General features: G+C 31.3%; 1 protein-coding gene across 1 annotated transcript; it reads left to right on the forward strand.

The window, feature by feature from the left end:
• Nucleotides 1-7,810: 7,810 nt before the first annotated feature.
• On the forward strand, nt 7,811-115,294 carry LOC113396414 (protein qui-1). The gene is made up of 31 exons (XM_026634331.2): nt 7,811-8,025; nt 61,101-61,265; nt 61,796-61,875; nt 68,855-68,977; nt 70,073-70,242; nt 72,021-72,175; nt 74,192-74,360; nt 74,612-74,771; nt 74,943-75,687; nt 75,765-75,908; nt 76,706-76,948; nt 77,333-77,508; nt 78,280-78,426; nt 81,601-81,719; nt 87,974-88,152; nt 99,650-99,773; nt 101,471-101,582; nt 101,710-101,988; nt 103,545-103,716; nt 103,821-103,939; nt 104,023-104,283; nt 104,698-104,868; nt 108,209-108,403; nt 110,023-110,221; nt 111,822-111,959; nt 113,066-113,152; nt 113,380-113,524; nt 113,814-113,886; nt 114,130-114,234; nt 114,535-114,610; nt 114,879-115,294. The coding sequence occupies exons 2-31, from the start codon at nt 61,154-61,156 to the stop codon at nt 114,893-114,895; spliced, it is 4,995 nt and encodes a 1,664-aa protein (XP_026490116.1). The 5' UTR covers nt 7,811-8,025; nt 61,101-61,153; the 3' UTR covers nt 114,896-115,294.
• The last annotated feature ends 28,885 nt before the right edge of the window (nt 115,295-144,179 follow it).

Here is a 144,179-nt window from a genome sequence, read left to right on the forward strand (position 1 = left end):
ACAATTAATTATATTGTTGACGTATCTGTGTATCTTTTCGTCTGTCGTGGTAATGTTGTTCCGAAATGGATTGACAGATTATGCTTTTTTGGATAGCGTGCTTATTTGAGTGCTTTGCCACCGATAAAAATAAAACCACAGAACGTTTTAAATTTATAATGTAATCTTGTAATATTAAAAAGTTATGACGTATTTGTGTAACTGCGTAATTTATATTACACGATATTACACGTAGTGTCGTCGGGTCAAGGTTACTACAGTACATCATTGAAAACCGCATCCAAATCGGTTAAGTCGATTCCGAGATTAGCGATAGCAAACGAACAAATAAATAAACAAAAATTCTATATGTGTATCTATATCTATTATTATTTAAATATTTATGTGACCTATTGTGACGTTAATAAATACCGACATTTATATTTTTTTTCAAATTTCTTCCATGTACAGATTTCGATCAATTATGATTTTATAATATGTATAGATAATAGGTATATATATATATTTTCAGATACATATATGATAAAAATATTGTGTTTAAAGTTGAAACAGATATTAGTCATAAACAGAGAGAAAATTAATGGACTCAACGCATGGAGAAAACTATACATAATATGCTTTAATGTATATACATATTATATGTATATATCCGAAATCTAATTATTCTATTGAGGATAAATTGAATTGAAAAAAAAACCTGTAAATATTTAATCGATAGAATACATTTCTAAATACAAATTAAAAACTTCGGAGAAAAAGATGAAAGAGGTTATTTTCAGAAAATTACGTTAATAATATTATATTACTTGCTTCGGCATCGAATGGACTAATGATGAATTTCATTTCCTGTAAATTATGTTCTGGTCTAAAATACATTAAATTTAGACTTATGATTTTGATGTAAAACATCAAATGGCGTGCCTTTTTTCATTCCCAAAACAACTCGTATGCCGTGATTGCAAACAAATGAATGACGTTCACTTATATCGGCGTGTTCCCTCTCCAGAGTGACGCATATCGCCGTGTACTAGGTATATATGATTATAATAATAATAATAAAAAAAAACTTACTAACAACACAATTATCTATACTATGATCTATACTAATGTTATAAATGCGAAAGTAACTCTGTCTGTCTGTCTCGCTTTCACGCCACAACTACTAGACCGATATAAATGAAATTTGGTACACAAATAGTCTAGAGCCTGAGAAAGGACATAGGCTACTTTTTATTTGGAAAAAGTTCTGTAAAGGGTTGGAAAGGGGGATGAAAGATTGTAAGTTGTTGAAAGTATTGTCATTTTTAGATCTAGAAGCATAAAATTTATATTTAAGGCTGTACACTTATAAACTAACATATTATGACACCCACTAAGAAGGGAATTTTGGAAATTCCACCCCTAAAAAGGTGAAATAGGGGTTGAACGTTTGTATGGGAGTCCGTTATTTTTTAAGTTAGAAACATGAAACTTTATTTTTGGGATACTGATTAAAAGGGAGTAGATACTAATTTAAGTGTTTCTGCAAATTCGACCCCTACGGGGGTGAAATAGGAGTTGAAAGTTTGTATAGAAGTCCGTCATTTTTTAAGTTAGAAGCATAAAATTTTATTTTTGGTCTAGCGATTAAAAATGAGTTGATTCGCATTTAAGCGTTTCTGGATATTCTACCCTAAGTAGTAAATGTAAAAAAGCTGTAATACACACCAATGTGGTACACAAAGAGGTCTTACATTAACGCAATATTTTAAGTTAATTTGTAAATATATTCATATTCTACGCGAGCGAAGCCGCGGATAATAGGTATTATATATATAATTGGTAGGCGGACGAACAAATGAACCACCTGATGGTAAGTAAGTGGTCACCACCATAAAAATTGACGCGTAAAGAAAATTTTACCGTTCCTTAGAATGCGTTTGAGAACTAAGTCCTTGTGCCTGTAATTACACTGGCTCACCTATCCTTAAAGCCTAAGGAATACAATTGTAAGTATGCCTAATTTTAAGTATTACTGCGGGAATACGACGAATGTTTAGTCCGTACCTTGACGGGCTAAGCTCTACCACTAATTAAATAGTATTTATTTTAATTCATATACATTTTTTTAGTTATCTGTTATTAGATCTATCAATATTGATATCTTACATCTGCCAGACGTTGCGTATTGGTCATATTGTTAGTACATTTTAATTATGACCAGCTGAGTTATTTGTCCGCTGTCCAAGTGGTCCTCGAAGCCAGACACTGCCACTGCAAGATATATAAATAACTCCGAAAGAAATCCAAGATTTAGTATCACTTTGTCTGCAGCTACACTGGCTACAAACTCTTGGTTTAAGTTAGTTCTTGACTTATAGAAATAACAAAAACAACATGGACCTGTTAATATAATATTGTGTTGAGTTTATTTTTTCATCCATCTAGCGGTTTATATACATTGAACAATAGGAACCAAAAATGATTTCAAGTTTGGCTCTACAGAGTGAGCCATAATATTATTCTCATAGATTATTACTGTCAAAAATATGTACAGCAAAAAGCCATTTGTATATTGTTTATTTATGAACAAAAATGTATGCATTTGTTTTCGGACAATGTTTATTCCGAACTGTGCCCATTTCACTTAGTTTTAAAATCTATTTTATATTTAGAATGAAAATTCGATAGAACATTTTATGATTGTACGAATAAATATTATTCGACTTAATAGCTCAACGTTAAAATAGCAGCATAATGACGTGAGTTGATTCAAAGATTCGATCCGGATCTTCTAGCCTGTTGTCATCTTCTAATATAAGCTAATTATCATATATTATTTATTGAGTAAAGTTATAATTCCTTTCTTTGTCTAGGTGTTATTTTTTTTTATTATTATTTAAAATAGATAAGCCATCTGATGGCAATTGGTGTCAACTGCCCGTGGACATTGGAATTGTAAAATTCGCCACCAACCTTGGCAACCAAATTGTAATGTAACCATTACAAGCGCCGGTATTTATTAGCTTACTCACCCTTCAAAACAGAACACAACAATTCGTACTAAGTATTGTTGTTTGGCGGTAGAATATACAATTAATGATTGATACTTAAGCAGGCGTGCATGCACCACGTAAGTATTCGTTTCTAGAATAAAAATATGTATAATTAAATATAGTACAATATTACCAAAAACTACTTAAATAAAGTATTTTTTTTGTTTTGATTTGATATAAACTATGATTTTAATTAGTGAAATTCCGCATCGCGTCACAATGTTTGTTTTAATTAGTTTATTTCAAGCGATTAACTGCACGTGGCTGCGTATTATATAACAATGTTTAAGTTTGTTAAATTATGTATTTTACCGCGACGCCGTTTTCAACGTAATTTACGCTGAACTATAATAATACATCAATTATTAAAGAGTTCGAATATATACGTTCTAATGAATTATAAAATTTTCCACGCTTTGGTTCTGTATCGATGTGTACTATATTTAATATTTATATATTATTATATTTTTATTATACTCAGTGGTTTAAAACATTTTTTTTATTCAATTCTGCAAAGTATAATAAACATACAGCCCAATAATGGGTGAAAATTTATTTACAGTAATACACAATAAAAATGTATGTATATTCATATATATATATTTATATATATTTCCTATTTTTATTATCTATATATAAATATATATATATTATAATCTCGGTTACATACTCATTATTAATTAAATTAATTATATATATTATTACATTCTATTCTATACCATTCAATTATTAGTTATTAGATATCTTAATAATTTATTATTAATTACACAGGCCGGATTTCCGCCAATGATCCTTACGTTGTGAAAGATGGATTCAATTCGAAAACAGTACGAATGTATTCCACATGAAACAACTTATTAAACTTTCAAAGTATTAAATAAACAAAATTTTAAAAATCGGGACTTGATTATACCATACAAGTGAGAAGTTAAAACCATTAAGTAGGTATATATATGACTAGTTAACATTATTTTCTGCAAGATTTGTTGTACATGTTTACTATAAAATCCTATCGCCAAACAGCAACACTTAGTACGGCTGTATCACAACAACAACCAATCACAACAACGGATACAATTTCTTATTTCCCAAAGTTGATGGGGCATTGAAAAGGGTTAATATGTTTACAGCACCATTTTCAATGGGCACAGGTGATCACTCACCATTGGGTGGAACATTGGCCCGACCACCTACTACACAAAAAAAAGTGTTTATGTATGCGTGCATGTTTGTACACAGGCGTGTGTATGACTGTATTGTTTCAATTATATAGATGTTTATAATAAAACACGCAGAAGCTTGTCGAATTTTTCCAATATATTCTAGAATTCTTGAATTTTATCAGCCTATATAATTCAACCGGCACTGAAGTCATACAATAAAACCTACCAAACCTAAATTGTATAATTCAAATTATATTGAAGCGCCGTTTATTGAATTACTTTACTTGCCAACGTAAACTCTTCATAACTTTAAAGTTAAATCATTATTTAGAATAGCTATGACGGATAAAGAATTATTTAAAATGCGTAACTGCTCATAATATGCATTTATTCATTACGTTACTTGAATGTCTTGAAAAGGATATAAATTCTTCAATATTTGTATGCAAGTACGAGTTTGTACGCGTGTGACTTGATGTTTTCTTATCGGTTTGTATTCGCTTCAGTCGTCACGCTGCTTTAACGATTCGATATGGTGAGCAGAAAATCATTGAATTAGCAGGAAAACTGTTCATATTTTCTTACAATTAGAATACGTAAGTATTAACCGATTTCCGAACTTTTATTCTTATTTTGTTTTTATAAGTAATTAATATTGTGCTCACATGTTACCTGAAAAAAAATTTTGGTTATATACGTTTGACGAGGAGACTCGATCGATAAGACAAGTATATATTACTAAATATCGCAGGTTATTATTCTTGCAACACTGAGTTCTCATGCGCTTAATTTGTGTTTCTAATTTATGACGTGTTTCGGTGATGGAAACATCATGACGAAATCTCTATGTGTGGGATAAAATTCCACTGATTAAGTTTTTACCAACTAAAGAGCATCCTGCGTTGCTTTTGATCCATAATCAGAGCCAGATTACTCAATAAGTAGTGTTGGCAACTGCCTACCCACCCCGCAATAGCTAGGGACCCCAAGCAGACAAAAACTTGGGGTGTTCACCTCAAAAAAATATATAATTGGTTAGTTAAATCATTGAAACAAAATAATGCTCATGTTTGAATTGGGTGATGGCATACCTTTATCATATAGTAAAGAAACTCCTAATTTTGAATAAAATTGTATTGTGGTAGTAAAAGTATGTATATATTAGGAAGCTAGAAAGTGCAAAGGGCCCCTTTGCACTTTCTAGCTTCCTTTAACGTGCATTATCTAGGGGCCCGACATGGTTCATTCGGCTTTGTATATTCTCCACTCATAATCTCGCTTGTTAGAATGGTTATCGCACTTGTAACCAGCTTATATCACATAAATCAAAATGTAAACTATGTCGGCAGTTACAGGTTTTTTTGATTAATTAATATGTCGATTTTATCCTTCAAAGTTATTCTACGCACAGCTCGTTCCATGGGCCAACTTCAGTGCCGAGCCAACTTCTATTTGCAAACTCATCCCGCAGATAGTGACCACATTTCGTATATCGTGTTTCAGAAAAGACAAATTCGTCTCTAAATATTGGTGTACACTCAATACATTATATTAACCATAATAATTTATTTGCATATATTATTATTAATATTTTTAACATTTGGGTATTATTTACATATTAAAAATACTTTATATAAAACAATTTATTACATTGTATCACATTAAGGCCTTGCAATAAGTCTTTTAAATAAGCCGGTCTTTCAATGGCTCGTTGTTTGTAAAATATATTTTTAATTTAATTTATCGATTATTAAAGTATATTGCGGCTTTGATTGGAGCTCTAACAAAGGAATACAAAGGATAATCCAATACCGTGTTGACATTGATGAATGGGTAAACATTAATCAAGCACAAACAGAAAGTCATTTCAACGAAACAAAGTTAATTTTTCCAATCACGCATTGTCAAACTTTCTTTTCCTATTGGCTGAATAACAATGATGGTATAATGTTTATTTGATTGATTGGCTTGTATCGTATCTAAATTTGTTTTATCGTGAAAACATTTGTGGCTAATTATATATTTAAACGCACAAGACATAATTATGATTTATACATATTTTTTATTGTATTAGGCAGGCAGTTTTTCAAGTAGGTCACCTCATGATCACTCATATACATTGGTATTGTAAGAAATATTATGACCATATCTCAAGCTCTAATATTGCCAATGTGGCACCAACCTCGTGGTACCACCACAAAAGTGGAACTAATATGTTAGGCCTCCTGTGACAGTTACACTGTCTTACTCGTCCTCTCGGTGCTTGGCGGTAGACTATGTGAAGAGTGGGTGACCCTAAACGGGTTAGCACAAAACCTTACCACTAAATATATATTTTTTCAATGAAATTGACTGATTTATATAATTTAAGCAGCTTGGTTGTTGATATAATTGTATGGTTGTATGATAGTTAGCACAATACGTATATGCCGACGTATTGATTGATTGTGTTTTCGCATTTCCAGATGGATGACCCACTAAGAGTTGATTTGATTATCACATAGTCGTATGCATCTTATTAATAACAATTTCTGTTTTGGCCTGTTATTAATATCTTGTAAATAATTATATTAATCTATACGAGTAAAGCCGCGGGCGACGAGAAGTGTTTTATATGAGTACACTTCATTTTAATAAAATTAATGTTTAGCTAGTGGCTAGTGCATTAGGACCAAATCGCGTTGATGTAAGCGTAATTATACTAAAACATAAAGAGGTAAGTTTTCTTGCAGACTCACGCATTGAAGTACAACAAAAGTATTCAAATTTCATCTTTCGAACTTCAACTATACGAAATACACTAATTTGTAAAATATATATTATACTTTTATTACTCAAACTCTAAGTGTGGGTAATCTTAATAAGTAAAAAATAAAAATATTAATCCTAAAAAACATCTGAAAATTAATTTAAAACCATTATATGAAAAATATTAATTTGATGTTGAAAATGTTAATGTTTATATTTAGTAAAATAAATCGATTGTACAAAAAACTTATGAGAAATTAATGAGTATAATGCGAATAAAAATATTAAAAAAAAATTAAAGTGTTTTAACCATCTGGAGTAATATCAGGATAACATTATTCCTATCAACCAAATTTTAAACGCATTAAGGTAGAAAACGTTCGAAACGAAAACGTTACAGCACCTATTTTTTTTAAATTATTTAAACTAATAAAGCAAAAAGTTGAACATTTTTTAAATGTTTTAATTGACTATTTTTAGAAGGTTTGTGTCTATTTGATGTATACGGTTTGGGGGTGACCCCTATGACCGCTTTCGGTCCGCGCTTAATCGATTAGTCGTTTTCTTATAAAATAATTAAACAATTCTAAAATATTAAATTAAATTTGCTTAAAACAGCGATGTTTGTTTGACATAACAATGTGTAACAAATTCTTAACATAAAATAGGACGAGCACAGTCATTCAATGGAATATTTTTTCCTTATTCTATTGTAACACCATTTGAATTGTTATAGAAATATGAAGATAGCATGGAAGCAATGACGCGTAGCATGTTGATCTACCTAAGGGCGGGCGGTTGTGGGTGGAGAGATAGAGATACGGGCAGAACGAGCTACGTCCCGCACCTTACCGCAGTCTACTTCCATCTTTCGACTTAGAAGGACGTATTCCCGCGCAATGCATACACGCACACCGCGTAAAGGAAATATAAATATTATCAATTAAAACCTGTGAAAAAACATCTAATTCCAAGTGCATTATAAGTTTTCATCAAGTGTCAGTGTGTATAAGGATTTTCAGTGATTGTGATTTGTGAAACGAAGAACGTAGTTTTTTTGTTGTTGTGACATAAATAATGTAAGTAACTTTAATTATATTTGAATTATGCTTTGTAATGGTTGATTATATTATTTTCTAATATGAATTGTTATTAAAATAAGTCAGATTTTGTAATTTTTTTGCATATTTTCATTTTATTAGAAGTTAATTGTGTCAAAATTATTTATTAACAATATTTGAGGCATAATATATTTAGTATAACTTGATTTATTATTTTATTATTAAAAACGTTCGATAGTAAAATAACTTTTTATAATTTAATGAAATGTTGAAGCTTTCCAATTAAATTAAATAAAATAAAAAATACTCACAAAAAATAATTACAAAATTGCAGACCAATTTAAGCCGTATGCATTTTTGCAAAATTAAAAAGAATGTTTCGATTACTATTATAATCTTAAACGTCTCTTGGTATGTTGATTGCTCTTTTGACGAATTTGTGTAGGTAATGTTCATAATTTATGGAATGGCATTCGAATGATTTATCTATCCTCTTTTAAGAATTTGTTAAAATATTTAGTATATATTTTCAACTAAATGTACAAATAATTTATTAATAATACTGTTTACTTTAATTATTTGCTTAAATTTGATGTAAAATATAAATCTGGAATATAACGTTAGTTCAATTTTATAAATTTGCTTAACTTTAAGATTTTATCTGGAAGGATTCTCTGGTTAAGCTCTTTATCCTCTCCTTTCTTCTTAACCTAATTATCTGTTCCAATGACTAACATCGGCGCAGGATTATAGAGCACGTGTAAACAAAATCAGATGATAGCACTCTCGACGGCAATTGGAAACGACCAGAGGGCTCAGGTTGACCAAAGACATTATGTGTTTCGCGAGGCGAGGATATATATCACTACTAACTTCTCAAGTTCGGGTTGCTATTGAGGATTTTGTTGCACTGAAACAGGAAACACAAGGCTTTATAAGTTTGTTATAAGCTTGTTTGTATTGTTATTGTATCGTATATATTTTCAAAGTATTGCAATTCGTTTGGGTTCTTATTGGTCCAGTTTTACAATATATTTCTCATTCGATTCCTTTATAAATAAAATACAGTCTGTAATGTACGTAATGTAATAAAAACTTATCAGTGGTTTTTTATGAAATTACGTATCGGGAAATAAGTTCTAATGTGAAACATTATAACACTTAGAAAAAAAAGCACACATACATCATTCTAAAATCGAAGGTCTAAGAGATTTGTCATTCACATTCTAAAAAATTATAAAGAATCGATTGGACGGAAGCTTTTTTTTATTGGATTAAATCGAATGAATTGAATATTATAATTCTGCCTAAATTTTCATCAAATGATGACCTAAAATGTACAAAAGAAATAATATACAGCCAGTTTATGGATATGGTAATGTTTGCATCGTTACTGTAGGAAAGAAGATTGTATATATGTATATAAACCCACGAAAATCAGTCCGCTCGTTACGGTTATTGGTAGGTACGACTGAAGGTATACCAAATCTTTTGTAAATTTTCGTGCGTGTTGCGATATAAAACGAAGACGGAATTTGTTTAAAGACGTTGCGTCTCAGAAATTTATGAACCCAGTAAGTGTAATTACGAAAAGATGAAGAGATATATGAAACAATATAACAAATAAGAAATATATGAAACAAAGTTAATAAAAAGACAAAATGTTTCACATATTACGATTAGATACACATAAGTAATATACAGATTGATCGAAATAGTTAATTAATCATCACAAGATTTTCGGAACTATAGGCTATTGAGCTGAAATTTAGCACATATAGTTATTTCACGACGCAAACGCTCACTACGAAAACATTTTTGGTAATTTCATCTTCGAGGAGTTTTACCCTTTCCAAATCTACAATTCCAAAAAACTTTTTGTGTGAATTTTACCCGTACAAAGTCGGGACGGACAATTAGTAGTTGATACCGCAGTGATAATATATGAAATATTTTATTCTCTTTGCAATATCAGTGTCGTTGACAGAGGTGACGTTTTACCAAAAGACAAATTACCGTTTAAGCCCGTAGCTTTGTGCAAGCCCGTCTGCGTAAGTATCACTCACTCATCATATTCTACTGTTATACTGTTTGGCAGTAGAATATACTTTATAATTAGTATAATTGTGTTCCGGCTTAAAAAGAGCCAGTGTAACTACAGGCACATGAAATATAACATCTTTGTTCCGAAGATTGGGAGAACATTTCTAAAAGTGTTAATGTCTAGGGGCCGTGGTGACCACAAACCATCACCTTATGTTTTGGTGACACCATTTTGCCAGTCTCCTTACCTATTATCAATAAAATGGTCTCGTAATCTTAGAAGTACCACTTCTATTTAATTTTTCTAAGTACATCTTCTCGGATACTCAATATATACGACATATAGATGTACTTAAGATATTTAAGTGGACTTTTTATCAATATGCAATATTTTATTATAAGTCTAATATTTTTTACATATATCATACTGCGAACATAAAACCGGTCGTAGTGATGAATGGCCTTGATCTTAACGTTCGTGTGAAACGATTACAATAACAATTAGGAACACCCAAATAGTAAAAAGATTTGCTTATCATTTAACTCATAAAGATAAAAGTATTTGAGTGTAAATAATACTACTGTACTAACGATTTAGGTCGCCACAGGTCGAAGCAGATACGAAGCAAGCACGTTTAATTTTTTTTTTTGTATTTGAATCGGATTTTGCGTACCATGCTTCGCTGTACTCGCAACTCAGTGCGCAATATCAAATTCAATATGGCAAATGGTTGGTCCATGAATTTGGCTCCGTGTCTGAAATTCACCCAGAACATTATTGTTAATATGGAACTGTTCTCCTAGAAACACTTCGTTATGTTTACAGTATAAAATTGATGGTGATAAGTAATATTATTGAAATTCAATCAGATGTTTACCAGTGGAAAATAATAAAAATTGCACGATCTATTGCTACTTCGTCACAAATAATCTTCGTATTACATACAAAACTGACACACATATTTGAAACTCACTTAAATGCGCCACAAATATTTGACTATACTTATTATATACTTTTTTATCTTTCAGCGCTAATTCATAAAGTGCTTTGACTTTACTGAGTAATTACCAAATATAGTGCGTTCATTCTATTCATTCCTGGGATTACTTGATTGCTGATATAATATGTAAATCTGATGGAAGTTCAAATTTAAAGGTTATGTCGTATACTAGCTAGCCGTCTCGAATTCACACGGGTTATATTATTATTATATATTATTTTTATTTCTTCGTTTATATTTTCTTACGACGAGAACTTAAAAAAATATTAAAAAATATTAACACAACGAAAATCAGACCTAATAACGTCTGTGCTAATATCTGTAATCATCGTACGCCAGACGTCTTTCTTCCTATGGATATTTTAAACATCGTACAACATTACCAAATAAGATTTTGATCCATTTTACGACAAATAGGAAATTATTAAATTTAATACGTAATTATTGATAAGTACTGTTTGTTCATTGTATCCCGTTTTTATCATTCAAATGTGAACCATTTTATTGTTAAAGAGTCGGAGTGACTTATCTATTAGAAGTACGCCAGCTTATAGCCGGCATATAATGTACTTTTTTGAACCTTAATACATTTTTAATCTAGCCTTGGTTTCAGATTAAAAATAATACCAACGATTTATTCAATATTTTCCGTCGAGCTTGGGCTTTACGACAAACCCATTTTTTAAAAACGGGTCAAGTACGAGAACTGCTTACCAGCATACAAATATCCTACAGCTCTATGAATTTGCAATGGCGTGTTTATGTCATTTTTTTATCTCTGCTAAAATTTAATTGGTTTGGTATACTTGTGATAAAATGAGATTTAACTTATTCACTGAATATATTAATACGATATTTCTAAAACATAATCTCAGAGTCAACCATGAACTAATTTTTCGTAATTTAGTTCGTATTTCTTATTTTCCTGCAAATATATCTCATAATTTTATATTTTCCTAATTTAAGATCAACCATATTAATAATATTTTTTGTAATGTACAATCACAACACAATAATGCGAGAAAAATGGATGATTAATATAAAATATAACGCGTAGAGTTCCGCACTCGCGTCGTTGTGTTAAAAGGAATGTTGTTTTAACAACTCCCTCGTAACCTACATAAATAACATAAGCTACACATCAAAAGCGACATACAAACAATATCAGAAATTAAAAAAACGGAATAATAAGCTTAGAGCGCGATAAATGAAAAATATTAAAGGATGTGTAATGTTTACCTTCAAGAATTTCCTATTATTTTTTTTTTAGCATTCAGTAAAAATCAAATATATTTTATTCAAATAGGCTTTAAGTCCTTGTAGGACGTATTATTTTGGACTGTAGATTCAACCGAGAAGAAACGGCTAAAATTACAGTAGTTACTTATTTTTTATTAATCAAATAAATTGTGTATGTTAATATATAATTGGTGGTTTATCAGTAATCTCCAAAACAAATCATATTCAATATTAAATATTAATTACTAAATCAAGCATATTATTCAATACAAGATTATATAAATAAAAATTAATTAAAATGTGGAGCTCATACTTGTTGACTTTCAAGCTCGATATGTGATATATATATATAATTTAAAATACTAAGTAAATACAATTATATACATATATATAAAATTTAAAATACATACATTATATAAAAAATAATTCTATATATTTGTATGTATATAATTGTATATATCAATATATATTGTATATATAATTATTTTGAATATTTAAATAAATAATAGCTAGAATTAACAATCAATATGAATATAAATAATTCAATCAAGTTACGTTCCGTCCGGGTTAATTAGAAAAATACTATTATTTTATTTTTCAGCGATGTCAAAGACAAACAAATAAATTCAATTTCGGTTGTCATTCTTACAGCACAACTAATATTGAGCACGCATGACTTATCATCATTTTAATATACTTAGTATACTTACTTTATTTGGGTGCAAAGGCCCTTTGACTCACAGAATATCCCGTCATATTTTTTAATAATTTTACATTTTTAACTTATTTAATTCTTGTATAGTTTCTAAGATGTTTAGTTATTCTTTTTGAAATTTGAGAAACAAATTCGTTTCGCGCGGCTAACGTATTATGTCATGAATCTCGGGCAAAGTCGCGTCAGTTGCAATAGCGCATTGACTGCAATGGAACTCGCAACGCGTCACAACACATAAGGTTTGATCAGTTGGATAACATTGCCGCGCAGTGTCGTGCCGCGCAGATTCCCTGCTGCGTGCGTTCTGTCTAATACGATTTCGAGTTATAAATAACTAGTTGTCGCCTGCGGCTTTCCTCGCATTTTAAGGTTTGTCGTCAGACATAAAAAAGTAGACTATGTCCTCCATGAAGTTCAAGCTTGCGTCATACTAAATTTTATCAAATTCGACTTAGTGGTTTGATTTTGAAAGAGCAAAGGCAGACGGAGTTACTTTCACATTTATGATATCAGTACAGAGTATAGTTATTTAGCTACGCCGACTCCATTGCAGTGCGATTTCGGTCAGTAGAAACCGATGAAAAATAATTCTCATGTTTAAAAATGAGGTCGACTGCGTAATCGAATTAAATTTTATGCACAATTTATTATCTGACGTTTAGCCAGGCTAATATATTTAGTATAATGTGCAAATTATCACCATCACAGGCAAAAGGTGGGATTATTTGTGTTATAGCAAGCCACTGTCGCAAGGGATTTATGTTGACTTTCTAATTCTGAATACCAGTTGTTTGTGAAAGGTGAATTACAAAAATGATGTTCGGCAAAGTCAAATTATATTTTGATTGAATTTAGTAATATAATATTATATTAACGGCACGGCAAGGTTGAAATAAAAACAAATATTTTAAGTGGGTTTTTAAGTCAAAGTTAATACATATGGCAATATGTATAGGCAATATAGTTTACATATATTCTAATTACCATATAAAAGAACATTCAAAATTATAATGAACTCACTTTTATAATTTTCCTTCGAATACTAATTTAATAAATGAATATTTAGAGCTGGGGCTTCGGCTTATTGTGCCTAAAAAGCCCTTTACAGCCATTGTCTGAGATATACTCGGCAGAAACTCGTAGACAATAAACCTGGCATTTAAGAACAAACCCATAGGTTTTTATTGTGCTTATCATATCGTTGGTGAATTTATTTTAGTTTTTATATACATAACCAATTCTTCCTGAGTATCTGCATCCAACAATAGTGTTCTTTTATTTTACTTACTCGGAATTACACGTAAAGTTATAAGTTAATTATTATTCATGTGCCGTTTTATTGTATTAAATAATATTTGTAATACACTTTGCCTTTAAAAAATGTATACTTTCTTCTGTTTTTTATATATATGTTATAACACTGATAAAAACTATCATCCCTGGCCTACCTCATCTACCGTGGAGAAATACTTTCGGAAATATGTTTTAACAAAGTTTTAGCGATTTGCTCAATCGGTTTTTTATTTTTATTTTATATATTTTATAGTAAATCCATTACCTAATATAAAAAATGGCCAAAAAGACACTTATTGCGTATTATAATAATAATGATACTAAACTAATCTCAGGCTAAAACGGCCAATTATTCGGCACAAGATATATTATAGGTATCTGCGCAATCACAAGTACCTACTAATCTTTATTACCGCACAACATAGTCTAATAAAAGGGCAATCCGACCTGATCGAAACAGAAAAGGTATATATAAAATCCAAAAAAAATAAGACATTTAAAAGAAATGAAGCGCGTGTCACCTCGTATGATTTGTAATAATAATAAATCAATTTATGACAAGCTTAGACCATATAATGTTGGTAACAATATTTCTCAATAAAATATGTTAGCAATTTATAAATTTTAGATATTTATTTAGATACTTACGTTTGGACACTGGGGTACAGGGAACACAGACATGTGTGTACCCGATACCTCAGTGTATGGCGGTCACGTTTCTCACTAATCATCTTCAGCGTGACGTTGCAGCTACCACTCACTGCGCATGAGCCAAGCAACCCGTTTTCGAATGACCGGATTTAAATTAAAATACACAACAGTATTCAGTTGTTGGATTTTTAAATTTTATTTTTGTTTTCATAATGTACCCATCTTCTATTATTGTAATTATTCTTTATCTTCACCAATGGCGTTCCTTATATAAATAAATACATTAAAAGAAATTAGGTGATTATGAATTGCGTTAAGATATTGTCGTACGTCGCAGAAAATAAATATGCTTCTATATTGCTAACCTTATCAAAAATATAAATGTTGTTATTAAACAGAAATGATTCCAAGCGTTCGTATAAATTGAAATTGATAGCAGACATGGATCAGCGGAAACGCGATCAAGGAAATTGGAGCGAACAGAAAATCTACTGAGCAGAATTGTGTATTAAAATTACGTTAATGTTACCCATTTCAGAAGGAAAGATTTACAAAGTTATCCTAACATTTTGCACATGTTTTAATAAATAATAATTCAAATTCTACATATCATTTTACGGCCATAGATTCCTTTGATTGTAATATTTCATTGGTAACTCTGTCTTTCTGTATAGTCTTAACATAACACAGTTCTATGTCAAATCTTTTCTTATTTTACCCTCTTCACCTTTTTGACGGAAACTAAGTAATATACTTTAGGCACAAGCAGTAAATGGGATCCGGATTTTAATGCTATTAATGATAAAAGCGCCGGACATTACTAATGAGGAACTAATGGGGAAGATACACAAGAAAATTCAACCAATATACACTTTAAACTTTGCTAATTTTTTCCTTAGTATTACTTACTAATTCATCTTTATTTTATTTTATACTACCTATGCGTCTCGACTTCGCACGGGTAGGACATCTAATTAAAACTTTTTAATATAATTACAAATAAAAGATCTTGTATCTTTGGGCGTGAAATCTTTTCGTGTGTATGCAAGACAACTCACAAAATTTTTTACCATAATCACATGAATATCTTAGGAAAACAAACAGGACATACATACAAATATTAATTTTTATTTATTTATTCTGTCATTTAAGTACCAATTATGTTTGTAAAAATATTATATATAAAAAAATTAGTTGCAATCTAAGCTTATCTCTAGAGATTTATTCCAGTCAGCCTAGATCTAGAGCGTGAGTTTATAATTATCTTCACGAAGGTATCATTAATATAGTAAATTAACAAATACTTTACAGTCTCTTGTAATAATTTCATTTATAAATAAAAAGAAGATTTAAAAAAAAAATCCCTGAGATTTTAGTTTTAAACATTTATGTAACTCACGCACCACCTTTCGTCCGTTAATGGAAACTATCAAGTAAATGTCAAAAACAACTGTACAAAATTTCAACTCAGTCGTTGATCAATGACTAAAGGTGTCGAAACGTCGCACGAAATAAAAACGGTATGATCGCGGGGAAAGCTCGAATATAATGTAAAAAGATATAAATATTTGGTATGATACCTTTCAATACAACTAATAGTCCAGTCACAATATTAATTAAAAATAAAATGTAGGTAATGGAAATTATGCCTTTCGATATAAAAATCACCCTAACAGTTATAATATATATATTATATTTGATTCAATTGAAAGACCTCCGTGGTCGAGTAGTGTGTACGCCGGTTTTCATGAGTACACTCCGAGGTCCCGGGTTCGATTCCCGGCCGAGTCGATGTAGAAAAATTTCATTAGTTTTCTATGTTGTCTTGGGTCTGGGTGTATGTGGTACCGTCGTTACTTCTGATTTTCCATAACACAAGTGCTTTAGCTACTTACATTGGGATCAGAGTAATGTATGTGATGTTGTCCAATATTATAAAAAGCAAAATAATTGAACGTGTACATTTTGACGGCATATAATGAAAATTTATTCGATAATAAATCATCGACCGAATCTAAATATGCGGTTAGTCTTTACCCCACAACATAATGAACTTCAGAAACAGTGTAAAATCATTTGTAAAGCTTCAACCACACCTGGACAACTATGTTTGTGAAATTATCGTTCTAATCTCATATAGTATATCATCGTACAGGTAACATTTCTGATGATTCGTCGTAGTCGCGGAGGCGACGCTTCGTTGAGCGGGTGTGATGAATCCCTTAAGATATGCGACTTCGTATATCTTTGTCATCTCAATTCGTCGCACAGGTATACCGCTCACTTAACAGATGACTAAGCACCGCGTTTATTATATATTTCAAATTATATATTTCAATTATAATCTAACAATATGATTTCGAGCAATATTAAAACCGCATTTTTATCACAAAACATTAATATCAATATTACTGTCTATAAAAGTATGATAGCGGAATTAATTTCCATTTACTCCGAACAGTGATTACAATCAAACGGGTCTTTGCATATTAAACTGTTATATCATCAGTATATTATAAATTAAAGCAAGCCTTACCGCATTCAAATTAGGTGTCAAATTTATTTAAATCGCGAATTTGTATGACCAAATACGCAGTACGCTTCCGTTTAAAACCGTCGGTACAAGCATGACACGAACATTATTATCTTCATTGAATTACGCTATGAGAATCCTTTATAATTTTGAAGTTCTGTTTTTGAAATAACAGGTTTGGTACCATGCATTTAATATTGTATTGTAAGCAATTTAACTTTGAAAGATATAAGATAAGATTACTTGGTGGAACGGCTTTGTGCTAGCCTGGGAAGGTACCACCCACTCATCAGATATTCTACCGCCAAACAGCAGTACTCAGTATTGTTGTATTCCGGTTTGAAGGGTGATTGAGCCAGTGTAACTACAGGCACAAGGGACATAACATCTTAGTTCTCAAGGATGGTGGCACATTGCCGATATATGGAATGGTTAATATTTCTTACTCTTTTGTCAATGGGCGGTGGTGACTACTTTCAATCAGTTGGCCCATTTGACTACATATATATATAAAATAAGTGGTTTGTGAATATCACAATTTGACTGAAAATCAAACAATTAGGTACCGATTTAGAGTAAGGCACACAATTTACCGAAGATGAATCAAATATTATATAATACTGTTACAATGCACAAGCCTAGTACACCACTTTTTTTTCAGCGTGGGTTAGCAGTTGTTATTTCAAACAAGTCATATATATTTATTCTCAGGTGAACTTACTTTATGCTAATATCTGAAGCTTCGTCACTTCACTAGTCCGGCTTATTCGAAAGGAAAATACCTCATTTATTTAAATCGTTTCATTTATTCATGATTCACAAATGGAAAAGCATCATCCGATATAGTTGTACAAAAAGAGTAAGTAGATGAAAAGTGAGCTACCTTTTTTCAATTAACTCAGATCCAGTTTGCCGGGCGTTGTAACGACACTAATATAACTGAACGTAATCTTATCTGCGAGGGCAAGGGCTGAGGCAATGAATGGAATCTGATTAAGTTTGTAACGCTATTTGCATTTTAATATTTTATGCTTGTACCTGTGTATGATTTAAAACACAGATATAAAATTATACATTATACTTTGGTATTCAGCGCTTATATTGTATGTGTTAGTGTTTAAAATAAATCTAGTGTTTGCCAGTGAAAGAAATCAATCATCAAATCAAACCTGATAGGAAAATAATTTGCAATTATGAAAAAATTATTACTTAACTGCATTAGAGCGACGATAGGGCTTAAGATATTTTTTTGATGAATTCTTAGAAAATATGAGTTCTTTAGCAGTAATTAGTTTTGTATTATTTCCAACGATAACAGTGATAACAGCCAACCGACTAGGCGTCGCACTCCCTCACGTAACATGTATATTATATACAAGGCCAACGCCATAACTACAAAATATATTTGTTTAGTCAATAGGTCTGTCATCATTAGGATTGAATTCAAACTGACTTAAGCGAGTCCTTATTTAATAAAGATTTGGCATTAATCACTTGATTTTTAAATGTCTTGATTATTCATTATTTTGCACCAATTGGAATATTGGAAATTCATATTATATTATAGTTCATATTGGAAATCGTTGGATCGTTATCGTCTAACATTCCTGCTCTTTGTTAATAGTTGTTACTCGTATTATGTCTTAAACTAATGACTATCACACACATTCAAATATTTACGCCCACGCGCATAAAACACATATTTTTTTGCGTGTAAATTATTTAAAAGATACTGCTGTTACCGACTTTAGATATTTAATTGTTTTAATAAACCACCTAACTATATTCTACAAATATTTTAGTGTCTCAGTTGATTCTTTCCATTTAGATTTAAATATATATTTTGATTAATAATATGGTTTTTATTTTGACTCGAAATTTAACTTATAATGAAAGTCGGAACACCAGCCATTCGTTTGTTAGATACCGTGCTAGAAAGGTGTGCTGGCAAATAAATAAATAATTATAACATTAAATTTGTAAGTGTCTTTAATTATAATAAAAAACATAACGTAAAGTGTGATAATGATTAATAAAGTGTTGTGCAGTTTGTATGACTAAGACAATAAGAGAAGGCCTTTAACACTACCTTGTTTTCTTACTTACAAAGTGCGTGCTTAGTTTTTTGTTTCTGTACTATTGCTACACAGAAGCCATGTTTATCAATAAACAGGATACCAAACGCAAATATATTTTTGACATAAACACATTTAGATGAACTCTTCAATCTTATATAATACTATAGATAAATAAATAAACGTAATATATTTAAACAACGATGCCCAAGAAAACGGTATCCAAAAATTCTCTCGAAGTGGAGCAAGGTGAATAAATGATGAGCTGGTGCGGAGCGTGATATCAATTATGTACCGGGTTACGGGATAGAATCGCTTTATTTTAGCCACGCTACCTGCAATCAATACTTGGAAATAACTTGGCCGCATTGTATTGAATGCCAGCACTGATCTGAAAACCGCACCGATGTTTAATTGGACCACGAATTTTAACTTTAATGACCCTTTATTAACTGGTTAAATTGACACAGCACAATGCGTCTGAAATGATTAAAAAAAAAAAATTGAAGTAAATGTTCCATTGATAAAGTAATTCCCCCCTTCTTTTTTAGGAAACGGTTTGCAGTTGCTTCCACAACGCTGCTTCAATGCAATTTTATCAATCTGGAAAAATTTCATCCAACACATGTAGAAATCTTTAGATTATCTTTACTGAATACGAGATGTGTGGAATCATAAATTCAGCCAATCAAAATTCGAAGTGCTTGTCAGGTCTTAAACCCGCTAATTTTTGAGCGAGACTCGCTTGTTCCAACAAATGAGCGATCTATTTTCATTATTGCTAATATAAATTCTAATCTAAAACTAAATAATGTTCAGAATGATAAGAGCAATATAAAATATTTTATCTAATAGTTATCACGCATTTAGACATCTCGGCTTAACTAAGTCCATTAAATAAATAAATAGTTAAAAAAAATAGGGCATTGGGTCAGTCTAAAATAACTGGATCATGTTAAAATAAAATACAAATTTATATTTTCGAAAATCGAAACAAACATTTTTAAGATTTATTATTAAGTTTACATTATTTAGGACGTCGGCTACTTGAAATAAGATCTCTGCTATCAAAACATAAAGTAACAATCCAAGAAGAAGGAAAATGTAATCAAAATATAACATTTTGAGATAAATCTTTTACTTATGAGTGGGCAGTGGTTTATTTTATATCAGTAATGCGCCAGTCCTGAAACCGTATTTCATGAGCCCCTTGGGCTCATTATGAAAGAAATTAAGATTCTTTTTTTGTCTCATGTAATGATATCATTGTACTTTATTCCATTTATTGTCATAACCTCAGCGTGATAACGAGTTGATAAAATAGGTTTTATTTTTCTTATCATTCTGCACTTTATTTAGTTTTAGATTGGAATTTCTATTAGATATAATGAAATAGATTGCTGAGTGCTTAGTAAAGTTTAATCTTAAACGAAGATTGCGAGTTCAAGTTCGACCACTGACTGTGTTTGTGTGTGAAAAAATATCATGAGGTAATTTTGATGTGTAAGACGTAAAAAATCACACGTGTAACCAACCAGCCTTAGATGAGGGTCGTGGAATAAATTCCAAGCCAGATCACCTTAGCTCAACTATGGGAAATTTACAGACGGTTGCTTTTGTACTTCTAAAATAAAAATAGGGTATTAATACTTCTAATGTAAGCACTTTTTCTAGTCTTTACGAACCAACGAAAGTTACAAAGTAGAATTTCCTATTTATAGAGAACAATTTTCTGTCTTGGACCATGATTTTTTAACAAGTTTCACCTTACCGTACCTTGACCTTTAGTTGTCACTGAACTATCATTTCGATGTAGGTCGGCCCATTCTTCTCAACCCTACTTATTATTTACTGATCAAATAAAGGCGCAAAAAAAAAAACTTTTAAAAATAAAAGGTAAAACTATTTTTTCTTTTTATACTTTTGGAACTAGTGTTCTAATGTTTATATTGGAGACAAAAAAAATTGTTTGATACGCTATAATGTATTCGCTGTGATTGATTGGTAGCCCCGGCTGGAGAGATCGTTTGACGCGGGGTCTGGCTAGGATGACTTATTGGTACGAATTTATTTAATGTGCATAATTTAGATAAATGAATAATACGATTAAATAAAAAAACGTAATTTAGTCAAAACAAAAAAGGACACAAAGGGTAGTACTAATAATATTATTTTAAGTGATGCAAACGACTCATATTATACGATTGTTTGTATTGATTACCATTGATTACCTAGTACGTTTAATCTACAGATTATTATTTTTGAGTAAACCACATTGGTTGCTTTATCTTTACTCGATGGTAAGGCTCTGCGCAAGCCCCTTTGGGTACTCAGTATCGCCATTCTACCGCTAAACAACAATAATTATTATAGTCGTGTTCCATATTTTGGCGTGAGTGAGCCAGTAGTAGTAAGTAAATAATAAATAAATAAATATTGGACATACATTGCTCTGATCCCAATGTAAGTAGCTAAAGCACTTGTGTTATGGAAAATCAGAAGTAACGACGGTACCACAAATATCCAGACCCAAGACAACATAGAAAACTAATGAACTTTTTCTACATCGACTCGGCCGGGAATCGAACCCGGGACCTCGGAGTGGCGTACCCATGAAAACCGGTGTACACACTACTCGACCACGGAGGTCGTCAAGTAGTACCTACAAGTACAAGGAACAAAATCTTAGTTTATAATTATTGTGGCGCATTGATGGCGTAAGGAATGGTTAATATTTTTTACAGCGTCAATGTCTATTGGTGATGGTGACCACTTACCATGAGTTGACTAATGAACGGGTTAATACCCGTCCTCCTACTTATATCATAAAAAAATATCTTATCATTAAAAAGTAATATATAACCATAAATCTAATCACCGTATAGTGAAGTCAAGATATAAGGATAGAAAAAACAAATCTAGACAAAAATTTTAAGCTATCGACTGGCTCTAATCATTAAGACGGTCAAAAACAGATAAGTTAGTTACGGTTCATCAGTTCACTTCTAATTAGTTCGGAGAGGTTCTTAAGCGGTTTTTCTCCAAGTCGCTACGAATACCGAGACCCTTTCATGCTTAATCGGCTATTTAGGACCTGGACCTTAATGTTTTACGCAACATTACGTCATTAAATATTTGAGGGGTTTTGTAATGTTCGCTGAGCTGAACTAAGCAGATAAGATCTTTAATCTAACCTCGTAATGCCTTTGTTGCTTGCGATTGTGATATAAATCGCGGCTTCTGTTGGGATTCTGTTGGTCCCATTACATCAGCTGTATCTTTTGATGTGATTTTGAAGCTAAACAAATGTTACTCAATAAGATTTCTATTGAGCTGAGTGAGCCCTTAGACGGTACACGTATCGGAGCCTCTTCTTCCTTATAAACTCTTTAGACTATTAAACTGAAGCCTATTTAAAAATGTCTAATAAATTTTCTGACGATATGTCTTACATTGAAAACTTAAAGTAGATATTGCGAACTCAAAATCAAAAACACAGACAACCATAACCTTTTAAATTTGTATAAGTTACAAATATCAATACACTTTTCTTCTAATTTTTCGATACGTTGAATAAAAAGTTCATTTTCATCGAGTTTCTTGATAATGGTAAATAAATTATACAGTGCAATTATTATTTATAAAAATGGAACATACTTAACATATTTTATGACTAAAAACTTCAAAAGATACATTTCAAACGCGTCTCATATCATTTAACATTCGCTATTATACAAGAATTTAGTAACACTAATATAAAGTTTGTTTGTGATACAATTTATAATACTTTTTTTTTTATTTATTTATTTATTCATAGGTACACAAACAGAATACAATCAGAACATACATTAAAATTACGGAATTACACAATTTTGAGCTAGATTACATTCCTATATATAATAATAACATTGCACTTGTCGACATTTAACACCATTTTGTTTTCTTTGCACCAATTATCAACACTATTTAAATCTGATTGTAGTATCATAGCATCCTCAAAATTATTTATAATATATAATATATATAATATAATATATATAATATTAAATTATTAACAATAGTGAAAATTTTAAGATCATCGGCGTACAATAAGCAAGGAGATTTTAATCTTTCAATTAGATCATTAATGAAAGTGATGAAGAGCAGGGGACCTAAATGAGATCCCTGTGGGACGCCAGAGGTAACTATGACTGGAAAAGAAACTTCTCCTTTAATAGCAACTAACTGGCTTCTATTGTCAAGGTACGAGACTATCCAACGCAATAGGTCACCGTGGATACCATATTGCTCAAGTTTAGTGCACAGTATTTTATTATCAACTCTACCAAACGCCTTAGAAAAGTCAGTATAGATAGAGTCGACTTGTAACCGCTTGCCAATAGCACAGCACACGTAATTTTTGTACTCTAACAAATTCGAGCAAGTAGATCGATGCTTAATGAATCCGTGTTGTTTAGGTGAGATAAATGCTCGATGTGGTGATATAACGCATCGTAAACAAGGGATTCAAATATTTTTGCTAAGCAAGACAATATACTAATTGGCCTATAATTTTCACCAGACTTGTGTATTTGAATTATGTGCGCGGTTTTCCAGACGGATAGAAAAATACCGGAACGAAGTGATTTTTTAAATATTATTGATAGAGGCCAGCATAATTCTTTTCCACACATTTTGATGAAAATTGGTGGTAAACCACCGGGCCCCTTGTTTACATCGAGTTTTTTGATTTTACAAGAAATTATTTTTTTATTTATTTGGATAGTACTGAGAGCGCTATTATATTTAGCTGATATTTTTGGAAGTGAACCATCTGAATATGTATTGTATGTTGTTGATTGATAAATAGATGCAAAATAGGAAACATTACGTATAGCTCACAAACCATCACCCCTCATTATACCCCCTCGCATTGTGAAATAAAAAAGAAATAACCTATTTCCTTCCCCGGAACACAAACTTTCATCTAAATCGATTCAGCTATTTCAGCGAAAACAGTCAAGAATTACTTTTGCATTCATAATATTGGTATAAATGGAAATGACGTATTTTCATACGCAGTAGTAATCCGCGTCAAATAAATTAATGCTAGAAGAATAGAGAATATTAAACAGCTAATTATTATAACTTATAAAATAGAAATATATAAAAAACTGGAATTGTTATTGACTGAGAAATGTCGATAGCTGACACAATGATACAAATCTTCGCGATTATTCTCTATGCATTAATTAATTCATAATATTGTCTAATATCGTAACTTTCTATATACTATACTCAATTCAGTCTTTTATATACGACACTAGCTGTGCCCGCGACTTCGTGCGCATTGTTTGAATTGAAGTTATCTGGACATTGTAGCGTGATTTTATTTTTATTCTATATATAATTCTAAAATAAAAATAATTCCGTTCCAGAGATTAGCCGGAACAAACAGACAGACAGACATACAAAAATTGTAATAAATGTTATCTTGGTATATGTACCGTGTATACATACATATGCATTTAGTAAAAATGGGTTATTTTAATATTACAAACAGATACTCCAATTTTAATATATGTATAGATGACAGACACTTTTAAATTTAATTAATTATTTAATTTCGAAATCAATTGAAAGAATAACGTATACAAAACTTCGTTCTGAAATTACTAACAGATGTGTTATACAGTTACTTTTCTCAATTTAATATTCACAGTAAGTAAGCATAAATAACACTTTGCATTATAAACATATATCCACTTAGTATTATCGTTGAACAAATATTAAACGTCGAGAAGGTTCTCACTTATCTTGAAGGTAACAAATATTAGTCGTGGGTAACAACGCAAAAAGTCTATTTGTCTATAGAACATTGCTTAGATCGTTGCTTTAGAAAGAATTACTTACCGCTGTGGAATGTTAGTTATGAATGAAATTTATACACTTTTTAAATACTGTTTATTATTTTAAATTTATGAATACTAAAATGCATGAAATTAATAATGCGAACATTATACTTATTCAAGAACAGGATCAACGGTTTTAATTTAGAGGCTAGATACTGCATGTTCATTAGGGGGTATGAAAACGTATTCCGTTTTCATCTTTTTTATACATCAGTGTATCATTATTTTTATTTCAATGATGACGTCACTCCAGTACTTTAAATTTGTTGCCATACCGCTAGCTTTCCAAATATGTATTTCTCAACGAAAAAAAATTACAAGAAAAACCATACGAAATGTTCATCATCAAATCATTTTACACAAATTATTTATATTATTATTAGTTATTATTATTCAAATATAAAATATAGCCTATGTGTTTTTCTGATGTATAAGCTACATAATTGTAAAGTTTCATTAAAATCTATTCATTCAGTAGTGCGCGAAAAAGTAACAACCATACATACATACAAACTTTCGCCTTTATAATATTAATAAAATAAAAAATATATACCAAATAAATTCGTCAACTTATGCAAAAGTTAAAATCTTTATAAATCCAGTTAATTCCGATCGACAGTATTTTGTTGGCGAGAGACTTCAATACTTCGGAAGTAAAGTTTCGACTTTAAGTGTAAGAGTTGACCAGTGACGTATCAATAAATTTAAAGTTTATCTTAACATCATATATAAGTAATTAACGTTTTGATTGTCTCCAAGAAATAAGTGTGAAATCAAAACACTTAAATCAAGAGCTTCATAAGATACATTTATATATTTAATTTCAGGAACTTATCACGAGTCGAATGCTTTCCTGAATTCGCCTGTTTCTGAATTCCGGTATTTTTGTTTGTTTCAATTATCATCATTCCACAGTTCGTATGATTTAATATTTTTTGTCGTTTCCAATTTTTTTCCATAGTTTTTTTTTGTTACATTTATATCTAAATACTAACTCTATTTTAATAATTTATCTTAAATATGTTTTCTAGAAATATTTTTACCAACAAACAAACAGAACAGGTTCAGCATTATTAATATTAACAAAATAATTCCGAACGGCAAGGACTGTTATGTTACTTTTAACTCATTTGCATATTTGCCTTCTCTGACATTATATAAGAACAATTACATCTTCATAGATAAAGTAGATGTCGAGAATAATACATCTTCTAAAACCTACCAAAATCTCATTATTTAATTTTTTTATCAATAAAGCGTCGTGGAAACTTGATCGACTATTAATTAATTCCATTGTTCGTTCCTTATAAAATACCATTATTATAAACAGTCAACATTATAATAAAATGTTTCTCATAATTATAACGACTGTTTTTGAATATCGAATTTACTTTTTAATTTGGCAAAAAAAAAATGAAGTATAAACGGTCGAAAAAAATCAAGACAATTTGTTTTATTTTTAGCGACGTTCCTACACGATAATCTTATTAACTCTGCTCTTTGGGCCGTACAGACATGAGGGCTCTTCAGTTTCTGAGTGCGGGAGACCTCGTTATACAAAACAGGACGCAATCACGGTCTATAACCGCGACTCTTCTTTGTGACTCTCATTCATTTATGAGTTCCTGATACAAATAAAAGTTTTGTTTTTTTCATTTGACTTACAGTTTTCTATAACTATATTCTGTATTTATGAATTAATTTACACTAAATATAAAAGATCAGAGCATTAATTAATCTTAAAAAAATATTATCTTAAAGTAAATTACGTGATATGATCGATAATTTTGAATTGTAGACTGATAAGTTTCTTTGGTAACAAGCGAGAACAGTGTCACGTGACGTCATTTGGCAAAGAGATTAGAGATGTGCCACTTCATATTCGTTCATCAGAAGAGTTAGACAGACAGTCTGTTTTGTCTACATCGTCCAACTTCTAAGAATAGTAGAATAGGAAATACCGTTGGGTTTCTCATTAAGGTAACCTTGGTTTAAGCCCAATATAATAATATATTTGAATCAGTCAAGATTACCAATAGCATATAATTTCAATTAGAAATGATGTAATTATTTCACTGTTTACGTAATCGTAACCCCATATTATTACATAATATATGCGTCTCTAGCTTTAGTACTTAGCAGTCAATGATATTCGGTTCCAATAAATTCAGTCCAGCTAACTTATATCGCAACTTAACTTCACAATTATATGTTCGACTTTACGATAATGTATAAGAAAACGTGACACTGTTATATAACATAAATACAATTCACGTGATCCTGGATGTAATACGTAAGTTGTGAAATATCGATGTATTATTTTTGGAACGATATTTCCTCGTCATCGGAACGGAACTATATCCGTTACTATGAAACTATTCAATAATAAAAGTTTTATTTTAGTCTAAAATCGAACGACCTTGAATTTGAAACCCAAAATCAATAAAACGGATCGACCATTATATGGTATACTCGTATAGTTTACTACGGTAGGAGCTATTCAAAAATGAGTTTACAAATACAGATGTATTCTCTATTGCTTCATTTCTATGGCCTGATAGGACTTGATAACAATCCGTGACGGTGAGAATCAGACATTAATTAAAGTTATTCTGAATTCGATTTTCAAATCCCACTATAATCTAATTGGATATTAATTATTTCCTTTTATTAAAATGTATGAGAACATATTGATTTTAATTAGAACGATTATAATACATTATAGTGATGACAAATTATAGAAAACTTCAAAGGTACTTAACTAATAATTTCAAATTTATAGTCTCTTAATTAATAACCGTTATTCTCAATGTATGCCAAGGCAATTTGATCAGTTTTATTAAAGAAATAATTTAAGTAACGAGAAATCGGTATATCACGTCGTGAATTTTAATGAAATCATTTCAAAAAGGCACGGTTCAAATATCAAATGCGGACATGAACACTGGGCTTTACGGTCCCATTTAGGAAATAATACGAGCTGTAAAACCGGCGTAAAATTATGTCTCCGAGTTGATTCAACCCACACGATTTTAAATAATTTAATGTCTTCTCTCCGTCTGCCATCGTGTTTATATTTAAGACAAGCGACTCGTCTTGGTTTCATACGGCTAATATGTTTAAAATATGTTAAAGTATTCAGTACATACAATTAAACAATTGTAAATCTACCTTAATTATTGCTTAATTAACTTTATCCCAATTTGTGTATATTTTATAGTCTCGGAAAGTACTAGTTTTTTTACATGGTATCTTACAGTGAAACTATTCGAATAAAATGTTTTATTTTATATATTGACTTGTTTTTTAAATCTGTAATATCTTCGAAAATATTCATTTAAATTACATGCTGTATATTGATCTATATTCAATTTACAATGTATTTAAGATACTTAATTGAATAAGGATTAATGCTGTTTTGCTTAAAATCCCTGTGAAAATAAGCTATTATTTTTCGTGAAAAGTAAAGGATAAAAAATGGTTATTATGGATTTTTCCTAAGAGATAGACATATACCATCGTAGAATTTTTTGAAGACTTTTTTAAGGTGTACAATACTGTAGTACATTATTTTGATCTATCTCGTAGGCTTCAGCCAGCGTTTGCAATTAAAACGCAAAAAAATGTGTTTATTTACATCACTTCAGAAACCTCTAAAATTATTATCAGTGTTTCGATAATATATTGTGCATGTATATATATAAACCTTCCTCTTAAATCAATCTATCTATTAAAAAAAACCGCATCAAAATTCGTTGTGTAATTTCAAAGATCTAAGCATACACAGAGACAGACAGCGGTAAGCGACTTTGTTTTTTACTATGCAATGATTATTATTCAGAAATGAATTTTTATTATGTAATTTTTACTATGTAATGATTATTATTCGTAAATCCTAAATATATATATATATATTTGTATATAATTACCATCATGCTTGTCATTAAAGTAAGATTCTGAGATAATCTGCTAATGTCAGAAGCAATTCTACCAAATGTATATCCAGCATCCTGCAATGAGGTGTAATAAACTCTAATTCAATCTTGTAAGAGGAGATAAATTCTCTTTTTGGCACATTCATAAGCTGTTTACTAATGATTCTGAAACATTTAATTTTTTATCTTTTCAATGAAGGGTTTGTTTGATTTTTGATGAGTATGTTTACTACAAATAAACAAACAAACTTATCAAATATCACTTCCATATTTATACAAGCCAAATGTATTTGATAAAAAGAAACGATGTCGTAAAATTATTCGTATAAGATCATTTTGTAGTTTACCAACGTCTTAAAAAGTTGTGCCAGAATTTAATTTTTAAAGAGACATTTTCTTGACAATTTTGACAATTTTTCATAGGTTTGTTAAATTTTTATATACATCATAATGGTTTAAAAGCCCATAGCAATATTGAAATACCAAGTAATTTTAATGTAAACATTAAACAGCTTATTGAACTTCAACAGTATTGGAGTAAGTCATTCGATGAAAAGCCCAAACGTTCATAAATTGATTTTCAGTTCTGCTCGTCGGTATTGCGTTAATTATTCTATATTATAAAATTGACAATAATACATCCAGATGTTGAGAATAAAATCCTACTGCTGATAGAGGCCTCCTCTCCTTTTTAATAAGATTGTAGTTTATTTCGCCATACTGAACACTGTCTTACTGTGGATACATGTGGTAAAATATCTTCAAGCTAGCCTTAGATTTCCAGCCAATAACCATTGTTAGTGGGTACTACCTTAAGGTAAAATCCATGTTTTATCTGCGGTTCCATTTCTGCTCTTTCAATTTAACTTACATGTGCTTCTTCGTGTAAAGGAAGAAAATTGGCAGGTAAAGCTTTGTGCAAGCTCGTTTGGGTAAGTACCACCCACTCATCAGATATTCTACAATAGCAGTATTCAGTATTGTTGTGTTCCGGTTTGAAGGGTGAGTTTGCCATTGTAACAATCACAAAAGATATAACGTCTTAATTCCTAAGGTTATTGGCACATTAGTGATGTAAGGAATGATTAATATTTCTTACAGCGCCATCAGATGGCCCATTTGGCAGGCCGTCTGCCTATATCATAAAAAAACAACTTTTGATCATCTTTTGATACACCTTTATCTATAATGTGTACTAATCAATGAAGTAAGGAGACATTTTCGTTATGCCCAACTGAAAAACTACGATACGAATACATGCAAATTATAACAAAAGACTCAGCGAATTTTGGAGTGATTTTTAGCATTTAAGTTGTTGCACTTCGCAATTTCGCCCGTTTAAAATTTAAACTATTTACGTGACAAGCGAATTACATGTTCTTATATTAATTATTTAAATGGCATTTTTTTCGCTCCATTTTTATTCAGTCCAGTACGCTTGGTTTAATATGAGCTGAAAATATCCGAGCAAGTCGCGATGTGATGTGTTTAATCGTATCAATGTTGACTGTTGTTACCAGAATTTCACACTCGTGCTGTATTAAACCGACGTTTTAATTTTCTAAATTCATAGTGCACACATAGAATCATAAAAATTAAAATATAGACATAAAATCGTAGATCGTCAACTTTTTGGTTTTTTTTTTAAATCAACAGACTTGATAATTATATTATTATATGTCATACTTATCATTAATATATTATGTAACGTTACACTAATTAAGTACAATTATAAAAAAAATTAGTATAAATAAGAAAAACCTAGATATAATATTATTTTTTAGTTACTTTTACAACACTAACTAACCAGTAACAGTTAAAAAGTAAAATTAATTTCAGTAAAAGTAATAAAAATCTACAAAAATAATTATACATAGGTTTTTATTAAATGATAGAAGTTAACCTGATACGTAAGCATCTTGCTTCTATTGAGAGCGCTTTATAATTCTGATAGGATATAATAGAATAGAGTTAAAACTAACGATCATTAATCTCCTTGCGTGGGTAATCATATTACGATCGGCGTTTGAACGCAAGGCGGCCCTTTGTACCCATATCGCTCGCTCAAACGCTTTTCTATGTGCATCGTGTTATATACTTACAAGCTGCCTACTGCCTTGTGGGTCAAGTAGCTAGCTTATGGTCCTGGGTTTAAATCCAAATATAAATTAATAGGTTTTTTCTTAAGACATTCTTAATAGCGATTTGGAGTGAGGAAGTTGGCAGCGTAACACTATCTCTATCCGGTCGTACTGTATTACTGTTCTTTCGGACTTCGAAATTTAAGAGAAAAATCAATTTGCAGTTTTGTTTGCCCACGCTACACCAAAATTCCTTACACTATTATAGCTGGGCAAACGTCCTTGTACAATGAGTTATAATATATCATTTTTTCAATTATAAATAATCAATTTTATCAATTTAATTGACTTTATAACTTTTGTCTTGATTTACATAACATATTTATTTATAATTCTGGTCTCAACCGTGATCATATATTTTACAATATCGATAGAGCTACACCTACGAACTGATTCAGCGAAGGTGTTCCTTGTTACCAAGAAATATACTTGATTAATCGTTACAATAATCCAACAATAATAATATTATCAATCAACCTTATAATTTTAACCATTCGTTAACAATTATTTTTGGTGTCGTAGGGTTTTGGGTAGAGAATGCTCTACCATACTGGGATAGCTGAATAGGTATCACCCATTCACCAGTTATTTATTTATTGCAAAATAATAGTACCTTGTCTAACTGTTCTTCTCAGCATATTTTAGCTCATATTAATAAATAACATCTTAGAACTCATATATTGCGGTGCAGATATCGGTATATTTCATACAAAGCGTTAGACACTAGTCTGTGACGAAGGTAAGCACCAGGTGGCCCATTTCCTTGTCTGCTGTCTGTTTGTAAGAAAAAGTATTCAAAATTCGATAAGTAAATGAGATATAATTTTTTTAAATGCTTAAACGTTTCTTTCTTGAAATGTATTTAACATAGTGTGTATATAATTGGTACCTACATTATGCGACTAGTAATAGTACAATTTTAAATTAAGTCAGAGACTACTTCGTGACGATTATCGCAGTCCCCTGGCGTGTTTAATCGCATTACTGCTGGTTGTTGGGCGCAAGACCAGCCTTTGTAATGTGTTGCTCGCTCAGCTGTAACTGAGCCTCCCGAACAATGCGTTACATTCGTTTATAGTAATTTACCTACTGTTATTTATAATAATTGTGATCTTACTATTTATTATAAACAAGCTATACAGACTATCACTTAGGTTTTTGTGAAAAAAAAAAAAAAACTCAAAAAAAATTATCAAAATCGGCTAAACTGTTTAAGAGGAGCTTAGTGACATACACACGTACATAAAAATTATACAGTGATAAGAAGATTTCACGTCACAGATACCTTCGTAAATCCATAGCAGTTTTAGATATTTTGTCACAGAGCAAAAATAACAAAAGCCAAATGGCCAATTTTCATATATCTAACTTAAAATATGAAGAATTTCCATACAAACTTTCATCCCCCTACTCCACCCTTTTTGACGTTTGTGTGTGTTTTACTTAAAAAAAGAACCCTAAACACCAATTTCCATATTTATAACGTCCGGAATGAAAAACTTCTGTACAAACTTTCATGCGGACATTTATCATCTTAGGTGACGAATTTGACGAAAAAAGCCAAAGGTCAAACACCGATTTTCTTACTTCAAACATCAAAAATGGCGAATTTAAATACACATTTTCATCCGTAATTTAATTTAATTTCACCCTCTTAACTCATATATTTCGAAAGAATTGTCTTTTAGTTAGATCAGTCATAACCTTATTAAAATAATCCAGAACACCGATTTTCATTCTTTTAACTTCAAAGGTAACTATACTTCCTATTAACCACCTGTAAAGAAAAATTAACGAACCCGTGCAAAATTTTATCCTGTTTCACCTACCGGGTTAAGCTATGAGTTGTATGACAGTCAGTCATTTCAAAAAATTTGTAATAACATTTGTGTTGTAAGGATCCGTATGTATGTGTGTGAAAATTAGTTTCTACAGACAAGGTTTAAGATATATAAAACACACATATCTGTATTGTATACAGAATATTATGACATGCGAGGCCGTGTCTGAATAAATTGTCATACGAAAATAGACTTCACGCTCGCAAAATTATAAACCAAATACTGCTCTGTAACTCATGTAAATGTTTGAATTTTTAGTAATATAAGCTTTAAATTCGAATACATAAGAGCTATAATTTAATACACTCAGGACACGAACGCGTAACGAAATTCATTAGCATGTTTACGTTGAACTAAGATCCTTTAAATAAGGAAATTGAAATTCTGTAGTTAAATCAAAAGTTCATATGCGTATCTTCTTATAGCTATTTTGTTTTACTTTAAGTTTTAAGTACTTGTAAAATTTATGTAAATCCTTTGAAACACACGTTTAAATAGGTACTCTATTAATATGCTTATAGTGACTTTATTCTAGTGGGTACTGGTATCAAAACATTAATCTTTCTTAACAATTTCACTCTGTACTTATAGATTACAGATTACTCAAAATATTTAAGCGCAGAATATATAGTATACATATGTTTCAGTACGATGGATTAAAAAACAATTTTATAGCCTAAAATAAAAACCAATAACGTTTATATAAAAAATGTTGCCAATCGAAAAAAAATATTGGATAAAAAATCTCTTTTATAATATCAGTAAATGTCAGGTCAAAAACATTTCCCTCGCAGCAACTGCAATCATGAGCCTGGGGATAAACAACTGCTATTACTTCGGTCACTCGAAAATAAATGTCGGTCAACTTTTTCATTCGTATTATTTTAAATTGTGCTTCATATTTATACTGTCGCAAACAGTGCGGAGCATTTTAAGGCACGACTTCATTTATTTTATGTAAATTGTGGTAACTATAAAAAGTATTAACAACTAGTTTTCGCCCGCGATTTTACTCGTGTACAGAGGGAGGGCTGCTTTCATATGTTTTAATTATAAAAAAGTAGTCTTTGGGTTTAGTTTTAGTTTGAATTTAATATAAAGCAAGCTTAAACTTGCTTTATACTAAATTTCATAAAATACAATTCAATGGTTACAATATTTAAATTTTGAAATTGAAATAGATAGACAGACAGAGTTCTTTTCGCATTTATAATAATAGTATGGATAATTAATTATTGAAAATTAGCGGTATATTTAACCGATGGGATATTTTCTGAAATATTATAGTTTTTTTGGTAACTTGGGTTGCCTATATTATACCAATTTTCATAATTAGAATTTCAAAAATGACAAACTTGTACACAATTTCAAACCTTATCCTTTGGGATTTTCCTTCGAAAACACTACACAGAGGACCTTAGAGTTTCTGAAGGATTAGAGTTTTTTGGTAAATCGCATTGCCTGTAGACCAATTTTCATAATTAGAATTTCGAAAATTGACAAACTTTTGAACACAATTACAAACATTATCTTAAGGGATCAGTAAATAACATTAACTTTTTATACTCAAAAACTGAAATTTGATCAATATCCATATTTACAATTTCAAAAGCCAATGAAGAACTTCCATACGTAAACTTTTATCCCCAACGCCACCCTTTTAGATGATTAAAACACGCTGTAGCAGCTGTCTTTTACAGAACCTTAAACACCTATATATGTAAATATGGATTTGTCACATCAAAAACGAAGTAATTCCGTACAAACTTTCAACCTAAATTACACCCTCTTGGGTGATGGATTTTTTACAAAAACGTTTAAGATCTGTTCAAAACAAGTCTAAATACCGTTTTTTCTTTAATTTAAATATTTTTATCACCAGCAATCACGAATTTCCGTACATTCCCATAATTCCATATTTAACTCATAGGAGACCATTTTTTAAAACCTTTTTTAATACTCATTAATTTCAATAAGGAATTGTAGTGTAGTGTAGTTTAGTGTAGTGTAGTGTAGTGTAGTCTAGTGTAGTGTAGTGTAGTGTAGTGTAGTGTAGTGTAGTGTAGTCAGTCAGTCCAACATGCTAAAATACTTTTTATATAAGATTTTAAATAAACAATCTTATTTTTATTACTATAAGTATTTGAAACGGGATATTTACCATGTTTTTTATTTTTATTGTCCTTTTTTCATTTTTATAAAAATGCTAAAATTTTGATTCGTGATTTATTTTGAATTTACATATTAATGTATTTTGAAAGTAATAATACAGACGGGAGAGTAAATTTTTTGTCGAAAACAACTGTGGCTTCCTGACCTAATTTCGGCCACTGCGCCGTATCTCAAGGAGCTTTATCTATTCACCAAAACAGAGATATTATAGAGGACAAAAGTGTAATCCATTACGCAGATAATTCTCTTTTCCTTAACTTTCATATATTATAGTCAGTTTAATCGAAAAATAAAAAAAATGTACTCATTTCTAATTTTGTGGTATATCTTTTTAATTATAACAAAATAATTTAAAAAATGCATTATAATTCTTTTCTCCAATCAATGATTATGTTTTATTTATATTTTTTATACATAATGTGCAATGTGATAGTGCATGGTGAGACTATCTGAAAATAGTAGAACATTTGCCAAGATAATTTTGATATATATTTTTTTATTTCTAATGTTGATTGTCCTACTGAAAATAAAATAAAATAGTTCTACAAGAGATAAATCAAGCGCAAGGCCAACGGATTCACGTGCTTTTAGAGGCTTTGGAGTGTAGTTATTGCTACAATCGGAGCACTAAGTGGTAAGTGAACTTCTTACAAAAAAAAGTTCAATAATTATTTATTCTGGGCTTTTAATACAGGAATCTGCAGCCATATAAACGCTACTAAACGTACGACGCAGTTAAACTAAACTAAAGTACTTACCAAACAGTTGACAATATAGCCTAACAGAGCTAAATAGTGTATTGTAGCAAAACAAACTCTAGCAATCTGACTTGTTCGTTGGATTATTTCGAACTCCTGCATATGGGAATTTACTTTCCACTATTTCGACCAGAAGTGAATACATTTTAATTGAACTGGCAAAACGTATTCATTCAAATTCGTTTTAAATTTTTAAAGTAACCCAATATTTAGGTCAACTAATATCGTGCTAAATAAAACCGCTTACATATAAAATTGTTCGTCTTTACTGACTATCAACACACAGCCTACTAGTTCGAGAAAGTTGAAATCCACTAAGAAAGGATTTTTGGAAATTTGTACTTTAGTAGGGAAATGGGGGTATTTCATATGAATTTTGCCTGTACGAGGTCAAGACTGATAGCTAGTTTGGTAAACAAAACAACGTAACATGTTTAATTTCATTTTATATTTTAAAACAGAATATATGTTGTATGGAAATTGTTTTTCTTTTGAACTTTGACAAAACCCTGTTTATCTAATTTCAACTATAAATCTAATGGGTTAAAGATTACTTTTCACGTTTGGCTGCATAACTATGCCACGTATATTTATAAACTATGGGTTAAGATTTATCGCCATCTTCTATCAGTTTGTTTGTGTAACTTATAATCCATTCCACAGAGTGTTGAACTAAATTCCTTTGGGATGGTAAAAAATGGAAACTCAGATCTCAAAGTTATAACTGGCATAAAAAAGAACATGTAAAGATGTAAAAGAGCATTCCGTTTGCGAGAAATTAAGCTACGCAAAATTTTAAAAGTAATAAATCATGTTAAAAAACTCCTGCCGTGATGGGATGCCCTGATTTAAACCAACGAAGCTAATTTGTATAAATTCCGAATAAAATACATTGAAATCCCCTTAATCAACTCTACATAATATAAAACAAAGCTTCCCGTCTGGTACGCGATTTGAATGCGTTTTTCATCGATGTACAGAGTGATTCAAGAAGAATGTTTATATGTATAATACATCCATATTCTAGTAGAAAAAAGCCAAGAACCGGAAAAAACAAGTATTTTTACATATATTTTTGTTCTTCAATCTAAAACATATACATATATATTGGCGATTATTTTATCCACGTGAAGCCGGGACAAGTTGCTAGAGCATTTATAAATCACAACATTTTACGCTTTATTAAAGCGTTTTAAATTCCGCCCTGAAATATATCGGCGACGACAAAAACAAAACTCGATATTAAATTACAAACAGTTAGTGAATTCGAAATAAAATCAACGGAACGTTACCGTTTCCATTCTATTTCGGTTTTTATGGACAGACGTTTTCGTCCCACTATGATTCACGGTAACAAAACACAGATGTTATGAATTGTGGTTGTTTATATTTCCAAAAATATTATCACTTATAGCTGAAAGTCTTCAAAACATTGATTTTAATTATAGAAAATGGAACTCTACGATATCCTATTTCGGTACTAATCTGGTCAACGCTTTAAATAAATCTTCACCTTAACTTTAATATTAGAAATAACGGATTACATAGATACATAATATGTAAACATGTACCATTTTTTTTTATTTGTTCTTATGAACTATTATTACGTACATTTATCATGTCCAATAAACGAGATCATTCAAATGAAATACTTATGTATTTGAGTGTTTTCTCACTTTTTTAACATTTCGTGTCAGAATGTTGGAAGTATAACCGCACATTTGAGCACTCTGATTGATGAACCATTTTGAGAGGTCATTGACATTTATCAGACTCGAAAATCCTGGGATCAGATCATCTAGAAATTTTATCAAACAAACACGTGGCATATAACGTAGTATATAAAATTGTTGTTGAAGACTATCGAGCGCCAAAAAATAATATTCAGCAGTGTTAAAAAGTCACACGCGCCATAATCTCTAAAAGCTCCGATCACATTTGGATGCCGAGTCACGAATACATTGTCACAACGCTTAACGTTACGTTCCAATGCATTTGAATATGTTCTTTTTCAATTATCAGTAAGCCGCGCTTGTATCTCGCATCGATGGAGATTACACGATGTATAAATAAGAAATCCGAAAGCCGATATGGCCCAGAGGAAAAAAGACACAAGATTTTAACGTAAGGATTAAAAAGGTTTAAAATGCGTATAAAAGTTTTCGTGTGTTTAATATGTGTTAAAAACAAATGTATTTCGTGCTTGGAGTAAAAAAGGGGTCTTTTTTGTTAACTCTTTTGATGTTCTTTTAAATAGAAATATATAAATCTAATAATATTTAAACTTGATATGTATATGAAAACGACGAAATTTCTTCATAAAAAAATTACTTAAGTGTTCAAAAATGTTAAAACGAACGGAAATGAGAAAAACAAATGAATGGTGTATTTTTTGCCTTAATTAAAAACTAAAACTAACACGTTTGGAGTAACGACGGTAATTTATTTTGTCATAAATAACAACTACAAATTAAAGAGAGACCTCTTTTCTCAAATCGTGTAAGACTTTTTAGAGTATTATAAATTATCGCGTAAACATTGAAGATTACCCATTTATTCTATTGTTTATATTATTCCAAATATTACTTTACTGTTACATTAAACATGTTGGACTATGAAAATAAAATTAAAACGTGCATTAAATGTGTATTCGTAAATATTCTAATGGCCTTTCAGAATGCTGTGAGCGGCCAAGTAATCCCATATTCTATTTGTTACAAAAAACCAGAACGAATTCCATTAGCTCTCAAAACCAACTCTAGGATTTCACGTTTGATCGATAATGGAGTTCAGTTTTAAAACAGTTCGTGTAGTTTAAAAAACACCGAGATTTACGTGAACGTAAATCAGTACTACATGACGAAATGACTTGACTTTTAACGTTTTGGAATTAACACTTATATATAATAATAGAAAACGTACGTCGTTCAGTCCATTTTTCTTCTCTTTCTCAACCGATATTCTCTTTTTCGTTGTTGTTTGGTAGCATTTAGAGCTGTTTTCCCGCTAATGAGTTCTTGTGTCAATTAAAAAAAGAATAGAAAACGTAATCAAAACAAAAACAAATTACAATGTTTTCTTAAAAAAAAATCTGGTTTGTGTTAAATTTTTATTGCTACGAACTCTAGCTGAATTAAATAAGAGTACATTATTTTTCTTAAATAGTTATTTCTTAGTGTAATTTATCCCGTCGTTTATTATTAAATTATTAATTTTTAATTGGTTCAAAACACTTATAGAAAATTAATATTACTTCGAAAAAAAACTGATGTATATAATTAATGTTTTCATTCGATTTGCAGAAACAAAGCTAACGAACTGTGCGTGCCTTTAGATTTACTAACGATAGATTTTATTCTTAAGCATGTATTACATTTCACGTGTACAAATATCACTCATTGTTTATTTTTAAATTTCAACTTTCATATCATAGCATAGTCTAAGGTACGATATGTATATACCCCTCATCCATTATTTGAAGTTGACAACGATTCAACGATTATATGTTAGATATGTATACTGATAAAACGCAAATACTATTAAATTAAATCATAAACATAACATAACATAAACAGCCTGTAAATTTCCCACTGCTGAGCTAAGGCCTCCTCTCCCTTTGAGGAGAAGGTATGGAGCATATTCCACCACGCTGCTCCAATGCGGGTTGGTGGAATACACATGTGGCAGAATTTCGTTGAAATTAGACACATGCAGGTTTCCTCACAATGTTTTCCTTCACCGCCGAGCACGAGATGAATTATAAACACAAATTAAGCACATGAAAATTCAGTGGTGCCTGCCTGGGTTTGAACCCGAAATCATCGGTTAAGATGCACGCGTTCTAACCACTGGGCCATCTCGGCTCTATAAATATTTGTTATTGATAAAAATCGAACTTTAATTGTGAGGATATAACACGTAGAATTGAAAAATATTATTAAAACATTTATGAAGTTGCCTGGTAAACATTTAAACAGGCTTTAATAATGTAACCGTATAATATTTTAAGTGTATTTTTATATACAATAAATATTACTTTGTTCCCAATCCAAAAGGAAATCAGAAATATAGCCTTGTCAGAAATATGTCTAATCAATGGTTGCTCAGATTTTAAACGATTTTAGGCAGCGTTTGCAATGTAAGCGCAAAAAAGTGTTTATTTACGACATAAAATTAGGAACCTCTTAAACTTTAAGTGTTTCTCTACTATTTTGTGCATGTAAACATATAAACCTCCCTCTTAAATCACTCTATCTATTAAAAAATCCGCAACAAAATCCGTTGCGTAATTAAAGATTTACAGATAGACAGACAATGTTAAGTTTGTTTTATACTCTGTAATGATTAAAATACTGTGATTTAATTACGTCATAATGGCTTTTAATGCCAAATTTTATTAGAATCTGTCTAGTCGTTCGCGCACTTTCGTTCACTTTTGTTCGAGCACAGTTCGATTGAGCAACAAATGAACACAACAACATATAAGTACAATTACTCATTAACATATCTTAAATGGCAGTTCCACGCAACAACATATAAGTGATATAACTTTAATATTATAATAGGCTATATTTTTCCAGATAAATGAGCTATACGGTATATTTATGATTACGTAAAATATTTTTATATTAAGGCTTGTTAAATCATTTTGGTCGAAGGGAAAATTTTTGGACCTTGCATCTTCAATGCAACCAAAACAGATACACAAATACTTTATGGCAAAGATTTCAAAAAGGTTGACCGTCACTTGTCTTAGTAAAAAGAAAGTATTGTCGATTTTTGTTTCGAATTTTTAACGCCTTTTTAGTTCAGTGGACGTAAAACATATTGTCACTCTAAAAGCACCTTTTAACGACTTGATTACAAACCATCAAACTTTAACATTAACAAATTGAATTCGCAAGTGTTATATACTAAAACTTTCCCGGATAAATAGTCTAAATAATGGCAGCCACAAACCGTAAATCGCATCGAGCCGAAGTTTAGACGAAGTTAGCGAACAAACTAACAGACGCAAACTAACTGAAAAGCGAGTTTATTGTATTCTGTTTAAAGATTAAAGACTTGTTTGTAAATATAATTTATGTATAAGATTTTCGGTTAAACTGCGATGTCAGTATAGTTAGCTTTTATAAACAGCATGATATCCTACAAGCATTTTATATGTGAGTACATAAATACACGTCTCAACTAATCTAGTTTTTCAAATACTTTAGAATATAATATTATATAATAGCAGTGATCGTCTGCACCTTCCCTCGCGTTCTAAGGTTTGATCGTCAGGTTTTGGGCAAAAATGTGGAGAAGGAGGGACTTCTTGAATTTCAAGCTTATTTTATACCAAACATCATCAAATTTAGATTTAGGTTAGGTTTAGGAGTAGTAGATTGCTTTTCATTAGAAGCAAAATTAGGGCGATGACCTGTATTTCTCCAGTTACTAGGTTACTAGGTTCAAACCCAACTAGTATATGCGACACAATTTATTATTATATTTTTCTGAGACATTTGTGAAATACGAATTTTAATGAAATACTCTTGTTGCAAATCGACAAAAGGTGGAGCCACGGATAGCATAACTTGTAATAAGTGTCACAATAACTATCATTATCAATGCTTGCATCCATCCGATGCTAAAAAGGATTTGTCACAAGATTATAAAAAGAAATGGAACTGTCCAGAGTGCACACTATCTCAGCCGCGCCATCTACACAAGGATAGCACACCTGTGCGTGGTAATATATCCGATTCGCAATGTAAGGTGAACGATAATATAAACTCTCGTAGAGGGGGCTCTGCCACAGTCAACAGTTCACCTGATGATGAAAATAAAATTGACCATAGCATGTGTCACTCATCTTTTTTGAAATTAGTCAAATTTATTATTACTTCAGAAATCTCAAGCTTAAAACAAGAATTTAAGTCTTCAATGATTCCTCTTGAAAACGAATTAAAAACTTTAAGACAGGAATTTCTAAGTGTCAAGGAAAGTCTCGATTTCTTCAACTCAAAATTTGAATACTTTAATTCGAGAATAGTAAAATGCGAGACTGAGGTTGAACTACAATCGGGTAAATTGTCAGACGTCGGCACTTTGAAATCAGGCTTAGAGTCCATTGGGGCAGAGAACAATAACCGAGATCAATGGGCCCGTAGATCAAACATTGAAATATATGGGATTCCTGAGAAGAAAAACGAAAATTTGTTCGCCATTATGCAATCAGTAGCCGAAACAGTGGACTCGAAGTTAAATCTAAGCACTGATATTGATTTTATTAGCAGAGTCGCCTCAAAAAACAACAAAAAAAAGAAAACGAAGCCAATGATAGTAAGATTTTTATGCAGATGGAAAAAGGATGACTTTTTATTACAAGTCAGAAAGCTTAAACTTAAATGCAGTGCGGCTTCTCCGGTAATAATAATCCTATTTATTTCAATGATCATCTCACTAGTGCTAATAAAACATAAAAAAAAACATAAAAAAACATAATAAAAAATAAAAATGGCTAAAGAAAAACGGTATGATTATGTATGGGTTAAAAAATGTTGCATAATGATTCGTCGTACAAATACTAGTCCAGTTTTGCATATTATCACTCCTAGTGATTTAAAAAAATGTTTAAGGTTTATTTTTATTTTTCATATTGTTATTAATCAATTTTTTATTTTAATTATAATTTTGAATCAGTTAATAATTGTTTTATGTCTAATGAATCTTTTCTACTTTTTGTGTGTAGTGTGCGAACTTTTACATGATTCTTCATTTTGTAGCATATTATTGAATTATGATTTGAGCGTGGTGTATTCGATCGGAAACACATTAAGATTTTTTGAATGTGATGAAATCTGGAATTATGTTTTTTTTGTCCACAAGTCTTGCGAGGTGTATATGAAGCTTATTTGTTTAATTATTAATATTATTATTGACCATGAATACAAAACTTTATATTATTTACCAAAAAGTACGCGGACTAAGAACAAAAACAAATTTATTTTATAAAACAATGATTCAGACGGATAGTGATATAATATGTTTATCCGAGACATGGCTATATGAAGGTATTAATGATTCCGAAGTTTTTGATTCGCGGTTTTCTGTATATAGAAGCGACAGAAATTATAATGCACGAGGAGACAAAATGGACGGCGGTGTGTTAATTGCTATCAAATCCAACTTATCCGTTTATTCCTCTTCCTCTATAATAATTAATAACTATGAAGCTGAGGTAATTAAGGTTTCTGTGGTGATAGGATCATGTCCTCCCACAAAATTACATATCTATTGTTGCTATTTCCCTCATTGTAACTTCCAATTTGAAGCACTCTCCGAGTTATATGAATTGGTTTCTAATTAACATATGTGTTGTCCTGGTGACAGGTTTTTGGTGCTGGGCGATTTTAATATTTCTGCTGCTGTTTGCGGTCAAATTACGAGAATTATATGAACATTGCAAATTGGAATACTGATAATCACTTAATTAACTCCTTATGTAAATTTCTTAATTTTACTGAATTTATGCAATAAGTACAATTCAATTCCAAATTGTAATGGCAGGTTCCTTGACTTAATAATAGGTAACTTTGAATGTGTAGTCAATCGATGTCTCTTTCCTTTAGTAGTAGAGGATGACCATCACCCTGCTTTGCAGATTCAGGCCATCACGGTGACACCGTCTCATGTTTCCTTCCAGACTAATCTATATAAGAAATGTCAACCCCTATTAAACCCCTTATAGGTAGAATATCTAGAAACGCTTGAATACGTATCTACTCATTTTTTATCCGTAACCTAAAAATAAAGTTCATATTTCTATAGTCAAAAATGACGGACTTTTATACAAACTTTCAACCCTTATTTCACCCCCGTAGGGGTAGAATATGCAGAAACACTCAAATTAGTATCTACTACTTTTTAATCAGTATCCCAAAAATAAAGTATCATGTTTCTAACTTAAAAAATAACGGACTTCCATACAAACGTTCAAACCCTATTTCACCCCTTTAGGGGTAGAATTTCCAAAATTCGCTCCTTAGTGGGTGTCATGATATGTTAGTTTATAAGTGTACATATAAGTTTTATGCTTCTAGTTCTAAAAATAACAATACTTTCAACAACTTATAACCTTTCATCCCGCTTTTCAACCCTTTACAGCCCTTTTTTCAAATAAAAAGTATGTCCTTTCTCAGGCTCTAGACAATTTGTGTACCAAATTTCATTTAAATCGGTCCAGTAGTTTTGGCGTGAAAGCGAGACAGACAGACAGACAGAGTTACTTTCGCATTTATAATATTAGTATGGATGTATAAGTACTTATTTCACTCGATATATATTTATATTTCTAAGCATTTGACCATCGTATCAAATATCTCGAAACTCAATACTACTTCTAAGATCAAACAATATTTTCTATCCAAGCTGTCTTGATATTTGATTACACATACAGTCTAACATTTCAATAAACTGACAAACATGTGTACTGGATGTAAAAGACGTTTTAAAAATATAACCCAAAAACTCTTTTGAAAATAAAAATTTATGTATGTCCTTCACGGGATACCAGATATGGAACATCGAAATTTATAGTTATTGAATTAATTTATATTTGAATAATACCATTAAATAAATAGAGGAAAATTAATAAGAACATAGTCTCTTCAATTAAATAATAAAACTTTTCTTATATAGTAAAGAATTACTTATAATATAGTTCCCCCTCTCTTTTTTTTATGATATATATAGACGGACGGGCAAATGTGCCACCTGATGGTAAGTGGTCACCACCGCCCATGGACAATGGCACTGTAAGATATATCAACGATTCCTTACACCGACGATGCCATACCAACATTGGGAATTAAGATGTGATACTTACCCAGACGGGCTTGCACAAAGCCTCTATTCACTTTTGTGTGACAAGGGACTAGAGAGATGTGACTGAGAGGAAGCATGACGTAATAAGAGAACATGTCGTTTGTCGTCACGGCGTAAGAGATTGCCTTACGCGCGTTTAATAAATAAAATAATCCGCCTTTTGATTATTAATATGTCTATGTAGACTTTCAAAGCAGAGAACGATAAAAAAATGATGGCAAGCAGTTGGATATTACGTACACGCACACTAGTAAAGTAGCACGATGTTTGACGAATGTCAAGCGGAGCTGTCACGCACACCAAAATAATTTAGTCGGCTCGTTTGTCTAGACGTATAAATAATTAAAGAATCTGGCTTTATTATTAACAGAAAATTTGCTAAAAACATGAGAGCAGTGTTACCTTTACCTTTTTAAGTATCTCGACATTTGATTTTATTGGAAGTGTAAACTATGCAAAAATAGCTTTGCTTTAGGCAATACACACATTTTTTTTATGAAACATTAGAATTCTTTGAAAAAAACTATTCAGTTGGTGTAAAGGACGGCATATTTTTTCACTTTAATAGCGATATTCCATGTTTACGAAAAAAATTACCATTTAAGAATTCTAAAAGCAAATATTACATAAATATATCAAGCGAGTTTGGGTAAAAATAATTGAACTCCAAGTGGTGACGTGCACCTTTGACGTCAAACGCAGCTGTATCGGTACGGTTGAAAACCGACGTCATATTTTTTTAGTTCAACTACATATTAAAACGAATGTATCATTTTTAATGGCTATTTATTTTAACTAGTTAATTTTTAGAACTTTGAACGTGTTTTTTCGCTGTCAATAGTAACGCTACACAAAATATTTCCAGGTAATAAAACAAAGAGGTCATTCCTTAATATCGGAACATTAGCTTCAAGAAAGACCTTCACATGTCCTCGGCCTCATAGAAAAGAATAATAATAATTATTATTATTTTCTATGCAATATAATGCATTTCACGTGAAATTCATGTTTATAATGTTAGTTATATTTCTCGATATTTAATCTCTATAAGCCGAAGATGCCGAGATGGCCCAGTGGTTAGAACGCGTGCATCTTAACCGATGATTTCGGGTTCAAACCCAGGCAAGCACCACTGAATTTTCATGTGCTTAATTTGTGTTTATAATTCATCTCGTGCTCGGTGGTGAAGGAAAACATCGTGAGGAAACTTGCATGTGTCTAATTTCAAAGAAATTCTGCCACATGTGTATTCCACCAACCCGCATTGGAGCAGCGTGGTGGAATATGCTCCATTCCTTCTCCTCAACTCGAGAGGAGGCCTTAGCCCAGCAGTGGGAAATTTACAGGCTGATTATGTTATGTTTATGTTATGTTAATCTCTATAATGATGTTCGAAACACTGTTATTAAAAGTAAACCGTGGGGTATACATTACTTGAAGTGCTCGTACCCAGTAGGAAAAAAATTGCAATAAAATAATTCAATAACCTCTAAAAGATAAGCAAAATATTTTTATATGAGAGTCAAGTTGAGGTCAATCAACATTAGGTTGCTTAATTTTATTCATTCATTTCATTCATTGAATAAACTCGATGCTCACCATAGAATGCGAACGTGAAATCTGTGAACAAGCTATGCGATATTCACTGTAAAAATTATAAATTTTATAGGATACACATATCAAAATGACGTATCACCTTAAGTCGGTTCTCAAAATTTCACGAGTGAGATCCGAAGTGAATTTTTACAGAATCACACTGCTGTATCGTTTGCCGCGCTATTTGGCTAGTCGCAACGCACATTAATACGCACAGTATTATTATAGTTAGAATAATCCAAAATAACTCTGTTGCAACTCTAAACTGCTTTAACATGTCGTCTAACAAATACTAAAACCAGGTCAGAGATAAAAATACGCAAATAAACATCGTTCCATTGAACTCTAAGACATTTGGAACTCTTACTAAAGTCCTGTCCATTTTTATAGAAAGTCTTCATTCAAGTACTCAAACTTTATCAGATATCCTGTCGTCATCCTCGTAACTACCTTTTTGCCCGAGAAAAACAACATTTGAGAAGTTCCGTCGTCGTATGAAGTTTATTTACCTTGGTATTTTTTAAATAAAAAGTCGGTATTTTTACGAGGTCGGCTTTAATTTATCTCCTTGTGTATAAATTCATATTCCTGCCATAAACACATGTGTTACCATAAATAAGACCATAACATGAGACAAAACAAGTGACCTATTCTCACGCATTTTATCACTTTTATCCGTTCCTTTCCGCTCAGTTAATTCTATAGATATTATTTTTATTACAGGCTTAGATTCGTTCTTTTATATTTCTTATGATCGTGATTTTTTCGTAGAGATAGCAGAAAAAAACGTTGTAAAATGTAACTAATGATTCAGCACTTTATTTGTATTAATATTAGATCCAATTTTAACTACAATATTACCTTATTTATTTGGGTCCACGTTTGATCAAAACTCATAATTTAAAGCCGTTTGTATAAAATTATACTTACAATAAACACGAAAGTTTAAAGCGTACATTAAGTAATTTATTCATGGGCGATAATTTTAATTTTTTTATTTTAGATCTTTAGGCAAAAACAATGAATGGTCTCATTTATAACAATCTAAGTACTCAAATGTTGAATAAAAGATTATTATGTTGATGGTACATTTTTGTAAAGATGTCTCAAAAAGCCTATCAATAAACTTAAATATGCTTTCACAAACCCAAATTATAATAAAATGTTATATTATAATGATAAAGAATGTCAGAGCAGAGAAAGCCTATTGGTTAGTATATGAAAATCTTATTACAGGTTCAAACAAACAAAACTAAATAAGTTTTGTTAGGGTTTGTATATATTCCGGTGGCGCAGTAAAACATCGTCAGATTAAATCTGATATAATTTTTTTTTCCCAATATTTTGATAATAAAATTTCATATATAAAATGGATGATTATTGCCAAGCGTTAATTTCGTCTAAATACTCAAAAATCTCCCTACATTGTAATTAAAACTGGTTTATTGATAACGATCTTACCTCATTAAATAAGCTAAAATATTTTTCTGTTTAAAACTATATAAAATAATTTTAAATACAAAAAGACGACTATTTAACTAAAATTGGAAAATAAAATTTATAATTTAGTTGAAATAATAATATGATATTAACTTAATTTTAATTGACATATACACACACATACTCATATGGTATACATCGTGTAATACTTAAAGTTACTAGGTGTACGTAAGTTATTTTACTTAGTTGTAGGGCTTTGTGCCAGCCCACATGAGTAGGTACCTCCCACTCATCAGATATTCTACGGCCAAACAACTATACTTAGTATTGTTGTCTTTCGGTTTCCAGGGTGAGTTAACCAGTATAATTACAGGCACAAGATACATAACATCTTAGTTCTCGAAGTTGGTGGCACGTGGGCGATTTCAGGTTAGGCATGGTTAATTTTTTACGACGCTAAATTCTATTTGCAGTAGTGACCATTTACCATCAGGTGGACCATTACTCCGTCTGCGTACTTATGAAAAGTTTGATGGTTGAGTCAGTGTAACTATAGGGATATAACACCATAGTTCCCAAGGTTGGTGGCACCTTTGTGTTGTAAGGAATGTTTAATCTTTCTTATGGTGTCAATGTCTGCCAATGGGCCCATTGGGCTATGCGTGTATATAAAGAAAAAGTTTATTCCGTTGCATTTTCGCAAATACTAATATGGTGAAAATGAAATCCTTGTCTGAGATTCCACTGTCCGCTTAATAAGATGTAAATGCATCATGATATAAAATTATAATTATAACCTTTAGACAAAATCAAATAATTATTGATTACATTTTTTTACTCTTTCATTACTCTGTAACTACTGAGTTTTTTGCCGGTTTTTCTCGGTAGAATTTAAATTCCGAAGCGGTGGTAGCTTCATGATTCATATTATCATTAATGGCTCTCGTTGTTAGGCCTATAATTAAATATATTTACGCATTAATTAAATTCAATTATGTCTTAAGATTCAAAAATAATCATTTTTACTTTTCGCGGACAATGAAGAGTTTGGATTAAAAAATGTATTTTTATATTTAAAATGTATGCCTAAAACGCAAGTTATATAAATATATCTTATAAATGTATATGACGGTCTGGTTAAGCTATACCTATTCATATAAACTCCATTTGGTAACCCACAAAACACGGCCTACATTTCAGGAGGGATCGCAAAACAATGCGAACTTCTAAGTCCCCAGATCGATATTTTACCCAACACTCAAATGTATGAATACGAATTTATGAAACTGAACCTTTTACACATGATATAAAGTCTAATTTTGTTTAAATTAGCCCGTGAGTTACGACGGTTTAAATTAAATCTTGCAACAGGTGCGCCACAAATACTCAACGATGGCTCGAGGGCTGGCGAGCCCTGGATTTTATATACAATCAAAAGTTGGTTTACTGGAAAGTATAAAAGTTGTCGAATATAATGGATTGTACTTGAACCCAAATTGAGATCAAAATTTTAACTTTCTTGGTTACCGAAAAGACTATTTATATTTGTATTTTCTGTTCAGATGTAAATAATATACATTATAAAATGAGTAATCGTTTAGATACGACTACGCCAGAGGCTTATTACATTTCATCGTCGTCGTTAATTTATCGTTTTCTTGCGAATTTGTCTTCTTGAAGTGAGTCATTTGTAATAATAATAATAACCATTTATTTGCATGAAATGTTATTATATATTATATATATTAGTATATGAATGTGACACTTATATGTATAATGTGTAGAACTTGATTTCGGACAATATATATGATCAACATAATAACAATGTTTTGAAAATGAATTTCCTCGAACTGTCGCATAAAAATTAGGAAAATTTCAAAAACGCTTATTGCCATAAAAATATATATATATATACATAATGTAACATCCATATAATATTATATACGCGATCACTGCACCTTAATCGTTCGAAATAGTTCAAAATTTGATTAACTCGAAACTATCCCTACAGTTGGCAGTTGCTTGAAACTGACATTTACCGGTATCTAATTGATATAACCCTTAAATTAAGGATCTGAGATATAACCCTGGCATTTTGCATTTTTGAAAAAAAAATTTAATCATCTCGATAAAATAGAATCACGAAATGTTAGCTTTTAATTTATTTTTGAAATATATTTGCATTTTTGAAAAAAAAAACATATTAATTTATTATCTATGAATAAGCCCGTCGCTAACTTAAATGTCGCCTTAAATAATAGCTTTGCTGAATACAAGACCATGACTTTCACTAAACTGATTGGATAACTATTGTAGGCCTTTATACCATTGTTCGCAGAACCACCATAGGTATCATCAATCATTCAACCGTCAAACTTAAATACTCTCAAATGTTGTGTTTTGCTGTAAAGAATAAAATTTAAATGAATGACATTTATATAACACTTGAAATAATTTAATAGTTACAGTTTTGACTGCCTTTACTTGGTCTTGTTCTTGGTCATCTATAACTACTCTACACTAAGCAATCTCAGTTCGCTTACATTACGAAGTGTTTTTTTTATTATCTTGTATATCGTATGGCTATTCATAGTAAAACTAGCATGTTCATGTTCGATCGACTCCACCCATCGTTTTATAAAAAATACAACGTAAGGGGAGGATCTAACGACCAGCCGTTCATTATCCGTAATACTTTTTTTCACGGTGACCATAAATTATATTCGCTTCCATCACGCAAAGGACGAATTTATTTATGAACAAATAGTTTGTTAGAAATGTCATACAAATGTAAAAGTTTCAGTTGTAAAATTATATAGAACTGCTTAAGTATACTTGTAATTTTCTTTATTAACTATTTATTGGTTACTCGCGAGTATTTTATGACATCAAAACTTTGACTGCCTTGTTGATATATTGGCTAGCATACAAGACTATCTCTCGAGGCCAAGGATCCAGCAATGGTTTTGAACAGTAGAAAAATATTGAGTTTTCCTGAGATCTTCAACAGCATCCCGAAGTTTAGAAGTTGGAAGGTTGTGTGTGCGCTAAAAACGTGTGTGCGCGTGCGCGTGTGTGCTAAAAAAGCGAGTTTTAGTAAGCCCGATGTTTACAGGTTGATCCAGGAGCACAAACTCTCTATGTCAAAATAATACTAAGGGAATAAAGAGCGTAATAATAATTATAATATTATAATATTGCACATATGATGCGAAAAGCAAGCTTACAGCCCCACTGAGTTGATTTGCAACGACACCCTCGGGAAAGTTAAAATACGAAACTATAACTTCGCTGAAACCACTTCTACTTTAGCTCTCCTTCTGTGACAATGGGGGCACCAAAACATGATTCATTTCCTTCTTAATTTTAGGTATTTCCTAAGACTAGTGTTAAGTGCCCGTTATACAAATCATCACCGATGATATCAGTTGGAACTATTACATCATACTCGTAGCTACTATGAAACGACGATAAGTCGGATTACAGCTTAAGAAATCGTAGGGCGTATAAACCAAAATAGCTAATCTTATACTTGATCTTGTAGGGATAAATCCAGTTCAAAGAAAAAAATAGAATATTACATTATATTTTTTAAGGATTGTGTTTGATCAAAAATATGAAAGATTTAATCATCTCGATAAAATAGAATCACGAAATGTTAGCTTTTAATTCATTTTTGATTTATACTTGTTAACAAAATCACGAGACGAATAAGACACATATACGACAAAATTACTACATAAAATAAAATCCCGCTGACCCAATGAAAAAAAAAAAACATCGAATTTATATTTCGTAAAGTTAGTAACACAAGGCATGTAAGAGGTAATAAATTTGTCTTGAACACATCTTGTTCCAGTATACATCTATCGAAGTAGGCTCATAAAAGCAAACAGGAAACTCAGTACATAGTTTTTCTTTTTAACCATTTTTATTATGTCAATCAAGTAAAAATAAATTTACTACATTTCTGAATTTCACGACTCCAATTATAATGATAAAGGATTATTTTATTAGTGGGAAATAAATTATACTCAAAAACACATCACATCATTTCAGTTTTAATTTAAAATTAGAACGAAGTTCCTTTCGCTATATTTTGTGTAATAAATAATATACACAATAGAATAAATTAAAAACGTTCGATAATAACTAAATGACAAGAAAAAAATTGTTATTAAAAATCTCCTGTGAATTAAAACATTAATTAAGTTTAAATAATGTCATATTAAACCATATAAAATCGAAAGAGACAGAGATAATGAAGAAAGTGAGGGAAGATCGCCTAGAGGGGGCTTAACGCTTTTTCCTTACGTGACGATTTCTGCCAGTCCACTCAACTAAAAGCCGTATAATGACTTTGTACCACAATTATGACGCATGATATATAGAATTATTTTTAATTGAATCATGTCTGAGCCGATATGGCCCAGTGGTTAGAACACATGTATCTTACCAATGATTGCGGGTTCAAACCATGGCAACTGAATGCCCAAGTGCTTAAATTGTTAAAAATAAAGCGTTTTAATTCATATCGTGCTCGGTGGTGAAAGAAAACACCGTTAGGAAAAACCTGCATTTGACTAATTTCAATGAAATTCTGCTACGTGCCCGTACGTACGTGAGATGTAGATAAGACCTTATTAGCAGTGATATATTTACGGGCATTATGATGATGACTGATTAAATATCATAGCTACTACCACCACCACCAGTTCGGTATCTAGAGCCCGAACCACCAGTTCGGTATCTAGCGCCCGAACCACCAGTTCGGGATCTAGGTAGTACAGCATCAGGAAACACAATAATTACTCTTTGTCACGCATTCACTAACTTAAGAATATTAATAAAACAAATGAATATAGACGTTTTGATAAGTAGATAACTCGAGAATATACTACAATTGAAGTGTATTGCTACTACTTAAGACTATCAATCTCAAATTGAGTTATAGCATAGTGCACTCGCAGTAATTAAATATATTAGCCCAGCACATACCATTAGCAAGCAATAATGTACCACCGTATAAGAATATTGTACAAACTCGCGAGAGAAAATCAATTTCCAAGAACACTCATAATAAATATATTGAATTTCATTTATGAAGTGGGTATCGTTTGAACGCGATTTCGAGAGGCTGATTTGAAGTGATCTACGAGTTCTTGATACCTACCTCATAAACGTAATGTAAACGTTTGAATAAATTGCTGACATAAAATATTGTATTGAAATTATTCATACAAAAATCACGCAACCAAAGATAAAAATAATAACTTAATTATATCGAAGTAGATTAAGCGCGTTATCAGATTTTTGTTAATTAAATCAATTATTATAATATTGTAGGTTTAATTATTTTGATTGACGATTTAATCTGTAGTATGTTAATGAGTAATTATGCTAAAATAAGAATTAAAAAAAAATACAAATTCGTTTAAATTTGTAAATCACGCCAATAATAATTTATCGTGTAGCAAAGGCCTTCTTGAGCGAGCAGAAATATTACTTTATTTTATTATCTTGTATTATAAATTTGTAAAAATATTTTACTAAAATACTAATCATAATTTTAAAATGTAATCACTATCAGAGTACATTTGTCCTTAATAGCAATGAACACCGTAAAGCTGAACGTAAGGGTCGAGCATTTCGCGTTGTTTATGGTTCTATTATTACCTACCATATAAGCAGTGTACTTTTAAGTTGATTTATTGAGAGTACTAGTTGTCGCCCGGGGCTTAGATCATGTTTTAGAGGTTTAATATGTCGCCAACTGTTGATCATAGGCTCCCAAAATGCGCCAAGGCTGCCAGTTCTTCGCCTTCCTTACCCATTCAGGTCACGCCATCTTTTTGATATAGTCGCTACTTCTGACTGAAAGGCGCTCAATCTATTCCAAATTTAAAATGAACTATTATGACTCCTCTCAATATATAAAAAAACAACACCATTACACATATGTAAGAAAATCGTACACCTGTACGATAAAGTGATTTTGTAAAATGAAGAAGTAAGCCAATGGTTTTGAATATGACAAAAAGTTCAGATATTACGCTTGATAAGGATAAGTACGCCCACGCTTCTATATCTAAATTAGGTCACGGTTCGAAATGTACGTGAACATCACATGAACTCGGAGATTAATTTGTCAGATTACTTCGTTAAAAATATTATGCCTTTTAAAATTTTCGTTTCGTTATTATTTGATATTATTAATTGTGACTCATCTTTTATTTCCTTTAATATTAAGCATTAAGAATTATAAGTATGAAAATTTCATAATAAGCAATTTTTTTCTAAGCCTTCAGTAATAATACCTTCGCCCACCTACCCTCGACATTTATATAACTTTTTTAAATTCCCGCTTTAACTAGAAAGTACCTTGCGTGCGAATTGAAATATGTCACACACGATAATATCAACTCCAAAGAAATTATGAAATAAGCTATTGTTTTGTTTTATACATAGTCAATTTTAACTTACATAAAGTTACTTATTTTTCATTTGGCTTATTAAAATGTGTCCTCAATTTATCAATTCTAATATGTCAATCCAAACGACTTCTATTCTAACATGAGGACTTGTGACAATTTGCGCTGTTTAGAATTTCACAAATAAACATGCGACCTTGTGAATCGTGCAAATTTTACAAATTTCAAGATGGCGGCTAACAAAAAAAAGTGACACTCTTATTATTTTCTAATCGAAACTAAAGTATAAAATACGAATAGGCCTCAGACTGTTACAGTCATAGCGATGATATTTAGAGGTGATAAAGCAAATTAGCTAATCTTTTTAAAAAAAATTACAGTGCTATATATTATGGCAAACCATTCTACAGCCAAAACAGCAATACTTACTATTGTTTCAGTGAGTCAGTGTAATTATAGACAGAATAAACATAATATCTACATTTACAATCAGGTGGACCATATGCCCGTTCGTCTACCAATATTATAAAAAAAGCAATTATATTTATCAGAATAATTTATAAATTATGCTCAACACGAAAAAATTAAATATTAACAGTCGTCGTGATAATCATAGAAATGTGATCGTCTCCCGAGTGGGGCGAGCAAGTGAAATCTGAATTTAGCTTGCTCTAGGCGAGCTCTTCAGAAATCTTTTTATCGATAATAAAATGCAAAAACTCTCAACCCTCATTACGATGGCCGCGAACATACAAATGGTATATTAATTAGTATTTATCGTATTCTTTTCGAATTGCTTCTGATAGTGTTCCCCTAAAACACACTATTTAAAAAGTTTTTTAATCATTCAACACAATGGTTTAAGGGCCTAGCATAAAAATGGCCTAGTAAAAATTCGTAGGATCGATCCTGACCCATTTTGCCATTGTCCTCTCCACCCCTAACACAAGCTCTAAACTTAAATGGAGGGGTAAATAGAAATATCACTACTTATTTTTATGATATATACAAAAAATTAAGGAACCTTTCATATCATGACCACCAATAAGCTGAAAATATATTTAGTTTTTTCCAAAGTTTTCTATCAAATTAACAAACATATTATATGTGTTAAAGATTCATCTGATATATGCTAGTTTCTTTAAAATGTTGCCGGTGCTAAGACAAGATGAATAATAAACACAAACATTTGCAATCCTCATTGCTAGTCTACATTTGAACCCACGACCTTCAGTTAAGATCAACAAATTCTATCAACTGGGCCATCTCGACTCATGTTAAGTGTAGCTGTTTATTAATAGAACGGATCAAAGCTTACTGCAAAACATACAACAACTATAATTTTTACATTAACGAAAAACATCTTTGAGAAATTTACCTATACATAAAATTAGCTACAAACGTACGCGAAACGTCTATAAAAACTAAGAAAAGAATCTGTCGTACGAAACTGAATGTCGTTATTATAGTTTAATAACGATAGCATAGGATATTTATAAATTTAATTGTACTTTACTGACATAAATTGTACAATACTCTGTAATAAAATCGGTGGTAAATAGTAACTACTGAGTTTTTTGCCGGTTCTTCTCTTAGTTTTAGAAGTTTTAGAACCGGTGTAGAAGTATACATTTAATTCAATACTGTTACATAATTTAGAAGTGCTTTTATGAGCATATTTGAATAAAGAGTATTATGATTGTGTTTTAATAATAATAAATACAATTTATACAGAAGTTTACAATCTCAACGCTCCGATTAACACCGATAAGTTTTGTAGAATATTTTATTTTCTATTTAGATATAATAAAGCAGATAGAAATTTAGCGTCTGTTGGTAAATCGCTTGCCCTATTCATATGAACACTGTAAGAAGAATCAACTTTTCCATATATTAACACCGGTATATCACACGAAATGACTGTCTTACCCGTTTTTTTGCAAGCACAGGTGTACAGAATCTTGATGCTTGTATGCTAGTAGTAGATTTAGGTAGTAGGTAGTAGCTTTATTTGGTGGTCAGCGATTATGCGAGTCCGTCTGTGTAGTAGTAACATTATAATTAGTATTTTTGTGTGGCAAAAGGGACGGAATATCTCAGTTTAGAAAGGTAGTGGTGACCACTTACCATTAGGTTACCCATTCACCCGCATACAGCCGCTATAAAAAAAAGATAGTCGTTAATTACCAGGCAAGCAGGCAGCAAGCAGAAAAGTGCTACTGACGGTGAGCGCAGAACTATATAGACTACAAATATTAATAGAGTTTTCTTTGTTACATGCACATACATTTATGAATGTATGAAAGAGATAGAAATATTATATTAATCCGAAATACGATCAAAGCAAAATTAAATAAAGCAAAATCATTGCCATATTATCTCTACTTAGATATTAATTTATATTATCTTACAATGCTAATTATTTATACAATATGAAATAAAAGTTTAATTTTAGAAGGTACTGGGTGATATTAATTAAAACCGGAAAAATAATCCCTTTGAATGAATATCGTACGATGCGTACGTAACCTGAGCCTGGGCCTTTAACCGATTAAATGGAATAAACATTCACTTCGTGGTAGGACTCTGTGCAAGGACGTCTGGGTATGCCCACATATCATATATTCTATCGGCAACAGCAATACTTAGTACTGTTGAGTTCCAGTTTGAAGGTGGAGTTAGGCATTGTAACGTGTATTTTTTATTTTATTTGGGAAATATACAGTAAACAACAAAAACACTATGTAACAATTAACCCGTGCACAAACCAATCAAGTTTCCACTAAAAACTAATTCATGTATAGCAGTAAACAAGCAATTCAATGAACTATAAATATTAATTATCAAAATTCAAAAAGATGAAACACCAAAATGAAAAATCAGGGTAAATATATATAAAACAATGACTAAATTGACAAATGCATACTAACTTTCTCTTTAAATGTATTGAGCGAACGAGAAAACATGTCCAAGTCATTAAACTTCCTGTTGTAATTCTTACAAAAGCGTATGTACTAGGGATATAATATCTTAGTTCCCAATATTGGCGGCGTATTACCGATGTTTTGGAAAGGAATCGTTTCATACTGCGCCAAGAAGTGGCCCATTTATGTGGTGGTACGTACCAAGATTTTGTTGCGATATACAGTAATAATTTAATATTTTGTAAAAAAAAAGAAACAAACACTACTTTAAAATGTTTAAATATTAAATTATAGAAACTTAGATTTACTTCTAATAAAAATACGTTGTACAAATTTGCTAGTAAAACGACTGAGGTTATTAATTATACTTTTTAGAACGTGAAGGTAACGTAATTTTCCAATTACATTTACATCTATTTACTGTTGGATTACTTGATGGATACCAATGACTGGCGAACTCATATCAACATACAATAATTAATATTACTAATTTTAATTGAAAATACGATTAAGGCATTTTTAATGTTGTTATCGGCTCATGGTGAGATGAGATCCACAGAAATGAGACGCAGTTACTCTTTTGCACTAATTAAATTACTATTAATAAATGTTAACTTCAACGAAAAAAATTAAAAAGTTTATTAGATAACACAATATATATGGAGTTCAATTTTCATATAGAACTGTTAAATGTAATGGTATATAGTTGAGTCCGTATTTTATTTCAGAAAATAATAAGATTTTTGTTGGGCTTATAGCTCATTTTTTTTAAATTAAATTATATTTATATTATATAACTCTAAAATGTACACAAGATCCGACTTGTAAAAACGATATTTTGATTTTGCATACACTACTTACTTTACCTTTGTGAGAAACATTAAAGGGATCGCAATAAAAAAATGTAACGGACATCATAATATGTTGTTTACAACACTGAAATTTATATTTAAAAAAATGTAATTCATTTAATCTCGTACTGTTGTTTTCTAAACTATATATTATTAAATATTTGTACAACGTTCGAAGTGTTTAATTTAAAGCTAGATAAAACCGAGTTGGCCCAGTGGTTTCAAGAACGCATCTTAACCGATGATTGCGAGTTTAAGCCCAGGCAAGCACCACCGAACTTTTATATATTTAATTTGTGCTTATAATGCATTTCCTGCATTTGTCTAATTTAAATTAAACTTGTTACACGCGTATCCACAAACCCGCATTGGAGCAACGTGGTGGAATAAGCTCCAAACCTTTTAATTGTGTTTAAAAAATAAATATGCATATTTAAGTAGTTGTATATAAGTTGTGTCTTCCTTATAATATATAATACGAATGTATTATATATTATATAATTTTATTGTGATAAATATATTTTTCGTGATAGCGTCATATTTGCTAAGTTGATTAATTGTACAAATCCACAATGATTACGCATTGGATTCATTTCTCACTCATTATATTCATTTATATTTACTCACTCGAGAATTTCTAATTGACAGATATAATTCCGTTTAAATAATTTCGCTGCATATACCATAAATATTCTGGCACGTTTTTAGTTACGAATGATGTTGTCTTTTAATAATGAGAAAAAATACATTTTGTATAAAAACAATAACGTTCGCCTAAAATAATTGATCCTAGCCTACGTCGTATCGCAACAACTAGACATTCTAAATGAAATGTAAAATTTTAATAACAGAAAACGCGTAATTGATCTCGTTATTTGTTTCGAAGTAATGTTTCGCAACTTAAAAAATAAATTTAAGGTTTCGCTATAATTTACAAACATTATAATGATTAATGTAATTTATTAATTAATACTTTCAAAGATATATTTTGGCTTTCTTGGAATTTCTTCTTACTCGAAAATACCTAGAAAAAAATAATTATACTTGACGTTATTACTAAACGTTATGCGTGATAAACATTATCTAATAAAATCGCATATATGTGCACAGAGAAACATATTGTACCATGTATAATAGAAAAAAAAAAAACATTTTTCTACTTACCTTATTAGCTTATTTACTTAACCCACTGCTCCAAATGGCCTTCTCTCACTTATTCCAGTGAGTAAGTGGATACACTCGTGGCATTTATTATCTGATACATTGAGATTTCCTCACGGTGCTTTCCTTCATTGTCAAGCACGAGATAAATAATAGAGAAAAAATAAGGCCGAGAAATTTCGGAGCTATATATGTACATTGTACTCTCCACAGCTAATATAACATTTATATTGTAGAAATATCATTATTATAAGCCGGTACCTCACATGACCGAACCACCGAACATTTTAACGTGTGGATGACCTATTTGATATTTGGTTTATTTGGACAAATATGGCAAACAAGCTGCCTGTTTCGACTTCTTGCGGATACATACACACTGCCAGTTCTCCTACTTAAAGTTAGAATTTCCAATGTGCTTTTTATAAAATAATATATTTCTATTTCTAATTATTAAGATTGTATGTATGTGTGCAGTTTTTTACACTAATTACTTAGCAAAGGTGTCAAGTATTTAATATTAAATATTGCGTTGACTTATGTAGTATTTGGTATATTAAACATTATACGGATTTAATTCACATGTAGATGACATTGCGGCAAAAATTAGTTTACAATGCTATATCACTACAGCACACTAAGCTATGTGTACCACAATCTTTATATTTTTCATTAAAAAAAAAAAACAATACACATCGCAGAAGTAATTACCTGAAAAAACACGCACTCAGATCTAATGATAATAAACAGTCGATACATTTATCCCGCAACGATAGGTATTAAGTACGCCATCGGCGATAAATCTTCTGAGGCTTCATTCAAAGGAGCTATAAAAAGGCGTATAATAATGGACATTCGAGTTGCTTTTGATTAGATCCCTTTGTGTTCGTAGCGCCATCTGCGAGATCGCTATTCCCTTGTTATCGTGCCTATTGTTGTGTATTTCACTTGACAAAATGAATACATTTACAAATTACGAAGGGTTTTTTTTTTAAAGTGAAACTTCTTTGGGCGTGATGAAAGCAAAATTTCAACGTCAAATTTGAGTACATTGCTGTTAATGTATTTCATGTGTAATCTTTGTAACTTAAAAAAAATTACGTCTTAATTAAATTTGTATAATTTACTGTATACTTTACTACGTTAAAATTCCAATAATTTTTTGTAGTCTTAATACACAATTGTTTAAATTCACTTGATTGATATATCTTATACTAACACTTCATTCATGCTCTTGTAAGTCAGTCATTCATCTATTGATAATATTCCGCGAAGCATCTAGAAAGATCCACGTACAAAGTTGTTCGATAATAACAATTTTATGACAGGACGCCACAGAATTGCTAGCGGACGTTTGTTAATCAAGAATACCACGCAAACACAATCGCTTATAAAATCGCTTAGAATATTACGAGTTTCAGAGAAAAGTCGTATATTTTTAAGGTTATCTATATAGAATAAAACAATCTAATTACTGATAAAAAAATATATATTAAAAAAACGTATTAAATGGTTTTTTCTTTGTTCACAGAAAGCAGTGGTGTAGGATGAGTGCAGGTTGAGGTAAGGGCTGGTGGGGGCGCGATGAGCGCTCCGGAGCCATTAGTGCTTCAAGCGCTGCAGGGTTACACCGAACAAAGTGATAAGTGGCCTGGACCTCGCGCTGTGAAAATATATGTAGCCTCCGTGTACAATGGTAAGCGACATTTAAAATAAAAATCAACGCTAAATATAATTCTTACAAGCGAAACAAATGCAAACTTAAATTAAGAAATTTGGTGATAGTAAATACATATTATAGTCATTTGAAAGACATAGGTAATTAATATTCTGGTCATGCTCATGAGTTGGAACGTCTTAATTCATTTAACCTATATGGTAAGTAGATTTTGATGCGGTTTTAGACTTAAATAAGATTTCTTCTTCTTGATTTGATCGTATCATATAGAAAAATTAAATTTAATAGCGATCGATAAAAGTTGATGTTTAGTCACAAAGTCGTTACAAAATGCTTTTAGGGATCTATCGTAGCTGACTATCATAAATTTAACATGAAATTAATGCTTTATTTAATCGTAACTCCTAATAATCTTTTGTGCATCGTTGACTTTCTATTATTGTTACAGTAAGTAGTTTAATGTTTAATAAACACGAACAAATAAACGATTAATTCATATTAATAGTAGTAAAAATTGAAAGGAAATTAAATTCTATTATTTGTCGTAGATTTCCGTGAGGAGCGCCGCCAGATTCTCGAACTCGTTGGTCCTGAATTGCAATCCACATACGATGATCGATATATCGAGGTGAGGTGAAATTAATTTATAAAATTATTTCATTGTTTCTGTATATTTTATTAAAAGCTATAAATAAATAAAGATAAAAAAGAACAGAAGACTTTCGCGGATTTTTGCTAATATTTTGTGAAACTACTAAATACATCTTTATCATCTAGTTAGCGACTAGTCGGTAAAATCGACAATTCCGTCGCATTCCTAGTCGACGACTTGTCGGCGATAATTCGGCAAAGAGTGCTGACTAACTGGTTTCTATTAATTATTATATACATTTCTTGATAAAACGTATGTGGAAGAAAATACATAAAATGATTTTTAGATAAATTATTGGCACTGGTTACACTTGACTTTGACATGCCAATCATTATACAATTGGTAAAAAAAAATCATACGCGAGACTTACTTTTCACTTTAATCAAGAATAACCCTCTAATTTTTACACAAAAAAACCGTAATTACTCGGCAGACTAGTCGGTCTCTGTATAACCGACGAATCGTTTAGTCGGCTAGTCGACCAAAATTATAATCGGCACATCTCTAGAAACTACAAATCACTGAACAATGTTTTAGCTTACCCTTTGATAACTGAAGGCAAATATATTAAAAAACTTTACGTCTTCTAATAATCTATTTAGCAGACTAAAGCTATGCACATAGAAGCACTTTATGTTTCTCTGTTAAGCTTCTACCCTTTTGACGAGAAGTATTTTACAAAAGGCTACTCCGATTCGGTTTTGACGACAGACATGTGACAAAGTCAACTCATTACCTTATAACATGAGATCGCAGAAATAACTCACTAAAACGAGATGTTAAACGATTAAAAAAAAATTTGGAATAGTGAATAGGACACTAGTAATACTGCTTCGGTGTAGTTAAAAACGTATTAGTAAAGATATTATAGGCGCAATAGCAATTTCCTTTCTGCTGCACATAATCTTCTCAAGTGGTGTAATTATTTCCAACGTTGATTTTCCACAGTTTAATTTCTTAATGCATACAGCGATGCATTTTTATTTTATAAAAGAAACGCAATAATCTTTACAGGATATTTTTTCAAGCTACACAACGCTTATGTACTTACCCTATATTAAAACGATCATTATATCATTTTATTAAGTAATTTAAAAAAAAGTATTGTAAGCTCAAGATGATAAAGAATTTAACTATTTTATCAATAAAATATTAAGTATATAAGTTAAACAATTTTTGTTATAAAATTTTTAAGCATTTTTGAGTTAAAAAATGTCGAGATATCGTCAATATCTTTGCGTTTTATTCATTTATTCTCAAAACACTATTAGTTATTGAGACTATAAGACGCTGCGACGCAACAACTCCTTTTAAGAAAGTGGAGAAAACGTCTAAAGAGATGTAAAAAGGTCGAAAAAAATTACAGCGCTTTATTTGTGTATTGCCAAATTAAAGTTAAATAAATCATACCATATTTTTAAGAATAATTTGTAAAAAATGTGCAAAATCAAATATATATATTATTGTGGTTGTAGATAGACAGAGCATAGAAATAACATCGCGCACCAAAAGCGTTTAAGGGATGCACGAGAAAATCTGAAATATTCCCGGCTTTAAGCGCTCTCTACAAACACTGGCACTGTAATAAATATCTACCATTCCATACACAACCATAGGAAATAAAGTGTTATCTCGTCCGTATCTATACTTATACTGACTCGAATCTCGATCACCATTCAAATACTATACAATAATACAAAGTATTTCTTTGAATTTAATCAAAAAAGATACGCGAATACATTTAAAACGCTTAATCATAAGAATACTAATAAATTTTTTTACGACGATGTATATTATAATTGAAATAAATACGAAAAAGGATATTTATTAGCACACAGACCGGCACTCTAGATTTTGCCCCTTCGAGGGATGAATAAAAAGTATGGGTTTCACCGGAATTCAAACTCCATGAAATATTTCATGTTAATCGGTCTAGCGGTATAGCGGTGTGAAGAAGCATTTAAAATATAAGTATAGTTTATTTATATATAAAACTAACGTATTCTGTTCTTAATTGAATAAGAAAGAGCAAGATGCCCCTCCAAGTTTTCTTCGAACAACGTTACATAATTTGTAATTTTTCATGGCATAAGAATACTTTGCACGGAAAAGTTCAAACTAGACATTATTCTGAGGAATTTCACTCAATTCTCAGCGGGACATCGTACCCGACAGAGTTCTCAAAACTTTTTCTATAGTTATGAAAAATTACTTCATTCGTAATTTAAATATAATCCTTTATATTTCGTTTAACATAAATTTAAATGAATATAGGTTTTTAAAAAGAGATTTCAAAACACTATATTATATTTACGGTTATAATTTATACCAAATATGTGTTCACTTATGGCAAAACCATTTTTAATTCTGAGGATATATGTATGTATATTGTGTGTATTTGCTTATTATTATTGTCATACGTACTTGTTGTATTTTTGCATTATCCTTATATTATGTAGTCTCTTTAAAAGGTTTTTAAGCATTATGTCTACCTATGATTAACACGTTATATTGTATAAAAATAACAAACTAGTCTCAGTCTATTGCTTATAGAACTTTCGTGTTCCGGTTTGAACGACATAGAAATTTTAAGCATTTTTCGTACGCAAGTGCCGTTTACATTTTCAATCCAAAACGGCAGTTTCCGACATTATCATGTTTAAAAAAGGCATAGATTTTCTAGTCAGTTAAATGTAGGCTGGCTCTCAGATTGCATAGTGATACTGATTGTTACAAAAGTAGAGTAACAGCCTGTGAATGTCTGACTGCTGGACAAAGGCCAAGTTTAAGATTAATGGCACATACACATGTGGCACAATTTTCGACATATGCAGGTTTCCTTATGATGTTTTACTTCATCAGATGAATTATGATAAACACTAATTGAGCATGTTGTCAATAGCTGGTAGGACTGATGTCTGTGGTTCAGTGGCATTCCTACCAGCTACTGAATTCGTAATTCAATTATTCTTGTCATTGCTATCTCGGTTAGCATTATTACAAATTTAAATATAACGCTTTAAATCACAAATAATATAGATTAATCTTTAAGCTCATGCAAAGTCTGCGTGTCAGTCGTTTAAAAAATCGACTCGTTTAAGCTGTATTTGTAAACTAAATAGTCTCTGAACTAGGCATAATTTTGTGGGATGTATTCAATACGTCAAGTCACGTCTCGTTGCGGTAATGCGGCTTGTGTACACAAGTGTTCATAATCATTCTATTTATAGACAGCCAAAACTCAGGCTGATGGCATCCCACGTGGCTGTTCTCATAAATTGCGTTACATAATGAGTCAACATATCTGATTAATGGGTAAAAAATATAAAAATGTTATTATAGTATAGTATATTGTAAAAATCATAGTGAACACGATCGCTTGGTAATGGAATCAGACTTCACTTTATATGACATATGGAGTCATACTCCGATTTGTATTCAAATATATTATAAGTTACTTCAATGCTAAGATATTTATTACGAGTTAGTGTCAAAAGATGGCACTGATAAGTATTTTGGTGTTTCTAAATCACACTGGCAACATTTTGTTTGATTGTTATATATGTTTACGTCATCATTACATATTATAAAGTCCTTTCGTAACTCAAAACCTAAATAAACTAATTTTTATACGGTTTTCACTAATGGACGGAGTGATTATGATGATGATTATTGAAGTTGTCAGAAAAAGTGTACCGACTAATAGAGATATATATTTTTTATCATCCATACATTTTTGTAGATCCTTATTCTACCCGTACGAAGCCGGGACTGATAGCTAGTTGTTATATAAAAAATATATGAAAGAATAATTAAAGAATAATTTAGTGAACGATATTAATAGCTGTCCTTGCTTCATTATTCAATTTGGATTCCTTCGAATACTTCGGACATAAACGATGTTACTTCTAGAATGTTTGCATGTCAACGTTAATGATTTAAGAATTTGTAACTTATAGTTGGGCAGTTGGCAAGTGGTACACTAAAAGCTTGGTCGTACTAATTGCGTCTGATATCCCTCTGGTTGTCGTGAATTGACTATGAGAGAGTGGCAAAGTGTTTTAACACACACTAGTTTACTCCTATAATATCTCCTATGGAGGCTAGTCCTTATAGGTGATCAGGGTTTAAATTCGATCGCAAAGGATAAGAATATCATGAGAATCTTTTAAATTTACAAAATATCAAAGCCTTTGTGATAGAAATATATATATTTTTTTTTTACAATAAAATTAGTCACATAAAACGAACACGTTGTTTTTTCGAAAAGTATTATAATTTTATTGTAAATAAAGTTGGTTTCAATATTAAATCCAATAGTAAACTATCTGCTACCAAGTCAATAAGTCCTTATGCATACAAGATTCAAAACTTATACGTCAGGATTTGCACCATACTAACTTTGGTGCCGCTTGCGTTTAACCAAATCCAGTGTAACTATCCTCTCAAACTATCCTCAGTTGTACACAATGTATGGAAATGAACACTGATTCCTCTGAAATATGGTTGATTTCTCCTGCTTGTGTTTTGAATTTTGCACTGAATATTATTGGAGCTTTGTTACATTAAATGTTATAGGAATAAGGAAATTATCACATCAGGAAATATTTTTATGTCAAGTGCAAATAAAACCCTAAGTTTACAATAGTACTAAAATATTTTATTTTCGAAAAAAATACAACAATTATATAATACATAATATTGAATGACTTGTTATGTTGTAATAAAGGGTAACTAATTTTTATCAGTTAATTATATAATTGGTTATTTTTAAATAAATGGTTTTATAGTGATTTATTTATTGCTTGTGTGTTTAATAAATTAAACAAAGAATGAATGCAATTATACCATTTATAGAACGCAAGGTTTTCTTTGACATGATAATGCTCAACCATCTGGTTTAAAAAGTGAAATGAAAATACTATTGTAACTCGGATGGGTTTTCCTTCCACACAAAGTTTCTCACCATTCTTGTTCAGATCGCAACAGCAGGGTCTAGGTGATAAACGTTTTAAAAATGTCGAAGAAGATATTGTTTTTGTTGCATTTATTACAGCTACTATTTGACCAAGATAATACTTTTTAGGTTCCGTATCAAAAGGGTAAAACGGGACCCTGTTACTAAGAGTCTATCCGCTGTCGCTGTCCTTCCGTCCGTCCATCTATCACCTGGCATTATCTCATGAATCGTGATAGTTAGACACTTGAAATTTTTACAGATGATGTATATCTGTTGTCACTATAACAAAATATACAAAAATTTAAAAAACTTAAATAAATATTTAAGTGGGGCTCCCATACAACAGACTTTTTTTTGCCATTTTTATAGATAAGGGTACGGAACCTTTCGTGCGCAAGTCCGACTTACACTTGGCCCGTTTTTGTTTTTTAGTTTATCCAATGTTTTGAAAAATAGTCACATGTCATTGTGGTCGTTGGTCACGAGCAAATTTACCCAATGAAAATAAAAAGAAAATTGATAATAATGCTAGTATTGTTTTTTTTAATACGTTCACTCCTTTGAACTGAAATCGACTGTTCTGTTGCTCTATGCCCGTCCGTGACTGGGACTGACATTACTATGTGAGTTAAGTTCAACATAAGGTAACTCGCGAGTTGCGAGTAACAATCACTTTGACTATTTTATTATGATATATTCAAGTCTGTGTTTATGTATGTTTACGCTAATATCGGAAACTGACGAAAAGTCATTAAGTCAGTTAAGTCAGAAATGATCGACCTGTCTTACAGCTTTCACGGTATGGGCTGCGATATTAATTGATGATTATATAAATATAATAATTGGTTGAATTATTTTAAACAATTCCTTTTAAAAGTATAAAAATGTTTTTATAGTCTCTGGTCTCGTGCTCGATGGTGTGTAGTATTAAAATCTGACAAATAACTACCCGCCTCATTAGAGCAGCGTAAAAAAAGTTCGAAATCCCACCACTTTAGTTATGACTTTACTTTTAGCAGTTCTAAAGAAAAGTCCGCCAAACCATGTTATCAATTCAATGACATAGGGGTGCAGTTGGGTTACCTAGTTATTAAATATTATATTACAATGCATGTAAATAAATGTGTGTTAAGCGATATTGTCGTTGATTGTAACTCGAATTTGAAGATTCTTTGTTCCCTCCTTATATTTCGACCCTTTTTTATGTGAACATTATTTATATTTGAAAAGGGTCGAACGTTATGATATTAATCACTGTTTTCTTTAAACACCGCGATTTTACATTGGAGCAGCATATGTAGAATGCCGAGATGGCCCACTGGTTAAATAGCCCAGGTCCCATCACAGGAAAGCACTACTGTATTCGAATGTACTTAATTTGTGTGTATGATTTATCTCGTGCCGTTTTGTCTTGTGACGGTAAAGGAAAACATCGTGAGGATACTTGCATGTGTCAATGAAATTCTGCCATATGTGTATCCACCAACTCATACTAGCGTCGTGGAATATGCTCCAAAAACCGTCTCCTTAAAGGAAGAAGAGGCCTTAGCCGAGCAGTGGAACATTTACGGAATGTTACTTCTTATGTAGAATTCCTATAACTTTAACACTTATTTACCACAAAAAATATTGAATAATTAATTTTTTTAAATTTTGTAATCGAAATTCGGAGTCATTTTTTTTACATTTATTTAATGTATGAAAATTCCAAACTTAAATATCCGTATAATAAAGTCGAACTGTTAACTTTTTGAATATATATGTATTAGAATCTGTATTCATATCTACTTCAACTACATCAAAGTATTGTAAAATAAGATTATAGTCTACCTCGCGAGATTGTAAACGGTTTTTTATTTAACTGAAATTCATTTCGAATTATAATCTACCGAAAAATAATGCGTAAAATTGTGAGCAATATAATATAATATAATATTAAAAGAATATATAAAACCTTTTTTTTAAGTTTTTGTTATTAATTTATTTTTATTACAGTTCGAGTTTGTGGACATGCACTACGGGACTGACGGTGGAGATGAAAGCAATCCCGCGTTGCTTCGATACCATCTCGACGAGATAAGATGCTGTAATAACACCTCGAAAGCCGGATATTTTCTTGTAAGTCATATTCACATTTATTTATTATTTCAATAAAAAAAAATATTAACGTTGAGTATACGAAAATACAGTTAACAATCACTTACAAAAAACCTTGAATAATATTTAATGTACTAAAATATCAATTGCGATCGCTGCCTGGAAATAAAAATATGCAGGTCCATAAAAAAAGTCAATCAAATCAATAAAAAAGAACACGAATACATTTATTCAGTAAAAAAAGGTCGTAATAAATAATAATTAATATTGCTTTGTTGTCTTATTTTTTCAAGCACATTTATTGGTAATAGTAACAGTACTTTACAATAACCTTACTTTTTTAAATTATTTCAAAATCAATTACCAAAATAATCACTACTATTCATCTTCAAAACATAATGATATTTAATTCATAATTTCATACAAATATCGGAGTAAGGACAATCAATGAAACTGTATACCCAATTACAATACAATTGGGTCAATCACATCAATTCCTCCGTTTTTGGATAAGTAGCTTTTGTTTCGAGTAGTTCTTTGTAAAAAAAAAGGTTCTTTATAAGGTTAACTTGATTTATTGTACGACAGAAATATTCGATAATTTTTACCCTTATTACGTAACGTCATACCTAAAGAAATAAATCCATTATTCCATTTTAATTATGGTAATAAAACTTAATTGGTAATATTCTCGGTATATTTGAGCAATATTCTTTTATATACATATATACTAATTAAATGAGACGTTTTTATTCCTAACCAAAAGACAATACTAAACCAATATACATAAAAATATATACCAGATGATGAAGCGCATTTGGAAATGATTTTAGTATTTAAAATTATATATGTAAGTAGTTCCGTTTCATAGTGTCTTCCGCTTAAGTCAAGCGTTAATTTGATGTTCTTGTTGAAATATAAATAGACAAACAAATATTGGCCCTCTGTACTTCTTATTTTGTTTAATAATAATAAAATTTTCATGGGATTCATGGAATACTAATAGTATGAACTTCGTGTGCATTTGTTTGATGTTTTTATATCGTTCTTTGACACCGTAAACCACGAGGAACTTAATTTTTTTTAACCTAAGAGTAAAATTAAATATTGTTGTAGTGTTTCATCGGCGGTGACGCTTCAACTTATCAACCAGTCCTTCCGTTCAAGATCGATGTTGATTTATTCGAACAGTTGGTTAAGTCGGATTCCACACAAACCGCCCTTCTACGAGCTTGTTACAAAATTAATGACGACGGAACTTACCACCTTGACGGCGATGAGAAATGGTAAGCTTTTAAACATGATATTCTTCTTTTTTAATACTGAATCAGTAAATAAAGGTTATTTTTTTAACTAAGACGCTTTGGATACATTACGAGAAAGAGCGAATTGAAAGACCTAGTATTTTCAATCTTAGTTTTATTGTTTTTTAACATTAAAAATATTTCATAAAATGATTGCATGATGTATATCATTGAAAAGTATAGAGAACGCTTTTTATATTTTAAATGAAATTGCTTACTAAAATATCCATACCATATACATATTACATATGTATATAAGCTAAACAAAGGAGTTAGATATATAAAATTAATAACTAGAATATTATCATGTAAGTGACATAAATCATTATATATGTATTTATGCGTTACTTTTTATGAATATTAATACATTAAAACCATTGTCTTATTGTTGAGCTATATCCGCGCTCTAAATATACGCCGGATAATAATATGTCACTGTAATTACAAAAGGTGTTTAAGTACCAGAATAAAGTATTATTTTATCCCAGGTCACTTTATTTTCAAGAGAATCCTCCCGACCGTCTATTAAGACCATAGCAGTTTACGATCTACCTCTGAAATAAGATCCGGTTACTCAGCGGGATCGTAAACTAAGTAATTTATAGGACAAGAAAGAGATCCTTGTACATAAATATCGCTACATCTAAGCTTAAGGTTATATTTTATAGTAAAGACAAGGAGACTCGACGAAATCTATGTAAGGCAAGATAACCTGCATTATTCAATGCGTTAACCCTTATTTACGCTTATGATTATGTAGGTACGTAAAAGGTTATTACAAATTGGATCAAAATCCCCAAAGTCCATTCTTAAGCTGAATTTCATTTCAGATTTTATTCAAATTTTATTTTATATTTGAACGATTTTATATTCAAATAAATTCTATATATATCTAAATTAATATTATAAATGTGAAAGTGACTCAGTCTGTTACGCTTTTACGGCTAAACATCATCATCTCAGCCGTAGGACGTCCACTGCTGGCCTCCCCCAAAGATCGCAACAATGACCGGTCTTGTGCAGCCCGCAACCAGCTGCTTCCCATGACCTTCGCCAGGTCGTCGGCTAAACGACTGAACCGAATTTGGTGAAATTTGGAATGAAGCAAGCTTGGCCCCAAGGGAGAACACAGTCTCCTATCTATATCTAAAATGCGACCGGAAACGTTAAGTTGTGGGCGTGCGATTGAAGACTAGTTATTTTATATACCTAGCGTAGCACACGTACAAGATTATATTTATAAAAACTAACCTAACAAAAAGACTGAAAACATCCAACTCGGTAGGATTCACCCATTTATGAACTGTGACAGAAAATGTCTTTGTTGTGTTCCAATAATTTATTCAATTCTTATACACATATGTCATAATGTGATACTTTATTCTCATAATAAGAAAATATAATGTGAGCCAGTAGAATAAATGGTACCTCGGAAATAACACTTTAAAGTGACCTTCATTATCGGACGGAAAATTTGCCTCTAAAAAGAGAGAAAATTCATGCAGAAAATTCGTATGAACACGTCACACTCATAGCTACAGATATACATAATATAATGTAAACCATATTTTAACATAAGAAAGTCAGTGACGCGATTCCATCCGATATTCCCTTAGTAATATCTATTTTGCTTAACGCGTCTATTGAAGATTTCACTTCAAAAGTCACTCGTATACTTTAGGTAAGATAATATATAAGATAATAAAAAAATCGTAATATCACTAATTTTACTACTAATTAGGTAATCTATTTTAAATCAGGTACAGCGATTTACATGAACGGGAGGAACAGCGGAAGAAGCTGTCGACAGTTCAGAAGGTGTTCAATACGCTAGCGCTAGAAGCGCTGGAAGGTGGTGCTAATATCATCGATTTACTTAGAAGCCCTGTGGAAATACAATGCGAAGTGGCGATCGGTAACTATAAATCATATTTTGGTCAAAATACATATGAAATTGTGTAAGTGAAGTACATTTTTAGTATAAGAAAGAAATAGATAGATGACGATCGGCGACATATAACATAGGCAATCAACACATAGCTTTAATGAATTATACACTCAAACCTCCGTCTATCCTTCAAATCACTCTGTCCATTGGTGAAAACTATAGGAATATTCGTACGTTCGTTTCTGAGTTTATAGCACACAGACAGAAAATAGACGTGATAACCAATAATGATAATTTGGCGTTCGGTGGGATTTCGATTTTATTGTAAGGGGAAACATGTCAAGGGATGTAACAACATACGAATAGGTATTTATGGTTGTTGTCTGCTTAATTTTGTTAAGTTCGAAATTGTAGTGCCGCCTTAGACTTTAACTCTACTTAGAACAGCAGACACTTGAAACAAAAACTAATCAGGTTATCGAAATTAATATGATAATACGAAATATTGATTATATTACAGGTAAAATAGATTTATTTATTTTTTTAATTTTAATAATTAAATATCCCAAAATAATGGGATTTTTAAAAAATAGTTTGATATAATTTTGCAAGCAATTCATGCTCTCTTATGCACAAAAATCACCTGTATAATCAATATTTTATTTAAAAATGAACAATAATTCCACTCTAAAACGAAATAGTACAATGCTGAATGACGAGAGATCTCTACATTCTGCATAGCTTAATCAAGAAAATAGTCCAACGGTTAACCTAATTTCCCGGAAACAACGGCTACGCTTGCATTGAAATATCTTTACAGTCTATTGCTCTACTTGTTGATTGCTCGCTATTGAAATAAAATCCGTTTTAATTTTTCATTCTGTTCTACCTCTAAACTTTAAGCATCGCTTAGTAACTTTATATGATGTATTATACATAAAATTCGTTTTAAAAGTTAAAAAATAAGCCTTGCTGATATTTTTTTCGTTTAAACAATAATATTTTCCTAAGTCTATAGTCGTTTGTTTAATCATAGATAAAAAATAGAGTAGATTTATTCCCACAGCCTTCCGTGTATTTTTAATCAACCCTTCTTTTTCTATTTCTATTTACGCTCTGAAAATCAAATATGTTTATCAAGTGCACTTAAGCATAGTTGCATACTTTACAAAATGATAGAAACTCATACAATTATTAATATACACTTGTATAAACATATTAAAGTGTTTTTTTTAGTAATTATATATATGTATATTCATGGAGCTATTTAATAAATTTTCAATAAGGACTGATGTCGAAATTTACATTTTTTACTAATTTTTATCTAAACAAATACTTTAGCATATAAATAGCATAGCTTAACACTAATGATAAAAGCTGAAAGAGCTGTTTATAATTATCTAAGATTGTAAAAACTAACTAAAGACACAAGTTCCGTTCCAAAATACCCATTCGTTACTTTTACATTCTTAGACCAATGTGGACCAATTTTATCATAAAAATAGCAATAACTATTTAAAATATATACATAAAATACTCAAAATTCTTAAAAGTTTCATCAGAAAATAATTGTATTTTAGCATAATATAATAAGTCTAGTTAGTTTTATGTCGATTAACTTTGCAGTAGGGCTCTATGTGATGCCGTCTGAGTATCTACCACACACTTATCATATATTATTCTACTACCAAGAAGCAATACATAGTGTTACTGTGTTTCGGTTTAAAGGGTGGGTGAGCCAGTGTAACTACAGGCACAAAGAACATAATATCTCACTGGTACCGTTTGAGTGGCTCATCTGAACGTCCGCCTACTTGTGCCATTAAAAACAATCCTTATATTTGTTCATAGAAAACATTTCTCTTGTTTCTGCGAAACTCTGTATGTGACTCAGTTAGACAACACTATGATACAATTGGTTTGTATAATAAAAAGAGAAATAAATAACACTCATAAACAAAATTTCTTATACACTAAGCATATACATTTATTTATTTTGAATTTAAATATATATATATAATAACGTTAGGTTCTTTGTTGCAGAATTATTATCAAACGGAAAACACCCCAAGGGTCTGATAGCTGTGTTAAGAGACATTCCAGATTTGGAGCCTGACGACTCCAAACTAACCGCGCTAGCACATGAAAGATTAAAAAAATTACAAAAAAAGTTAGAAGACCTTTTACCTGAAACACACGTTGTTAGACTTGAGTAAGTGGACCATAAAAATTTATTGCTGCTATTAAACCTAAATAAGGAAAAACTTTTTCAATTTTGTACCACGTTTCAATACTTTTTTATTTGTAATTTATCTTGTTTGTTCCACTTTTATATTATTCGTTACAGTTTTCTTAATCGTAACTGCTTATCTGTTCGGTAGCAGACATTATAAACAGAATGTGAACATCAAAATTCATTACCATATCAAATAATGCAGCTGCTCATTTTATCTTTCCCCCCAGAGCCACATCAGCAGATTCTTCTCGAACAGATGTAGCTTCAGATAATGAAGAAAAATTGTCGCCCTTCAGGGAGGGAGTACAGGCTGTGGTATGTTCGCTGGTCGATGACAGCCTCAGCACAGAACCTGATCAGGGCAAAGGCAGGAAAAAGACTGTACAGGTTCGTATTGCTTTTACTAGTTTTGTTTACTAATAGTGGACTCGCAATGCAACTGCGAGATTCTTTGTATATGTACTACAAACTAAATCAGACTGTATCTACTTACCTAACATAAAATCTTTAACTTTGTTGATTTGTTGCCTAAATAATATAATATTTTATTTGTTGCAGGAAGTTTTTCTGGAACATATTACTCACCTTAGGATATGTATAGAACATAATGAACTATATAAGGTTACTGTTAAACAAATTGAAAACGCAGCTAGGACTATATTAAATAATGCCAAAGAAAACTACGAAAGTCGCTCACGGCATCCTCCAGTACTGATATACGGTCCCGATGCTTCCGGAAAAAGTTCGCTGTTGACTCATCTATATTTCAAATTTGAGGAAATATTTCCGAAACCCGTCTTGAGGATAATACGTTTTTCTGCGTCAACGCCACGATCGGCTTACAATCTAGAACTGCTAAGAGTTATGTGCCAACAAATATCTATTATCTTGAACATTCCGGAAGGCTATCTCCCTAAAGACGCAAGTTTCGATCCCCTGTACATAAACAACTGGTTTCAAAGTTTACTGAGACGTTGCGAAGATATGGAAAACGAAATTCTGCTGATTTTTATCGACAACGTTCATAGAGTGAATCCATTGGAATGCGATATAGTGACAGGCTTATCCTGGTTACCAATGTCTTTACCGAGAAACGTCTTCTTAGTGTGTACTAGTGCAGTGTCTCTGGAACTACTACAATTAACCCCGGCTCAAAAGGAAAAGTTTAAGGTTCAGAATTGCTATTACTTGTTGGACGCGATAGATGATACACCTGATAATAACAGCTCCGGTGACTTCATTGATGGTGCTTTTGACAATTTAGAAGTCGTCTTCGGTTCGAAAGCCTTCAGTAAATTGGCTGGTAATCATTTGGTATTTGTAAGTTTCCGTCGTGTAATGTTACAAATAAAATTAACAGTTGTTGCCTTTGTGTTTCAGGTTACATAACTTGTTCCGAGTTCGGTCTGACGGAACTCGAACTGTTGGAACTTTTGATGCCAACTAGCAACAGTGAAGCTGTTATTACGCTCAAGGATGCCAACTTCAACTTTTCCACTTTATGTGTCGCTAAATATATGATGAGTAAGTACATATTATGTTTGGATTTCTCGTCGTAAAGTTGCTCAACTTAGATTGGATTCTTTTTTCTAGCAAAGAGTTTACGTGTGTATTTTTTGGTATACATAAGCATTATATAAGTTAATAGAAATGTTATTGTTCTTAATAATAAAATATTTCCCCAAGTCAATAATATAAAGTTACATTTTATATTTTGATATATCTTAAAGTATGATATTGTTAAATAGCAATCACATAGTATGATAATTATGGGTTTATTTTGTTCATTTAGTTTAATGTTTCAAATTCGAAAGTTATCGATCTGAAGAACAAAGCTCAGTAACTTTTGCTTATAAGAGCAGCAGATGTTTTATGAAATAAACATAATATATATACTAACCTTAACCTAACTCAAAAACCGAATAAAGCATTTTGGACAAACTCGAGGAGATATTTTGTACTGTTTTCAAAGATCAGTAACCTAAATACTATTCGTCGAACCGAAAATTAAACAATAAAATCGGAGATAACATAAGGTCAAGGTCAACTCTATTTACAAACATTTATAATTATATGAATTTGTACCTTAAAGTTTGCTGTGCAAGCACTGTGTGCACATTAGTAATGGTAATTACGTTTGAAGTCTAATATTATATTATCAAAGATGAGGATCACTCTGGATCTTTGACTTACGCTAGGTGAATGGTAATTTGATACATTTATGTGGTGTTATATGGGTGTTGTATGTCTACCTTCCTCAAATAATTATAAAAAAGTCAAATAAATTAACTGTAACTGATTTATTTACTTCCAATTAATAGAGTCAGTAATATCGGAGACCGTGGTGTCGGGTAGGAGCACGGTGCGATGGCGAGCGGCTGCGGCGAGTGCGCGAGCTCGGCGCCGCTATGTGCGCGTGCAAAGCGCGCTGCGTGACGCGCATTCCGACCTCGCCGCGCTGCACTTCGCCAACTTCCTGAACGACGCCGATGACACTGACACTTCGGAAACTCAGGAACCCGGCAAGTTCAACTCTCATTCCCAGCGACATCTATTCGCAGTCGGTACGTTTAGAACTCTGAATAAATATGGTATATTAAAAGTAACTCGGGAAGTGGTACCGACGAGAATGTACGTAAGTCGAATTCGCTTAAATCGCAATTCAACTTTACATTTTCTTTTTACGTAGCATTTTTGATAGTATTTTAATAAAAAATACTATTATTATTATTATTTTTAGCGAAAATCGGTCTTTTATTTATTTATCCTTTTTATTGTGCATCGAAAATCTGATATTGAGACGTAAATATATTAACAGATCATATAACGTCTTCTTATTTGCTTAAATAATCAGATAGTGTGCTAAAATACAAAATGTTTTTTTTTTTTTGTTAGATCAAATATAAACTTTGAATCGTTTTTTAAATCCAACCTTCTTACCTAAACAGGTTGCGTTGACGACGATGCTCTTCTGGACTCCACGCCTTTCCATTCCGCTAGCAGAACGGCGGCTGCATTCACGCAGCGACACGTGGAAGAGTCTTGGTTGCATCTTCTACTCGCCGGTGACTTTTCCAAATTAAAGGACCTGACTGTCTGTAATTTTGACTTCTTACTTGCCGCTGTAAGTCTTTCGTAACTTCTTTTTTAACTTTTATATCATAGTATGTTGGAAGGAAGTTGCTGGTTATCACCAGAAACCATAAGCTAACACATATACGTATGTCATAAATGATATAATTGGTTTGAGTCGTAATTTTATTGTGATATACAGATCAAAATTGGACCACATCTTAAAGGTTCAATTTTAGGTAATTTTAACTGACATGGGCAAAATTTAACGTCATAGCCTGTTATCTCACCGTCCGTTGCGAAGTGAATGATTTTTTGGTCACATATGATTTGTAATCGCATATATGTTCTTAAGTGTTCATTCAAATGATAAAGTGTAAGACCATTTTAATTTATATGAAATATGTAGCCCATATATATATATCAATAATGAATGGCACTTCAATTTTGTTATATATACCTTATCTTTGTTTTAAAACGTGTACGCATAATAGACCTGGATAGACCGTATATTATGTATTGTTTTATGGTCAAAATATGCGGAGATAGACTGGTTAGAACACGTGAATCTTAAATGATGATTTGAGGTCCAAGCCCTGCCAAGATAAACTGAGTTATTAGATGGTTAATTTGGGTACATTATTTATCTCGGTATCAGCGGTTAAGGATAACATCGTCAGATGTCAAGAGCAGAGAGGTTCTTACCCCTAAAGTGGGATATTTTAGATTGTGATATAATTTTAAAAAAAAACTTGGTTTGAGCTTGAATAATCTTCGCGCAAAGTCGCATTGTATAGTATGATAAATGTAAATTATTCAACAGGTGCAAACAGTAACTATATCCTACCTACGTTGTATTCTTGAACACGTCCGTTGTTATATCCTGGATAGAGACGTGGAACTAGTTTACGGCGCTGTGAGAAAATCTAGCGACATTCTCACTAGAGATCCTATGCAATTAGGTGCTCAGGTAACTGTTTATTTATTACTCTTTCCTTTAATTTTTTTTTTAGGTTAAGTTAGGTTTTCTGTAATTTGTTTTGTGAGTGAATAAAATGCAAGACTTCTTTTACACGCAATAATCCGTTTGGTATATTATATTATCGGCGTGATATTATGACATTTATAGAAGCAATTTCTAAAATTACTTTCTAGCTGTAAAATTGTTTATGGTTCTGCAGAGCTATTCTGTAAGAACTTACTTCGTATCTCATTCGTGAAATGTGACCTGACTTACGGTGATGCGCTATTTTCAACCAACTTCAAGAAAGAAGGTTATCAATTCGGTTAGATGTTTTTGTTTTGTTTTTGTTATTTCAAAACTCCGTATTTGATGTACCTATTTGGAAGATTTTTTTTTTTTTGTTTGTGATGGAATCAAACGAAACGGTTGTTCACTTCACTTCTTACAGTTTCTTCCGTTTGATTCTATTTTAATTTAAAGACAAATTTGGAATCGTTTTTTCTTTGTTTAAATGTTATATTATTATGTGTGTATTTTAAAAATATTAGAACTATTATTTTGAGTTGCGTGTTTTTACAGAATAGTTCTAATGTATTAAGATGAGATGTTTAATTATAATATAGTATCGATTAATTATTTATGTGTGTCACCGTTAATTGGTTGTAGCTGATATTATATATATATATATATATTACTCGGTGGTAGGACTTTGTAGGCTAGGGCTTTATAGGTACCATCCACTCATTAGATGTACTACCGCCAAGCGATATTGTATTGATGTATTCCGATTTGAATAATAAGTAAGCTAGTATAGGCACAATATCTTAGATCCCAAGGTTGGTGGCGGATTGGCGATGTAAGGAATGGTTAATATATCATACATCTCCAATGTCTATAGGTGGTGGTGACTTACCATTGGGTGGGCCAGATACCCATTATAAAAAAAAACTATATTAGCATTATAATTGTGTAACTCACTAATGGACTTTAAGATTCTTAAAAGTTCTTATAACATTATATTACATTACATACAAATCGTTTAATTTAAACTTTAAGTTTCTATAATAAAATTAACGCGTTCACGTTTTGCAAAATGATCATCGCCGAAATAAAATAATATGAATTTACGTTTTAATCATAATCTTGATTTGAATGAAAATTGAATTAAGTAGGAGAATATTAATGAAGAAGAATATTAAAACTTAAGACGTTTATGTCCAATTCATTAAGTTGGAAGCTTATTGTCAATCAATGCAAGCTTATAGCCTCAAAGACAAAATACGATAAAATTCCTGTGATGTGTATTTTATGAAGACATTTATACGGAACGTTAATTATAAATGTAGGTAACCTTCCCGTTGACCTTCCATTATCTTACGTCGTTTCGGAATTCGCCATTATTTTTTATTCAAATGCAAAGATCGAAATACAAGATTTGAAGTATTATTACTGCCCAATAAAGGAGTGTGATTTGTTTTCAGGGTTTATGTATATGTGTGTTTCTTTATTTATTTTTACATTCATTTGTATGTATGAGTTATCGTTCGAATTCTGACATCATCTCGGATAACGCTGTCCGTAAATGTATTTATATTTTAAAGTAAAAAAATATTAACTATGATCAAAGCATTCTTTGTTATTATAAGATACCAAAATTTTTATTAGTTATATATTACTTAATGTTGCATTATATTATATACTAGTATAAGTATAAGCTTTAATAATTCCTTAGAATTTCTTAGTCCAATATTTAACTAAGCCGCAATGGCTCAACGATGTCGGTTCCCGCTATTGTCTTATTCCTGCACAAGCTTTAACTCTGAACTGGAGTGAAAATAATGAAATGGGTGTATAAAATATCAATATCAATTTATAACAAGAAACCTTTTATATAACACAACAACAATAAGTTTGACTCCTTTGATTTATATGTCATACGATATATAGGACCTTGCCGTAAACCACGACTGTCATAGTTGCAACTTTAGAATTTACAAAGCGCACATTTCTGCAATTGTTGGAATTGTTCGACTCGTATATAGTCCGAGAATGTGTGTTCACGTATAAAATCCATTTGTTTCTCCAAAGGAGACGTTGTTTAGTCAAATCGACAAACTTATCTAATTTTAGGCCATCGTACTTCATCCAATCTGTCCTTCACTAAGGCATTACGGGCCCTCGAAGTTTAAATAGCTCGAGATAACCCAGGATCTAAGATGACAGGGCTATGTAAATAAAGCAACGGTTAATTGCTGGACGTTCTCTTGCGATTATATTCAACAAGTTCATGGCTTAAGGAATTTACTTTTAAGCATTAAGTATGTACATAGTTCTGACAAACAGATATTTCTGGATATCAACGAATTTGTTTAATAGACATACATATGAATTACATAATAGGTATTCATAATATTGATTGGATAATTATTTTATATTATAAAATAATTTCTTATTTATTTATGTTACAATTGTTATAAATGTTCCTTATCGTTATCTTAGTTTAAATGTTCTAATTAAGATATATTTATCCTCCTTTCCATCAGCATTAATCCTTTGAATTTACCTCGATCAAGTACTGTCACGAGGTATTTCGGTAAGACTGTTTACATCTATGTTTGTTACAAAGATACTCCACGTCCTTCTACAATTACTTCAATGACATACTTAGGGATTTATTTATTAGGGATTTAGGGATTATATATAATTTGTTATTGTAAAATATTTTCTGAAAGTACTTAACGATATTAATAATTCTTTCACCATTAGGCAGCTACTTTTTCTGTAGTGACACGGACTAAGAACATTAGCACATTTTATTTCAATCTAATAAAAAAACAGTCTGAAATAACGGTAATTGTAACAAACTACATCACAAGTGCTATTGAGATACATACGTATGTATATATGTATACTTACAGTCACAAACTGAAAACCATACAGGTAAAGTAGCTAGTATTCATTTATCTTAAATCCTTAGTATTTTATATAAGTATATAATTTATATTATAATACGTATTATAGACGGAACCACAAAACTAATTATATAAAATCATTTAATGGTTCGAAATAATTAATGCTATCAGTAAATAAACGCTTTAAATATTTACAAAACACAATATCGAGTTTGTCGGTTGAGAAACCGTTAACTAAAATAAAGCAGCGGTTTGTTTTGTAATCTAGATAATAGCGTGGCTGCGGCCTGCGGTGGCGCGGCGCGGCGTGCTCGCCACCCTTGTTACAGCCGCCATGGCGTGGTGTGATGGCTACGACAAGCCGCTGCTGGTACCACTTAATGGATGGTGAGTATTTTTTCCCCTTTAATTATACTACAGTACAGTATACAGTATGGATATTTGTATATAACATCTGTGTTACCGAATATGTTTAGAACGACATCGTCATCAGTCGTATCACTACGCATTCGTAATAAGGTTCTTTATATAAGTTGCTGTGTCCTTTTGCTATATTTCCATCATATGAATTTAGTTTATTCTAGGTAACGTTAAAGTAAATCTCATTTCATTTTCGTTAATGACCTTATTGATATATGTCGCGTGCGATACTATAGAGTTGAGGTTTATGTCTTTGTTGTTTTAAAAGTAATTATTGTTGACATAAAATATCTATTGATGCACCATTCGCGTAATAGCGACTCGTTTGATCGGCAAACGGCATGATGCTCTCATATGCCGTCATGACCCTCTCCGACGCCGCTCTCTATTCCCTATTGAATGCTTTGCAATGCTATACATTATTATAATAAAATCTATTTATTTTGTTATTTAAAAAAACTATCTTTTCATGATTTTTTTTCCATATTTATTTATTAGTTTTCTTCAATTATAATATACTAGCTGTTACCCGCGGCTTCGCTCGCGTAGAATATTAAAAAATATTTACAAATTTACTTATAATATTAAGTTAATGTAAGACCTATTTGTATACCACATTGGTGTGTATTTCAGTCCTTAGGGTAGAATATCGACAAACGCTTAAATGCGAATCAGCTCATTTTTAATCTGTAGCCCAAAAATAAAATTTCATGCTTTTTACTTCAAAAATGACGGACTTCCAAACTATCCTATATACGAAATGTCTACCCAATTTCTCTCCTTAGGGGTAAAATATCCAAAAACGCTCAAATACGTATATACTCATTTTTTATCAGTATCCCAAAAATAAAGTTAATGTATCTATCTTCAAAAATGACGGACTTTTTTACAAACTTTCAACCTTTATTTCACCCCCGTAGGGGTAGAATATGCAGAAACACTTACATTAGTATCTACTCTTTTTTTATCAGTATCCCAAAAATAAAGTTTCATGTTTCTAATTTAAAAAATAACGGACTTCCATACAAACGTTTAACCGCTATTTCACCCCTATAGGGGTAGAATTTCCAAAATTCGTTCCTTAGTGGGTGTCATGATATGATAGTTTATAAGTGTACGTATAAATTTTATGCTTCTATTTCTAAAAATAACAATACTTTCAACAACTTATAACCTTTCATCCCCCTTTTCAACCCTTTACAGCCCTTTTTTCCAAATAAGAAGTAGCCTATGTCCTTTCTCAGGCTCTAGACTATTTGTGTACCAAATTTCATTTAAATCGGTCCAGTAGTTTTGGCGTGAAAGCGAGACAGACAGACAGACAGAGTTACTTTCGCATTTATAATATTAGTATGGATTTTCAATAACCGTTAATTTGGATGTTTGGCATCTAACGGAACTATCGTGATGGCCGCATTTTTATAAATATAGTCTCGAATGATTTTAGGGTAATTGGATTCGATGCCACTTTTTTTGATTATAAATACTGAGAATTCGACCATAACTTTACCGTTTAATTAGTATTACTTTATAAAAAAGTAAACAGTCTACATATACAAATGTTAACAATTATGACTATGATATTCAAGGTGACTTGTCGATCGACAGATGGTTTTTTACCTATTAAAATGGCAATTATTGAAATCTCATAGAAAAATGTTAGGATCCCACAATGTCAACATTGAACATTTAAAAATTCTTTGTTGTTACAAATTATCCGTGCTTCACAATAAAATGATACCGAGAAACAAGCAAAAGTTGCCAACGCAACCAAGTAGGCTTATTAAATTACTAAACAAAAATGTATTCATGTACATCTTTATTTAAATGAAAAAAGACACAGTGATGTTTATCTGCCTCGATGCTTAAGCGTGTAAGGCTTCAGCTGTAAGTGATCTTCAGTTCAAATTCGCAGTCTGCTATTGAATTTTTTTTTACTTTTCTCTCTACCAACTTTCAGAAGAAATCCGGCCATAGGAAGCTAGTGTTACACTTCCGAGTCTCGCATAGCTAGTAAAACTGTTTGTCCCATGACCGATCTCTCACCGACTGAATTGCTGTTGCATATAATTATGAGACTTGTGTATTATTTCTCTATAGAGTGAACGTATGTGCATATTTGTGATAAAAAAAAACTCATTAATAACTTAGAGTGGCCCTCTAGATCATCACTGCCCATTTCTCATATCATAAATGTGTCAACAACCTTGGAAACTCAAATGTCACCATGTGCTTATACTTATTCTGGCTTACTCACCCTGCCAGGATAATCAATACTAAGTATTACTGTTTGGCAAAAGAATGTATGTTGAGTGGGTACCCTACCACCAATTGTAGTTTTTAGAATTTTCCAATTGTTTTCATTAGACCTCGACATTATCATAACGCTGAAGGTTTTAGTTGAATTCCCTCATCATAGAACATTCTGTACTACCTCTGATTCAAAACATCTTATATTTGCATTACACAGCCCGTTTATAGAAGAAGTTTAAAGGCTACATATACAACTTCACGCTTCGAGCCTGGTGGAGCGGAGCAGTAACGCAATTTCACAAATGTCAACCAACTTCGTAAAGTTGATGTAATGAGGCGCACGTGATATACTCCTAAAACAAGCATTTATAATTCAAATTGAATCCCGAACAAGCAAAGAATAATGTACTTAAAATTTAATATCGCATATTATATATATAATAAAAAAAAAGTAAAAAACAAATACTTGTTGATTTCTAGGCAGATTATATTATATACGTATATAATTGTATTTAACTAACATAACTTTGTATTTTAAACGTTGAAAATGTGTAACTTCTGAGTTTATTGCCGATTCTTCTCGGTAGTATCTACATGTCGAATCGGTGGTAGCTCCAATAAATTTAGTTTTGTAAAATGACGATTCAAAAGTGCTTGTAAAAGCCTACTTGAATAAAGCAAATTTTGATTTGATTTCTTATTATGGAAGAAAAGTGTATTTATGTTGTTATGCAAAATCACTCATGGTTTCCCATCAAATCAATAGGAAGTATGACGCTCGAAACGGACGCCATATTTATTTTGTAGTGACGTCACAAAGCATGATCTAGGATGATCTGATTTTAAGTATAGTGCAAGTAAACAGTGCTTTTTAATTATATGTGTGGTAAACAAGCAGGAGTCTCACCTGATTGAAAGTGACTACCACAGTCCGGGGATCTTGCAGGTGTGTTGACAACCTTTATGAAGGTTCCCAAGTTGAATTGGTTCGGAAAACCCACCGGCGAAAGCTGGTTCCACTCAGTGGTTGTGCAAGGCAGAAATGTCTTAAAAAATGGCGCTGTTATATATTTTCGGACATCTAGGAGGTGCAGATGAAACTTCAAATTCTGATGCGATGTCCAAAAGTGAAATTCAACGGAACAATAATTTCACGGAACATTTGCCGCGAAATATGGCCAATAATTATGTAACAGTTGATTAGAAATAGAACCCTTTTTTATTTATTGGCATTTAAAAAAGAACAATTCGCCACAACCCTCGGTAAGCCATTGTAAATCCCGGAATAAATCAATAGAGCCCCCAGTCATATGTTTTACTTTATATTGATTGCGGTAGCCGCGTGGCGTCTCAATTGTTATTGACGTCCTATTTTTTAATTCTGCTACGAATTGTACACAAAATAAACTTAGTATAGCAGTATATAATAAAGTTCTAAGATTAATTTGTGACTTATTTGATTTTTTTTTTATTAAATAGACAAAACATAAAATACTTATAACAGTTTTCTATTTCTCGTCATTTTTCTTCGAATACCTTCGAATGTCCCAATTCCGATTTATTCCATTAAACACCTTCATATTGAACGAATAGCGTCCCCATATAATAGAGGCATATGTATTATATAATTATAGTGATTGTGGTATTAACCCAACGACCCAAGCGCCGTCAGCCGAACAAACCTTACCGCACCTGCGACCCGCATCTTTTGTCCATAAAATGGACCGTATTTTAACATTTTTTGCAGCCAGGTTTTAGTATTGTGGTAAGCGAAAATGAAATGATATTTGCCCTTAATATTTATGTACACTTCATATCTGCTAAGTAATTAATTTAAAACTCATTTTATTAATCATTAATACATGTTATATTATTCTATACACGATTATATAAAGGATAGTAAGCGTTTAGTTTGTGTTATTTGATTTTTATGTCAGATATTTTGGTATTATTTTGGCTGATGTTGTCCTACTAGCCGACTTGAGTTACGACGGTCGTTTTCAATGAGTGGACGGAGAAAAGCAAAGAGCGCAGAAGATATAGTGCTTAAGTATACTACTGACATAATCTGTAGTTAAAATGGTGGAAAAGAGTAACTACTGAGTATCTTGTATCGGTTCTTCTTGGTATAATCTACTTCCTGAACCGACGGTAGCTCTACATTTAATTCCACATGGTAACATGACGATTCAAAAGTGCGTTTATGAGCCTACTTGAATTTTTTATTTGATTTGATTAATGAAAAAAATATTATACCAATATACCTATATACATACCTACTTAAATTTATATCAGAAGATACATATTCTTGTAATTCGATGGGCGTAAAAGTAACTATTGAGTTTTAGTCGAGACTTTTTCTTCGGGGTTTCAATCATCGTCGACTTCATTGCCACCTAATGCACATAAATGGAACTTCGCCTAAAACCTTACCACGAGACAAAAAATATAAAGTTTCAAAAAACAAATGAAGTTTACAAACGATGTGTTCTACGATATATTGCAAATAAAATAAAGATAAATTATTATAGAAATGGGAACCTGTAAATTTGCTCACCTCACTCACATTAAGCAACAAACTGTCACACATCCATTAGGGGCTTGTCGATGTAGACTGGAACTGCAATTAACCCGCTAATCGCTTTGTTTATCTCTCTCATTAACTTTCTCGACCTCATCGACGGCACAAGGTGAGGATCGTTTAAGTAAATTGCTTTGATCATTATATGGACGTTTATAGGGTCTCGACGTATATCGAGGATAGGAATCAATGGGATGTGTGTTTTTGTTGGCCCTCTAATCCGTAATTGGATAAACAGGTTTCATCTGTTGTAATACCAGCATTTTCCGTTATTATTGTAAATGTAATAAAATAAATAAGACCCTTAATATTTATCTTAAGAAAAAATAATATATTGTTTTGTAGCATATATAATTAAATACATAAACATAAATAAACATAGTAGAAAAAAGTAATAAATAAAAATAAAAATTGAATTTAATTTATCATTTTCATCTTTCTCAGTTAGTAGTTAGTTAGTAGATTTGTTAAATTAATATTATTACATTTTAGTAATCATTTACATTAAACCTAATTTTATATTAAATGTTATACATAAAAAAAAATTGTTGAAGTTCTCACTTGTTGCAGTGAAACCGAACTTGTTAGAAATAAGTCGATAGATGAACAAAAATAATTACAACTCTTTTGTTATAATTAATTTACTTCTACCGTCATCAGACTACCTATGTATGTATGGAACTTTATATTCATATAAATATTGTATAACGTCATCGGAAGAGACTAGCGTCTGAGACACAGGCTCGGCCTAGTTCAGGCGCTTGTACTCATAGAATAATTGCACGTACAAATTGTAATATTTTTCATAAGGTGTGATACAAACATGTACATTATTTGATTGTAATTTCTAATAAACAATAGTTTTAATGTCAAAACAAATGCCTATCAATTTGTGTGCTATATATTATTTAGAAATATAATAATAAATTCGCAACGCATCTCCACGTATACAATTTCCAATAAATAATTCATCGCCAATCGCTTTCGTTTGCCTTATTCAATGAGTTATGGATGAGAAATTTTTCCCTCACTCATCACTAATATTACAACACGTACTAACTTACATATTGACTTCTCTCCGGTCGCTATAATACAGTTTCCATACTCGACATTTACAATTTCCAATATAAGGCTATATTTTATATAAGGATTCGGAGAATCAAATAAAAGAATATATATACAAATTATGACCGCCTAAAATTTTAGCAAGGATGCTAGCGAATTTCCTCTAGGCGAACAATGAACCATAGTCCTTTTGTTACCAGAAATGTTTGCCGTTTGCAGTTAAAACACTTGGACATTACAGTAATAATGCAAGAACTTTCTATGACATAAATTAAAGTTTTTATAAATGACACGTCTGATATCGAACATCTTTTTTTAACAGGCTACATCCACCAATAGCATCAACGGTTCGAGTAGTATCAGTGGGTGGTTCAACTCCAGGAGCTGGAGTCCGGTTACTACAACTTGCACCATCAGGACAGCACTTGGTACTGGCACCATCTGCTGGTGACCCGCAGCTATGGCACGTGATGTCTAATTCGAAAGTGCATACTTTCAAAGGTAAGTAAAGATAAACATTGATTTTATGATTTATATCGCGAAGATTTTTTATCCCGTTATTTTAATATTTATGTTTTTCTCTTAATCAGACTTAACCTAACCCAATCCTCAGAAAGAATTAAAGTACGATCGAATCGAATTTTCCCATTTTACATTAGAGATACGATTATGTAATTTCATTTAGGTATATATTTATCATTAATTTAAATAAACAAGTATACGTTTTCATATTGACGCGGTAGTTATTAATAACTTACTATAATTATATGTATAATTTTTATTATATTATTTTACTATTTATAACATCGACAGTTGTTATTTAATATGTTTTAATACAATAACGCGATCCTATTATAATAATTATCAGAGTATTTACTTCTGATTCAAATTCAAATACTTTATTATATGTAATGGTTTAATTTAATGGTTATTCAATCATAATCAATTACCGGCTCGTAAATAAATATCTTGAGAAAATCCGTCGAAATAAATTCAATGGTATTATTTATTTCAACAATAATTGTTGTATACAGTTTATTATTGGAAAGGCGATATAGTGTTTCATTCCCAACGTGTGCTTTGCTCTGAGAGTGGATTTTATAATAATATTTATCAAACAAACATTCCTTAACATTTTTAGATTAATATGTTTTATAGACTCATATACGACTTAACATCTACAATTTTAGGCAAACTTCTGTTTATTCATAGCTCTAATATTAATTAGCTTGTTCTTGAATTATGATTTGAAGTTTATACTTTTATATTGATACTTATTTATCTCATCACGCCTACATAACTGAACCAGTAGTAGTGTTATTACATATTAAAGTAGTCTGGGACCTAGATAAGGCATTAGGAATATAAATTAAGAACGTTAAGGAAAATTCTTTTACCTTTCAACGCGCGCCTAGTGTCAGCGAACACCGAGATCTATCACAGCTATAATAAAAACCATTTTATTTTACGATTTGAGTATTTATATGTTTATTTCACCTTACAATTGTGAACCTTAACAAACTGCTTACAATTTAACGCATTATTTTTCAGTAGATTGAACTATCGAAATTATATACGCTTTATAATAAGTCGAATCACCGTTTAGAATCTTTCAACAGTTTACAATCTCGCGGAATAGATAATAATCTAACGATGTTAACAGTTTTTTAGTTGATGTAACAAAACACAAACGCTTCCTCACACCCTAAGCCTTGTTCTAGATTCTGACGCACGAAACTTCTTTGTGAGCGCACTATATTAACAGCTGCTCTCTCATCCTACCGTATATTTGATTAACAAACGTAAATCCGTTGTCTTAAGGCGTTATAAGGGGTAACTACGAGTACATGTAATGGCTTTATTTGAGTTACACTTATTTCTTGTTACCCTGTAATTGTTACCGGATAAATTTGTTACATGATACTCGCTTTATTTTCTTAAGCTTTCTATCACAATATATTTTTTTTATTTAAGTCGCAATAATAAGTCACAGGAAATCATTGGCTTATTTTTGCAGAATATGTAAATATATATATATTTTTTTACGTAATGGCATTAAGCGTAAATTGCGACGTGATAACTCTGTCTAATAAAGCATGCGAGACGAAACGTTGCACTGAACGGATTTGTAAAATTTTGCTTCGCAAATTTTTACAAGCGGAAATCTCACACTCTGTGCCCTGTCAAGGTATGAGATTTCCGCTCGGCATATTTATCGATAACGCCCAATCGAGCAAGGTCAACGACGTATGTGACGTTAAAATTTGCATTAAATTAACTTGAAATCAATTTTTTCACATGTTGTGCATAGGTATATTAACATTCGAGTAAATTATATGTCTGATAGCTTATTAATTTTTTTTAAACTATACACCGGATATAATTGACACCAACATTATTTTTAGACCGGATTAGTAACAACAAACTGCCTTATAAAAGTAAAATAAAAACACTAGTCTGCACGATGTTTGATAATAACGTATTAATGTGATGATTGCACGATACGAAGTCACTTTTTCTATTCAACTTATACGATATATTTGACAGGACTGTAAAAGTGCACGGCATCAGTTTAATCCACGAAGACGCTCCCCACTATTTTTCGCGAGAGCGAGAGATTGCGGGAAGCTCAAATCAAGCGTGAGTCTTAAGCCAACAACGGCTCAGTGTACAAGAGTAGTTTAATTCACGTTGTCGTAGATATTGAGTCAACGGGAAAGTTGCTCTAATTATTATTTTTCATTCTATAATAATAATTATTATTTTAATTATCTTATATCGTAAAAAGATAAACACATAACCTAATTTTTCAAAAATGCAGAATTAGTCTTGGATAATGACGCTTACAGTAACTCTCGTCCGAAAAAAAAACTGTCTTCCAAATCCAGGACATTAGAAATGCAATTCGTATAACATAATAAATATAAATATTAATAAATAATAAATATTGGACAACATCACATACATTACTCTGATCCCAATGTAAGTAGCTAAAGCACTTGTGTTATGGAAAATCAGACGTAACGACGGTACCACAAACACCCAGACCCGAGACAACATAGAAAATTAATGAACTTTTTCTATATCGACTCGGCCGGGAATCGAACCCGGGACCTCGGAGCGGCGTACCCATGAAAACCGGTGTACACACTTCTCGACCACGGAGGTCGTCAATATAACATATTTTCATTCTTTTATTTAAAAATGAATATTATTAGAAAAATTCTTTGAAAAATTATCATCATTGTTTGAAATTGCGAATATGTAGAGCATATTTCCAGTTGAATGTGAATCACATCTGTCATCTAATTTTGTGTACGTGTTAGGCACACGTACACAAAATGCACTCTAGGCGTGGCAATGGAACCTACACTCTAGCAGCTAATATTGTACACTTTGCCTGTAGCGATTTTGAAAGAGATTGAGGCGCGTCATCGTCCAATATACACACATGTGAATCTTTAATAACAATAATTGAATTATAATAAATACAAGTTTTTCTTTAAAATATAGTATTATTAGTTATTTTTATTTCACTTACATTTTATCAGCAGACAGAATGACGGGTTGACTTGTTTCTGAAACATATCATGTAGTTAAAACATGTAACAAAATAATTTATTCAATAAGAAAAATATTTATCTTAATTGTACTAAAGACTAATTCCTATACAACGCTAAATAAACAAAGGAAAAATTAACAAGTAATACGCATTTGTTTAACGTGAAAGCAAGGACGTACGCTCGTACATCCGACGTACATTTAATTAAGAAACTAGATCCCCTATTTATATTACGCAGTGACTTTGTCCGTGTTATAGAAAAACTTATAGGTCATGTCTACTACAACAATATGTAGTAACAATACTTGAAACTTATAAACTACTCGTATTAAAAAAATTAGACGTATTTGTCCATTAAACCAGAAATGTGATTAGCACGTATTTTGGCGCAACTAGGGTTCATTTCTCTCGTGTCAACTGAGTTGGGCGCACTTTTATACTATAGTACTCAATAGCTGTTTAAAGCAGCTGCATTAATACATTCGATAAAAACATAAAATAATTATGAAATTTTAATACATCTTTTGGGAAAATTAACCTTACTAATACTTAAATATACCATATAAATACATTTTATTTATGAATACAACGAAAACCCGTAATAAATAATTGGTAAATAATATAATACTTCGAATCAAATGACCGCGACCGTGTGAGAAGAGTAGGTCACATAGCAATCACTTAGCGCAAAAACAGTAATCCATCAAATATAAATAACAGCATTTAGCAGATCAAATAAAGTAAAATATAATGCTTGTAAAAACGTGCAACAACATTTTAGGCAAATGAATATTTTAAATACCATCTGAGATATTTATGATAAAATAAATCTTGTTCAACGCTTGTTGTACGTATTTGACATTTTACAAGATTAATTTAAATTTCAAATTACATCCCTCACTGCGAGACATCAATGTATACACTAGTACTTTTTCCTTGTTTTGCTTATATTACCAGTTTCGATGGAATCAACATACCCAACCAGCGATAAGAAAGACTTGACGTTGATAAGAAACGTCTAGTAAAATGTCTTCTAAAAATGTCGTGATTAAAGTGGTTTTACATAAACACATTTTAATTTCCTCAGACACCTTTTACTGACATTTCAATTAATATTTGTCTATCCATTAATCGTTTATATATACTAGATCATTTATCCCTACGGTTCATTTTTAAATATATAATCCTTTGTATAAAATTGATTTACGATGAAGCGAATATAAAAACATAACCAAATCAACCTTTCAGCTTTAATAAGCTTTAGTTTTTTAACAAAAAAACCGACTTCAATAGGATATAAATTATTATAACAGCAATCAAGGTTGATTTGGTGGCATTTAATAAATGTTGTCTTCCGAAAATTATCATTAGATCTTTAAAATTTAAATTTAATTCGGACCATTTCGGATAAAGCTCTTTCAAATAAAATAATTTTGGAAAATTTCTTTTTTAGATGACGGAGTTATTACCGAAAACGTACATACAAAAATATATAAAATAAATAACTAATTTTACTTTTTTGAAGGTTTAAACGAAGGTAAACAACAGTTCTAAATCTGTTTTAGTAATTGATACATTAGGGTCGGTAAAACTAACTCCGGATCTACATGTAAATCGCTTCGAGTAAAATTACAATTTTGACCCAAAGTCAGGCGATTTACGTCATGGATGGATTGTATTCTTTATAATGTTTAAAATGAAACTCACGATTTTCCAATTATTTTCTGCATAACGGAAAAGTCGTTTCAGACACCTGGGGGATTGAATCCATATCTAAACTCACTCGATGAATATATTTAAATGTATTATACAGAGATCAATGTTTATAAATCCTTTTACTAGTTCTTGGTTGGATAAAATCCTACGTGTACCGATGATGAGGTATAGGAAATGTCTATGAAATAAATTAACTTGGACTTTTACGAAATTTTTATAGCCCACTGCTGCACTTAGATTTTTTCCGCCACGTTAAGTGTGTTTAATTTAGTTAATGTTTGTGTCCGTTCAAAGTGTGCTGGTAGATGCGTATGTAACAGATTTTAGTCCATAAAACACCATGTTTTACTCGATCACCGAATACGTGATGAAACTTTTTGCCATCTATGAAAGTTGAAACACATGAAAACTCGGTGTAGTGCCCACCCGGATTCAAACTCGTAGTCTTCGGTTAAAATTCATGTAGTTTAACCACCGGACTATTTCGTTACTAATAAGATAAAATAGCTAAATCCAGTAATAGAATCATAATAAATTCCTTGAAAATTTTAATGCTATTAATTTTAAGCTCCCGATAATAATTGCGTCAAACTGTTCTGGGCGGCGAGTGTACGATATTAAATTTAATTGATCAATACCAAACTCTCATTAATATTGCTTTCGGTCCTTTGTTTATTTGGCAGGTTTTAAACTACAGTTTGTAAACTAATTAATAATTTGAGTATCTCGTTATTTACAAGAATTTATGCGTTAAGTGGATTTTGTTATCTTTTAAAGCTGTCGTAGCTATATCGTATGCATAAAATATATATTATTCATTAATATATACTAACAGAAAATCAAAAAGATATCGTACTGACATGGCGTAGAAATATAAATGTGTGTGACTATAAGTCTATTTCCTGTTGACGCACAATATGTGCCAATCTTTAGCGTTAAATTCTATTGACTTCAAACAGAAATACGTCTTTATCTATACTAGTATTAAATATTATTACAAAAGCGATAGTAACACTGTCTGTCTGTCTGTTGCTCTATCACGGCCAAACTACTGAACTAAATTTGATGATATTTGTTATGAAGCAAGCTTGAACTCTAAGGAAGGACATAGATTACTTGTTTGTTTGTTGTTGACAACCAGTATTTAATATAAATAAATAATAATAGCATAATTATGAGAATTGCTGTTCGCCCCGTAACCGAATTTCAATCATCATTATTATTGTAAATTTGAGGAAAACATGCATATGTAAGTGCTTATTATTATAATTGAAAAATATTAATTTAACGAATATTATTTGATATGTACTGTTACATTAAAAATTATATTTATAATTTTAACTTTTTTAATAATTATCTAAAACGTCACAAACGTGTCAATTAGCTTGAATCCGTGCCGTTAACCCAATTCCAATATATTGGTGTTGCTAACTCAATACTTCGATTTAGCATTGTTTTTAAATTTAAATAGCTGTCACGCGTGGAATATGTATATATTTACAAATTAACTTATAATATTAAGTTAATGTAAGACCTCTTTGTATACCACATTGGTGTGTATTTCAGTCCTTAGGGTAGAATATCCAGAAACGCTTAAATGCGAATCAACTCATTTTTAATCGGTAGCCCAAAAATAAAGTGTCATGTTTCTATCTTCAAAAATGATGGACTTCCATACAAACGTTCAACCCCTATTTCACCCCTTTAGGGGCAGAATTTCCAAAATTCGTTCCTTAGTGGGTGTCATGATATGTTAGTTTATAAGTGTACATATAAGTTTTATGCTTCTAGTTCTAAAAAAATAACAATACTTTCAACAACTTATAACCTTTCATTCCCCTTTTCAACCCTTTTTTCCAAATAAAAAGTAGCCTATGTCCTTTCTCAGGCTCTAGACTATTTGTGTACCAAATTTCATTTAAATCGGTCCAGTAGTTTTGGCGTGAAAGCGAGACAGACAGACAGACAGACAGAGTTACTTTAGCATTTATAATATTAAGTATGGAAGTATGGATAGTATGGAAGTATGAATTACATTTATTTTTAAGGTTCAGTGAAATAATTATTACAATTAGATTTTATTAGTTTGTTGTATTTGTTTGGATATCCTTTTGCATCCTTTCAGGTCAATTTATTAGCTGTCATCCAAAATAAAGGTGGCCACACTCCCTAAAGTGATACTGGCCACACTGCCTAAACATTTCAAAGTTACAAAAACTTTTCTTTTTTTTTGCATTTTTATATCATCGGTTTAACACCGAATTCAAACTTCAAATTTGATATACTGAATATATCTTATAACTGAATAACTGAATATTAATATTAATAGTGGATTTTCCAATGAGTTGCATTATCCACGTGTAACTGGAAATTTCGTGATAACCTTTATTTTCATACAAACTTAGTTCACACCGGCCTAGCGAACGATGTACTAAATTATTAAATATAAAATCTGTGTTTTATAAATATTAATTTTAAATAAGATAAATTATTCTAAAAAAAACTGTAAATAAATTAAGTAACTGTAAAACTATATTAAGATCTGAGTTTGTAATGACAGTATGTATAACACACCATTATAGTTTGTTACTTGTATTAAATAGTTATATATATGCTTTATTCTAATTCATCGATCAACACAGTTTTTTTAAATATAACAGTATATAACCGGAACTTTGAAAAGAACGATTTTAGGTTAGGTTAGGTTAGATATGGAATTTTAATAAAGGAGTAACTCGCCAAGAAATAGAGATTATTGAATGAAAAAATCAGATTGTGCTATTCTCCAAATAAATGAAATAAGGGCAAGCGAATCATTATGACGATAATAGTTCTTATAACATATTTAATTCTTGAAAAAGTACATTAAAATAAAATAAAATTATGCATGCAACGTTGCGTGCAACATGCATATAATTTCCATTCCACATTTTAATTTCAACAAAATAGGTATATTGCAATTTGAATCGCAGTCGACTCACGTTTCAAGCCAGTATTCCAATATCAGTGAAACGTCGTCGAGAATTATCCTTTACGACGGGCGATCACAAAATGGTAATTTAATAAGATTGTCCCTGCCGTATTATAAATTGTTTTTATTCTTATTGCATCTTCATTTTTTTTTATTTACCGTCCCGTTTTATTTTTTAAACAATGAGATATAAACATTCGAAAAACCATTGATTCGCGCTTATGCCCGTCGTATTTGTGTGTATGTGTGCGTTTATTTATATCGTATGCGTTATTCAATGATGTCGATTCATTTTCAACGACATTCTGTAACAAAAACTAACTCCAAACTATGTATCTAAATGTGTTTTGTATTATGCCTTATTATTACTATGCCTTAAAGAAAGTTTAATAGGTATTTATTTATTATTATTGCAATGTATATAACGGTAGGATCAAACTATTTATGCTTCTTGCAAAATTTGTATGATTTTCATATTTGTCGTCAAAACTAGATTTTTTTTATTGTAATATTGTAACTTTAAGAATCTTAAGAGATATTTGGGATAGGAGAGCTTTTAAACTTTTTTATATCTCAATGCGTCGTTAGCGTAAAAGCCGACTAAGGGAATTTCGTAACGAGCCTCCATCAATCGATCACGTAAGTGCCTTCGTCTGATCCACGCCGTGTGATGGCGAGGAATCACCCAAGTAAAAGTATTCCTAAGAGGATTGACGTCAGACAGGCAATAGGCTGTAAAATACTGTTAAATTTGTTTTCCATATAGTAAACATACTGCGCCCAAATAAATGGGTTAAGAAAATTCGAAATAATTTAAACATAAAATGGCATGGATTATTATAATTAAAAATATATGATCACTAGTATTTTATTGTATTCCGTTCAATTAAAATAATATTCATATAAAATAAATCTATATTTTGTATCAAATGTACACGTGAAAATCTTTAGGACTAGAGAACTGCGCATGATCTGATATCATGCGCAGTTCTCTAATCATCGTGTGCAAATAGAAAATACCTCTGTTCCCACTCTCATCCACAGCAACTCTAGAATACTAGAGAAAGACTATCTAGAGTGATACACTTCCAATCGCCTAACTCAGGATTACTACTTAGATTTTTTTGAGATAAAAAATCAACAACTAGTTCGGAATCAGAATTTGAATCCACGACGGGAGGATGTAATAACTAAACGGACATATAAATATAATTGTTTATTGGTATATCCAATACTAACTGATAGCTAAAAATTTTGCTATGCGTCAATTAAAATAAAACAATATATTTTTTTTATTAATTAAAAGAAGATTTCCTTTATACGTTTTTCCGCTTCTCTTTCGATGCCAAATTTAATAGCTATATATATTATTAAGATACAATTCGAAAACAAAATCATATTTTTCAGTTCAACAGAGGAATTTAATTTCATATAACATTTCGCTATCATAGTGATTACGCGGGTTTACAGGACTTAGGCAAGTCGGTACGCCCAACAAAGCAAATTTAATTTAGCTCCTTTGTTGATCGGAGACCTAAGCTTCCTAATAGAGAAAATACCGTCTAGAATATTCTATTGTTGAAATTTGTCAATTACAGACTATAATTTATGTATGAATATATTATATGACTCTTTAGCAGCAATTCTTAGTGAAGTTAAAAAAACTAATCTCTCGTATTATTTTCCGCCATTTTGTTGTTGGTGCCTCATTGGTTCGGAAATTACACGACTGATTATAATTCTTATTTTGTTTTTTTTTTTTTTGTATATAAAAATAAATTAAACAGTAAATTTATATTGTGTTTAAGAGAGTTAAACATAGTGTTTAGTCGAATAGGAAAATCTCTCAAAAATATATTTTATACTCATTTGTCTTATAATGAACGGTAAGCTTATAATAGACGATTATTTATATATTTAATATTTACATCTATAAAACTAAAATATATTTATAAATCTGAGAGCTAAATATACATATACATATATGTAGAAACAATATATGATATGTTTAAAGCTCTATTGAGTAAAATCTGAAAGATGAGCAAACGTAGGCAAATATTGAGTCTTCTTAATATATACGTTCAGAGATTACGAGTACCCTTATTCTAAACCTTATCGATATATTTCAGAGCAATATTGCATGATCCCGATCGCTATTACAACTCTATGCGTACATATTAGGGTTAGCGCTCACTGAGCAGCTCAACATACTTTACAGATAACCAGATGAGACTAAAAATTTGTTCAGTCAGGAAAAGTATTGGACCAGTCTATGTCCTCGCAGTTTAAATACTATAAAGCTTACCAGATTGATCTATTTGTTTAAATATTTTATCTCAAGCATTTTGTTTGATATATTTACCGTTATAAATGAGGTTATACGCTGAAGTTTGAGGTGTTCGCTGCCCGCAAATATACACGCAAAAAGGAATTGCGTCTTTGTGCTATTATGAAAACTATTTCTTGAAATTCATCAATAAATGAAGCACATAAAGGTTTGCACTTGGTGAGAATTCAAATATTATATATTATATACTATCGTTGTATTTCTGTTTAAATTATGAGTGATCCATCGTACATCATCGTACACTACAAGTATAAAGGACATAACACCTTAGTTCCCAAGATAGAGATTTCTTACAGTGGCAATGTATGGGCGACGGTGAGGGCTAACCATCAGGTGGCCATTTTCCAATCCACCTATATATTTTTAATTAATATGTATTCGTGTAATATTATATATAACATCAAAATACACTAACGTTCATGTTCATTCGTCGTGTTATTCAAATGGATTTTTGCGAAGTGAATGTTCTTCATTCGCTGTATTATAAAATACTAATAATAGAAAATACCCTGATCTGAGAAGAACCGGCGAAAGAAACTCAGCGGGTCTTTTTTTGTCAATTTGATTATTTACACAATTGAATATGAATAAAAATAGCCAGGAGGCCATCGGTTCATTCCCAAGGTGTGGTATCTATCATAAATTCATTATTGCGCGAGGTACTGGATAATATTTCGACATATTTAATTTATATAGTTCTAAAATAAAAGTAGCCTAAGTTACTCCTTATTACATCAGCTGTCCGCCAGTGAAAGTCCCGTCAAAATCGTCCAGCCGTTCCAGAGATTAGCCGGAACAAACAGACAGACAAAAATTGTAAAAAAATCTTTTTTTGGTATATGTATCGTGTATACATACATGGTGGTCATGGTGATGGTAATAATAATCATATAATTATTTTACTCGTTAAAAACATGAGTGTCAATAAATTTAGACATTAAAATACAAACTACATCTATCGTATTCCTTATATACACTCAGCATATATTAAAAATACCTTCGACAAAGGAGTTTACATCGATATATGAAAGGCACTTTAATATTTGCTAGCAACTAGAGCAAGCAATCAAATATGTTTTGATATATTCTAAACTACTCTGAGTATTAAATTCAAAGACCCAAGTTTTAAATATATATTTTTTATTTATATTATGTCTTTGAACATTCAAGTAATGTAATGCTGACTTACATGGTTGTGTATTCAGAAACGTAATATTTAGTGCTATGGCTATTACCATTTTAATAATTATAACAATTATTAAAAGTCTAAGACTAAGGGTGTTAAGGAACCATTAGTATGCAAGCACAACTCGCACTAGTTTAGATTTTATTATAAATATCATCCTATGAAACTATGTTACAAGCTTTTATTTACTATACGTTAAAAGGATGTCATTTCCAGGTCACTCCGGGCGGATATTATGTATGTGCGTCACGCGCGAATCTCAGTATCTATTAACCGGATCTGAAGACACGAGCGTCGTTGTGTGGGATCTCCACACTTTGGCTGTCAAGACGAAAATCTTGTAAGTATGTTACGGACTTAGTTCGGATTAAATCTTAATCTTTCGAAGATAAAGAAAATATTAAAATGATTCATAAATGTTTTCGAAAGTTCGAAACCTATATTTTACTAAAATCATTAAAGTTGTTAAAATACGTGACTATAAAAATCTAATTATTCAATCTGTCTGATAAAAGTTATCTCGTGGAATTCTTCTCGGTATTAATTAGCTCCCCTGGAGATCTGGTATATCGTATTATAATTGCGCAATTAGAATCCACAGTTTAATAGGTTAATGTGTTTATTCGCGAAACTTTGGTTTGAAATTTAATGTGCTGTTTGTTTGTTACTTAAATATAAAGTACAAGTAAATATATTAGCGATTTCCTGTAATCGGTATTTCACGGTGACGACGGAAAAAATGAGCACGCGATTCAATTCAATTCAATTCATTTATTTATTTGCAAGAATATGGTACACAATACAGGTGTTAATTAATATAAATTCTCATATTCTACCGATTTATCGGTGTGCACAATATTAAACATGCAATAAATAATAATTTATATAACATAAACAAAAGCAAGACTACCATAAATTCAATCACATTAACATAAAATGAATGAATTATTAAACTCGAGATTGGCCTAGGTTGCATGGATTTTGAATGCGCGATTTTTGGTTATTCATGTGATTCATGTGCTCTGGCTACATGGCTATCTCAACTTAACATATACTATTTTACATTACATATTACACAACCCTATACTTTTTTTCTACCATCCAAAAATAAAGATAAACAAAGTGATACATATATGTTCCAATTTTATCTTTATATTCCATGAAACTTTTGTTATTTTTATGGGTTATGTGAAAATATAAGGAGGATTTATAACAAATATATTATCAAAAGGCGAACCTCCGGCCAGAACCCTTATAAAAAGCAATTCGCATGATTTTATTCAAGTTAACCCTCAAGGTAAATATAATCTTTCATGCATTAATGCTCTGATTTATTTGAAAATCATTTTCAAAAGATTTATATATATCATCTATAGATATTGAATTTACCTTTTGGAATCTATTGAAAAGTTTGAAATTAAGATGAATTTATAGTTAGGTATTAAGAGCTTTATGAAGCTATCTTTCTCGTCAGTACAAGTCAACAGTTAAACCATCGCTAAAGTTGTATGTACATCTAGAATTTATTACGAAAGTTGATCAATAAAAGCGGACTTTCAGCAGTAAGCTGCAAACGGAGTTATTACTTACCTTTTCTCACTTTGTTTTTAACCGACTGTTCGAGAACAAGGATTATGTATTTAGAGTGTTCACTTAGATTATTTTGTATGCTAAGTAATCGTCTCTATAAATTTTGAAATATGAAGTGTCGTTAGTTTCACATTATTTATGGGATTGCCAAACAAACACCTCGGTTGTAAGCAGCATCTTTGTTAAGTAATATATTGTTTAATAAATGTGCAGAGCCGTGATTTGTATTTATAATTCGTGCTCGGCAGTGAAGGAAAACATTGTGAGGAAACCTCGCAGTGTATGAGTATCTCCCACATGTATCCACCAACCCGCATTGGAGCACCATGGTAAAATCTCCAAACTTTAACCTCCAAAGTAGAGGAAGGTTAGCAACAGTAAGAGGCTGTTATTTTACTTTTACTCAAAAACATGAATGAATTAAATATGTTTTTTATCTTAATTTAGAGAGCACATCGCACCCGTGCTTTGTGTGGCAGCTATCGTCAATCGCTCCCTGGTTATCAGCGGCGGTGAAGATTCAGCCGTAATCGTGACGTCATTAGTCGACGGGGCCTTGGTAAGATTAATTTTAATGATTAATATTTTAATATGTCGACGTACTTCCAGCGAAAATAAATATATAATTATCATAAAAATATCTCCGAGTTCATAATATGAAATTTATACTTGAATTTTACATTAAGGTAACGAAACTTGATCACCATCGAGGACCGGTAACAGCTGTTAAAGTAATCCAAGATGGTGACATCTTGGTCACGTGTTCACAAGATGGCACCGTATGCACGTGGAATGTGGACAACTTCACCCTACTCAGCACTGTCTCAGCTGGCGTTCCGATACACGCAATGGAAGTTACGGAAGATAATGTATTCCTGATTACACTTCAAGGCGAAAATGAACTCCATATACGAACGTTTATAACAGGAACACATTTACATGTGCTGAAGAGACATAAGGCTAAGGTAAGACAATAAAACTTTTATTTATCTATAAAACTATATCGTAGAAAACATTATAGTTAAAAAGAGAATCGACAACATTTTAAAAATGGAATATTTTAAAAAAGGTATACACCATTTGCCAATTTCAAAATAAAAGAGTATATATTAAAATAATTTTAAAAACATTTTGCTGCATTGCAGATTTGCGAGAGAAATTAAAAGTAGCGAATTAATTAAAAAAAAGGAGACCAGTACTAGTTGTTAATATTAAAATCATCGCAAACATATTTTGATAAAATAAAAAATATAATTTTTCTATTTAAAAAAAAACGACTAGCATTAATTTGGTAATACAGTAATTCCCGTAATCGTATTTTCTACCAGATAAGAATACTTAATACTAAAGAATTATTTTCCATTTCCAATTAAATACTTCTTGTACAATACGTACTATATACTTAGAATATCAAGTAACATTTCGAACTAACATAACTTTTATCTTACACTTGCAAAGTTTATTCGACGTTGGAATCACTAATACTAAGAGAAAAAACATTTCTATCTCGAACGTACTTCTTTAGTTACTCCAAAGCGCTTTGCAGACGATCTTGTTGTGAGAATTACATATAAATTACAACAAACAATAACAACATCGTTAGAAATTTCTCTACAACCCCTGATTCAAATCGCATTCAAACAATTCACTCTCAAACCATGAATCGTTAAATTTATTAAAATATCTCTCTTGTTCTTAGCATTGCTTATTGTTTTTGAGAATAAAAACAGGAGTGAATATAATAAAACATTCATTTTATGTGACTTAAAAAATATATATTACTCTAAACAAACAATTAATTTGGGAATTGAAACTGAAAACGTAAAATGTTGATATTTTTAACAAGACGAATTTCGTTATAATGAGCAGCGGTAACGCAAAATGTTCGATCTCGACTCTTAGAGCGTTATCGTGGATCACTAAATTGTTTTAGCTCTTTCTTATACTTGGTAAGGGAAACAAATTACTGTCGTTTTCTAGTAAGTGCCATTATACCGTTCACATTCTTATCACATTAAGGGATGTAGGGATAGGTTCTCTCACAAACGGTTATTGATTGCACTAGCTTAAAAGTTCAGAGTCTAGAAGTACGAAATAAATAAATGAATGGTTGTAATATATTTGTTTCAAAGACAAATTGTGCAAATATGCTGAATATATTGATGGACACATTTGTGTGATGGAGTAACCGTCATCTTGCAGTATTACCCAATCATTCAAGCTGGTAATGTTCAATCTCGCTGAAATATATTCTGTAATTTGGTACGAATCTCAATTCAGAAAGTTAATGTTGCTTGTTTGCCAAACTTTTCAAACATCATTGGTACGTGAATTTCGCGTCTATCTTAATCTGCTCAAAACTTTGGTAAATTTGCACATTAAGAGATCTTAACTTGAGCGTCACATGAATAATTAATCGCGTTTTCAAAGTTGTCTATGTATATTTAAATTACTAAATGTATACGAAAAATAATTTTATTGAATAGTCATATTTTTATTTCATAACACTTGCACTTAAAAGGTGAAATGTTTCTGCGTGGGGCACGATTCCTCAAGAGCTGCTGTTGGTTGCGCTGATCAACGAATATACGTGTACAGCTTGCATAGCGCACAGCTGCTTCGAACATTAGCAGCTGCTCATGATTTATCTGCTCTCGCTATTGCTGATAAAGATCATTTCCTACTAGCTGCTGGTAAGTAAAAGTAATATAATTCTATTATTTCAAGATTAACTAAAGTAAAGTTTTTGAACTGTATATCTGACGGGGCTTTGTACATAATTGTATTATTATTTCAGGTGGCAATAGAGTCACTATATATTCATTCCACACGGAAGATAACTTGACTAACTTTAGGCCTACCAAGCAGTTGAAAAGACGGCAAACAAAATCAACGACGAATATCACCATGCTACAGGTATATCATCAAGAAAACAATTGCTTAATAAATGTTATCTATCTAGTAATAAACAATATATAAAATTACGTTTTGGTTACCAGGCGGAACAAAGTGAACTGATCCCAATCAGCTGTTTAGAAGTTTCTCGCGACGGACAACTCGCAGCCAGCGGGTGTGCTCGAGGATTAGTAAGAGTCTGGCAACTTTCCACACATCGTCTTCAAACCACGCTTAGCGGACATATGGGACACATCACGTGCGTCACATTCAGTCCCAATAACCTCATGGTATTGAGCGGCTCCGAGGATAGAACAGTGGTCGTGTGGCAATTAGCAGATAACTCTCCATCTTTAACGTATAAGGTAAGTTACTTTATATAAGAGATCATGGTCCTATTATAATTCCAAAGTAAATCACGGGAAGCAGGTATTTTTTCTTGCATCTTGCAACTTGCATCTTGACATTACTATTGTATAGATCTGTTCACAGACAAAGATCTCCACGTTAAATGTTTTCAAGACGGCCAGTGTGCGTGAGACGACTTAGAGTAAAGACAGCAAAAATAAAATACAAATTAGATTATATTTGTTTATTTGATTAAAACAATAATTTAACGTGGTGAGCCGAGTCTTTGTTAGTGAATAATAGTGAAAATAGCCCATTATTTATTTTAAGACAGTGTAGCTGACGGTTAGTTACTTGTCAAATGGCCGTTACTCCCATCTTAAATTTGTTTACATATATGACTAGTTAGTTTAAGTTAATATAATGTCCAGGGTCACCAATCTGCTCTGCAAATATTATTGATGATGTCAGACGGTCGACGAGCGCTATCAGGTGACCGTGCGCGACGCGTACACGTATGGATCGTGGACTCTGGCATCGTCCTGCATTCCGTGACCTGCCCCTCTACTAGCATTGACGTAACGTTGAATATGAAGTATGCGGTAAGTAATAGCCTGTTGACGTATATCTCAGTCTCTGTTCCTTCATCATCTTATGTCACTTCCTCATTGATCTAGTAGCTAGATGATATAGTAGTTTAACTAACAATTAACAAGCTGTAAATTTCCCACTAAGGCCTCCTCTCCTTTTGAGGAGGTTTGGAGCATATTCCACCACGCTGCTCTAATGAGGGTTGGTTTTGGCCGAAATTGGCCGCTGTGACTGAAATCGTTTACGAGGAAATTATCATATCTCACAATAAGGTCTACGATTACGATTTACTAAGCGACATTACATTATTAAAAAATATACCATACCAGTATGAAATCTTGGCTCAATATTTATTTCCACGTAATTCGAGAATATGATAATTCGCCGAAAAACGTACAACTGGGAAAATACTCGCACATCGTAACACTTATTATATGCTAATGTTACAGATCAGTCGCGTATTTATTTAGTTTACATGGTTTTAATCATTTAAAACAATGACATGTGAATCAAACATAGTCTTATCATAGCTCTCGTCGTCTATCGCAATTTTTTATTAAAAGTGTTTCATAAATATATCATAAATTTATTGGAGTTTAATTGTTGATGACCTATACCAATCATATGAAGAAGAGATATTTATTTCTTCCAAAAGAGAAGATCTAATAGCATCCTATGTACAAAAATAATGTGATAAGAAATATATAGTAAACAAAAATAAAAAATTAAGCTTTAATATCGTATTACTTATCCTAGTCGATCTTTGATTAAATCACTTCAAAACAAATTGATGCAAGTGCAGCAGCTCGATTCTATTAGAATTAACTTCATATCTCACTTTTGATATACGAACGATGTAACGACATTTTTATATGTGTATCCTTTAAATCTTTTAATGAAATATCATTATCCTCCTCCCCTTTTCCCAATTTTACTTGGGGTCGGCGCAGCATATCTTCTTCTTCCATACTTCTTTGCCGGACGTCACAAGTAAAATTCTTTCTAACCATATCGTCTTTCACACAATCCATCCATCGTTTCTTTGATCGTCCCCTACCTCTATATCTATCCACATCCATGCTTAAGTCCTTGTCGCATATCACATTCTGGCATTACCCGTTCGTATTCTCCGTGAGTTTCGAGTTTCTTCTAACAGAATACTTTTACAGGAATATATATAGATCCTAAGAATAACACCAGAACTGTAAAAGTATTTTGAACGAAATTCATACATTTTAAGAAAATTACAGAATCAAAAGTAATAACAATACACATAGGTATACAACTTTACTGTTTGACTTTTGTATTTCAATGCGAAATAAATTTAAAAATGATATCTAGTTAGTAATATTGGTGTGTTCCATAAACTTAATAACTAAAAGACTATTCGCATAATATTATGAAACTTTTTAATAAAAATAGTAGTGGTCATTGTTCGTTGTCTTCGTGTGTTGTAATTTCTAAAGGGACTGTGTATTAACTTGATAAATAATCTAATTTATATATATTTTACTCTCTGAACTCACTTATACTAATTCAACGTGGAGGAGTGCGCCTTCGTGACTGAGTTGATCTACATATAAGGTTAAAAAGGTTTTTATAGGCCTATTTGTGTTATTTATATGCTCAGATTCCAAACCTATTGTATTAAATATACACTTAAATAAAGTATTGTATATTTACTAGTTCCGCAAAATTACGAAATAATTAACATTTTACAAATATATTAATTAGGATAGTTTCGTCCGGATGGGGAATTTGATGCGTCAGTATAGTGTCCTAAATATTTGGGGAGGCATTATCTTTTATTTTAAATTTTAGATTGCATTTGAATACCGCTAAATTTTTCTACATTTACACTGTAAAAATAAATTTAATTCAATTCGTAAAACACAATCAAATATTCAAAGAAAAGTTCTTTCGTCAACATCGAAATCAGGTAAACGACAATTTTCTCGGTTGTCCATTGTCTTATATTTGTTTCTTCTATAAAAGGTTTTGCATTTGGACTAACGTCGAGTTAAATAAATTTATTTTATCTTTCTGGTCTATTGTTAATTAAAACATAAATTACGCTTTATTTTGTTGCAAAATTTTTGTTTCAAGGGGCGCCACTCTTGAATTTCGCCCAAGGCGGCGAATTTTCTTGGACCGACGTTGGCTTCCACAGATAAGAAAAGGGTCGGTTTATTTATCATTAAATTTTTGGCTTTATTTCGGAATTAAGAATTGTTTTTAAACACGGGTAATACTGCTATTATTCTGATAACTTCACTAATATAATCTATTCAATTTTAATAATTTCATATAAATATTACCTACCTATTGCGTTAGCTAACTTCAAAGAATAAATATAGGTTCTGAATTCAGGTGATTTACGAATATTAAATTTGATAAATTTTCCATTAATTTAGATGGAATGAGAATACAAACTATGTAAGAATACGGTGATCAATCCAATAATTTTTTTTTATTGTTAAATGGATTTGCAGAAACAATATATAAAATTAGTTATAGAAACAAGTCATGGAAAACTAGATATATCTGTAAGATATATTTATTTAGTATTATAGACTTTAAAAATAAATGTAGCCTTTTTTAAGTAACACAAATCTAATTTATGAGAGCAAATACCAACTTTACTAAACGCCGATTAGTATAATTATTTTTGAATTTGCTACATTTATGAGTCACTACAAATTTGGCTATATACAGCCAAATTGCAGAAATTGTTTCTTGTCTTAAAAAAATATGTATCATAATTAAATTTAAGAATTTTAATTAAAAATGTTTATTATTTAAAGTTAACGTGATAAATGAATATTCTTCCTTAGTATAATAGTAACACAAGGATAAGTACTTCAGGGATTTAACCTCTCTCGATTAAAAAACGTATTACAAAGCACTATTGTCATAAAAGGACATGTATTGATCTTAACTGTATATTAAATTCTCTTTAAATTAAAAAAAATAGATTGAAAATCTCACTATTAACTCTTCGTTTAATTACCTTGATTTTTTTATTATCACTTTTCACCCTTGCGATAAAACTTTTGCAACAAACGTCGCAAGGAATTGCGACGAAATAATTTATTAATTTTGTCTTTGTGACTTAAATGCGTACCTTTTTGGTAGACTGGTATTACGATACTAGGCGATTTAAATGTGTTTGCTAGAGACATTTAAAAATGAAAATTAATACAAATTGAGGAAATCTTCATGTGTTGAATAAATATTTGCCACAAGTGTATTAACCGACTCGCACTGGAACATCATGATAAGCTCAAAACCTTCTGCTGGTGAAGTAGCTATAAGCGTCTATTTAAAATTGATAATATTCTTTTTTTATAGATATTATCTGATGGTGACAACTCAGTACGTATCTGGGCACTGGCCGAAGGGGACAGTGGCGATGAGAAGCGTTCAGTGTCCCACGCGGAGCGAGTAACCTGCTTCGCTCTGACAGCCGACTCAAAACACGTCGTAACTGGCTCCATGGACATGTCGCTTAAAGTTTGGCAGCTCGATGGCGGGAAACTGTCACAAGTAAGACACTAATTAACTATGTAATAGATAATGTATCAATTAATTAACAATCGAACAAGATCAAATATTTAAAAAGGGAACGATATGGTCCGAAAAATTAATAAACTTCTTAAATTAATATTGAAAATTTAATTCAAAACGTTTTATAAATATTTGTACAAAATTATACATAGTTTCAAAAAAAGTCGTGACCGTCATTTAATATACCAAATGTTGAATATTGATCCTTAATGTACTTCAACATTTCACTTAAATAAAGTACTTAATCTTACTAATAACTTCACGTTCGAAAAATTTATGTTATCCGCGTGGATAAAAATAATCTTGTATTCTTAGGGCAAATTATAATATTATAAAAACATACTATTTTTAAATTCATGTCGTTTTTGAATTTGAAAAAATATAAAGCTAAAGCGTACAGTAGATATACGTTTTAACTTAGCTTTGCCCTGGTTTTTACGGTAGGGCTTTGTGCAAGCTTGTCTGAGTAGATACCTCCAAACAGCGATACTTAGTCTTATTGTATTTCAGTTGGAAGGGTGAGTAATCCAATGAAACTACAGGCACAAGGGACATAAAATCTTATTTCCGAAGGTTGGCGGCGCATTGACCATGTAAGGAATGGTTAATATTTCTTACAGCTCAAATCTCTATGAGAGGTGGCAGTGGAGACCCGTCTGCCCCTATTATAAATAAAATTAATATAATTTTCAGCTCGTATTTTAATTTCAATTGATTTTCACAAAATATTTAATCGGGTGTAGCCAAATTACAAAATTACTTAAAACTTATATAAACTATTAACACATTTATTTTATTCAGCGAATTTTGCAAAAATCATCGATATTATATTATAATCAGACAATTAAGTAGGAAATATGTCATCGAACTATAAATGTCTATAAATGTATGTAATTAATTCATTGAGCTATTATCTGATAATAAAATATTCAAATAGCGGCGGCACGTACCCGCTTCACTTAGCTTAAATATGACAATGAAAATGTGTTATATATTTTTTAAGTGACAAAAGCAACGTGATTTATTTTTACCAAATAGAATCCTATCAACATATATAAATAGAGCCCTATCAACGATTTAATTGACCACTATACCATATTTGGTTAAAATCCATAAATTCGTTTAAGCATGATTGTTTACAAAAAAACTTTCTCATCCATAAAATAAGTAACATGTTTTAATATGATTTGTAAATAACGAATGAATAATATGAGCAGCTTTTCCTAAATTATTTAGGTATTTGAAAAAAATGATTAAAATATACCTATTTTAATTATAATGCTTTTAACGAAGTAAATATCAAATTAAAAAAATATTTGAAAATATCTTATTTAGAAACATTTTTTTTATAGATTTTTAATCTCGATCTCGAAATCTATACTTCTAAACTAATATTATAATAATGGAATTCAGTACGAAGCAAGCTTAAACCCCAAGGACGGACATATGCTTCTTTTTAAGATCCCTTCAAGGTGGTAAAATTGAGAATGGGTTTATTGCAAAGTCTTAAATGTTTTTTCCTCACAAACTAAATTCTATGCGAACAAAGTCACAGGCTAAATTAATATAATGTTCTAAATCAACGATTTTCTTATTAGGTCCTCGTCGGTCACTCGGACATAGTGACGTGTGTCGCCGTCTCAATTACGAACAAAACTCAAGTCGTGTCTGGTTCATGGGATTACAATCTGATCGTCTGGGATATTAATACTGGATCAGACGTCCACCTCCTCTCTGGTCATTTGGGGAAAGTGACGTGTGTCAAGGTCACTGGAGATGGATCAATTGCCGTTTCGGGTGAGTTTTTCAATGTTTGTTTTTCGTATCTATATTTTATTAGTTTATTAGTTTTAGTATATGAGATAACTAACAAACGAAATATACTTCAACGTAATGGTCTAATATAAATAGAAAAGTATAATACAGTTTTAAAATAATTCTCAACTCGAAACACTCTTGGATGATCTGGTCGAGTATGTTCTTTGAAGCACTTCTCTCTATCTTCATTTTAAATAAAATAATATTTGATGAGGCTTTGCGCAAGTCTGAGTAGATGCCACCCAGTTATCAGATATTCCGCCGCAAAGCAGCAATTAGTCTTGTTGTGTTTCGTGTTCAGAGACGAGGGACGTAATATCTCAGTGCTCAAAGCTGTTAGCGCATTATCGATGTAAGGATTGATTAAAATTTCTTACGGCACCAATGTCTATAGGAAAAGGTGATCACGGGTGGCTCCTTTGCCAGTCCGTCAAGTATCCAAAAAAAACTTCTTACGTTGCGTAATAACAGTCTTACAAAATTCTTAAATTAATTTATGTAAATCCTAATGTTGAAAAGTAAGCCCAAATTCGAAGGCGACCCAAGTGAATAATAAAAATAAGTGAATGAGAGCATTTATTATTTACAGACGAGCACTTAAAACTTTTGCAACGTATTTTATCAATTTTGTATATTTCATTTGGAACGACTCTGCGCATCTCGTACAACAGTTGGACCAATTTCTATAAGTCTGACAACTATTATAAATAGCACCAAACAGCAATACATAATATTAATATAGGGACATAACATCTAAATTAATTCATTCAAAGCATGGAGGCGTATTGTTTATGTAAGAAATGGTTAGAATTTCATGCGACGTCATTGTGTATAGGCAAAAAAATAACATTTTATCATCATTATCATGGACACATTGTGCATTGTTCATGTTTATGTTTAATGGAAAATAGCTGAAACGCCATGCAATGATCTAAAGTTGTTCAAAGGTAAAGCATTCTACTTTAGTAAAGCGACATTTAATCACTGGTCAGACTAGCAACGAACATAAATCTGAAATGTGTTTTTGCTGTTTGTTGTATCAATAGTTTGTGGAATCGTTTAATAAGGTTGGTTACACACAATAAATATTATAGTAACATTTTCAAACTATTCAAAAATAATTAATTTCAACTCAATCCAACACAGAACTTATTTTAAATTAGTATATAAATGACAATGACATTACATTGATTCAAATACAGACAGTCCAATCATTCTGAGAATATGCTCAGGATATTATCTAGACTAATAATATAAATGTGAAAATCTCTTTTAGTCTGTCTTTTGTTTTTACACGGCCAAACTGTTGAATCAAATTTGATGAAATTTGCATGAAGCAAGCTGAATCCCAAGCAAGGACATAGGCTAATTTCTTATTTCTAACACCTGACCAATAATTAAAAAGCGAACAACAACTAGTTTATTAATAAAATAATTTTATAAGCTTGATATTCATACACTGGTATTCGTACTCGTCAAAGTTACCCGGATTAATTAACAACTACCGTTAAATTTGAATAATTCATTATTATTTTAATAAGTTGTGATATATTATTTAATTAATGTTTTATTCCATTAGGTGCGGAAGACAAGACCCTTATTATTTGGGAGACAAAAAGAGGTCTCGCTCTCACCTCACTCTCCCTTCACGTCCCTCTATTGGGCTTCCAGATAACAAGTGATTGTTCTCGTATCGTCGTACACCTGTTAGACAGAGGTAATGTGTGTTTGAAATTGTTATTTTTTTATTTTTATTATTTAGGTAGGTAGACGAGCAAATCGGCCACCTGACGGTAAGTGGTCACCACCGCGCTTTATTTTCAACCCAAACTTATCTAATATTTAAAGCTGAAGAGTTTTTCTAATTTATCTAATATTTAAGTTGAATTTTTTTAAGCGCTAAACATAGGATCTCCCTCTCATTTAAATGTTTTGAAATAGGAAGATAAATAAGAAAATCTTAATCAATTCAAAAGGTTCAACAGAAAGATATTCTGTTATTAATGTTCCATTTGATATCGACCCAACTGTCAAACGTAACCTATGTACTAATTAGAAATCGCGTCAACGAAATACACATACAATTCGTTGGTCAAATATTAGTATGTTAATGTACTGACTGTTGAATCTTTTGATTAGTTAATTAGATAATGTGAATGCACATATATCGAAATAGAATAATTTAAAAATCACTAAAGCATCGCTGGTCTTTATTTCATAGGCTTTATCTATAGCAAGACAAGCAAGAAAAAGACCAACAACAGTTTAAATAAAATGCAAATTCTATGCACTTTCATTATTATTCAGAGGCACGATGTTCTACTTTTTTCTGCGGCAACAAAAATTTAACCATTTACTTATTTTAATCTATTCTTTTACACTATGTCAAGTGATGTAATATTTTCTTTATTTAACAACATATATTAAATTTTTATTAAAAATTTAAAACTATAAAAGTTGAATTTCGAACACTTAAAAGTTCTAAACTCTAGAAAGTCGATTTGTCGACGTTTAAAACATCGAGATCTTACACAAAGATCATGAGTCTTCATTAGAACGTATCCTAACTTTTAGTTTAGTTTACACTTAGCATCCTATCGTTGTACAATGCCTTTTAAATATTATCTGCTTAAAATATAATGATATTTATTTAGATATTCATCAACTTTTTAAAGTAACAAAAGAATTTAAAATAATACGTAATTTCAATAACATGAAATAAAATAAATTTGGAAAAAATAAAGAAAAGAATAATTCATATGTTCTATAATACTACGTATCTATTCTATGTGTATGTCTATATCAATTACGTCTATGCTACAGGTTGCTTGCCAATCATCTGCCTCCATAATACGCCCGCTACTTACGTTAAAATACCTACCTACGCCGCGCCCACCAAAGACGTTGATGGTAAGTGTTTTCTGTATAGTGCCCTAGAAAATTGACATATTCATGAATTAATTATATAACACGATATATTATGATTGACGATAGTCAGTAACGATTAAGAAAATTATTCATTCAGACATGACGACAACTTGTTTTGATAGTCGTTTTAAGCGTTGTTCTAAAGATTCCAAAAACAAATTTCAAAAATCCAAATCAAACACAATTTTCAAAACTATTTTTAAATTTAGAACTGCGACCATTAGCACCGAAACGTCCGATGAGAAGACTTCTCAAGAAGGAAGTATCATTAGACACATACACGTGGCAGAAGAAATACGGGCACCTGACATCGGCCGCCATGATGGCGCAAGTGGACGAACGTTTGAAGCGACGGTGAGAAAGACAAAAACTTCTCCATTAAGGATTAAATTTTAATTATAATTCCAATGAGAGTTAAAATTATTCTAGCCTGAGATCTACCATTATGATCCACGGCTTGATTAAAAAGATAATTAACCGAATTAAAAATAACAGAATCAAGTTTAGTTCTTTCTTAGATCACTTATCATTCTTCGTACATCATTCTTACCTCTTACTTCATTATTCTCACGAGTCATAGATGAGTATCTTAGGCTCAAACTAATGAAAGATGTATAGTAATAAGTATCTTAATATTTTCTAGATTTTCTGTATCCGCATCTATGGAAGAGATATCGAAAATTCAAGAGGCGAAAAATAAAGATTTAGGTTCACAGGTGAGTGGAAATTAAAGAGTGAACTTGGTTACGTAGCAACTTATTGCTGCAATAGCAAAGCTATGATCAGTATGAAAACAATTGTGATTTTTAAAAAATACATTTATTTCAACAAATCATTGCCAACAATCAGATCCATTTTACGTAACCAGATCTTCGATGAATTAATTACGATAGTCATTACTATAGAGTTGTGTAGTATGTAGAGTTGAACTTCGAATTATAAGACTTATTATGTCATAGGTGAGCCTCGGCCCTGAACAGGCAGCGATCGCCCAATCACAGCATTTCGATCAGCTCGAAGCTCTCTGGAATAAAATATCCCCTCCGAGGCGACGGTCGAATAAGGTAATCAATTTTCATATCCCTTTGAAACTTAAAATAATCTTCACTTTGTTTTCATTCCATCGTCAAAACTTTTGAGGGTAGAATTTCTAAGTAGTTTTAAAAGGAGAAGCGATGAAATTTGGCCGAAGTTTAAATTAAATCTTATCTTCGGATGGAATTGTGCGAGACCACTTTAAAACAAAAAAAAAAAAACATCTAGAAAAAATCTTATAAATCTACGAGTAAAATACCACAATCCTATGTTATTTATTAAAAATAAAATCTCAATATACAAAATTCAAAAATATATCATTTTTTTAGTCACTATCAAAACAAAGTTCGCTGATTGAGAGGCTCGATTCCTCTGATGAAGATCACACTCCGGTGGAAGAACAAGGTGAGTTCAGTGACCCTGACTTACTCTGATATTAAATCTCTAAATAGAAAATGAAATACCTTAATTCAAGAAATATCACAGAAACTAATTTAATTATAATTAATAATCTATATATTAGATTAAAAGTATGTGATGGAAAATATAAATAAAAAAGTTTACTTTGTTTATTTTAATACATTTTACATCATTAATAAATTTTTAACATTAACATTCATTCATTCTTGGTAGGAAAGTTGTTGACTAATTACATTTTTTTTTTTATTTCCAGAGCATATGGTGGAGTAATCTAGGCTTTATCGAATTAGCGTAATTCGTCATTAGTATCATTAGATTTTATCTTAGATTAACTTTTTAATGAGCTGGTCTCAATTTGTTTTGCTCTATTTAATTATCTGTTACTAATTAAATAATATTATTATTTAAGTTACACATTATACATAATATAAATAATAACCAATCTTATTATTTTTTTTTTGATTATTCAATTAATTCAATTAAAGTTTTATATAACTTAGTTTTATTAAACCTAAATTACAGAACTTTCAACCTATAAGTTACACTGATTGTCCCTTGCGGGTTAATTTGTGGGCAGAGACGTAACACAAAATTTCCGTATTGTATAATTCAATCCAATAGTAAATTTTGACCTTGCAACCTTAGATAAAAATAAAAATAATAATACAAACGATTTTTACTCAATTTTATTATTTAAATTAACAATATATTTCTTATTCAATTTGTCAAAATAAATAGTAATTAATTTTATCTAAAGTGTGTGACCCGTTAGGCGCTTTAAAAAAAAGAATAATGTAAGATTTGCTTGGAAACCTTAATTCGTAGTACTACATAATTTTCGAATGTCGATTGAAAATAAACACATTTTATTCAATTATTAATCATACAAATAGAAATAAGAAACATTTATTATTTCTTGTTATTTTTTATTGTTATTATTTGTTTAAAAAATAAGATATATATTTTTTTTCATAATATTTTTTATGTTCTTCTTAAACATCTGAAACTGATACTAATTTCTATATAGAAGGTAGTAAATTTTCATGCTACTATTTTAACGTAGAATTGGATTAGAATAATAAAATTAAACACAATTTAAAAGTTATGATGGCACCATTTTACATCTTCGTTTTAAAATTTCACTTAAATTATAATTGGTAATCAAAGAATTTAAGATAAATTTATTTACCTATTCAATATGATTTCGTGAAGATTTTGACTGTCTTAATTAACATTTCATTATAATTTGCTTAATAAAATAAAACTGGCAATTATCTTTTTTTATAAATTTAAATAATTTAAAAAAGTTTATAATTATTTCTAACATTAAACCTAATTACCTTAAATGGAATAAATAGTTTTTGAATATAATATAAGCTTAAAGAATAGTCTCCCCGATCGCTGTACCTTCAGAACAAATAGTCATTTATAAATGTTATCCACTGTCAACATAACTTTAATAAAAATAATATTTATAACTTTACCAGAATATTGTAACCCAAGTACTAAAATTATATAAGTAAAAATTCGTGCTCACATTCCATTTTTAAATTACTCTCTGTTCTGAGGTTGTATCGAACTAGTTTTCCAAACTGTGATCCCTTATAAAGACTTCTATATAAGTACATTAAAGTTACCCCTACGAATAACTTAGCGTATGTTACATTTTAATCTAGTTAACACTTAGTCTATAGACTTACATGTAGTACAATTTCATTAAACAAATTAAAATCATGATAATTACATTGTATTTTACGTTTAACAAGTTAGGGTGTATTTCATTGAAATTAATTTATATTCCTTTATAAATATGAAATGAAAAAAAAAAAAATTTTTTTTTCGAAATACGAATTCTTTTATTACGCGTGATAAAATAAAAAGTTAAAAATTTTACAAAATTCGTAGAAATCGTTATCATTACTTAATTATTAGATGTTATACAGATTAGGAAATGCAATAATATTTCATAAGTAGATGCACTTACTTGTAGTTGTTTAAGCTTTATGACTATTGAAGTTTCTTTAAAGTCTTACGACTGTCACAAATGTCTTAAACGCTTTATCTTAATATTTTATTCGGTATTTGCAGTAAGAGACAATTTTCTAAACCTAACTTATTTTTTCTAACAATATTCATTTATTTTTTGGAGAGCAACATTAAACAAAAAAACATTTCATTAATTATAAATTTGACATAATAAAAAAATAAAAATACATTTTAATAATCTGTGGCGGTAATGGTTATGTCAAATTGTCTCTTGCTTATGGACACGTTTATACGTACGCAATAATGTATGGTAATTATAGACACTGTCACCTTGTTAACTATTTGTATAGAGTTTTATATATTCGTCGTTTCCTATTCCTCACACGAGTGAGTTTTATTTTGGACCTGTCGTGATGTTATATCTGAAATATATTCTCTGTGTTTCTTACAAAGTGTGTTTTTATTTCACTGAATTTTCATGTGCTTAATTTGTGTTTATAATTCATCTCGTGCTCGGCGGTGAAGGAAAACATCGTGAGGAAACCTACATGTGTCTAATTTCAACGAAATTCAGCCACATGTGTATTCCGCCAACCCGCATTGGAGCAGCGTGGTGGAATATGCTCCAAACCTTCTCCTCAAAGGGAGAGCAGGCCTTTAGCCCAGCAGTGGGAAATTTACAGGCTGCTAATGCTAAAAAAATAAATAAATATCGTACAAAGTCAGAAACTGTAATGGAATTTCTGAAACGTAATCATAAAATTGGAAAACACCAGTTGAATGACCATTTATTGACATTGTGCTTTCATGTGAATAGTTAAACAAAATATCTAAACCATTTCACTGTATTGCTAAGTCCCGTTCATATATTATGATCGAAATAATCTTTGACAGTTACAAATCCCAGCTGGTTAATTTGAAATAGCTGCAGAGATTGATGTTATTTATTTAGTAAGCAAACGATTTTACTATATATTTGATTTGATTTTCGACCACTAAGCGAACAGTATTTCAATGGATTCATTAATTTACAGAATTTTTTTTCTTTTCCTATTAAAAGTTTTCGAGTTTAAATAATTTTTGTTTTTTACATTTAAATTAACATTCGACATTCTTATCCACGCGTCTTAAAGAATAAATATTTTGTTGTTCATTTGTTTTTAAAATATTAGTTACTTATTATTGAGAGTCGTGACTTCCCAGTGGTGGATTTAGCTCCAAACCTTCCTCTCAAAAGAGAGAGGGGGCATTAGCCTAACTGTGGGACAAGTACAGGCTTACTTTCATTCTATTTATTATTAATCCTCGATCATGTCTGGAGCAAAATAAGTCTTTATTACTTTAATTATGCGCACTTATCCCTTCTATTATGTTTACAAACAGAAAGCTAATTATAACAATCACTAAGTATCAAAACATTTTTATAATTAATGTTTGTGGAGGAATATTATCTATTGATAATACTTATCACACATGTTAACAACAAAATTATAACTCATTGTACACTCAAGACTCAACCAGGAGCGTCCTACGTTTGTCAAAACAGAAGTGGTAAAGTGCGATAAAACAATAAAATTACAAATAAATATCATGGTGGTGCTTATAATATTTGTGTTTTGGAAGACTGATATGTTAATAAGAAATGTATACTTTATACATTGAAACGAGGACTATGAACTGACTTAACTAAGTATCATTCGAAACATATTTGAAATAAGAAACAAGAATGGAAGAAATTCAATGTTGGACTGTACTATACGCACCAAAGAGTAATTCCACCTTCCTACAAGTCTTTACGTTCACACTCAGCACCCTCGGAATGATACTATCTATCACAGCTCTAATGCTACTCATCTTGACAGCCGCGCTATTCGCAGAATGGAGACGTAATTACAAAAACCAGCTCCTCATACAATTCATGGTCGCGAGATTCTTCTACACCTTCGTAAGATACTTGTACGATGTAATCAATTTATTTCAAATCACTGAAAATTACTTTCATCCCATTTACTTAGATAAGATCCCGATGGCTTACAGTGAAATGGCGCTTGTGACCTGGATGTGTATATTCAGCAAACAGATGCACGATAGCCTCGCGAGAGTGTTCAATATTGGATATACGAGTTTATGGAGAGTGTCTTTATCGGCGTGGCTTATACCGGCAATTATATCGATCCTTTTAACCGCTTCATATACGATACAAAACAACAAAAACGTACAATACTTTATATTGTATTTATTGCTTATAAAGTGGCCTGCGTTATGCGCAAATGGGATATTATTAGTTTCAGTCTTAAAATCGATTATAAATACGAATAAGAGTAAGACAGAAAGTAATCCTCGAATCGTTTTCGTGATGATAACGCTTATATTTACGTTTTGTTTTCAACAAGCTGTAGCTGATTTTTATAAATTAATGTACGCTATATTTAGTTTCGATTACGACGGCGTGTATGTGCCCATTTTTTTCATATTTACTAATATTGTTATTATATATCATTGTGCGTTTTCAATATTGTTTTGGTTATTTGCAAATAAGAGAACGAGAATATTATGGGGTTTTAAAAATGAACAAAAAAATAATATCCACAAACGCCAAAGATGTATAACTTGTAGTACAATATCGTAAACTTATTTGCCGCCTATTCAACACAATAGAAATCTAACTACATTATACGATATTGAATGATTGAAATAAATATTATTATTTATGTAATCAAAATAATAAAATATTTATTTCTTAATTATGTGTTTTAATTAATATTTACTGACCAAATATTTATTATATATAAGTTACAAAGCCTTTATTTTCAGTAGGCGAACACATGAAATCCTTCTGGCAATTACCGTAACGTTAATTCTTTTTTTAATATATGTAAATTGTTTAATGAAGTTTTCAAAAACTATTTGGGTGACAAACATTATTCTGCAAACATATCCTAACTTATATTAAAAATGCAAAAATAGATTTGTTTATTTGTCGTTTCATAAAAATAAATTCGCTAATGTTTTTTGCAAATGTCGCTGAATGTTGAAGTTTATACATTTTGCAATCTTTATTTATTTCGCTGGAAAAACGCCTTTCCGCTTTTCCTCCATATGATGTGTGGGGCTCACCGGCACTGAAGGCACGGAACTACCCACTAAAAAACCCACGGTTCACACTCCTTTTTTTCGAGGAACGTCACGGAATCTCTTGCGCATACTACCGTGACGTCTCGACGGTAGGCCCATCTCTGCGGGCCTCCAACTTCTAGGGGGTTCTCAGTGTATAGAGACCACCTAGCCCCGGCGACACTTATGGTGGAAGAAAAGACACTCTCTTCGGTCTTCTTCGGCAAAGCGGCAGCAGCACTGTTCCCACGCTCCGTTCCTCCGCGGCTTCCATCTGGCGTTTTCACAGAACGAAACCATCTCCTTCCAGCACCACTCGCTGACGATCACATTTTGCAACCTCATTCAACAAATTTTATTTTATTTTATTTGTCAAATGATATTTTAAAATTGTTAAATTTCTCTAGTAGTAGTCTTATAAATATCAGATGAAATATTAATTTAATCAGTAGTTTGTAAAATACGAAATATGATTCATCATTCTCCTTGTAATTATTTGTAAAATGAAATTTTATCATTGGTAGTTGAAATTAATACTTATAGAGATTCATGGCATAAATGTAATTCAGTCGGTATAAACGCGTCGGAATAAAATTACGTCTCGATTACAGTTAAAACGCGCCTAATAGCAAAGTAAATTGGTAATTATCGTTAAATTACCACTTGAGATGGACCTCAGGTCCTAAGTGGATGTGAGAGCTTCGTGTCTGAGAGCACTATGTGATTTAGTTTGTACATTATCTAAGTCGACTTTATGTTGCCTTATGTTCATGTTAAAAACATTAAATTGAATTATCTTAATGTTACTTAATATATAATATAGTTAAAAGAATTGTACTTGAATTTTTATTCTATAAATAACTGTATACTTCTACTTATACCAGTATAAAAATGTATCTTTATTATTGACGTGGCATCTCACTTGCACACTATTTGCATCTCATTTTTCTATTAATCTCTTGGAATTTTCATTTCTTCTTGAAATAATTTATTTCATTTATTTGTATTCACAAATAAACCAATATCTAAAGAAACCTTAAATAACATAATTAATATAGTATATAATGAATGGTCATCATCACCATCATTCATAAATGAAATATAAAATGTTCTTGCTGACCATACCTTAATATTTTCTATCGTTTATCAAGATTATTCTGATGATAAATTAAACGTCATTATCTTTTATGTCCCGTAAAATGGAACAAACCCTTGACGATAATTGCAGTAATTATTAACGTCCAAGTATAGAAGCGGCATAATGAAACAAAAAATTACTCAAACCGCTGAATTATTTTGAAATAATGTATTCATGAAACTTTCGAATGTTCGTTGAAAAATTCTATACAAATTAGCTTCAAGGTTTTCGTAAATTTTTATTGTTTCCTTTGTAAGGAATTTTTAAAATTTCGTAAGTTAAATCTAAATATAAAATACATCGGTAAAATATTTAGTACGGTATCCCATACGTTGATATTACGGCGCTTCACGATGAGCGACATAACAGGGCTTTGCAATCACGAAGTCGTGAGCTTGCATACAGTTTTAATCATGAAGGCTTTGAAATACAAATATAACTGTATACGATAGATAGAAGATTTATATTACACTGTAATTATACAATTTTTAATGCAATTTACTGAATAAAAATGCATTTGGAAATTGATGTAATTTAAATGAATAGATACAGAATCTAATTTATATAGTCATATCAAATAAAATCCCCCATTAAAAAACTTACTCGTTTGTATTTAAGTTTATTTGAATTACAATTTATTTAATTCGATATTTAAACATGACATTTAATTATTGATAGTCAAATTAAAATCTGTCACGGAAATATACCTGTGAAAATCCTTTTCAAATCGTATAATATTCATAACATTCAGTCATTGGTAGCGCTTATAAAATATTACACGCCTCGTCGGTCTAGTGGCTAGGTTATTACGGTCGCAATGGTTCTGAGTCCAAAACCCCAGGTTGGGCCAGTAAAGTAAATGGGATTTTATATCGAGAAATCTCAGTATGTTTCTCAAAAGCGTCAACCAATGATCCTGATACTCGGTCTTCTTCGGGTCGTATCGAATTGCTGTCCCATCAGGTAAAAAGAGTGAGGAATAGTGCTTGTGTTTGTGCAAACACTTGTGCGCCATAATATCTTGGCTATTCTATTTCTATTTCTAAATAGCTAATAAAACCATAACCACCATCATGCATGTAGTTAAAACTAGTATTTTAATTGCTTATTTAAATATATGTATAGTATGTATTGCCGCACGGTCAGGATATTGCTTTTTACAAATATAAACGCTTGCTATTGTATTCAATTTTTAATTAAAACTCTTAATTACGTAATATCAGACGCGATATAATATTGTACGCCCATGAGTCTATAAAAAGTGATCCACACTCAATCATGAACGTAACTTATAAAACATCAAATAGCACATAGCACACAAACCTTCCCCCCTTATTTTGCCCACATGAGGGATGAATTAAGACGAGTAGTTTACGTCGTTCCCCGGGACTCCAACTAACTATTCCAATAAACTTCCTCCATACCAAATTCCATATGATTCGGTTCAACGGTTTAAGCGTGAAGAAGTAACAGATAGAGTTTCTTTCGCATTTATAATATTAGTATACATTTATGACGTGTGAGAATTACTTATGATTTAAGGCTATGTAATTTATTTAAAGTTGCTATCGTCTTTCATACGACTAAGAGATTTATCACCGAAATACGCTTCGTACCTTTTTTTTTTTTTTTCGCTGTAAAAACGCGTAACGCATTCCCCCCACTTGGAAGTGGGGGGGGGGGGGCGGTATGTGGGACTCGCCGGTGCCCAAGATGTTAAGCGGTACACCGGGATACTTTCGCATGCTACCGTGACGCCCTGACGGTCGGCCCGCCTATGCGGGAAATTAGACCCAGGGGCACCGTCGAGTGATATGACATCTTAGTAAGGTTTACCTCCGTTACCTTTCCATCCCCGTCAATTTAATGAACTCTATTAAGACTCCCAAGATAAAACGATGAAAATACAATTTGTAGACATCTGAAAGATTTAGTTTCAATTCTATGGGTTTTTTAAGACATAGGTGCCGACAAGCAAACTACCGGCCAACTATTGGTAAATGAAATGAAATGAAATGGAACATTTGAGTAACTAAGTAAAGAAAAGCTATGGACATATTCAATGCAAGAAAAAATAAGCTGATAAAAAACATCGATAAAAAATAAATAAAAAAAGAATCGATATATGATGCAGTGCCGATAAAAAAGTTTATATTACTGATAGTTAATAAATATTAAAGATTCCATTTGTACGGTTAATAGATGCATGGATATCACTATTAAATAGAAGGTAATGTTCTTTCAAGAACAAGTTCATATGCGTTAAATCAAAGATTACTCACAGAGTAGTCTCATGATGAAGAAAAAGGTTGCAGTGAAACATTTATGTGCTGGAAGATTTTCTGAAACATTAATTCAACAATTCCTAATGGAATAATGTAAAGGATTGAGCTCATGAAACTTTAATAGGCAAGATGCCACTGTCCAGTAATAGGACATTTACCTATTGGGTCATAAGTAGTAGTTATAGGTCTGAGATATAAAGAACTTAATTTGTGAAATTAATTTCTTCCTTAACAGTGCAGTAAAATACCGAGCTAATAATATATATTATCGGAGTTAACAGGTAACCTTGATTTTTCCGTTTGCATTCTTGTGTTTTTTACGATACAAACAAATTTTTGTATCAAAGTATTCAATCCGATGTACAGAGAAAAACAAATGCCACTCCAAAAAAAAAAAAGAACAAAATCATCAAACCAATTTTGTATACGGGAATTCCAATTAGCACTCACTTCGAGAAAACACTCCCCGGGGTATATACGCAATAGCTAATTGGAGAAATGTAAAAAGAGACACAATTAAAACATCAAAATACTTTCTGTGACACCAACATATATACGTACACATGTAACATATACAATGATTTGAGTGCAAAACTATTCTGTACCAATTAACTAATTTTAATTCAATTTGAATTGGACCACATACAGTGCCTTTAAGTGCATTTGAAAAGGATATTCAATACTACTTATATATTTTTATATTGTTCTCTAAAGTGGAGAATTTTATGTCGTGCAATAGTTTTATGTTTGTGTGCATGAAATGAATAAATCCAATCTCTTTTTTATTATACTACCCATTGCAAAATGCGTAACATCATATTTTTAATAGCTCTCGACCGAGGCTCCTCTTGAGAGGAATTCGGACTTGTTCATTGGGGATAATAATTGTATCCGCTTCGTCAAAAGGATATACTTCACGATAATTTGTTCGTGTATTCAAATTTAAACGTACTACATTGGAATCTTTTATCACGAACTTCGATCCATATAGCGTTTTATCCATTTTATAAATATTGATATAACTATTCCTATAATAAATTTATTTCATAATCTAACTTTCAATACTTATACTATAAGTAATCGACGTAATTCCCTTTTCGCAAAAATAAAAAATACTCTATCAAGGCGGCTCTTACAAGCATTTTTATTTGTATCAAGCAAGATACATTCTTTCCTGTCTTGAACATGCGTTCGTTTAATTATTTCGACTAGGCAAAATTCGCTTAAGCAAGGTCGTATCAGCTCTAGGTGAGCTGGCGTATACTAAAACCAATATTTTTGACATAGGCTCAACCGGGTTTTCGTTTCGGGTTTAGGACGAATTCGATTAGTTTAGTTTATATTGAATTCGACCACCTGCAAGAACGCCTTTGGCCTACGCAAAAGTCCAACCTTTTTTCCATGTAAATATATCAGAATAACCCCCTTAACAGAATCTACTTTATATATCTACTTAGGTAGGTACTCATTAAGAGCGCGTTTAAAGCCAACAAACTCTTCACCAAATTTTAAATATTGACTTACACAGTTTCTTGATCATTAAACCATATAATTTATACTTAAGTCAGCTATTTCAAGTATCTGAACTTCGTCAAAGTGCTAACACAGTCATACTAATCGCCTCTCTGTCAGCGTAATTTACGGTTCTTTCACACAGGCGATTTTGAAATGTTTGCCAAACGATACTGAGGCTAAAGTTTTAATGCAGAAACGCATATCGCAAAAGCGATAGCTCGTATGAACATTTTATAGATTTTATCCATTTCACATAAATTATTGGAAATATTTCCAAACGAGCTGCGTTTGATATTTTTGAATTTCGTTCATTTAAGTCCGTGAATTAGAAAGATTTTATTTTATCTGTGATATATTAAGTTAAATTCCGAAAAGTTGTGTTCAAATTCTCTTCGTTTTCTATTTATACGAGTTACGTCATTACAAATCGCAGTCATCACAATTTATCAGTATTATATTATGATGCACTGACATTACTAAAAACGCCAAGTAAGACCTAAACATCATAATATCAGCCAATCGCAATCGCAAGGTCAAACATACGTTTGCAAAACACTAGTGTGAAAGAGTCTTAAGTATTTCAAAACCACTAGACATTAAGTGTTAAATGAACTTCTTGTTCGTGCTCAGTGACTGAATATTTGATTTAAAGCTCGCTATTACGCGGGAATCTGCCATGTAATTATAATTACTCATATGTATTTGAAACATTTACTAATCTTTTATATTTACAACTGTATCTAATATGAATAATAATGCCACATATATAATATAATAAAACTGAAAGTTTGTTTGTTTTAAAGGTACCACATGTTATACCATCAAGCAGATATACTGACTATTGTTGTGGTCTGGTAGGAAAGGTAAGTAAGTGTAACTTCAGTCACAAGGAACAAAACATCTTTGTTCTCAAATTTGGTAGCTCATTGGTGGCGCAGTTGTTTACCATCAGTTCGTTGCTTACATTTGTCAGTTTGCCTATTACAATATATATATACATAGACTATTTAATATAACGCTACAACCATCTTTATTAAATCCTTCCTTATCCTTATCCTTCTCTGTAAAAAAATATTTGCCCAGCCGTGGGCTTACAAGTTATAATACTTTTATTTAAAAGTTACCATTTTTCACACAAATTCAATTTTTTTCCCCAATCATTTTTCAAGACCTCTTTTAGACACGTCCGTAGACACTCAATTCTTTAAGATAAGAGTCTCTTATGATTGAGGAATTCTATTGTTCCCTCAATATTGTATCAAAATGGCTTCCTTTTGTGTGAATACCAAAAAATCTTTGGTTGGAGAGTTATATGGATATAATCTTCGAGTACATAATACATCAAAATAAAACATCATGTCGATTTAAAATCGAATAATAACTGCTAAATAACAATGCGGTTAATAAAAAAAAATATGACACATTCTTATTTTATTTGTAATTTTTCGAACTGATTGATTTCGGCTGGTACAAAGATATAGAGTATGTTTATTTCTTAAACGAAGAACTTTGATTTCAATGAACAAATTCACATCCTGTATAGTACAGACCAATTAGTGTAGCAGATTTCAATGTGTTAACAAACTGAATAGGTTACATTCATTCATTTCGCCAACCATTTGATCTCCCAATTACTCCGAAACTTTGAATGTTAGCACTTGGACTACCAACCGTTGGCTACCAATGTGTGTGTCACACATACATTTGAACATTTGCTATGTGTAATGCCCTTCAAACGCTCGGCGATCAAAAATGTAATCATATGTTATTTTGATCCGGTAAATGGATTAACAAAATAATAATGACTTATTCAAACTATATTTATTAAATAATTAATTAAAATTATATAAGTACAAAAACGACACATATTTTTGTAATTGAAGATGTAATTGTTTAAAAAACAAAAACAAGATTATAATCGGAGACGAATGGACCACCTGGAAGTAGTCAATAAAGCCCATAGACATGCAAAATAGATGTTGACATGTATGATTTGTAATGCCACCAACCTTTAAAACTAAAATGTTATGACCCTTGTGCCTGTTACACTGGCTAACTCACTCTTCAAACCGGAGCTCAACAATACTAAGTACTGCTGCTTTACAGCAAAATGTCTGAACTAAAAAATGTCTGTACCTAACCAGACGGGCTTGCACAAAGCATTACTACCAACTCAACCGTGCTCGGTAGCACGAGATATGCAACGCGGGCACCCCTGTGCCGTTCAGCACATCTCGCCCCGCACTGATTTATTACGAAATAGAGTATGCATCGCAATTTGCGTTTATCGGTTACGTAAAATATATAAATGAGATATTCTGCAAAGATAAGCCGAAGGTTCCCATACTATTCTGATACTTAACGTTCAAAGGTAAATAAAAAAAAAACTGTAGTAGAGACTTTGGAAAAAAGCCAATAATAAAAATAAGATTAAACTCTACTGTTTATTTTATTTATTGTTATTACTTTATAGAAATGAAGAGAAAATGCTATGTTTCATGTATGTGAACACAATATTTATATATATTTTTTATGTTTATCCGACAATTATTACCGAGAAAATAGGAATCAATATTACTCAAATGGAACCATTTCACATATATCCATGCCTTTAATAAATTTAAGTTATTCACATAACATAGCATATTGATTTACATTCATTCATTCGTTTTGCTCGCAGGATAGTAAAAATGTCTAATTGACGTTTATATAATATTTTTTTACGAAATACTATCTGTCATTTGTAGTCATACCTTTGCTAACGCATTTTACTCATTTTTGTAGCCTACTGATCTTAAATAATAAATACGTAATAATAATAGATAATTATGAAATCCACAATTAAAACTAATTGTTTCTAGAGTACAACGTTTTATAAAGTAACCAGGCATAAGACTAAGCTATGTATTTAAAAAATATGGTATTAAAATACGATATATAAAAATATGTGGAAACAAAATCAACAATCCTGATTTTATTTTTAATATCCTATCCTTCAAGTTTTATAGCCACGTGTTATTATTACAAATTAAATATAATATTAAAGAATAATAATAATATTAAAGAGCGTACTCCTTCCTGAAAGGCCGGCAACGCACCTGCAAACCCCCCGGTGTTGCAGATGTTCATGGGCGGTGGCAGTCACTTTCCATCAGGTGAGCCTCCTGCTCGTTTGCCACCTATAACATTAGAAGAAGAACATAAGAAGTAATAAAATAAAAACAACCAAACTCCCGATCCTTAAGCAATAACATAGTATATTTTTTAATTTGATGCTGTTTTTATTATTACAAAAAATACTGAAACCAATTGATCGAAAGCTAAGGAATATTCACCATGCTATTGTAGGAATAATGACAACTTTATTAGTACTATTAGTTGATGTTTAAATTTGTTCTCAAGATTGATTAAAAAGAAGTATTTACATACATACACATAGAAAGGAATACTTCAAAAAGACATAAAATCGGATATGTCGAAACGCAGTTATTTATCAAAATGTTAATAACAGAAAATCAGTCATATAGTTATTTACCAGTAATAACCGAAAAGATTACCACATTTTCATCTTTAATATATTTTAGTTTTGGATACATACACAATTTTCACGGCTAAAATGTAAAGGTGTTTGGAATAAAATTAAATTTACGAACAACCCTCGATATCGATAACCAGCAATGTTATTTTGTAAGTAGAAATATTTGACACTCATTGCTCGACCCTCGCGTAAAATATTGAAAACAAAAAGAGTGATGATACCCTTTTATATAATAAATGACCCTTTCCATATTATAATTAAGGCCATATCAGGATCGAGTCCAGGGTTGCGTATCAAATTTATTCTTTCAAGAAGAACTACATTCTACAGGTCGAATAAATATAATCAAAATCAAAATTCTTTAATCAAGTAGGCTCTTACGGGGACTTTTGTATCGTCATTATAAAGAAAATAAAGTAAAGCTGTGGCAGTTGTTGGTAGGAGGTAGTAATGGTAACTTTACTTTTAATATAGTTCGGAATGTAGATTTTACTGAGGAGAACCGCAAGACAATCTTGTCCAATATTTGAAATACATTATGTTACTTAATTACAATTATAATATATAACATAGCCTGCCAGCTAATACTTATTATTTTATAGCCACGCTTTTTTGTCATGTACATAATCTTTTGTTGAATAATATGCATCATTTATTAAAGTTTTTTTTAACAAACGATATGAATTTGATTTAAAAATATCCTAATATAATAATTCAGTAAGATTTGACAATGACAAGCAATTTTCAATTTCAAAGATAAGCAACTGACACTGGTGATATTATTGTGAAGTATGTGTGTAAACACAAATGCACTCTCCGTTCCCGAACTCTAAAAGTCCAATGAAATAGTAATCCGACACCTCCTATTAACTATCCACTTAAACAATGAGGCGATGATAAAGCGAGCTATTTTTAACAAGTGTTCTTTGCTTAGTACGGTCGGTCTTTGTAACGACGTAAATATCACACGGAAGAACTCCTCTCGTTAAAGAAGATACAGAACTTATTTCACTAAGGTATTTTAGTAATGTTTCATTATACCACAAAGTATATAAAAAGTAGATAAATTAAGAACTTTACCAAACTCAGTAGTGCTTATCGGGATTTTTAACTTGGATTTGAAACTTTCAACTTCCTTGTCATGTTCTATTTTATCTACTGGGTATATCTTCGATCTCAAAAGATTAGTGTTTAATTCCAATAACTTGTAACGGCTGCTATACGTTCCCCATTCTATTCCACAAAAATAAACTCCAGTTAAAGTAATTAGAGACAAATTTTACAAATTTATAACGATTACGATACGTTCTCTATTCAATTCCGACCTTACTTCGACCGAATTGCAACTGGATCGTTATGATAATAGGAAAAAGGCTAAACCGCGAAGATTACGTTTCAGTTCGATTGCGATTAAGTAACAATTTTTTAGTAGAATTGGTTCCCTGTATACGTGTTTCTTGGTTTTAGGGCTCTGTGCAAGCCCGTCTGGGTAAATACCAACTACTCATCAGATATTCTACCGCCAAACAGCAGTACTCAGTATTGTTGTGTTCCGGTACAAAGGATGGGTGAGCCAGTTTAACTACAGGCACGAGGGACGTAACATCTTAGTGCTCAAGGTTGGTGGCGCATTGGTGATGTAAGGAATGGTTAATATTTCTTACAGCACCATTGTCTATAGGCGGTGGTGACCACTTACCATCAGGTGGCCTATTTGCTCGTTCGCCAACGCCTATAGTGTAACGGTGTCGTTTATCACACACTTCACTTGACATCTTACCCATCAACCCGACTATAATTTGACTCGATAACAAATTAGAGAAGCAATTTTCAGGTATCAGATATATCGTAAAGTTAGCGCCAAAACCCATCAAATTGAGTTTGATAATTAGGACAATATTTACACTCACAGTTGATTAAACTAAATTGATTTGAATCCCGTGCATATTATTAGTACTAACATACCCGTTAAATACGCGTACATAACTAATTTTAAGCTCGTTATCTTTTAACTGATGAACCTACATATCTATCCTAAATATTTTCCAACGACAATTAAAATCTATACAAATCAAATACCATTTTATTATTATCGGTGGTTTTGTTATTATTATAGTAATTTATAGTAATTCATAATAACAATTCAATTGTTTTGATGTTGGTGGCGCATAAGTGATTTAAGGAATGGTTAATATTTCTTACAGCGCCTTTGTCTATGGGCGGTGGTGAGCACTTACCATCAGGTGGCCCATATGCTCGTCCGCCAACTAATGCACTTGGTGAAAAAAGTTTCTGAGTTTCTTACCAGTTCTTTTCGGTAGAATCTTCATTCTGAACCAGTGAGAGCTGTTAATTTGAATTAAGCATGTGAATTTGCAAATAAAGGTGCTCATAAGAGTTACCTAAATATATTTATATATATGTATATGGATTGCTTGATTAATCAATTGATTCAATTTTGTTGATTCATTTTGACCAAGAGTATTTTTTGACAGTTTATATCGCTTTCAATTTAGCATTTTTGTGACGCGCTATAATCAATTGAAAAAAAAGAAAACGTTATCAGATTTTAACTTAACCTTTGCTAAATTTCTACGTATTATACATAGTGACATTTAGTGTCTTTGAATAATTAAGTTACTGTATTCTTCAAAAATTAAATTAAAAAGTCCAGTCAAATTTCCAAACAAATTGACGAGCCGAGAGATACACTTCCGAATCTAATAAATCTTAATATCACTTGTGGCAAAAAAACGTCTATTATTAATTGCATAAAACATGTTTTCATTTGTCTAAAGCCACATTGTGTCTCCAATATGTCCACGAGCTAACGAAACAATGATACCTGTCAAGCCCAACCCACAACATTGCAAACAACACTTCAATAACAGCACCGTATAAATGATCAATAATTGAATATAGTTTGAATTGCAAGCTGAAATTGTAAAGTACTGTTTCGTAATCAAAGGCGTGAAATTACGAGGCTCCATTACATCACATTGAATAAAACACGTGTATTTTACAATGAGATTGCGAGTTCAAATCCATTCGAATACGTTTTACACAATTAATTAATTAGTGCGGGTTGGTGGAATACACATGTGGCAGAATTTCGTTGAAATTAGACACATGCAGGTTTCCTCACGATGTTTTCCTTCACCGCCAAGCACGAGATGAATTATAAACACAAATTAAGCACATGAACATTCAGTGGTGCTTGCCTGGGTTTGAACCCGAAATCATCGGTTAAGATGCACGTGTTCTAACCACTGGACAATGTCGGCTCTGTTATATTATATGTGTAATAATTAGTTTATAATCATCTCGTAATTCGTTTGTTTAAAGAAGTCGTTCTTTGTGTCGTAAGTCGGATAATGTCCTGATCTGCCTATATCCAAATCGTACTAGACTAGCTGCTATGTGCAGCTGTGTATAACTCATATTTTTTTAAATTATACCTATTATAATTATACATATCATCGGAACCCTATACATTTTGAAATACACAATACATGATATAATAAAAATAAATAAAAATAAAAATTATACCGACGAAATTGTTGCGTAGAAAGTGTACAAAGCGCCCTTTTGTAAGCTTCACCAAAACAAAAAACTACTCTACTACTCTATCGGTATATATCGCTTAGTTTTCAGAATAGTTATTTATTGTAAAAGGTCAGTATTTTTTTTCAAGTTGCGAACTTGATTTTAGTAGCCATGTAATTGTATTCACCTCATAGTGTAAAACAAAGTACCCTCGCCACTTCTGTTCATCTATCTGTGTGTCTGACACGATAAACTCAAAAACTAAACATATCTTCATAAAATTCTTACCAACGGACGGAATGATTAATGAGGAAAATTTTGTGATAATTGTTGAAGATATCGGGAAAAATAATAATGACTGGAATCTTCACAGACGTACACCAATAAAATTATATTTATTACGATACAAATGTATAATTATATATATATATATATATTTGTAAACCCTCATTCTATCCGTGGGAAACCGGTAAGGATAGTAGTCTAGTCAAATTGAGCCAATTATATACAAACTGTACCAAGATAATATAACAATAATAAATTACGATTTATTAGGCAGCGAAATTAATATTAATCAATTAATTTCGTAAAATAAAAAAATGGCGACGTTACACATTTATTTTAATTATACTTTGTAATTCATTAAAACATTTACTTTGCCTTAAACTTTTATTGAAATAAAAATATCTATAGATAGCGGAATGACGAGACGAGACGTCCGATAAAACTAATAATTAACTTCCGAACAACTTCGACTTATAATGACGCAAAGTTTTAGAAACTTTGTAAAAAAAAAACTATTAACTCTGTTTCGGAGTTTCACGGGGAACATTAGTTTCGTCCCTTGCAAATAAATTTACATACAAAAGAACGAAATGGTTTATTCTTAATTTAAAATGACTTATGAACTATCTTTCTTTTGTTTTTTGTTTTTGAATTTAATAGGGGTTTTACTTCTTCTTCTTATGTCTGCCTCGTTGGTCAAATGGCTATAAGATCGCAGATCCTGAGGTCCTGGGTTCAAACCACAGGTCATGCCAATAACCTGCACAATAAATGCACAATAAATGCACGTGAAGCCGATGGTCCTGCGCATGAACCCTTTTCATTCGTTTTACGTTTTGTGATTAGCCATCATTACTTTACATGAAAACTACTAGGCTAATATAAATAAAACCTAATCCAGGAAATAAAGAGCGCTTAGAAGAAGGTTTCAGTCTAACAACATTATACCCGTACCCTTCACAGCTTCGCCCGTTTAAAATTTAAGTAATTGATGTGACAAGCCTTAATTTAATGTTCTCCTCGTAAGTTATAAAATATTGAAAAACATCAATTGTTTGGCGTAACTATTTCAATAAATAAATAATATATTATATAGATTATATTATGGTATATTTATTTTATTATATTGCTTAATTGGTTTGAAGATACATTAAGAGCAATATCAAAACGCAACTGCCTAATGCATTGCCCATTACACTTACGTGAAGAGAACTAATAAAACAATGTCAACGCCATCTACAAACTGTTATGTGATAATGTATCCGTAGGGCTGTCAAGAGTAATATGTATATAATATAAATTTATATTATATTTGAGATTATAGTAGTCTCCATACTGTTTGTTTTTTTGACATGAAAAATTGGCATATACTTAAATGCATAATTAAATGAGTAATTTTTAAATTAAGAACGTTATTGTCATATCGACATCGAAACAGTTCAATCGATCCCTATAATAATTGGTATATATATACATACAGACATATAGATAAAACAACTTCTGCGAGGTTTCGCTAGTATGAAATGACCCTAAAAACAATAGTCTCATTTTTACCAATGTCATTTTGACAGATCAGCTTCAAAATCCAGCATGAAGACACTCTCTACCTGAAAATTACAATAGCTTAAGTGTGACTAATAAACTGCCCTTGAAAGACCTACCTCACTTATAATATAGGTATTTTAAAAACTTTTATGTAATTTCACATGTAAGTATGTGGAAGTTAAAGTAAGTAAGTTAAATAGATATTTGTAGAGGAAATATTGAAACTTGTCATTGCTTTCAAGGAGTTTTTTACCAGTTCTTAAAAACACATTTAAAAAGCGATTTAAAGGCAACCCTATTTTTGAATGCAATAATCTATGATTTGTGGATAATTTGCATAAACGAGATCAGTAGACGTATTCTGGTATATAAATGTTGTAATTATTATATATAGTCTATTTAGCATATCACTTAACGACATCTCTCGATCGTGTTCTGCGATAAGTTATAAATAAGCTCTTACAGAAAAAAAACGAAAATAATCTGTGACTTCAAAATTTAAATATGAAGCAAATTTTATAGACATGCGAGGTGAAAATTCAAATAAATTATTCAATTATAAAGTATAGAAGTCTACAAATGTTTAGTCAATTATTGGTATTCCTAATAAGTAATGTCGAAGAACGCATGACCCAACTAATGTGATTTCGCAACACTAAATACGTTAAGGCGACCAGTGGGAGAGGCTACAATTAGGGAATGTATACCAACGAGCCTTTGAAGGCTTTGATATGGATGTACATATTGTTAGTGGTCTAAGTCGATCTAAGTCCTCCTATGTCCATGCACCGGCAAGCGCTTCTGTGTCCACCCATGCCGTAAAAAAGTGAAACAATGTTCCAACTGTAACTGTAACTGTTAAAACATATTATTAATCCAAATACGAGATTATTATTTATATATTTTATTCCATAATCTCATCACGAGTAAAAGTCACATATAACAATCTGAGTTAAAAAAAAAACAATATTAAGTTACATATATTTTATCTACATCATTAAAATCAAGAGTTTTTTTCAGCGCGCAATTATCGGAATGAGATAGACGTAGTCGAAGCAAGTCACGTTCGCAAATGCAACTTCTGAAACAAAACCAAAAATCTAAATTATGGGTTTAATTCTCTACAAAAACGAAAAAAAACGCTTGCTTTTATTCTAAAGTTAGAAATAATTATATTACAATTGTAAATGTTAATGAGGTGTAGACTATACTAATATTATAAGGGCAAAATTTGTTTGTTTGTATGTGGGTGTAATCTCCGGAACTAATATTACATTGCTGAGCGATATAGGGTATAAATTATATTTATATCATATAATTTACATTAATGAATTTCACGAGTGTGAAGCCGGAACGGGTCGCTAGTTCAACAGTAAATAATGTGAACATAAATATCTGAACTATTAACCAACATTTCAGCAAATACAATGCGAAGTACAAGAAATATACTCAACACAATTACAAGGAAATACTCTTAAATAATTTTCTTTACGGCTCGGCTGTGCTTATCTAATAATACTTCCAATAACACTGTCACCCACAATATAATGGACAAGGTTTTCTCTCTGAAAGATTTTGTCTTTTGTAGTCCGAGTTTTTTGCCGGCAAAGCAACTGCAGAGCAACGTACAAAATAACAAATAGATGTATCCATATTATATACTATTAGTACTTCATGGAGTTTATAATAATATAGAATTACATATATATTTACGTGGTGGTAGAGCTATGTTCAAGCCCGTCTGTGTTGGTCCACCAATTCATCATATATTATATCACCAAATAGCAATAATTAGTTATTTTGTGTTCCGGTTTTCCAAAGCCAATGTTAACACAGGCATAAGGAACTTAACATCCTAGTTCCCAAGGTTGGCGGTGCATTGGCGATGTAAGAATTTATTGATATTTCTTATAGCACCAATGTCCATGGGCGATAGTGATCACTTACCATAAGGTGTATATTTCAATTCAAATAATGATAAATTACATTGTATTTTACTTGTCGTAAATAAACCATAATTTTCACTTCGTCTTTATACAATAAAAATCTAATTTCGAAGGTATGCGAGTGAGCTCTACGTCATTAATCTTGCGGTCAAAGACGCGGTTAGACGGCCATTTCAGTACTAAATAGATTATCGGTACACGGAACCAGAATAGGCGAGCGCAGTTGGACAACGCAAGTGGCTTGTGTTCTATCGTGCAATTATGTACACTAAGCCATTTGCCGATCCTTTCCTGACGTCATATTAAACATACAATGCCGATGAAAGACCAAGAATAACATAATACGCAAAACTTAATATATATAAATAGTCTCCCGCAGAGTTAGATCATTATTTTTTAAGTGAACCTTTGAAGCTTATTTCAACTACTCAACTCACGATACTCCGATGCGGGTTCATAGATACACAAGTGATTGAGCATTAGATAATATTTTAGCATATAATAAGCCAACGAAAATTTGTTATACCCGGCTTCAAGCATCAAACTTCGATTAAGATTCATGTGTTTCAACAAATAATTGTAAGAAAATCATCGCCTTTAGACATCGATACTGTAAATAGCATTGAACAATCCTGACATACGAGCCACTTTATTCCTTGTTCGTCCACCTGTCCACCTGTCCACCCACCAAAATTTAAAGATAAATGCGCCGTAAAAAATAACAATTTCTTACACCAACGCGATACCAACCATAGGACTTGAGATGGCATGTCCCGTGTGCCTGTAGTTACACTGCCTACCGGAACACAACAATACTAAGTATTGCTATTTGAGATATAATATGTGATAAGTAAAGGCTGATAGAAGATCTTGCACAAAACCCTACCACCGTGTAATCTGCCACCACTACACAAATGAGAATTCCAGTCCCCGTATAGTACTATATACTAGAGTACCCGTATCAAGTTTGTAAATAAGGTAGAAGAGGGACTTGTACATACATACATATACCTACCAGTAAATGTATAAGTTTTATAATAATGGCAACATTTATCACCCCTCTTTTTTTCTTTGTTTCCGCAGTATTTAGTTGCTGGAGTATTTAGTTCTTTGTTTATTAAAAGCAAAAGGTCTCAAAATAAATATGATGACTTATTGATATAATGCATTCGGTTATGAGTTAGATTTAATTCACAAAGAATAATGCGTACAGAATACGAAAGGTGCTTTGAAATGTTGTCAGTTCACAACCCAATTGTATATACGCTGGATGGAGAATTTAATATTTCACGAAGCAGCCACAGCTGTAGGTCATGGATTATGAAAATTGTTCGCTCGCAACTACCAAAATGTTTTGAATAAGCGAAGCTTCTAACTTGTGCACTCAATACAAAAAAATATATTGTACAAAAACATTCCACACTTTAGTAAAATGGAAAAATAATCTCTATAAAATAAATGATATGAAATGATGATTTATTCAGTTGGCCAAATTATTATAAAATAGCTCCCTGCCTCGGCGTCACGCAGTAAAATAAAGGTCTACATATCGCTTATATTTTAATACATATAACTATTGGTTAACGCGGCGCACGCCCGTAAAGGTCCCGGTCGGCATGATTTTTTCCGACAACTTCAACAGTCATCTTCTTATTACAGCCAATTTCCTGAAAACTTTAGTTAATTATACATTTATACCTTCCTCATAAATCACTCGGTCAATACGTGAAAACCTTACGTAAATTCGTGCAGAAGATTGGAGGTTATCGGCGGCCGGGAAATACTTTGTTTTACATTATATTTAGTAGTGAAAACATTTTGTATAAAAAAAATGATGTTAGTATAATGATTAAAATAAAAAAATTAGACACAATTCTATACATTATGCTTAACGTTGCCATATTTACGTATTTCTTCATATAGTAGGTGTAATTATAGTATCACCTTTTTAGTAATTCGCCACCAGCTAGCACTTCAACATCATATATAACAAACTAAAAAAAATATCTGCTGTGTTACGCTAATACTCAACAAATTAAATATTTTTATGACATACTTAAATTGAAGAGTAACATTTCAAAAATAATAATAGTTCAAATCACTTCACTTTATAATAAATGATTCTCAGAAATACGGAGTGCTATTTATGAAAAACCCTTTGATCATGTTAATTACAGAATGGGCACATGTAATACTTAACTAGCAGTAACAAATGTCATTTATAATATAATTGCAATCGGTGTGCGTGACAGGAGTTTAGCAGTTCGTGAAATATAAGCAGACAATATAAGCTGAATGAATGACGCAACGGTCACTGCAAGCAACTCCAATATCAACAGTAGTGTCTATTTGTGTAGATCACTTGTCGACTTGCACCAGAAACACACAAATGTAACGACGAATTTCGTCGTTTGATGTCGTGTTCAGTTGGCTTGTTGGACGTTGGTTGGTTGGACGTAAGTTGGTCCTCTACTGAATAAAAAATAAGCTTTAGTAAAAGTCTGATACGAATTGTCGACTAAATAATGTTGAATAAAATAAAAATTGCAATTTTTGCAATTAGTTGCACGGCAGATATTACTATGAAATACTGTTTTTTCAAATTTAATAACCATTTCGAGGATTCCAATTAATAAAATACAACAACAATATATATTTTATTTTTATAATTCGTTACATACAAAATGTTCTGGAGCCGATCTGATTGGAATGCGCGAATATTAACTAACAATTACGGGTTCAGTTGAGCTGAATTTTCATGTGATTATATTTCACGTCGCGCTCGACGGTGAAGGATACTTGAAAAACCCACGCATTTCGAGCGAAATAATAAAAAAGGTAAGATCGCACTGAAAGCCCCGAATCTTATATAAAAAATCTATTATACTAAAAGCTCTTGCGATACAAATTAGTTTTGTCAGAATTGGACTAAAGAAACAGTTTAGTTGGCGTTTCTCGTTAGATACCATTAGGATTGACGTAATCGGATACGACACTCGTCACAGGCGACGTTACTAGACATACATATGTATATTATCTCCGTTCCAATCTTTAATTCTGCTTATTTTGCCAAGGCAATACATGCGATGTTCAATAGCATTATGTATTCGTAGTTTGTAGTTAAATATAATTCGATATAATTTAAATTAGAATCAGAAACGCGATTCAACGGTGAAATGCACACCTGTCACAATATCACGCTGTCATTATTAATACAGTAGCTAATATTTAATTTTGATTTGTGTACAATATTATTAGAGCTTAATTCGCATAAGAATTGTTAACATAAACAAAAATTACATTAACCTTAACCATGTACAAATTAATCCGTATGGAATTCCGATCATCTGATCAAAAATGTCACGAGTGGAGTAAATAAGGCGAGGATATAAATATTATTGTATGCTATTATTTGTTTTTATTGTTATCTACATTTATTATTCTGGAATTATATACTATATTTTTTATATTAAATACTGTAACTGTATTTGTGCCCGACGGCCAAGTAGTTTAAATCAATAATAAACAAATATTCTTTAAAACAAGCTTTCATTTAAATGATCTGAAAAGGAGAAAATAAACCTCGAAGTTAATCAAACCTATCGTTTTGTAACATTGGCTTCATCAAAAGTAATGTAATTTCACTAGTATCATATTACATTAATGTAAATACTTAATAAAAACCTTATATAACCTTATTAGGTATGATCGCAACGTTGAATTGTACCAAAAAAATAAATTCAGACATTAAGTACTTGAATCCTCGAACATATATATTCGCAATAATTACTGATTTTCTTTAATATTTTGTTTAAATTTTACAAGGCAGTCTCATTAATTTACATTCGCATCCCAACTTATATTATAAAGTCTTAAAACTACAGCACGATATTTGTCACGGGCATAGAAAAATATTAAGGGTACCTAACACTTCCTTCCCTTTTGATACTAGTGTATTATATTCAATCTATCAATTCTTCATATCTACGAACAAGACTACAAGTAGAACGGCTGACAAAGACCAGGGGGTACATATATGTACTCGTATGTATAGCTAAGGTTCGTCGAACTCATTCAGATTTCTTCGCAGCGCTTACAAATTGGTTACATAAAAAAACAGTGATCTTATCCAAATTTAAACCTGCGTTAAAACAACGTTTTCTAACTGCTAGTCAATCCCTCTTTTATTTAAATTATCCTAACGAACAATTAACTTCATGAATTAAAAAAAAAAACAAATAAAAAATTTGCAACAACTAAAAGCGTTCTCTGTATTGGGCTTTTAGCGCGCTCGTTAAAAATACTCTTCAATCACACGAACTCTATTGTTGTGTAAATAAGCAAGTCAAAAGCTATATAAATATAACTAGAATTTCGAAATATTTGAATATTCAATTAAACTTCACTTGGTTATAGGGTCTGAGTAGGTACCCACTCTCATCAAACATTCTATTACTAAACATTAATACTTAGTATTTTTTTATGGTGTAGGTGGCAAACGGGCAGGAGGCTCACCTGACGGAAAGTGGCTACCGCCCATGGACATCTGCAACACCAGAGGGTTCGGGTTCGGGTATCGGTTCGGAAAAACCGCCGGCGAAAGCTGGTTCCGGCGGTTGGTGGTTTGAGTGATTGTGCGAGGCAAAAAAATCCTTAGAAATTGCGCTGTTGTGTATTTTCGAACATCTAGGTGGTTCGGGTGGAACATGGAATTTCGACGAGATGTCCGAAGGTAAAAAGGTAGTATTGCTGTGTTCCGATTGAGTGAGTAATTGAGCCAGTTAAGTGAGCCAGGCACAAGGTACATAGCATCTTAACTCACAAGGTTGATGACGATCATGTAAGGAATGAATAATATTTCTTACAGCGACAATGTCAATGGGTGGTGGTGTCTACCATCAGATAGTCCATTAGACAGTCCGCTTACCTATACCATATGCAATGTACATATTCCAGATAAGATGAGAGATATATATTAATTATAAATATAATCAAAACATATATCACTGCGATGCTGATGGTAAAAAGAATTAGATTAAAATTTCAATATAATTTATTTCTTACAGAAATATATCTCCAGACGTATTTTTAGTATATTTAACGTACGTCATCTGCTCTTTTAAAGTATTACTAGTGGTTCGCCGGTCAAACTTCACGTTTTTTTTATTAATGTCGAAACCTATGACTGGTTTTGTTTTGATTTCATTTCATTGTAAACCGCAAGTCATTCATCTATATTTGGCGCTAAAACTCTCGTGGTTTGAAAACATCCTCACCGCTGATTATACATTATTTAAAGTTATGAAATATTTTTTATTAAAATATATAACAAAGAACAACGTATGTCATAGTAGGTTCGCACGTATCGTTTGATTATTTTTTTAATACAGCCATATAAAAAAAAGCAGCTCTAACCGGCCAGTGACTTTTTTCCGCTCTATAAAATTATTTATTTATATTATAATTATTTCTTAGATTGCAACAATTTATTAAATTGCAATCAAAAATCTTCTTTAAATTTTCTGTACATCTACGTCTGCAGCTCTTCAAAATGAGACCATAACCGACTTTTTTTTTGTGCAGCTATCGTCCTATAATCATTGGGAAAAAAATCTTATCTTTTTATTTTATACTTTAAATATTTAAATTTATTTTAAATATAATTATTCAGTTTTTTGTTAACATCTAAAAATACGTTAGTAATTCTAAGTAAAGAGTCAAAAATCTGTATTCCATACACAAAGTCAACGCGAACGTAATTACGTAATATAAATGTATGGCCGGAAAATGTAAAGCAGGATCCTTGAGTACATCCTTGGGTCTTATTGCGATAATTGCGTGTCCAATCAATTTTAAACTTTCACGTGGATCGTCGTGAGGGGTGGGTTAATGGTGAACTTTTCAAATTTATCTTGCTAATGAAGAAAATTAATCAAAGTCTCATTTAAACTTTTAAGCGCTATCCTAGTCTAGAAATATAGTACAAATATGAAACGCCCAATGTATGAAACAAAACTCAGATGAACAAGGAATATACGCGTTACCGAGAACGTTAAAAGTGTTTATGTTTTTCGTGACTATTCTTACGATAGCTCATAATCCACTAAATTGACTACATAGTTTTTTAATTTCAAGTTACTTGATATTGGATCTGAGCCTTCTCTATAAATTTTTCTATCGCAATAATTAAGATAAGATACCACTTATTGATGCTAAGACGATTTCAGCATTATATGAAAAATAAAAATATAAAAAATAGTTCTGATAAGAAGAGGTTACAATCACGATAATCAAGGCTCGCAATTTTTGAAAAACCCCAACTTATTCAACCTGTAACTTTTTGCAAATTCCTTTTTTTTCTTTATTTCATTTGTATATATTCAAACATTTATATATATCTAGTCTAATAATGCTAAATCTAAATTATAACTACTTAAAATATAGTATGTTTGTTTTTTAACTCCAACTGAAAAATTACCTAAAATTCATGCTTTTACATTAGAACACTTCCATGAAGTAAAATTAAAGACATTTAAGTCGATTCAATCTATTTATTTTTATAATCACGATTTAAATTGAAATGTACAACGACTGCCTAATAATACGCCTATTAAATGTTATATATGAGACTGCTTGAAAATATAATTTAATTATATTCAAAGTGTACAATCGTTAATAATAAAATGTTCTTATTTCATAAAACCAAAGCATAAAAGGCCGTAAGCTGAAATTAAATTTAAAACAAGGCTTGCTTAAGAGAGTTTTAATTAATCCAATTAATTATTTCGCAATATACTAGTACTGAGCCTTACCTCTTTTGTAGCCCTCAAATTCAAATTACCTGTAAAAAGTACCCATAAATTTTGAACAATAATAAAATGTTAAGTTAAATCGGCGCAGTGAATTGAATGTGAAAATTTTAACATCAAATTGCAAAGTCAATTCCTGTTGTGCACAACAGGACTAACAAATGCTATAAACAATTAACTGTGACGGATATTTTGCATATGTTGAATAAAGTCTGCCAGTAGTATGATTACAGACAGATAGAGCTTTGTGCAAGCCCTGGGTGGTTACCACCCGCTCATTATATATTCTACCGCAAAGCTACAATACATAGTACTGTTATGTTACGGTTGGAACGATGAGTGATCCAGTATAACGGGCAAAAGGGACTCACCATATTTCCCATGGTCGTTGGTGTATTCGTGATGAAATAAATGGTTAAATTTGTTGAGGCGTCAATGTCTTTGGGCAGTGGTGACCACATACCATCATTTCATCCACATGTTATAAAAAGGAAGTCATTGTCAGGCAGACACTTAAAGACTTTTATAGGCTGTTACGTCTTTACTATATATCCATTTATATATTATATGATGTTATATAGCTCAAGGATTGTCTCGAATAAATTGCTATTAAGCGTATAAATCTTTTGTACTATTACTATTTTTTCTTGAATCCAGCGTCGTAGTTAGGGTTATAGAAAGCTTTGAATATTGCTCATCCATACTTATTTTCAAGATAGAGAACTGATGCAATAATATTTAAACAGAGTATAATTTAAAAAAAATATTCTTACTCTGTAGGAAGGGAAACAATTCGACCTGACTTGATTTCATTACATGTTGCATAGTTCTAATTGAGAGCAACTTTATTTTATTCGTTTTAATATTTTAATGTTTTGTGTCTGTGCTGGGGCACACAGGCTTACAGGTTTAAATTATACAAAGTGCGGCCCCGACAGGCAACACTACTTTTGCATATATTTTGTTATAATTATTAATTACGCTTTGTGATTTACAATAAGAAATATAAATAAAACAAATAAATATTTCATGCATCAATCAACAAACAAAAATTATGTCACAATTTAAACAATTAATATCAAAACTCATTTCGTACTCAAATCTAAAATAAATAGTCAGTTACGGGTTCATTTTTAAACCGTATTTGCGCAGAGTGATGATGGACACAATCTCCCGGCAATGACGTAATATATTCGTAGCATTACGTTTTCACCGCAGTAAAATATTTACAAGCACATTTATTTATTTGTGTAACAGAATGAGCGCAAATAATTAACTTTTTAATTTATTTTTATATCAATGTTTTTTTTTTTAACGAAACGAGAGCAAGATTTGTATAATTATTGAATAGCACATTGACCCAACACCGTATTGAAAATTAAATAAGTACCTTATTCTTAATTATATAATCATTATCATTTACAAAATAAAATTAGACGTTATGTGAGTCATCTCGTGACCACGAAATTACTCAATATTGACTAAGAATTATCTAAAATACATATACGCAGATTTATTTCATTTAATTCAAACTCAAATTAAAAATATATACATACATATGATATCATAAGTACATATATGTACACTTTTTTAATATAAAAGGAATTAATTTTATCCCTTGACCCTTAGATATTACGTACTGTGCCATGGAAATGAAATATATATGTATATACATATATATTTGATGAATTACTGTTTTTTATGTGACTAATTTGCTAGCGGTGCAAACATGCACGAGTTCGATGAACCATAGCTATACATATACGAGTACCTACATATGTATATCCTCTGGTCTTTGCCGCTGTAGTACTGTTCGTAGAGATTAAGAATAGTTAGATTTTAATACA

This window comes from Vanessa tameamea, chromosome 6 (genome assembly GCF_037043105.1).
Source record: "Vanessa tameamea isolate UH-Manoa-2023 chromosome 6, ilVanTame1 primary haplotype, whole genome shotgun sequence".
Taxonomy (NCBI): domain Eukaryota; kingdom Metazoa; phylum Arthropoda; class Insecta; order Lepidoptera; family Nymphalidae; genus Vanessa; species Vanessa tameamea.

Coding starts and splice junctions, on each gene's coding strand:
- LOC113396414 (XM_026634331.2), top strand. CDS start 61,154: ATGAGCGCTCCGGAGCCATTAGTGCTTCAAGCGCTGCAGGGTTACACC. Junction 61,266..61,795: donor TGTAGCCTCCGTGTACAATG/GTAAGCGACATT, acceptor TATTTGTCGTAG/ATTTCCGTGAGGAGCGCCGC. Junction 77,509..78,279: donor TTGACTTCTTACTTGCCGCT/GTAAGTCTTTCG, acceptor ATTATTCAACAG/GTGCAAACAGTAACTATATC.